This window comes from Hemiscyllium ocellatum, chromosome 22 (genome assembly GCF_020745735.1).
Source record: "Hemiscyllium ocellatum isolate sHemOce1 chromosome 22, sHemOce1.pat.X.cur, whole genome shotgun sequence".
In the NCBI taxonomy this organism is placed as follows: domain Eukaryota; kingdom Metazoa; phylum Chordata; class Chondrichthyes; order Orectolobiformes; family Hemiscylliidae; genus Hemiscyllium; species Hemiscyllium ocellatum.
In genome coordinates this window covers 36,059,427-36,203,605 of record NC_083422.1, presented here as the reverse complement: position 1 = coordinate 36,203,605, position 144,179 = coordinate 36,059,427, and the positions used below count along the sequence as shown (strand labels likewise).

Here is a 144,179-nt window from a genome sequence, read left to right as displayed (position 1 = left end):
ATTACCCCCATCTTCATCTACCTATTGCATTCTCAGTTACCTTCCCCCCAGCCTCACCCCACAATTTATCTCTCCACCTCCTTGGCTCATAAGCCTCATTCTTGATGAAGGGCTCTTGATGTAATTTTTGTCTATCTCAGGTCTTGATTATAGTAGGGCAGAAAATTGTTAGGTAGCACAAGGATCTAAACCAATAAATCAGTCTGGTCGAAAAATAATTTTTTTTTAAACTAAAATCCAAATAAAACCTTTTACTAAATGTACTGTTACAATACTTAGATGTATAAAGTTACAATATTTTGAGATGGTGTCTTTATGGTGAAATGAAGAAATGTGACCTATTTTGGCATCTTCCTGACAGCAAGCCTGGAATGTTTAATTGTTAGAGACTGAAGGGGACCTAGATTATTTTACTTGGAAGAAAACACGTGATATTTATATTTGGAGGCAATCCAATAGCTTATGCACCAGCAGTGTATTGTCTGTAAATCTCCAAACTCCGAATCAAGTATTGAGAGTGTTGTCTTGTAAACAGTTGTACTTTAAACTATCCATTGATTTCCAAAATAAAAAGAACCCAGGCCTCAAGGCTGGTTAATCAGCATTTCTACCTGAATACAAAGTTCATGTGATTCATGTTGCCATGGAGATTGATTTTGAGAGGTCAAAGGTCTAAAGCTAGTCTCTTAGGATGTGAAAAAGGGTCTATACTGTAATACACAGTGGTTTATCATGCATCAGTTTGGTTGGGAGATCATGCTTAGATTGAGGAGGTTATATTATGAGCAGTTAAAACAAAGCTGGAAGATTTACCTAGTTTCTTTCTAGGATGCTCTCATATAGCATATATGCTGACTTTCCTCTTAAATTCATATTCTTTTGAATTGTCCTGAGGTGTGCAAAAGGAAGTTTCAACAAAATCGGTCTGTTTTCATTAATACTAAATCATAACTTGCAATGAGTCTCTTTGATATGAATCAACCTAATATTTAGTGGTATCTGAAGCAGAATTTCTAACTTTCTATGGAAATAAGAAAGCAATTTGCTTGATTCCTGACGAAGGGCTTTTGCCCGAAACATTGATTTCACTGCACTTTGGATGCTGCCTGAACTGCTGTGCTCTTCCAGCACCACTAATCCAGAATCTGGTTTCCAGCATCTGCAGTCATTGTTTTTACCTCTTTCAACATTATATATGCTGTTATGGACCAGGCCAGACCCCCCTCAAAACATTTCAAGAAAGTGGCCCAGACCCTAACATTGCTAGTTATTTTAAACAGGTGTAACATGGATACAGTTGGTCAAACCACTTAGTTTTAAACAAAACTGAACTTATTTAACAAGATTACCAAATGAAAGAAAAACAAAAGAGAACAGAATACACATAACTTAACCTTTCCGAAAACCCAACAGATTATCCCAACTTAATGATACTGGTCCAATACTTACAAAAAGCCCCACAAGCACCCCTTGGTACAAAAGGAAAAATCAAACATGGGGTCTTACAGGAGAAAAGTCAGATAAATAGGAGGATCAGCATGGACCTGCTTCTTTAGAGCCAGCAGCTATTCAACCACCTGACTGCTTTCAGTGAATAGTCAGACCAAGCCAAACCAGAGAAAGGCTGAGCTGGGAGAACTGGCTACTCCCCTTTCATTGTACAAACATTTAAAAAAAAATTTGAACGCCTTTTGCCTAAGGCAGTATCTGCTAGCTGTAATCAAATTGATCCTAAAACCCTTCAATCTTAGACATTTTGGAGTCAGTTAGGAGAAAGTGAAGACTGCAGATGCTGGAGATCAGAGCTGAAAATTGTGTTGCTGGAAAAGCGCAGCAGGTCAGGCATCATCCAGAGCTTCTTCAAGGAAGGCATCCTTACAAGAGGATTCGCAGTAGGTTAAAATCAACTAGGAGAAAGTGAGGACTGCAGATGCTGCTCCTACGGCTTGTGCCCAAAACGTCGATTCTCCTGTTTCTAGGGCTTTTGCCCAAAATGTCGATTCTCCTGCTCCCATTCCTGAAGAAGGGCTTATGCCTGAAATTTCGATTCTCCTGCTCCTTGGATGCTGCCTGAGCTGCTGAGTTTTCCAGCAACACACTTTTCAGCTTTTTGGGGTCAGTGTCTTTTACGACCCCTCTGAAAAAAGAAGCCAACGACAACATAGCCTTGACACAGCAGCATCACAATATTTTTAAAAAATATTAATTATGAATTTGAACTCTCTTCAGTAACAAAAATGTTATCCTATATGACTGTGACCATAGTATATTATCCTGCCTCATCCTCCTTATACTGTTTAAAGCCTTTAATGTAATTGGAAACTACTTTCCTCCCATTTCTCTGTCATTCTGATTTGGATTGTACTTATCTGAATCATTGTAATTTATCCTGCATTTGCAATGATGTCCAACTTGCACACTGTATTCTCTGGTTCTATTCTATCTCTCATGCAGCCCCTTGGTGAATTTATCCAAAACACAATATGTTCCATATGTACTATGATGACACTTGTGCCACATTACCACCGTATGTCATACACTGTTCCCTGCCATCTAGATTCTCTAAATGATAAGACTGCTTGTCACACATCAATCAGCAGGAATTTCCTGCAACTGATTCATGGGAAAACTGAAACCATTTTCTATAATCCATGCCCCAAACACTGTTCACATCACCAACTCCATTTCTGGAGGCTGTGTGGGTCTGAGCTAAATTAATTTTAGCCTTCACTGGTGATCGCTAGTTGAGCTTCCCAATACACCTTGAGTACAACAGGTGTAAGAATCTATAGTTTGCAGTGCCTTCAATATGACAAAAATTTCCAAAATAACAGACCTTGGAGTATACCAAAACAAAATCAGACACATCTGTACCGTTATCTGGGACTCAAAGAGTGTGATGCTAGAAAAGCACAGCTGGCACCACACTCCTTGACTCTGATCTCCGGCACCTGCAGTCCTCAGTTTCTGAATCTTCTTATAATGTCTAATTTGCCTTTTGTGGCATTACCACATTTTACCCCTGACTCAGCTGCTGATTCTCATGGATGACTTTCTTCCCTCTCAACTTGAGAATCCCAAAACACTCCTGCTGATCTCACATGTTCTACACTCCCAAAACTTAAGGTCATTAAAAACTCTACTGCCCAAACCCGAACTCGTACCATTTCGTGTTCACCTATTATGTCCGTGCTCACTAGTTCCCGGTTAAAACACATCAACTTTAAGATTTGCACCCTTGTTTTCAAACCCATCCATGGCTTCATCCCTTTCCACCTAACCTAAGTTTTCTTTTATAAGGCTCTTGTGAACTACATTGGGGTATCCAAAATGTCACTTAAATGCAGTTGTAACAAATATATACAATAATGCCAAGAGAACAAATTTTAAGTCAGAATAAACAGTACAAAGTAATTTCTGAATTACTTCCATTTATTTACCATCTTCTAAGGAAATAGCTGTAAGGACATTATCTGGGTGAATTAGAATGCAGAGTAGAGCTTCTGGTCACTACCTATGATTAAACACAGATAATTTTTCAATAACCTCTGCATTGCTCTAATTTAAATTCCATACTGCACGAGTCTTTTTATATATCAATGTAAAGTAAATACATCTACCTTACATGGTGACACATTGTGGTACATGAATTTGTACATGTTTATGACACTTAAACTACTCTAAAGATGTGTTTAAAAGTCTGCAATTTCTATCAAAATGATGATGGTGAATGTACATTGATACTTTCATCACAGTTATGCTGTGTAAGTGGCAATCATCTGTCAGACTGATTGGCAGAACATATCTGATAGATTGATACAAGGTGCACTGTCTCATTCAAATTTAATCAATAAATACTTTACAACTTTTACAAAAAATTAAAAGTGCACTCAGAGTGTCATATTACCATAAATTGTATATCACCCATACCAGTGAAGGTGACCTATACTTGCAGCTTCTTCACATTGCCAGTATTTTTCAGATTCTGGTTTGGATAATTATGGGCCAATGGGTAAATCATTGTGCAAAGTCATATGAAATGGTGTTTTGCAGCACAGTAATATTGTACAGTTTTAAAAAACTCATTTTGATCATGTCTATTTGCTGATAGTACATATAGTGCTTTAATGGTACCTTCTGATATGCTATTGAAATTATTCATATGAGCATTTCACAGTTAGTTTTTAGAGCTAGGAATTTTTTTTTGTATTTTAAAGAAATGTGTACCACTGTTTACCAACATTGTGTACACAGCAATATTCAGGGTACAAAATTTGATCATTCCTAAAAATGGGCATAGTAATGTCATGCTAATATCTACCTGTACCTGCTGATGATGGCAGTATACCAGGAAGCATGTGGTCCATAACGTGCATAGAATTAGGCCATTCGGTCGATTGAATCTACTCCACCATTCAATCAATCCTGATATTATTATCAACCCCATTTTCCTGCTGTCTCCCTCTAATCCTTAATCCCCTTACTAATCAAGGACCTACCCATCTCTGTCATAAATATACTCAATGATTTGGCCTCCAAACTCCTCTGTGGCAATGAGTTCTATAGATTTGCCACTCGCTGGCTGAAGAAATTCCTACTCATCTCAGTTCTAAAGGGTCACCCCTTTACTCTGAGGATATGCACTCATGTCCTGATCTCTCCTACTATTGGAAACATCTTCTCCATATCCACTCTATCCACGTCTCTCAATGTGCTGTACATTCCAATGAAATCCTCCCTCATTCTTCTAAACTCGACGACTCAGAATCCTCAACTGCTCTTCATAAGGACAAGCCTTTCATCCCAGGGATCCATTCTTGTAAACTTCCGCTGGACCCTGTCCAACGCCAACACATCCTTCCTTAGATATGGGGACCAAAACAGCTCACAATGTTTCCAAATGAGGTCTGACCAGTGTCTTATATAGCTCAGCTATACATCTCTACTTGTGTTCTAGCACTCATGAAATGATTGTGACCATTGCATTTGCATTCTAAAGTGCCAACAGTACCTGTATGTTAACCTTAACAGAATCCTGAACATGGACTCCCAAATCCCTTTATGCTTCAGATTTCCAAAGCTTTACCCCATTCAGAAAACAGCCTATGTCTCTATCCTTCCTACCAAAGCACATAACCGCACATTTGCCCATAGCATTTTCCATCTGCCACTTCTTTGACCACTCTCCCAGCCTGTCCAAGTAATTTTACAGCCTCTTCACTTCCTTGACATGACCTGTTCCTCCACCTATGTTTATGTCATCTGCAAGCTTAGCAACAATGCCCTCAGTTCCTTTGCCCAGAAGGTTAACGTAAAATGTGAATAGTTGTGGTCTCAACACTGACACTGCAGAATTGCACTCGTGACTGGCTGCCAGAAGTCAAGCACCAAATTGGCACAGAGTTTAGAGTTCCCAACTGTTGGTGTGGGAGTTCTGGCCAGATCCATTAGATATTTATATGGACCCAAACACATGACACAGCTGCTGATGTCTGATACCTCAGATTACATTGCAGCAGGAGGCACATGATAGAGTTCTCCCATTCAGAACCAGACCCTTATAGCTGCAGGTACCAGGATACACATGGGCTTGCTGCATATCACAACAGATCAGCAATCTGTCCTCCACCATTATTGAGCTACTAAAATGAGGACATTGTTAGGGCTCCAGAAGGCACACAGATATTATGTGTTAGGGAAATTAAATGTATCCTCTCACCACTGCCTGTCTGCCAGTGTCCTAGACTGCTGCTGCTCATGTGAAGTTGGTTCAGTCCATGGCTAAGCTTTTTAAGGCCAGCGCTATTAGATGGCATTCTGCTGGACTGTCTATAGTCTCCACCAAGGGAAATAGCTGCCTTTACCAGTGATGCTGCAGTTACTAGGGGAGTACTGTTTAGGAGCATGAAAGGTAGTCACCAAGGGAATACATAAGTGTGATTAATTGATATTTATGTGGAATATCAGATGGTTTGATTTGTAAAGTTTTGTTTTGAATGTTTATTATGTGGAATCTTTTATTTCAGCATTGTTGTGAAGAAGATTCTGCAATGCTGAGTAACAGTAAGAAAGTAAGGACAGTGAGTGTTGTTAAATAGAAAATTGGGGTCGTAATCCCTGGTTTACCCTGTAGCTGTGTCACTTAGGGACAGTCTAAGCAGAATGAAATTTGCTGACTTTTCTCCATCCTTCCCCGTCTTCTGCTGCTCGTTGTATACTTGGTGTGAGGATTGCTCCCAATTTTTAATAACATTGTGGAGGAAAAATAGATCACCATGAGCTCAGAAAAAACGTTGTTGGGTGGTGCAGAGATATCATTAGCCCTATGTGGGTATCCATCACTTCCAAACTGCCATTGCCCACTTCTTCATGGTACCTCAAAGATGGCAGCAGTGGCAGAGTGCCACTGGACACAGCAGGGGTAGCAGATATTAACTGACACAATGGTTTAGGAATGCTTGCACCAATTGCAACTTAACCAAGTGGAGCACTTTACAATTCAGGTACATTTTTCTGTTGGTATTTTGAGCACACTGACCCACATGCTGCTTATTTCCTGCACAACCAGGAATCCCATTACTCTGTCAAAGCCACATACTTTCACATTGTTTCTATCTGTTTAGAGAAGAAAAACACTCTGCTATTATATTCCCTGGTTGTGTCATCTCTTGGGTACAGTAATGGTCAGCAAACTTGGAAATGTTTTCAATATTTCCTGCCCCTGTCTGGGGGAAATCCAGTTCCTCCGTTGATGCATGCCTCTGTGACTATGGTGGCCTCTGGGCGTGTTGTTCTCCGAGGTTATGAGGCGCATGTCCATTTGAGGGGACGTAGCACAGTTCTATGACTTCTTCAGTGAATCACAGATGCCTCAGGCTCCTGGCTGAGGTAGAGAGAGGAGAAGTACACTCTGTAATCAATGGATGTTTGGGGCCATCTATGGAGAGTCCTCTTCTTCTTCCCTCTGCATACAGTTTTCAGTGTCTGCACCCTCATCTTACTGCAGACAAAGAAGAATCAACACTTCAGCCCCTCTGCAAACAGGTCATCAAACTTCTTTGCCCTTTGTGTCAAAATGCAGCCTGCACTTTCCTCCAACTCCAAACTACATGACAGTACTTCCAGAAACAGTTCAAGTACGACAGGTGGTCAAAAGCACCTCATCGTAAGTTGAATTACTTCAGACTCTGCCTTCAAACAGTGCTAGTACGGGGCTTTCCTCGCAATTGAATGTCAGTTTACCTGTGAATGGTTAGCATGTTGTATTCACTGGACCTGTAAGGTCTAAGCTGGCAGAATACGTGTTAAATCATGCTGAGCAGCTATTGGATATCACAGTCTAGCTTTTATCAGAGTTTTCAGTGCACACAGACCTGACCATATTAGTGCCCTTTCCATCAAGGGGCAAGGCATAGGGTGTAGCAAAAGCAACCAGAGCCCATTATGCTTACCTGCCATTTTGAAGGTCTCTGGCTTCTAGATTCAAATATTGTGGTTCTTTTCAAAATAGAAAATAGTGATTGAGTTGGTCTAATGTTGCCTCATAACATCAGTTTGTTGTATTAATTAATCACAATGCTCATCTGAAAATGGCTACTGGTGTTGACTCCTCATGTGGAATGGTTTGGGTGATTGCTTAGAATCAGATAAGGTTTTTTATGTATTGCTTGAGATACTGTTCTATTGATTCCACTAGCTCTCTAGCACCTTGCCTAAACTCAATACTATGTCAGGGAGCCTAGGTATTGAGTGTCTGGGCTGTTATCCTTTAATGAAGTATCACAGCTGAGCTGCTCCTGTTCTTATTTCCATGCATTATTCACACTTTCCAGCAATGGCCATGAGATAGCGACTATATACAGGAACCAAAATGACACCTCTGTCCCTCTAACCCAGTATTCTGTCAACTATATTACCTCAACTTTGGCCCACATGACCATCTATTAGTTTCTCACAGACTAGAGATTGAATTTTTTTTGATGCATGATTACACCAGGTGATACTTTCTCACACTGGCGAATTTTCTAAGCCATCTGAAATTAGACAAATATGATTTATATTAATATTCTATGAAGAACTCATAAAGAAAGGAAGGAGTAAACAGCTTGGAGCAAAGAACGTCTATAATTAGTAGTCATGCTAGAAAGATCAGAAAGAGACCCTGATGAGAGGAGTCATTTTAATGACAGGGTTTCCACACAAAATGATTATAGATGGAAACTCCCAGAGTTGGGCTGGAAAATGATGATAATGGCTTAGGGACAAGTGAGGATGAACATTGTGCAAAGATAAAAAGTAGTGCTGATAGAGAAGGAAGCACAGATTGAAAGACTCGATAAAAGCTATGGGCTGATTTGAGTTTCATGTAGCATTATTCTGGTAGTAAGAGGAGCTTGGATGAGTTACTTCAATGGGATATGATTTGATGGCTAGCTAAAAGAATTAATCTTATTGATTTGACAGCTACTTTTGATATCTGTAGTGAAATATGCAAAAGCTGAAGTGGTGGCTGAAATTTAATCTTCTTGAATTGTTTACCACCAGTGAAATGCTGAAATGAAACTTGAATTAAATAAGGAGACCATGTAAGAAATGGAAGGCACTAATCGAAAGTCTTGACTCGATTAGAGAAAACTTTAACCGCAAGAAGTATAATATGATCAGATTGAATGTTGTGCCATAAGCTGAAGGGTGAATTAATTAAATTGTATCACAGATTTCCCCAGAGTTTGATTGTCAAGCAAGGAATTGGAAAGGACGCAAGGCAACATCATAGAAAGTTGTTCCAGGGCATTAGAAATATCACTGATATTTGGTCCCCAAGTGATTATTCAGATATTAAAAACAAATTAACAGTCTACACATTAAATCAAATTGATTTGTGAAGACAAACCACCTAAAATGGATGTGAATAATTGGAGATTGTAAAGAAATCAGTGGATGCATTTGGATGTGAACTGGAACCACATTCCATCAGTCTTTTCAAAAAATGTTCAGCCATTGACATCTAGTTGGCTATCAACTTTACACAGCCATAATACAGTAATTTGCATTTAACACGGGAAAAAACAATTAATATTGTAGACCAAAACATCAATTATTCTCCTTAAAGAATAGTGGGGTTGGAGGGAGGACATATTCACTTAATGTATGTAATGCTTCATATGATTTATTGTATTGAGCACACTGAGATCAAAACCACAAATGCATCAAAGACAAATTAATAGCATTGCTATTTATTTATGATATGCCAGAGCATGGCTCAAAAATGCTTGTTGGCACCATACTGATATAGATAGAGGCACAAGTAAGTTTTTGCCACAGTATTGCCAATATATTATAAGCAATGATTTATATGCCATTCACAAAAGACGTGAATGCAAGCACAATACTGTCAAAAGAAAATAGATTTTATTTTGCTAGAATGTCAATACAACCTCTACATTATGATATAATGTATGAAAGGTCAAATAAAAGGATGAAAGGACACCATGTGAATAAACATCTCCCAACTCTTAATTATATTCAGAGAGATGAGAATCAAATGTACATACCAAAATGAAACATGAAGAGAGAATTGTTTCAATCTATTTTCCTTCAGATTGAAAAATAGTGAATGACGCTCCATCATTCATGAATGGAGGGTTGGCGAAACCATATAACCATACGCCCCTTGAGCTTAATATCATGGGACAGAATTAGTTTAGTCATCTAGACTTAGTTATCATGATCTTTGTTTAAGGCTGTTATACAGTTTCAGAGTGTTGATTGTTGGTATTGCTGTTTTTGTTTTGCGTCTTCAACCGTGCTCTATTAGCAATGAGACTGCTTGGTGTTTCTGGCTGTGGTATTATTCTAATTTGGTATCTGTTTTGTTGCGCTGTCATGCCATTTGAAGTATGTCCTTTGTATGATCTTCAGATATGCTGATGATTTCTATTGGATTCCATCAATCATCTGTTGGATGGTGTACTCAAGTTTTTTGTTATAAGTTCATGTTGGATAGTTTGATCATAGGCCTCTTTTATGTTCCTCTGTTTCCTGAGTAATGCAACATTGATGTGTGTTGACTGCACTTGTCTATTGTATTGTATTTCTGCATTGGTTCCACAGTGCAATGAAGATTGTATATTCAGAATGGATGCATATATTCAATTCCAATTATATGATGTAACTTGCTGGTTGATGATCCGTGTAGCAGAGTTAGGTGGTCTTTTTCCACAATTAACACAGGGTTTTCATTGATACTTTGTAGTAGTTTGTGATCTCAAGAACCAGTTAAAGGTGCTATGAATGGTGACTGAGGGCAGGTTATGCATGTAAGTAGGCCTATGATCACTAGATCCGTAGCGTCCATATTAAACTATTTGGGGTGACCAGGGATTGTTTTAATAACAATACTTGGTTGCAAGTATCTCAGGGATAAAATCCCTGAGCTATTGCATATTGTGAATTTGACAGTAATTAAATCAAGATGTGCCACTTCTGTTGGTTATACATTTCATTGTACAAAGTGGAGGGATGTTTGCAGCTACACCAACATCCTGTTTTGCATCTATGGGTACATAACCTAGATGGCTTCTGTTGGTACCACTGTATCAATACATTATTTGATGTCCACCTAAATAAATGCCACCACTTTTTCTATAGAAATGCTGGTCACCCTCATCCTTTGACATCATGGCTTGGCTAGACATTTTGTAAATCTTGTCTTGACACTGTTTTGTACACATATTTTGGGTTGGAATGCTGTACCTGTCTACTGTCTGGTTGTGGCTTCATATCTTATCAAAATATATGTTTTGGCTTTCAGTTGCAATGATGACTCTGTTCTTTGGCAGCATGTGGCTTGCCACATCATTTTTTTAAGTTGGGCAATCTCAGGGCAATTATATGAGACCTCATCATTTGCATTGCTTACCAGGCTTGGTCACATAGCAGTGGTGCTAATCAAGGGTACATAAAGCAGAGCCTGTAGATTCTGTCTGCCCAGTTGTATGTTTCTATACTTGTGTCCACTGTGCACAAATGTTTCTATGGAGTAACCTTGGGCTGTTCCAAGAGATCTTTGTAAAACAGTTCCATTGATTTCATGCTTCCACAAGCTTGATTATTCTGTCAATTGGCTATGTTGCCATGATTTCTCATCATGCCTCTTTACCTTTGCATCTTCATGTGGATTGGTCAATGATCTATGTTGGTTGTTGTTTTAAAGATATGAAAGCAGCAAAGTACATTTCGAAGTTGCACTCTGTTCATTATTGATCTTTGAATTTTGATCCTATCTTGTCTGGACTTTTTTTTTTAAATGGCCATCAGTCAAACCTAATGTGTTCAGTCTTTAGATGCCTCCGTTGCATTTAACAATCTTGATTTAGCCTGTTTCAGAAATATTGAAGTTCAGGAAACATTATTCGAATAAAGTAAACTCAAACAGAAATCAATTTCTTTCAAAATGAGTATTGGAAATTTCTGGTCAACGTTAAGCTTATTTTGCATGATCTATAATGCTATCATGAGCTTTAAACAACTTTACATGTTTAATTAATGTAGATCTGATTGATATTAACTTTATTTGGCCACTACGTTTGCTGGTCATGGGTTATTGCTTGACTGCAATGGTGGGCTTGGATTTTCCTAGGTTCATTCTAAGTACCCCCAACCACAACTACAATGCATTTGCATTGTAGACTTCAGAAGTGAAAAAAGACAGTGAAAAAATGTTTTTTTAAAAAAAAAGATAGTTGTGGCTGTTAGGAAGCTGTTCCAGGATAAATTCTGCTTAGCCTAGTCTGCAATGTTTAAATGTAATGCCTGTAATACAAGGAAAAGAAATCTGTTTTGTAAGGTCTGATCTTTCACAGCAGTTAAAATTTTAACATTACATTTTCTCAAATTTATGGAATCTTAATGTGATTCAGTGTCTGCTGACAGCAACGTGTGAATGTGCAGCAAAAGAATAGAATAAAATATAGAACATTACAGCTCAGTAAAGGCCCTTCAGCCCTCGATGTTGCGCCACCCTGTCATCCTAATCTGAAGCCCATCCCACCTACACTATTCCATGTTCATCCATATACCTGTCCAATGACGACTTAAATGCACTTAAACTTGGCGAATTTACTACCGTTACAGGCAAAGCATTTCATACCCTTACTACTCTCTGAGTAAAGAAACTACCTCTGACATCTGTCGTATACCTATCTCCCCTCACTTTAAAGTTGTGTCTCCTCATGTTTGCCGTCCCCATACTTGGAAAAAGGCTCTCCCTGTTCACCCTATCTAACCCTCTGATTATCTTGTATGTCTCTATTAAGTCACCTCTCAACCTTCTTCTCTCTTATGAGAACAGCCTCAAGGCCCTCAGCCTTTCCTCGTAAGACATTCCTTCGATAGCAGGCAACATCCTAGTAAAGGATGTAGGATTCCTATAAACCTGCTGAGATATGCTGAGGCCCCATAACTATTTCACGGTCACATCAGTTCTTTATTTCTGTTTCTACATGTGAAGGGTTAAAACTTGAATCTTCACAGTCAAATCATCAAAAACCAAGCTGTCACATTCTTATCTATTTGACAAAAATTTAAAAACTCACACCACACGGACAATAAATCAATAGGATGAGTTCTTTATTTGAAAATAAGGATATATCTAGTTAAGGCTAGGAGACCTGTTACAAACGTATCTTACCCTTGGTCCTGCTATTCGCAGATTGAGTACAATTATATCATCATGCTATATCATATCTTGTTCAGATTGTAATAATTGATAGAATTTTACGGCAAACCATGTCACAACAATGTCTGATTAATCTATGTCAATTATTGGGGAGTTTATTAAAACATGGATGGGGGAATGTCTGGATGATATTCATATGGACTTCCAGAAGGAATTTCTTAAGGTTCTGCAAGGATACAAGAGCAGAAATGCAAGCTTTGTAGCCTGAGTTGATTGGGAAGGAGGAGATGGATAATGGAAACATTCTCTGAATGGCAACAGGGTACAATTGGCGAGGCCTCAACTTTTCAGTATATAAATTAATGATTTCAGTAAAGGAATAAGAAGTTTGATACCATGTGTAGTAATTAGAACCAGGTGGATCTTATTAACTATGAGATTCTTGATTGGAGTTGTTAAACTGGGCCGATCAGGGAGCCCTGGCTGACAGATAATAACAGGGGATTCAGAAAGGTCACAGCCAGTGTATTGTGTACATGTCAATAAAGGGTGACTTAGTGATCCTCTGTGCAGTTATTTCATGTTTGCAGATGATTCTAATTTAGGAGGCAGAGATATTGTCTAGATGGGTGCAGGAAGTTAGAAACAGACATAGACCATGTGAGCAGGCAATGTTTTAACAGATAGATAGAAGTCAAATGTATGAAAGTGTGTTGTATTTCTCTTTGGATCTGTGAAACACAAATCAGAATATTCTCTTTAAGATGAGAGCAGGAGCTTTAAAGAGCGAAGGTATTTGGGTGTCTATGCACAGAGGTCACTGAAATATATAAAATTTGAATCATCTTATTTACTTTAAATATATGTGAGTGAAGTTAAAAAATGAATTTGGATGTTCTGAATTAGATTTTGACAGTCTGGAATAATATCCTTTTAAAACCTCCAGCTCCACTAAATTCAATGTGAACAATTCAACAAGAAAGTAAAAATAGAACTCAGTTGTGCAGACTCAGAAACATGTTCTTGCAAAGAATGTTGGTGTGTATGCATGTACATCAAGGGAAGGAGCAATGCTTTACATAAAAGTGCACAGTGAAAAGATAAGAGAAAAGAAATTTTAAAAATCGTGCAACACATATGATTCTAAGTATAATTATAATGTGAGGAGAGGCACAAAACACTTAATTAGCTGTCAATGAAAAAAAATTGAGAAAGGATTATCCTAGTATTTAGAACAACTAAAGCAACTGCCAAAGTGGGTGTACTGGTATTTGTTTAGAATTGATAGAACAGAGCCATGAGGCATGATGATACATCACAAGACCTGTGCAGTAACACAATTTAAGCATGAATAACTGTTATTGAGTGCAGTAAATGCATTATTCAATGAAGCATACAAAAATGAATTGGATGAATTCCTAACTCAAATGAAATCAGGAAATGAACTATTACTTGAAGCAGCATCTTCGGGGTAGTCTGTCCTGGAACAGTACACTTAGGGAAACAAAAGGCAAAGAGGAATTTTTTGTCACATTTTCTTTTCATGTTCTTTATGCAGATTTATCCCATTGGTGTGACATTTTGTGCTGGGTTTGTGTTATTATTCTGAATTTCAAATTGAAAATAAATTTGCTGTGCATTTATCACAGTTTATTTTACCTGGGTAGGTTACAGGCTCACAATGTGGGTGAAGAATTTTTGTAATTATGTTGTGATTATTATGATCACCAGTAATGTTTCGGATGTTTACTGCTAATGAAGTACTTTTACAGGGTAGTCACTACTGTCACGTAGGAAACACAGCAGCTGGTTTGTACACTGCAAGCTTGCACTAACATCAATGTGATATTCATTAGATATTTTGGCATGTTGAACAATGGATAATTATCAGTTAGGATGGCAAAATTAAAATAGTAAAATGAGTCCTTTTACATCTGCGTGAACTCAGTTGGCTGGACAACTAGTTTGCGATGCAGAATGATGTCAACAGTGTGAGTTCAGTTCCTACACCACTGAGGTTACCATGAAGGGCTCCCCTTCTCCACTGCTCACTCATTTGAGGTGTGCTGACCCTCCGTTTAAATTACCACTAGTTATCTCTCTCTCTAATGAGTAAGTTGCTCTGTGGTCCAGTAGACTATGGTGACTTTACCTCCACTTCAGGGGGAAGAAGATTCTTGATTTAACATTTTATCAGATAAATGACATCATTGCAATGCAGCACTCTCTCAGTACTGCACTGGAGTATCAGCCTTGAATTTTATGTTTAAGTCTGGAGTAGGACCCAAATCCACAGTCTTCAGCTTCACACGTACAAAATCATTATAAGAAACTCACTGTTCCTAAGTCTCGCTCAAATAAATTTGGTCTTGTGGGGAATTGGCCAGCAACCAAATTTTGAAAGATTTCTGAGCACTGGAGTTTGAAACTTTAATTGGAAATGTGAGACATTTGTTCCCTTTGTCTGACAAATTATTTATTACACTTTTTTGTACAAGAATTGTAGGTGGGTCACCTATAATTTACCAACATGCCATTTCATTAATGTGTGCTATTTGGATGAAGTCTAAAAGCTTAACGTTAGCTATGTAAGTAGGCAGTCTAGATCATCAATGATGTAAGATAACGTCAGTAGTCTGTTGAGAGATATTTCTATGTAAGGGCTTACGCAGGAACCATTTAGCATATAATTAGGAGACAATATTCAACAAAGGGTTAAACTTATCAAGAGTCTGGCCTCCCACGTCTCTATTGATCCTAACAAAGGAGATAACACACACTAAGACTCACAAGATAAAAACAGAAGAAGAAAAGAAGAAATGCCAGAGAGAGATGAAATTATCCCTCACTTGGGTTACTGATAGCTCTATGAACTGGTTTGGGGTACTTTCTACATAAAAGTACTGTATAAATGTAAGATTTTGTTGTCTGTCATTGTCAAAATTGAAGTATGTAAATTACCACTTCCCTGAAGTAGTTTTGATAATGTTCTTTAGAGTCATAATTTTGAAAGCCATAAGAGTATGTTTATTCATTAAAGACAATAAAAATATATGTATAATAACCGTTGCACCCATGGACGAGAGCTTCGGTGGAGGTGCAGTGAGCATAGTAATGTAATATAATTTAAATTTAATGGATTGTAATTTAATACTATTTTATTTAATTTGAATTTATTCTAATTTGGGTTAAGTAACTATGAGATGATTATATATTGAAGAGTAATAGGCAGTTTATTGTTAACGCTACTGTAATAGGATAATGCGATATTATTTCTACTTTTCTGTACTTCTGTACTTTTATAAATTTCAGGTTGTTTTGTAAAAGAGTGAAAAGTTTTCAATATTATATATATAAAAAACAATTAAAAAGTGTATACTTCATAATAATGTTAACAGCTAGAAGAAAGGTGCAAGATTATGGAACTGGAGAGTGATTGTTAAACAAATAAATAAAAGAGATCTGGATAAAAATAGTTTGTCTATAATTTAAGACATGGGATTAAGCGAAAGTTGTTTTGAGATAACAGTATTCACAACAATGAGATGCCCCAAGCATTTCATAACCATAACTGTTGAAGAATAGTCACCAGGGCAACATAGGAAACATGTCACCAATTGCTGCATAGTGAGCTGGATGTGCAGCTATGAGTTACTTTGGAAGAAAAAGAAAAATAATGTTTTATTCTTAAGTAATGCTTTTCACTGGATATCCTAAACTGCTTCAAATAAAAACCAATTAAATACTTTTGAAGTCTAATCTTTGCTGTAGGAAGCATTGTAGGTAATTTGCACATGGGAGACTCCTACATACAGCAATGTGACCATGACCAGGTGTCATTGAGTGAAGTCTAAACAATGGTGAAGATATCTGGGATGGCTCATCTGTTCTTCACAATAGCACCAGATGATCTTTTACATCCACTCAACAGAGCACTGGTTTTACATTTACAGTGGGCAACCGCTTAATTTAAAATTCTGACACCTAGTTATAAATTTTCCTACAAATGAAAATATCCTCTCCTAAGAGAGTGCAGGGATCCCCTGTGGCCATTCCCCTCAATAACAAGTACACCATTTTGGATACTGTTGTGGGGGTGGGTGGGAAATGACTTACCGGGGCAAGCCATGGGGTACAGATCTCTTGCGCAGTGTCTGTCCCTATTGCTCAGAAGGGAAGGAGGGAGAGGAGTAGTGCATTAGTCATTGGAGACTCCATAGTTAGGGGGACAGATAGGACATTCTGTGGGAACGAGAGAGACTCATGGTTGGTGTGTTGCCTCACAGGTGCCAGGGTTCGTGATGTTTTGGATCATGTTTTCGGGATCCTTAAGGGGGAGAAGAAGCAGCCCCAAGTCTAGTCCACATAAGCAGAAATTTAAAGCAGAAATTCAGGGAGGTGGGGTGGAGGCTGTGAGCTAGAAAAAACAGAGTTGTTCTCTCTGTTTTGTTACCCGTGCTATGAGGTGAGGAATAGGGAGAGAGAGGAGTTGAACACATGGCTACAGGGATTGTGCAGGAGGGAGGGATTTGGATACGGGTTAGCACTGCTGCCTCACACCTCCAGGGACCCAGGTTTGATTCCAGCCTCAGGCAATTATCTGTGTAGAGTTTGCACATTCTCCTTATGTGTGCGTGGCTTTCCTCCAGGTGCTCTGGTTTCCTCCCACAGTCCAAAGATATGCAGGTTAGGTGAATTGGCCATGCTAGATTGCCCATAGTGTTCAGGGATGTGTAGGTTAGGTGTATTAGTCAGGAAAAATGTTGAGTAATAGGATTGGAGAATGGGTCTCTTCGGAGGGTTGGTGTGGTCTTGTTGGGCTGAAGGACCTGTTTCCAATTGTACGGATTCTATGATTCTTTGATCTGGACAATTGGAACTCATTCTGGAGTAGGTGGAACTCCTACAAACAGGATGGTCTACACCTGAACCAGAGGACCACCAACATCTTGGGGGGGGCAGGGAGGGAAACTTGCAAATGCTCTTTGGGAGGGTTTAAACTAATTCAGCGGGGGGATGTGAACCTAAATTGTAGCTCCAGTGTACAGGAGGTTGAGAGTAGTGAGGTCAGAAAAATAGTTTTAAAGTTGCAAGTGTGTACCAGCAGGCAGGAAGGTGGTTTGAAGTGTGTCTACTTCAACACCAGGAGCATCCAGAATAAGATGGGTGAACTTGCAGCATGGGCTGGTACATGGAACTTCAATGTTGTGGCCAATTCGGAGACATGGATAGAGCAGGGACAGGAATGGTTGTTACACGTCCTGGTGTTTAGATGTTTCAGTAAGAACAAGGAGTTTGGTAAAAGAGGGGTAGGTGTGGCATTGTTAGTCAAGGACAGTATTATGGTGGCAGAAAGGAAATTTGATGAGGACTCATCTACTGAGGCAATATGGCTGAGCTTAGAAACCGGAAAGGAGAGGTCACCAAGTTGGGATTTTTCTCTAGGCCGCTGAAAAGTTCCAGAGATGTAGAGGAAAGGCAAGGATTATTCTGGATAGGAGTGAAAGTAACAGGGTAGTTGTTATGGGGGACTTTAACTTTCCAAATATCGACTGGAAACAGAATAGTTCAAATACTTTAGATGGGTCAGTTTTTGTCCAATGTGTGCAGGAGGGTTTTCTGACACAGTATGTAGATAGACCAACAAAAGATGAGGCCACATTGGATTTGGTACTGGGTAATGAACCCATCCAGGCATTAGATTTGGAGGTAGGTGAGCACTTTGGTGATTGTGATCACAATTTGGTTACATTTACTTTAGCGATGGAAAGGGATAGGTAAATACCACAGGACAAGAGTTATTGCTGGGGGAAAGGCAATTATGATGTGATTAGGCAAGATTTAGGATTGTAGGATGGGGAAGGAAACTGCAGGAAACGGACACAATTGAAATGTGGAGCTTGTTCAAGGAACAGCTCCTCTGTCCTTGATAAGTATGTACCTGTTAGGCAGGGAAGAAGTGGTTGAGTGAGGGAGCTGAGGTGTACAAAAGAGAATCTCTCATCAAGAGGAAGAAGGCTTATGTTAAGATGAGATGTGATGGCTCAGTTAGGGCGCTTAAGAGTTATAAGTTAGCCAGGAAAGACCTAAAGAGAGAGCCAAGAAGAGCCAGGGAGGGATATAAGAAGTCATTGGCAGATAGGATCAAGGAAAACCCTAACACTTTCTATAGCTATATCAGGAATAAAAGAATGATTAGACTAAGATTAGCTTGGAGAAAGTGAGGACTGCAGATGCTGTCCGCCCCCACCCCCTCTCCGGCCTATCATCCTCACCCTCACCTCCTTCCACCTATTGTATTCCCAGCGCCCCTTCCCCAAATTCCACCCCCCCCCACCCCGACCCACATTTTATCTCAGCCTGCTTGGCACACCAGCCGCATTCCTGAAGAAGGGCTTATGCCCGAAATGTCGATTCTCCTGCTCCTCAGGTGCTGCCTGGCCTGCTGTGCTTTTCCAGCACCACACTTTTCAACTCTAGACTAAGATTAGCGCCAATCAAGCATAGTAGTGGGGAGTTGTGCGTAGAGTCAGAGGAGATAGGGGAAGCACAAAATGAATACTTTTTGTCAGTATTCACACTAGAAAAAGACAATTTGGTTGAGGATAATACTGAGATACAGGCTATTAGACTAGATGGGAGCAAGGTTTACAAGGAGGAGATGTTAGCAATTCTGGAAAGTGTAAAAATAGTTAAGCCTCCTGGACTAGATGGGATTTATCCTAGGATTCTCTGAGAAGCTGGGGTGGAGATTGCCGAGCCTTTGGCTTTGATCTTTGTGTCACCATTGTCTACAGGAATAGTGCCAGAAGACTGGCAGATAGTAAGTTTTGTTCCTTGTTCAAAAAGGTAAGTAGAGACAACCCTGGAAATTTTAGACCTGTGAGCCTTACTTCGATTGTGGGTAAAGTGTTTCATAGGATTGAAAATCATCTAGACAGGAATAAGTTGATTGGGATAGTCAACATGGCTTTGTGATGGGTGGGTCATGCCTCACACACCTTATTGAGTTCTTTTGAGAAGATTACAAAACAGGTGGATGAGGGTAAAGTGGTTGATGTGGTGTATTAGGATTTCAGTAAGGCATTTGATAAGGTTCCCCACAGTAGGCTATTGCAAAAAATACAGAGGCATGGGATTGAGGGTCATTTAGTGGTTTGGATCAGAAATTGGCTAGCTGAAATAAGCTCTATTCCTGATGAAAGGCTTTTTGCCCGAAATGTCGATTTTCCTGCTCCACGGATGCTCCCTGAACTGCTGTGCTTTTCCAGCACAACTCTAATCTAGAACCTGGTTTCTAGCATCTGCAGTCCTTGTTTTTACCTAGCTGAAACAAGACAGAGGCTGGTGGTTGAGGGAAATGTTCGTCCTGGAGTTCAGTTATTCGTAGTGTACCGCAAGGATTTGTTTTAGGGCCACTGCTGTTTGTCATTTTTTATGAATGACCTGGATGAGGGCATAGAAGGATGGGTTAGTAAATTTGAAGATGACACCAAGGTTGGTGGAGTTGTGAACAGTGCAGGTTACAGAGGGACATAGATAAGCTGCAAAGCTGGGTTGAGTGGTGGTAAATGGAGTTTAATGAGGAAAAGAGTGAGGTGATTCACTTTGGAAGGAGTGACAGGAATACAGAATACTTGGTTAATGGTAAGATTCTTGGTAGTGTACATAGATCTCTGAAATTTGCCACCCAGGTTGATTGGGTTGTTAAGAAGGCATACGGTGTGTTAGCTTTTATTGGTAAAGCAATTGAGTTTCAGAGCCATGAGGTCTTGCTGCAGCTGTACAAATTTCAGGGGCGGCTGCATTTGAAGTATTGCATACAGTTCTGGTCACCGCATTATAGGAAGGATGTGGAAGCTTTGGAAAGGGTTCAGAGTTGATTTACTAGGATGTTGGTATGGAGGGAAGGTTTTATCAGGAAAGTCTAAGGGAGTTGAGGCTATTTTCGTTAAAGAGAAGAAGGTTGAGAGGTGACTTAATAGAGACATACAAGATACTCAGAGGGTTAGACAGAGTGGACAGTGAGAGCCTTTTTCCTCAGATGGTGATGGCTAGCACGAGGTGACATAGCTTTAAATTGAGGCGTGATAGATATAGGACAGATGTCAGAGGTAGTTTCTTCACTCAACAATAATAGGAGCGTGGAATACCCTGCCTCCAATAGTAGTAGACTTGCGAACTTTAAGGGCATTTAAATGTCTATTAGATACACATATGGATCATAGTGGAGTAGTGTAGGTGAAAGGAGCTTCCAATTGTTTTCAAAGGTTGAAGGGCCCATACTATGCTGTAATGTTCTATGTTTTATGTTCATCCACCCTATCCAGACTCTTCAGGATCTTGTACATTTCAATAAATCACCTCTTAATCTTTTAAACCCCAGCAGATACAAGCGTAGCCTGTCTAATCTTTCCTCATATTGTTTGAGTAAATCTTTTCTGAGTTGCTTCTTATGTATTTATATCCTCCCTTCATAAATAGATCAGTATTGTGGATGTAGGTTTGCTCGCTTAGCTAGAAGGTTCATTTCTAGACATTTCATCACCTTACAAGGTAACATCTTCAGTGGGCCTCCGGGCGAAGCACTACTGCTGGGTTGGTAATGTCATTTCCTGTGGCGATGTCATTTCCTGTTGTGATGTTATTTCCTGCTCTTTTTCTCAGGGCATGGTAGATGGGGGTCTAACTTGATGTATTTGTTGATAGAGTTCCGGTTGGAATACCATGCTTCTAGAAATTCTTGTGCGTGTCTCTGTTTGGCTTGATCCTAAGAGCATGGCATTCCAACTGGAACTCTATCAACAAACACATCGAGTTAGACCCCCATCTACCATCCCCTGAGAAAAAGAACAGGAAATGACATCATCATATGAAATGACAACACCAACTCAAAGAAACCCAAACATATAAATAGAAAGCAGAAATCATCAGCAGTGCTTTGCCCAACGGCCCACTGAAGATGTCACCTAGTAGGGTGACAAAACGTTGGAAATGAGCCTTCCAGCTCAGCGAGCAAACCTACAACCAGAACGCCAATCTGAGCCACAAATCTTCTCAAAATTTGCCAAGATCAATATTGTACACAGTACTCCTGATATGATCTTACCAATGCTTTATCTCCCTACTTTTGTATTCAGTTTTCCTCACAGTAAGTGAGAACATTCTCTTCACCTTCCTAATTATATGTTGTATCCCCATACCACCTTTTGCAACTCATGCACTCAGACAACTAAATCTCTCTGAATCACAGAGTTCTGTAATCTCTCACCCATGTAGATAATTTGCTTACTTTTTATTCTTCCTTACAAAATGGACAAATTCTCCTTCTTTCATATTATACTCAACTTGCCTGATCTTTGCCACACATATATCCTATCTGTATTCGTCTGTCACATTCTTATGTCTTCTTTCTGCCTCTCAGTACGTTCTTATGCTCATTTATGCCTCTTTTCTGCTTTCTGTTAGCTAGCCAATCTTCTGTCATTGCTCCTCCACTATGAGCTTCGATTTTCTGGAATAAACTTTACGACAGCTTAGCAAATGCTCGCTGGCAATCTAAGTACGGTACGTTCATCACTTTCCCCTTATCCACAGAACATTTCTTTCCTCAAAGAACTCCACAAATTGGTTACACATGATTTACCTTTCATGTTTCCTTATCAAAACTCTTGACTCTCCCTGATTACCTGGAACTTTTCTCAGTGGTGTGCTTTCATGTCATGGAGTCATACAGTCAAACAACACAGAAACAGACCCTTCAGTCCAACCAGTCCAAGCCAAACCTAATCCCAAACTAAACTAGTCCCACCTGTCTGCACCTGGCCAATATCCCTCCACATCCTTCCTACTCATGTACTCATCCAAATGTTTTTTTAAATATTGTAATTGTACTCGCATCCACCACTTCCTCAGAATGTTCGTTCCACACATGAACCAGACTCTACGTAAAAAATTTGCTTCTAATATCTTTTTTAAATCTATCTCCTCTCACCTTAAAAATGTGCCCCCTCATCTGGAAATCTCTCATTCTAGGGAAAAGACAACTACCATTAACCCTATCTATACCCCTCATTATTTTATAAATTTCTAGAATGTTGCCTCTCAACGTCCTAAGTTCCAGTGAAACAGTCCCAGCATTTCCAGCCTTTCTTTATAACTCAAACCTCCCAGTAACATCCTGGTAAATCTCTTCTGGACCCAGTCCAGCTTAATAATATCCTTTCTCTAACTGGGCGACCAGAACTTGACATGATATTCTGGAAGAGGCCTCACCAATGTCCTGTCCAAGTTCAACATGACTTCTCAACTCCTACACTCAAAAGGACTAAGCAGTGAAGGCAACATGCTAAATGCCTTTTTAACTACCTTGCCTATATTTGATATAAGCTTCAAAGAATTATGCACCTGAACCCCTAGGTCCCTCTGTTCTGCAACAATGCCCAAGGTCGTACCATCAATTGTTTAGGTCCTATCCTTATTTGTTGTACTAAAATGCAATATATTTGATAATCATTTCTAATATCTTCCCTATGCCATCGGGCCTGTAGTTTCCTGCTGTCTCTCCCTCCCTTCCATTCTATTCTGGCTCCATTTTTTAATTCCCATTCATTTATCACCCCTGTGCTTGTTGACCTGCAGTTACTTCTGGCTCTCAAATCGCTCAACTTTACTTAACATCCTTGTTAAATCCATACAAGACCATGACTCTCCCCACCTCATCTCTTTGAATTCTCCAAACCTAAAATATATGTGCCTCTCTGATTTTGACCTCTGCATCCCTGATTGCAATTGTTCCAACTTAATGTCAACGCAGTCAGCTGCTGCACTGGGCCTAGATTTAGAATTCCACCTGTAAACTTTGTTTCTCTACCTCAGTTTGGGACCCACCTCTTTGAACTGGATATTTTTGTCATCTGTCTAAATTGTAGCTCAGCATCATAAAGCATTTAATTACAAGGTACTAAACGAATTGCCTTCAGCAGGGTATCTTTCCTCGATGCTGTTATGCTAATGTTAATTTTCATAAGAAACTAAGACATGGTAATATAGTATTGAAAGGTAACACTTTAAAATCTGGACTTTTTCCTATTCTTTTGCATAAGGATGTAAAGATCTAGACTTTTCAAATTTTCTTTTGGTTCTGTTTCTTTCATTTCTTTATTTTTAATTCTGGTTTTGTCTTTTGTATTTTTAAGCTGGTGTCGTAGAATGGTGACTTTGTAGACTTGTCACTGTACTCTTGTAATTGAGTACACATGGCAATGTGAACATATTTTTACAGGTATAATGATCATGGGACACAGCGCAATGAGCCTTGGAATGTTTTATGATGTGAAAGGTACTATATAAATACAAAGTTAAAAATCACACAACACCAGGTTATAGTCCAACAGGTTTAATTGGAAGCACACTAGCTTTCAGAGCAACACTCCTTCATCGCTCCGAAAGCTAGTGTGCTTCCAATTAAACCTGTTGGACTATAACTTGGTGTTATGTGATTTTTAACTTTGTACACCCCAGTTCAACACCGGCATCTCCAAATCATATATAAATACAAGTTGTCATTTTTGAGAGGTCAGATTTGTACTTTTTAATGTCATTTTCCCCATTCAGGCATCAAGTAACTAAACCCTGGATTATCCATGATCAACACAGGCTGATCCATTTTGGAGCAAAGACTTTAAAAAGTAAGCAAATTATTTAAATAGTGAGAGATTACAGAATTCTTAAGATTTAGAGGGATCTGTGTGCCCTAGTACATGAATTGCAAAGCATTGGTTTGCAGGTACAGCACATAAATTACAATCCGTGGTTTTAAAATCTTCTAAAATTTTGAAATGGACTTTTCAACTTTCCTGGATCCAGGGAAGAGGTGGTGCTTCAGCACAGTCAGGGCTGCTGAGCACAGCGCCTCCCCTCTCCTCCCTGGCCAATGGTGGTATAGCCGGGCAAGACGTTGAAGGCCGGAACCTGGGGCCGGGGTTTGAGGGACGGGGGAACCGAGGTCCAGACGAACACGGAGATGTTCCGGGCGGATCACTTCCTGTTTACATGGCATCCCGGAAGCTGTGCTCACTGTGAGGAAGCGGAGACTTGTTGCTGCTGAAGGAGGATAATTTATACATTTTGAGAAAACACGATGCAGTACACAGTAAACATCAAACTCTCCGCCAGGACTTTAACGGGAACACTGAGCGGCCAGAACAGAGGGGCAGTGGACTGGTGAGTGAGAGTGAGAGAAGGGGAGGAGTGAAGGGGGGAGAGGGAGAGATGGAGGGAGATGGAGGGTAGAACGTGCCCTCTGGCACCTGACACCATCACAGAGACATACAGCACCGAAACAGACCCTTCGGTCCAACCCGTCTATGCTGACCAGATGTCCCACCTGCCAGCACCCAGCCCCTATCTCTCCAAATCCTTCCTTTTCATATACCCATCCAGATGTTGCAATTGTCGCCAGCTTCCAGCACATTCTCTGTCGGTGGTTTTCCTGTAAACACTCGGACTGACCTCCCACAACAACCAGGGCTGCACAATCTGAGCTGTGTTAGTTTGAACTGACTGACAGACTGTGCTGTGTCTGTGCAGACATGTACTGACCCACTCTACAACACTTGCTTGTACAGAATGAGCTGTGTTATGCAAACTGACTGATCTTGCACAACATTTAGGGTTGTATAGAACAAGCTGTGGTAGCCAAAAACTTCCTGACCCCTTCACAGTATTCGGAGCAGTCCAGAGCGAGCTCTGTCAGTGCATATCAGACTGACCCCATGCACAATACCTAGGGTTATATACAGCATGGTTTGCTAAGTTAATGTAAATTGACTGAACCTGCCCATACTCAGCTCCTTTGTTGTAGTAGGTTTGTTAATTATCAGATTAACAGCTCATCCTGGCTGTTATTTACAATATAACATGAAATGGGATATATTTTAAGTGATTGTTGTGTTTACTTTTCCAAAACACATGTTAAACTTTAAACTTAAAATTCAATTTGGCTACCTTAGACCAAAGGCATACGTGGATTTTTTTTTAGTAATTAATTGAAATAAATTATAAGATAACGGGAGAATATTGAGAGTGAAATGCTTATCTTTGAAAGACATTTTATTTTTTTTGTCTGCTGCACATCTCAAATCATCACAGCTAACTAAGTTCTTTTGAAGTGCAGTCACTGTTGTAATGCAGGAAATGCGGTGGCCAAATCATGTACAGCAAAAGCAACAAACAGGTTGAAGAATCTCCAGAAATATCCCTGTCATCAAGATGACACCCTGACACATCCTACAGAAGATAATGCTGAAACATTAGCAGTCACCTTTAGCCAGAAATACTGAGTGAATATCCATTTTGGTATGGGCTCTCCAGCATCACAAATTCCACTTTTGAGCTAATTCAATTCAGTATTGCAGCCATACTACTGAAGATGTATGGCCCAGAATTATCCATGTTTTATCCAAGCTTTTCACTACAGCTACAACTTTGCCATTTACCTGCCTATGTGAAAAATTGCCCAAATGTATCCTGTACACAAAAAGCAGGACAAAACCAAACTGCAAATTACTAACTCATCAGTCTACTCTGAACTGTCGTCAAAGTGATTGAAGTAGTTGTTGACAGTGCTACCAACCAGCACTTATCAGCAATAAGCTTCTCACTGATACTCAGTTTACGTGCCACCAGAATCATTTGATGTGATCTAATTACAGCCTTGGTCTAAACATGGACAAAAGAGCTGAACTCCAGAGATGAGGTGAGAGTGACTGTCCTTAACGTCACAGCAGTGTTTGACCAAGCATGGAATTGATGATCTCTAATAAAACTGAAGTCATTGGGAATCCGGAAAAACTCTCTGGTGCTAGCCATTCTTAGTGCAAAGGAAGATGGTTGTGTCGATTGGAGGTCACTCATCTCTGTTCTAGGAGATCACCACAGGAGTTCTTCAAGCACTATATTACATCTATCATAAGGTCATAAGTGGCTATTGCTGACATTTGCACAGTGTATATCACCTGTCAGAAATATGAAGCAGAATGTGGCTATGTGCAGCAAGAAGTGGACAATATCCAGTCTTATAGTGATGTATGACATGAATATTACTTGCCACTTAAAGGCCAAGCAGTGATTACCTCCGACAAAACGCAATCCAACCATCCCTGTATCTCCTACTATCCATATCCTGGGACGTACCATTGACCAGAAGCTGAGCTAGATAATTGTATACATTTATGACTACAACAGCAAGTTATAGACAAGGAATTCTGTAACAACTTCTTTTTTCAAAGTGTGTTTACTGTCTTAAAAGGCGCAAGTCAAGAGTGTGATGGAATTCTCCTAACCCACTTGTCTGGCCCCAAGAGTATTCGGAAAATTCAGCGTCCTGTTTGACCAAGCAGTCTGGTTGATTGGTATCCTCTTTGCTACCTTCAGCATCCAGTCTACAGCACCAGCTACAGGCAGAAGTGTACAACATTCACAAGGTGCACTGCAGCAACTTGCCAAGGCTTATATAGCAGCACCTTTTCAATCCACAACTTCTGCCATCTAGAACGACATAACCACCCCAATTTCCAAGTCACACACCATTCTGATCTGGAACTATAGTGCTGTTTCTCTAGTGTCTCTCGATCAAAATCCTGGATCGTCCTTCCTAACAGCACCATTCCTTTCCCTATGGACTGCAGCTTCAAGAAGGCAGATCAGCACAACCTTCTCCAGGGCAACTAGGAGCACGTACAAAATGCTGGCTGAGCCAGTGGTCCTCACAACCTGTGAATGATTTAAATAAATGAACTTCCACAAATAGCAAAGTGGCGCTGACCAGCCAGCAATGCTCACGCTGAACATAGGGTGGCACGGTGGCTCAGTGGAGCCTCAGCGCCAGGAACCTGGGTTCGATTCCAGCCTCGGCGACTGTCTGTCTGTGTGGAGTTTGCGCATTCTCCCCATGTATGCGTGGGTTTCCTTGGGGTGTTCCGGTTACTGCCCATAGTGTTCAGGGATAAATATAGGATATTAGGGTAAGGGAATGGGTTTGGGTGAGTTCCTTTTCAGAGGGTCAGTGTGGACTTGTTGGGCCGAAGGGCCTGTTTCCACACTGTAGGGATTCTATACAGAGATTCTATGAAAGCTGTTTTTTTTTGTAATGTTGATTAAGTGATAAATATTGGTCATGCTGCTGGGGCTATCTCCCTTGTTTCTTTTTGAATTAGAGCCATGGGATTTTTTTACATCCACCTGAGTAGGCATTCCATCTGGGAAATGCAGCATTCCCTCAATATCAGGCAGGAGCATCAGTTTAATTTTTGTGCTCTAGCCCTAAAGTAGGGCTTGAACATTCTGACACTCAGGTGAGAATACAACAAACTGAATTGTGACTGACACTTAACAGAAATAACCAAAAGTTGCCTTTAAGAATTTCATTCAACCTTTTAAGAAGACACTAATGTTAGGGTGTACTTTCAAGATGAGGAAATGCTTGTTTGTGTGCACTTATAAACCTTTGTTCTGGTCAATGAGGTGCAAAACTGACTAGCTGTTTTGTGAAACTTGCATACGTAATTCAGCTGTCAAAATATATTAGATTTACAAAAGCTGCATATGAAAACACATCTGTCTCAGAATATTTTTAGATCAGCGGCCTGAAGAAATTTACTGTGCTCTTAAAATTCGCATGCACATCTTTTTTTATTGTGTTTGATTTGCCAACTAAATCTGTCAAATTCTTTATACCTAGCTAGTATGAATTAAGTTTGATCTGGGGGAAGACACACGACCAGTGAAAAATGATTATGGAGTGAAAGGTTTTTCGCAAAGATTGGTTGATGCTGAGAAAAAGGTGGTTTTGAGATTGGGTGTCAGTCTGTTGAGTTTGGGTTCTAAAGCTTTGGAGAGGATGCTGAAGAGATCTAGGAGAATAGTGCCAGGGGTTGGGGGGGAGGTGGAGGGGGTGGGGGGGGAGGTGGAGGGGTTGGGGGGGAGGTGGAGGGGGTGGGGGGGAGGTGGAGGGGGTGGGGCAGAGAGGTTTCAGTTATATGGAGAAGCTAATGCTACCCTCCTTGGAACAGTGATTTGAGGAAATTGGATAGAAATTGAAAATCATAAGTAACTTTGATAGAAAAATAAGGAGAAACTGCATCTGATGTAGATCAGAGAGAACACTGATTTGAAATGCGTTTTTTTTTTGCTAATTTCAGAATTTTTGTCCATGGTCAAAGCTCTATGATCTCAAATGTATTGTTTAAAAGAGTCATGGGAACAGATTCAATAATAACTTTTAAAGGAAATTGAATGAATATGTGAAGGAAAAGATTCGGATCATTGAGGGCAGTGTAGGTGAGGAGTGAGAGTCTAATATCCAAATTCAGATAAGTATTTAAAAGAAAGGCACTTTTTTTTGTCAATGCTTTTTATCTTGAACTTATCAGGACACTTACCAACAATGTCAATAAAGGGGCAAACCAGTGTTTATACTGTAGGAGAGGTATTGCCATTGAGCATTGGTGATTCACTGCCAGGCTTTGTTTAGACTTCAAACCAGGCAGGTACTCTGTTCTTTGCATTACTGTGAGAAATCAAGCCAGGTTTCAGTCTGGGATCTGATGTATTCAGTATTACCATTGGTTGTGATCAGAAAGGTCAAGCTGTGGCAAAATTTTAGAAGCATTCCATTAAATCCCATTGACAACTTGCTTTTATCTTTTTAGGATTGTTGCATTGTAGAGAAATCAGTGCTTCAAAGAGATGGATTTGGTTTGAAATTGAATAAATAAATCAGAATGAAGAGCAGGTATCAGGAAAAGTAACCAGTGTCTTTAAGAAAGATTGTATAAAAGAGCACGCCATTCCATTAAATCATGGCTGATCTGCCTCAGTTTGATTTTTCCCATGATCTCCTCATATGCCTGATATATTTAATATCAAGAAATCTATTGATCTCTGCCTTGAATATACTCAATGACTGAACCTCCACAGACCCCTGGTTCGAGAATTCCAAAGATTCACCAACTGCTGAGTGAAGGAATGGTTCCTCATTTCAGTCCTCTTACTCTGAGACTGTGTCTGATTCTTTTACACTCCACCTGCCCACAGGGACTTCCTTCCTGCTTACAGTAGAACGTCAATTATTCGAACATCAATTATCTGAATTTCAAATTATCCGAACAAGATCACAAGGTCCCGTAAATATGGCATTAGGCAACTATTCATTCAGTTATCAGTTAAACGGCACTATGATGTGCATTGCCTGATAACAGGCACTCCTACAATACTGCTTGTTTCCGGTTATCCAAATGATCAATTATCTCAACAAAGTACTCCCTGCCCACCTGTTTGGATAATCGAGCTTCAACTGTATATTCTGTTGAAGAATTTTATATGGTTCAATCAGGTCGTCTTTCATTCTTCTAAACTCTAATGAATGTAGATTCAATCTCCTTGAGCTATTCTTATTCCTGCCATCCAGGTATCAATCTGGTGAATCTTCATTATCTCCGTCTTATGGCAATTGTTCCTTCCTTGGATAAGAAGTTCACATCTGTATACAATGCTGCAGGTGTAATCTCATCGGGGCTAGATGTATCGGAGCAAGGCATCTTTATTCCTGTACTCAAATCCTCTTACGATAAGGACTAACATGTCATTTCCTTCTTTCCATTTGTTAGCAACACCTGCATGTTAGTTTTGAGTGATTTCCCTTACCTGGTCTAACCAGATGACACTCCAATCCCAGCTGTGATCTGGAGTGGTCTAGCAAACCATTCAATTATTTCAAATTACTGCAATGAATAAGAACAAATCTGGACTGGCAACTTAAGTGTGAAATAACTAAAATGTTGGAAGGAATGAAGGCACATTTAGCCTAGATGACCTGTAAAACCTTTTTCATGAACATTTATGGAATTGTACTACAATTGGAAGAGTCACTCTTATGTAATCATAATTAAATTCTCTGATTCCTTTATTATTGTTCTTTCCCAGATCCACCAAACTAAGCGGTACACTGGTATACAGTTGAATCATTAGGAAACAGTGGTTCTGACCCCATGTAGTCTCACACCTTTAGAGTGAAAATGGGCAGAGAAATCTCCTAGTGATTGTTATCCACCACATTTCCATCACTGATAGATTACCGTTCCTTCAGGTTGGACACCACTTGTAAAAAGCATTGAGGATTCCAAAGGTACAGTGTGTATTCAGATGCCTATCACAAAATATGATGTGGAGGTGCTGGTGTTGGACTGGATTGGACAAGGTCAAAAATCTCACAACACCTGAAGGAGTGAGACTCCCAAGACCTTGTGTTTCCAAATAAATCTGTTGGACTATAACCTGATGTTGTGTGATTTTTGACCTTATCATAAAATAGCATATTAACACTAAGAGAACTGGCTGAGCCATAGAGTCAGACAGCATGGAAACAGACCCTCTGGTCCAAACCGTCCATACCAACCGACATCCAATCTGAACTAGTCCCATTTGTCAGCATTTGGTCTATATCCCTCTCAATCCTTCCCATTCATATACCCATCCAGATACCTTTTAAATGTTGTAATTGTACCAGCCTCCACCACTTCCTCTGGCAGCTCATTCCATTCACTCACCACCCTCTGTGCGAACATCACATCACATCAAGGAATTACACAAGAATTCTGAGGAGCATCGATACCAAACTGATCTTGTGAGAGGTGGCTAGACAGCCAATGAAAAAACAACCAACTTGATCCTGTCTTGCCTGTCACAGCTGCATCTCATTGACTGTTTTGATAGGAATGACCACTTTACTGTCTTTGTAGAACATAGGTCCTATCTACATGTGAAAGGTATGCTGGATTGTGTTATGTGGCACTACCAACTGCACAAGTGGGATAGATTAAAAAGAGATGTAGCAGCTCTGAACTGGGCATCCATTAGTGACTATGGAATCTGAGCAATAGCAGCTATGTATCCCATCTGTTACATGGGTCAAAATAAGTTTTCTTTTCAAGGACTGTTTCAGTGATTCCCTCAGGGGTGACCTTTTAGTTTTCATGGGCTTAATTCTGAATTTTAAGTTAGAGATCAAACTTTACTAGAAGCAGCAATTTGCAAACCAACTCTGTTTGCTATGTCATCTAAAGGAGGTTAAAGAAACAAGACACTCAGTGCTGAATATGTGGCTACGAATTCAACAGAAATTGAAGAGTTTTTCTTAATTTGTTTAAATACTGCAGATGTTGGGAATCTGAAGCATACACAGATTATACTGGAGAAAACCAGTAGGTCTGGCAGCAACTGTGGAGAGAGAAGCAGTTAATATTTTGAGTCTTGATATGAATCTTCAGAACACCTGTGGATCTGTCAACATTTCTGATGTTGTGCTAAAGAGCTGAGCTCCAGAATGAACTGTATCCCCAACTAGGCTGTTGCAGTACAGTTGCAACACTGACATTTGTGCTGTAGCGTGCAAAGTTGTCTGGATGTGTCCTTTCTGCAAACCATCAGGATAAATCCAGCTTGACCATAGTATCCTTAACCTAACTCTTCTAACTGCTTATCCCATCCAGCATGACCTGAACAACATGCAATCTTGGGTTCTAATATGTACCATAAAAGTGGCAAGCAACTATAATTTCCAACAGTAGGGAGCCTAAATATGAACACCCAGCCCCTTTGACATGTGCTGCTATTCCTATTGCTGTATCCTTCACTATCATCATCCTAGGGTCAGAGGAGAGGGGAAGTGGTTGGTATTACCATAAGTCAGAAATTCAACATGATCAGCCACATAAATATAGCAGTCACGATCAAAGATCAGAGCTTTGGTATTCTATGCCGAAATGCTCACTTCCTGATTTTCCCAAACCAATGTGGCCCATGTTAGGATTATGATAGAATACAGTCAAGTACCATGATGTCTTCCAGAGCAAAACTGACTCTTTGTTTGACACTTTTCATTCATCAGTAGTGAACCATGGCAATAGTGTGTGATGGGACTAGTGCTGCAGCAACTTGCCAAGACTTCAAGGGCCATGCTTAAATTAAAAACTTCCTGATGTGGACATGTTATTGCTGTTTCTCCATCACACGAAATCCCTTTCTGACTGGAGTTATTGTGAGGAGACATGGACTATTGTGGTTCAAAAAGAATGCCTCTGCATAACTTCTGAAGGGTATTTAGGAAAGGGCAATAAATACTGCTCTGCGTCATTGTGCCCATCTTCCAAGAATGGGAAAAAGGTTTGAGAAGATTGCAGCTCCGGTTGAGGTTCTGGATGTAGATTTGCTCGCTCAGCTGAAAGATTCGTTTTCTGAGGTTTCGTCACCATACTAGCTAACATCATCAATGATCCTCCGGCTGAAGCACTGGCATAGCACACTTGCTATTTATTTGTTTAGGTTTCCTTGAATTGGTGATTTCATTTCCTGCAGTAATGTCATTTCCTGTTCTTTTTCTCCGAGGGTGGTAAATGGGGTCCAAGTCAATGTGCTTGTTGGTAGAGTTCATGTTGGAATGCCATGCTTCTAGGAATTCTCATGCGTGTCTCTGTTTGGCTTTTCCTAGGATGCATGTCTTGTCTCAGTCGAAGTGGTGTCCTTCCTCCTCTGTATGTAAGGATACCAGTGAGAACGAACCTTCTAGGTCAATGAGCAAACCTACATCCAGAATGGGAAAAAATAATTAGTGTTAAATTTTCGAAGGCCTCATTAAGAGGGGTGAATAAAACGCTTGCTTAAAAAGGATGGGCTTAAGGATCATCTTAAAGAAAGAGAGGGAGACACTAAAGCCATTGGATTAAGGAAAGGAATTTTGGAGTTTAAGGTTTTGTCGCCAGTGGTGGATCAAAAGGAGTCATGAATGCTTGAGGCCAGCGTTGGAAGAACACAGTACCAGCACCCTGTTTGGCATTCACTTATCCCTGCAAAGCATGTACATGTACATGTAGCAGACTGGCACCTCACAAGTTGTCCTGTGGAAAACAGTAGCTGCATAAAAGAATTAAAAGTGTAACACATTGAAATGAGCATGGTGGGTACACAAAATAAGTTAAATGGTAGTTTGAAAGACATGGACAAACCAAATAGGACGGAATGCTAACACTCATTTTGCATGACTTTTCTCTTATATTGGTCATTACTTTCTGCGGTAAAGGAAAAGAAGGTTTTGTAGTCATTTAAGGATGAATGCCAATAATAACCCTGAAATGATCAAGAATATAGATGAGTTGCATATGATTTCTGGATTTTAAGAACATTAATTTATGCATTAACGACCCTATGCCAAAGTGAGTTTTTGGTTTAATTGGTCTGCTAGTTTGTCTCAAATTCCCAACAGTCATTGGAGTACAAGTTGTATTTTCCGTAGCAGCTCTTTGCATTTTGGGGAGTGAAATTAGAATTTATCTCGTTTTTGAATGGTTTTGGTATGTTCGTGCTGAAAATGACCTTAAACTCATTTTACAGCCAACAGTTTAATGCTTTTTAGCTGATAAGATTAGATTAGATTCCCTACAGTATGGAAACATACCGACCCTCTGTAGACTAACCCACCAGACCTATTCCCCTAACCTATATTTACCTCTAACTAATGCACGTAACACTATGGGCAATTTATCATGGTCAATTCACCTGACCTGCACATCTTTGGATTGTGGGAGGAAACTGGAGCACCCGTAGGAAACCCACACAGAAGCGGGGAGAATGTGCAAACTCCACACACAGGTGGGGATCGAACCCGGGTCCCTGGCGCTGTGAGGCAGCAATGCTAACCACTGAGGCGACGTGCTGCCCCCCTATACCATCCTGTTATTATTTCTGAGAACTAATGTGTTTTAGAGGAAGGGATGGATGTGATGGAAATCTGGCTATGTGTCTAAACATTTAACATGGTATTTTGTTTTTTAATGCAAGTTATAAATAATTCTGCTTTATCTTGCCAGATTATAGGTCATACGATATGTTCCCATCCTACAGACGAGTGTAAATGCAACTCAAATTAAAAGGGTCTTTTTCATAGCTTACATCGTATACCACAATGGTTTAGATCAGTAACAGACATTCGTCTGGACAAATCTTTTGCTGTGCTTTGTCACAAGGTTAGGAGTTCACTTCTTCCCCCCCCCCCCCCCCCCCCCCCCCCCAACCACCACCACCACCACCAAAAGGACCTGAGTTCAATATTACAAATGGTCAAAAGAGACCATATGGTATGAATTTTTTCTGATGTTTGAATAATTGAAATTTTCAGCTATTTTGAAAGGTAATGTACAGTAAGCAACCTATTAAATAATAAAGCACAGCATGCAATTGAGTAGATTAAATTTAAAGGTTACTGTACCAAGGATGTGTGTCCTCTGGGGAAAGGACAGATGTATGAACATTTAGAAGAGAGATCATTGTATGTTGAATTTAGCAAAGACTTGTTAGTTTTATCATATATTTTAAGTGTCTATTGCATGCAATAATCTACAAAAGATTTATTTATGTTTGATAAAAATATGTTGTTTAAAACAGTGAGTTAGTTACTCGAGTTTAATGTTGCAGATTATTACTGTTGGGAGTATTGACCTTAACTTTTAATGAGGCTGGTAATTGACATTGAAGATGATACAGCAATTTATTTTTAATTGTAATTGAAATGTGAAAATGTAATGGCTCAGCATTAATTTCATGTTGATGAATATAGTTTATTGGTCCAAATTTGTTTGGAGCAGGACATCTAACCATGCTTGTAATTTGTTTCATTGGCCCTGAACCCTGTCGTTCAAAGGAAGTGCTCGCCTTCCGCTGCTGTAAGTGTAAGTTGATAATATTGTAACTAGTGAAACAGAGCAGTCGCTCAGTCAACAGTATACGTCCAAAATTAGTGAGATTTAAGAATTGAGAAAATAATAGCAGAAGAGCTGTGGGTGAATTTCACATCAAATCAGATACAGGAAGAGGAATAAAGAGGAGGAAATAAAGATTTGAGAAGGTCAGATTTGAAATGTTTGAGAGAAAGAGGCAGAGAAAAAGTTAGAGCAGTAAGTTTTAAATTTCTCCAAAACCAATTCAGCCAACTTAATTTCCATTTATACTGTATATTTTCAATGTCCAGAGAACTTGATTAGCAGTTCCTAATATTTGTCACAGAATCAAAGGGGTTTCAACACTGCTGGTTGTTGACCCTGAACATCAATGGCTGGTCTCGTTTGTAGAATCAGGATATTGAATGCTTGTCAGTGAAACACGAAGCTAATGGTGGAGGTGAGGATAATTTTGATGTGTTCACATTTAAACATGCACTTTCCCCTTGCCTGAAGTTGGTATGTAATTTACATGTAAATAACAGAATGGCATTGCCCTTGTTATTTTCAGAGGAAAATTTGGTCAAAAGCATAATGTGCCTTTCCATTGTCTGTTGTTCTTGCAAACAGTAAATACTGAATCACTGGATATTTTATTAGCCTTCTAAAACATTTTTTATGTGTGGGACATTCTTTTTAAAATGTCTTTCCCAAGACTTGTAATTGGTTTCCCAATTTTAGTGCTTTTAACGCAGGGAGCTTATTGCTTAAATGTAGTGTCGTGGCACTCTGATCTTAAAAATTAATCTTTAAATAAGTTAAATTCAATTTCTAATGTCAGGTTCTGTAGTCAGAAGACAGAAATTTTATTTTTCATGTTCATGTTTTAGTAATCTGCATTGCAACAAACCTATTAGCTATCTTTACATTGAAATGCTCACCTAGCTTTAACCTGTAAGTCTAACAATTACATTTTCTCATGTGAGTAGATGGTGCCAGAATTGATTTGCCCTTTAACAAAGAATTTCATTGGTTTTCACACACGAGTTCTAGCATTCTCTTGTGCTGCTATGGTAATAATTAATTCTGCTGAAGTCTGATCGGAATTAGACATCTACATAATTGAGAGATTTATTTTCTCATCTTTTTGAGTAATTTTCTATGAGGATAGGGCAAACCCCAGTGATCAATCTAAACAATGCTTTGAACTCTCCAGTAATTTTTGCTGAGAACCCTTTGCATTTAAGATGCTTGAAGATGCCAAGAGTGGGTTTCAGTCAGCAGCACCTATTTCAGATTGTGAGCTCCAGTTAGTGGATAAATGAAGTGTCGGTTTTCATTGGCTGCCTACACTACAGCACCACGAAAGATGGATTCTGGATTGACACATCTGGTTAAAGGTGATGATACAGTCTCCTTTGTATTGCAATGGAGAGTTTTCTTCTTGCTGTGTTCTATCAGTTCCTATTCTGAATAGAAGGCAGCTAGGAGGCCACCTTGCTTGGAATAGGCCTAATTTCAGTGCAGTGTCAACCTGAGTTTAAAATTATCTTTAGACTTCCTTTGAACTTACTGGACATCTTATAACGTGAGGTAGAGATGTTTGTAATGCTCAGGAAGGTGTTCAAAGTTTACTGTTCATGAGCAGAGCTCACACTTCCATAAATTCATGGTTAGTGCTCTTAGAGAATTTGAAGGCCATATAAGAAAATGCTGCTGCTTGCAAGCCACACTTTGTGGTTGTATATGTCTCCTAGAATAAAGTGAGGACAGCAGATGCTGGAGATCAGAGCTTAAAAGTGTGTTGCTGGAAAAGCGCAGCAGGTCAGGCAGCATCCAAGGAGCAGGAGAATCGACGTTTCAGGCATGAGCCCTTCTTTAGGAATGAGGAAGGTGTGCCAAGCAGGCTAAGATAAAATGTAGGGAGGAGGGACTTGGGGGAGGGGTGTTGGAAATGCGATAGGTTGAAGGAGGGAAAGGTGAGGGTGATAGGCCGGAGTGGGGGTGGGGGCGGAGAGGTCAGGAAGAAGATTGCAGGTTAGGAGGGCGGTGCTGAGTTCAAGGGTTGGGACTGAGACAAGGTTGGGGGGAGGGGAAATGAGGAAACTGGAGAAGTCTGAGTTCATCCCTTGTGGTTGGAGGGTTCCTAGGCGGAAGATGAGGTGCTCTTCTTCATCCATATACATCGTATCATCCATCGTCATTTCCGCCAGCTCCAAACGGACCCCACCACCAGGGATATATTTCCCTCCCCTCCCCTATCAGCTTTTCGAAAAGACCACTCCCTCAGTGACTCCCTCGTCAGGTCCACACCCCCCACCAACCCAACCTCCACTCCCGGCACCTTCCCCTGCAACCGCAAGAAATGAAGAACTTGCGCCCACACCTCCTCCCTTACTACTCTCCAAGGCCCCAAGGGATCCTTCCATATCCGCCACAAATTCACCTGCACCTCCACACACGTCATTTACTGCATCCGCTGCACCTGATGTGGCCTCCTCTATATTGGGGAGACAGGCCGCCTACTGGCGGAACGTTTCAGGGAACACCTCTGGGACACCTGGACCAACCAACCCAACCACCTCGTGGCTCAACACTTCAACTCCCCCTCCCACTCCACCAAGGACATGCAGGTCCTTGGACTCCTCCATTGCCAGACCATAGCAACACGACAGGTGGAGAAAGAGCGCCTCATCTTCCGCCTCGGAACCCTCCAACCACAAGGGATGAACTCAGATTTCTCCAGTTTCCTCATTTCCCCTCCCCCATCTTGTCTCAGTCCCAACCCTCGAACTCAGCACCACCTTCCTAACCTGCAATCTTCTTCCTGACCTCTCCGCCCCCACCCCCACTCCGGCCTATCACCCTCATCTTTCCCTCCTTCAACCTATTGCATTTCCAACGCCCCTCCCCCAAGTCCCTCCTCCCTACCTTTTATCTTAGCCTGCTTGGCACACCTTCCTCATTCCTGAAGAAGGGTTCATGCCCGAAACATCGATTCTCCTGCTCCTTGGATGCTGCCTGACCTGCTGCGCCTCTCCAGCAACACATTTTCAGCTACTTCTCTTAGAATGCAGTGTATTTGTGCCCTACACTGGCAGTGCCCAGCCATTACTATGCCCAAGACAGTATAGCTCTGAGCTTGAGTAACATGAACAAATCAAGAAGGAAATACCACTTTGAAAGAAATTTTTCATGTGAACTGTGCAGCTTCAATTTAATAAAGCCCTATTTGTTTTATTCGCCGTTTTATTTTTGATGAAACTAGCATCTGCAACTCAACATGGAAGATGAGAAATTAGAGCAGGAGAGCAAGAACGCAAAGCAAGGAATAGAGTGGGCCAGATGGCACTGCTCAATCAATACAATGATGGGGGATCTTCATGCGTGTCCCTAATTTATATTGTATAATTTACAATCTGATTAAGAAACCAGAAGGACAACATTTTTTTACATCTGTAGTTGAATCCGGGTATTGATGTATTTATGTATAGGTAAATGTTACACTTAAATAATTAACATTGTTTGATTTGGAGGTTTAATTTTGAAGATAGCTTCATTCTTGAATTGGTGGAGCATTTTAATGGTAATGTTTTATATTCTGCGTTATTTTCTGTCTATAAGTAATTAAATGTATCTATATATTTTCAGGGGTTGGCAAGGTTTAATTGCCCACGGTTGTCACTCACTCGTATTGATCATTGATCCGTGCACGTCACAAACAATTCAAGTTCTAGAAAGACACAAAGCAACTGTTGTGAAGGTAATCATTATTGTTCACTGTTTGTACTAACTTGTAATTATATTGCTTATCCATTATCAATGATAACCTCAGTCCTTCACTTTTCTTCCCAATTAAAACATGATCTTTTAGAGAGACTGTTCGCTAAACATGAAGTACATAAGCCAAGATATTGTACATATTTATGCTAATAATTACATTCACTGAAATCGATCCTACTGTTTAGCAAATGTTAAAACAAAACAATTGGCAATTTATTTAACACATAAAAAGGCTTTTAAATCACACTCCTCCTATAACAATTAATTAGTCAGCACTTTTCTGTTTTAGAATTTAGAAGAAAACTTTCAATTTTACTAGTGACGCATCGCTAAAAATGCATGTACATTAATCTTGAATGTGTGAGGGCAGGTTGTGAACATAATTAATAAACCATATAGTATCCTTTGCTTTGTAAATAGCAGCATATTAAAAGTAAGGGCATTAAGGTGCCAAGACTTCCATAATTTTGGAAGAGGAAGATGTCTCAATTGTCTCTCGCTGCTACTTTGCTCTAAGTGTGAGTAGTATTGTCTGTTACAGGATGCAGCTGCCAAACTCAAAACATGTTCTGTTTTTACACAAATGAGTAATATGATATGTGAATTCCAGTATCAGTGTGATGTCAGGTATGCAGGCTGTACATACCAATGATTGGTGGACTGTGTCAAATGCTCTTTAAATAAAACAAAAAAATTGAAATTGCTGGAAATCTTAAACAAAAACAGAAATTGGTGAAGAAACTCAGCAATTCTGGCAGAATCTGTGGAGAAAAAAAATGAGTTAATGTTTCAGGTTCAGTGGCTAATCTTCAGAACAGTATGCTGACTGTGTGCTTAACCAGCTTGTGCTTGCAAAATTCAGAACTTAGAATCAGATCTACTGTATGATACTGCTATTGAGTTACATTTAATACACAATCCTTATTGTGCTAAGAAATACTCCAGAGACCAGATGCATTTGCACCTTTTTCAGTGATGATTGGCTCTGGAAACAGCCAATTCTTGCTGCATCACATGGTAAAATCTGACGAATCAAACTTGTCCATTTTAAATTTAATCAGTTACTTAAGAAAGTTGAGAGTTGTAGCTGTATCTACATGACAACCTTAGTCCAACCAATCATCTCCCTCTTCTCATGCTTTTTAAAGTGTTGCGCCATTTCTAAAGTTGATTTCTTGCATTTTCATCCTGATGAGTTCAAGGCAAAACATTTCAACTTCATAGTCAAGGAAATTCTGTTGAACTTCAATAAAACACTGGTCCTCCTTAACTGGAGTATTGTGTCCAGTTCTGAGCACCATACGTCAGAAGGATGTGAAAGCTTTATAGAGCGTCCAGAAAAGATTCACAAGTATCATTCCATGGGTGTAGAGAGGGTGGAAATGTTGAAGTTTTCTTCTTTGGGGATAGAAAGTTGAGAGGAGATTTAATAGTAGTATTCAAGTCAGGTGAACTCTGGGAAGATTTGATAATGAGATTGTTCCCATTGATGGAAGGATTGAGAACAAGAGGTTGCAAGTCAAGTTAGATTCAAAAGAAGCAGTGGTGACGGGGGGAGTGTTTTGTTGCAGTGAGAGGTTAGGATCTGGAATGTAGTTGAGGCAGGTGTAACTGAGGCATTCAAGAGGGAAATGGATTATTATCTGAAATGGAATAGTCTGCAAGATTAGAGTGAAAACACATGAAGTTGTGGTACCTACATGATGGATGCTCACTAAAGATATCCATAAAAGTTAGGGCTTGTCCATTTAAGCCTGAACAACTTCTTGGTGGAGTCGTACTTCTTAATTCCTTCCCAATAATTACTCTGACACTTAAAAATTTACTTTTGTAAGTGTGGAATCTCGTTCCTTCAGATTTTAATTTTTTTTGCCAATATTAAAGCCATATTGTCCTTGGATAATTTTACATTGAATTAAATATTCAATCTTACAGTTTATGGTTTAAGAAACGGTGATGTACAATTGCTTCCCCTTTTCTTCGATCCCTGTAGAAGGTGTCATGCTAATTTTGACTTTTAATAACCCCAAATCCAGTGCAAGGCTGCAGGAAGTCTGTGGGAAGTGGAATTCCAAGGCTTGGTTGGAGCTGTTTTTTTGACTCTGACCACAGAATCCAAGCTTTGATATTCCTGCAAGTGCTTTAATTTTCACAAGTTATGAGTTAATATAATTGGCAGGTATGAATCTGTCATTGCTATTTTATGTTTATTTTATCTTTGCTTTCTGGAGGTAATCTTGGAATCAATATTTGATGGAAAATGCTGGAAACGTGAGTGAGTCAGGCAGCAACTTTGGAGAGAGCAAAGTATGGGCAATATTTCTGTCGATGCTTTGACATATTTGCCCTGCATTTTTGTTTTGTCTAAGATTGCACCTGGCTACTGAGTGATTTTAGTATTTTCTGTTTCCATTTCAGTTTGCCAGCATTTTGTTGTATTTTGCCTACGTTTTAGTTCTTGGCACCTCCCTGAAAGCAGTTAATGTGGTTTTGAAAAATTACCAGTCAATATTCATCAACTACTAATCAGATTTTAATTATGCATGTCAAGAAGTGGTTATATTTTGCAGCATGCTTGTCATTCAAACAAAGCTAGTAATTAATAGGTTTGATTGATTTTGTACTCTTTAATGATGTGTATTCTAAGCATAATTCGCATGGGTTGAAAGAAATGTATGAGTTACTGAAGGATGTGACAAATGAGCAGCAGATGGTAACACAATTATTTGCTTGTACTTCTGCAACTCTTCTATCCCCTGAGCTATCGATTTAAATTGAAAGTTTGTGGAAAGTGGGTACTTTGCAAGAAAGTAAAGTGAACATTGAATCAGTAGGAAACTCATATATGAGGAGGAATGCCCGATGAATGTTGGGGATCCATTAATGAGTAACATTGTTAAAGGTCAAAATGTTCTCCAGTTATTTTTTCAAGTGATCTGCAGTGTCCAAACGTGATTAAAGATTGTAGAAAGAGGTAGCAGTTAGTAATTTGTGGTCTATGCACTTTGTGTCTGGGGAGAGCAGGGAAAATCAGCTAAGTAGTCTTACTGAGGAAGTTGTCTTTGATATGTCATTGTGAAATTTGTCACAAATGGATAGATATTTCAGACATTAAGATTACTAATTTCCTGATTCTTTTTGATCATTATTAAGGCTTCGGCTGACTTACTATTTACTTACCCATGGCCAGTTAATTTTAAGGGCTTACATGTAAATTCTTCAGGATTTTCACTATGTTAAGGAAGTAAAGAATGCTTTAAATATGAATGTTATCAGTCCAGTTACTTTGTAGAAATGATCAAAGGATACCATACATTATTTGGGTCCAAATTGAGAGGAACTTTTCCTGATCTGCAAGATCTGGTCTGGATAAGTGTCAGCTAGGTGGGCAACATTTTCACGAAACAAGTGAAGAAGGACTAATGGAGAAAATGTGATGGGATTGTAATTAATGCACTTGGACATAGATTTGTCTTGCCTGGCTGTCCTATTCTTTCTAATTAATCCAACACTGTAATCTTCATTAACTGCTACATGGGAGTTGAATAATTGTAATTTTACTCAGGTGAAGTGAGTGTTTTGGGCTGGGCCAGCATTTAATACCCATTCCTGTTTGCCCCATGAGAAGGTGGTGGTGAGCTGTTGTCTTGCCCAATCCAGAACAAAGCAGCCTGTTTGGTTTTCACCCCATCTGCCACTTTCAACATTCACTCACTTCACCATTGTAGAGCAGTCACAGTGTCTATCATGTACAAGATGCGCTGGAGCATCTCACCCACTGTTCCTTTGACAACACCTTCCAAGCCCATGACCCCTGCCACCTAGAATGGCAAGGGCAGCACATGCACGGGAGCACCCCACCTGGACGTTACACTGTAAGCCTCACACCATTCTAACTTGGGAATATCCTCTCCACCTCCCCCACCCCCACCAGGCCATTCCATGCTCCTTCACCCCTGAATTGCAGTAGTTCAAGAAGGGAGCTTTTCACCACCACCTTGCGGGCAATAAGTGATGGACAGTAAATGCAGGCTACGCCAATTCACGCATATCTCATGAATGAATAAATAAAGAAAGTACTGTTTACTGTGAGCACTTTTATGTCTAATTTCAGAGTCTGCTTTAATTTGCATAGGTAAAATGGGCTAGAGAAAACTACCACCATAGTATTGGCTCTCCCTATTCCTTGCGTCTGGCATCAGCAGACATTGTAGGAAAAATCATAGTTTGGGATGTTGCTACTGGAGCAGCTCGTTGTGAGATTCAGGAGTACACCAAACCCATTCAAGGTAAGAGATTAAGTTGTAATAAAAACTGGAGCGCTGCAAGTCTACTGAAGTTTACATAGATACCACACGATGATACTGTAGCAGATTATACTCTGCTGAGTCAACATTTTTAATTGTTCAATATAAGATTTTATAAGTGCTCAAGCCCTTCTGACATACTGATCTTCACAGCTTTCTTCAAAAGTATAAATTTATAGTCTCTGCCACAGCAAACCATCTACTTACAGCCCTTTTGCTAATTTTCAGTATTTCTTTGTCAGAGTAATTTACCTGATGGCTGATCTGTCAAAGTTTAGTAGTACTAGAATGTCTTACTTTGATAAAATGGAACGGCAAAGACTTTTAATTTGATTTTGAACTCCCATATTCTCACTTTCATCTGGGTGTACAAGTAACCTACTTATATGATATTTGAAAAGGTTAATAGTTCTCTAGTTTTATTGTAACAGGCAAATCTTGGCAGATGGAATATTTTGTTAACATCCCCATCTTCACTTATGATAGAACTGACCATGTTTTTGCGAGAGACAAAGCCAAAGTATTTGCTGATACTTAGAGCCACAAAAGTTGTGTAGAGAATGCTGTTCTGGATTTTATCAAAGATATAACCATTAAATGCCAACATACAACCAATTTAACTCGCTTCATCTGTCTGGAACAATTACGTTTGCTCTGTGTCAACAATTCACTTTAGTATAGAAAACCCGCACTCCAACGGTTCTGCTCCCTTATGGCTAAGGTACTGAAATGTAGTTACCTATCTTTTACAATTCATTCATGGGATGTGGGTACCGCTGTTTATTGCCTATCCATCATTGTCCTGGAGAGGGTCTGATGACCTGTCTTCTTGAGCCACTCATTGTTACAGGTAGTTCTTCTATAACACTATGGCTACATTCTTGTGAAACTCTGGGGTTGGTGATGATTCGTCACGGCACATTCGCCACTGCCGGTTTGCCACCAGCATTTCTCCACTGGGGTCGGTCGACCTCTGGAGACGATTCGCCACCGGAAATATATATATGTACTGATTGTTTTCCCTCCCGCCTGTTCTTTCATATTCCTCAGTCCCCTTTATTTATACTACTACATAGTACATATTGATTGAAAAAGAGGTGAAATAAATATCATTTTATTGGTTTATACATAAAAATGAGTTACAAACACTTGCGGTGGCAGATCATCCTCAGCGGCCAGTGGGCGATGGCGAAGCGTCCTTGGCAGTAAAAGGGCAATGGCTAATCGGCAGCGGTGAGTGGTCCCATCCCGGAAACTCTGTTATCGAAAGATCACGCTTTAGAAACAGCACTTAGTGTTGGTAATGTGATTGCATTACAGCCACACACCATTTTAAAAGTTCGCGCTTTAGAAACTGTGTCCCCAATTCATCAATCACTTTACAGCAAATTCACGTCAATGAAATGTTCGCAATAGCAGAATGGCCTGTTCTTAAATGATTATGTGGAAATTTGTGCACATATTTACAAAGCAAGCCAAATTCAGACAGTTACTGTGCCATTAGGTTTTACCTACGCATCAGTAAATTTAGTGTGCAAGTCATCAATCGTGCCATCAAGTAGCACCGGTTACTCAGAAGTAGCTCACTGGTGGTTTAGTCGGTTGTGAAGGGCGATATCTAAGATTAAGAGATCTTGATCAATTGGTCAGTAGGCTGAGGGGTGGCAGTTGGAGTTTAATTTAGATAAACATGAGGTCTTGCATTTGATAATACAAATAAGGCCTGGACTTATACAGTTCACCGTCGAGACAGGATAGTGTTGTAGAACAGAGACACTTAAGGGTCCAGATAAGTACTACTCAGAAATTTGTGACACAGGTAGACTGGGTATTTAAGAAAGTGTTTAATATGTTTGTCTACATTGCTCAGACCTTTGAGTGTAGGATTTGGAACGTTACGTTGAGATTGTACAGGATATTAGTGAGGCCTCTTCTGAGTGTGTGTTATTCTGGTCATCCTGTTATAGGAAGAATATTAGTAAGCTGGAGAGGGTTCAGAAAAATATTACCAGGATGTTGCTGGGAATGGAGGGTTTGAGATGTATAGATAGACTGGAAAGGCTGGGATTTTTTTCACTGGAGTCTAAGAAGGTGAGGTTTATGAAATCATGAGCATATAAAAGATGAATAGCAGGTGTATTTTCCCTAGGGTGAGAGAGTTCAAAACTAGGGGGCATATTTTTAAAGAGCAAAGAGATTTTAAAAAGACATGGGGTGTGGGGGTGGTGGTGGGGTGGGGGGGGACTTTTTTAAACAGAGAATGGCTTGTGGTTGGAATGAACTGCCAGAGAAAGTGGCGGATGCAGGTATAGTTGCAGTATTTAAAAGACATGTGGATAGGTCCAAAAATAGGAAAGATTTGGAGGGATATGGGCCAAACGTGGGCACTTTGGACTAGTTTAATTTGGGAACATGGTTGACGTGGACTGGTTTGACCGAAGGGTCTGTTTCAGTGCTGCATGACTCTAATGCCTGGTTTTGCTTCTGTTGAGTCATTTGGCTCCAGATTTCATGACACTCTTGATCCAGAATGGAAACCAAGCTGGATTCCAAAGGAGAGGTGAACGTAGCTTCTCTTAACGGAATGACACCAAGGAATTCTTGAAAATGACATTAATTTGGAGTCAAAGGGAAAGTCATTCTTTAACTGTACTCACTTTGTATTGTTGTCAACTACATCTTGTATTTATGTATCACTTTTAATGTAACAAAATATTTTAGTGCTTAACCAGGATGCTATTAATACAAATATTATTATACTGAGCCGCACAAGGAGTTATCAGGACAAATAATTAGTCACAGAGATCAGCTTTAAAGAGTATTCTAAGGGAAGAAAGGGAGTGGTAGAGAGGTTGAGGGTAGACATTTCAGAACTTACATGACCAAGGCATTTGAAAGCATGGCTGCCAGTAATAGGACACTTAAAATTAAGGAGGCCAGAAGTCGAGGAATTCTGAAGTTTCTAAAGCTTACATCGCTAGAAGAGTTTAGAGATTTTTTTGGGGGGGGGAGGCGGCATGCAAATTATTGAAAACGAAAATAAGAATTTTAAATTTGAGGTACTGTTAGAGGGGAGATGTGCAAATCAGCAAGAACAGGGGTGATGCTTTAATGAGACTTGGTTCAATGGTTAAATGAGAAAGTGAGGACTGCAGATGCTGGAGACCAGAGCTGAAAATGTGTTGCTGGAAAAGCGCAGCAGGCCAGGCAGCACCGAAGGAGCAGGAGAGTCGAGATTCCTGAGGAAGTGCTCATGCCCGAAACATCGACTCTCCTGCTCGTTGGTTCCATGGTTGTCTTACAGCAGGTTTAATGGGTTTCAGATGGTCTATCTCAGAATAGCTACTGCTGCAATTTAAAAAAATAGGCAACAAACGTTGCTGTGTCACCATGTGATCTTGCTACAAGTTTAAGGTCCTGTTCCAAATAAAGTGTTTGTTAGGTTGATAAGCATCTTGTGCTGTGGCCTTTTGTCCCTTGAGAATTTGACACAGCTAGGATCTTTGTGTTGGATGAAGAACCAACATAATAGAAAGATTTATTTTAGAATTAACTAATGTTTTCTTTGTCTTATATTAGAAAGATGTCTACAAACCTTAGTTTGTAGGCTTTGGTCCATTCTTAAACAATGAGATTTTAAATTTCCCAAGTAGCTGTGAGGCTCTTTCGTAAATGCAACAGTATGTTACGGATACTGGAGATTTGAAATAATAACAGAAGTGCTGAAGAAATTTAACAGGTCTGGCAACATCTGTGGACAGTGTAACTTTTTGAATCGAATGATTCTTCTTCATATCCCCAAGAGTGAGGGTTTTTCATTCAGGTTAATATTTAATTAGGCATTGGTTGTAACTTGATTGAATTCAATTCAAATACCACAAGTCAGATTGTATGCTGAATCAGTTGAACAGCTTTTGTTTATTTTTTAAAATGTATCTTTAAAAATGTGTGACATTGTTAAGAAATTAACTTACTGGATTCTCTGGTGTGGTTTTGTGGGTGAAAACCAAGGGCAGGCGGTAACATGGTAGTAATATCACTGGCCTAGCAATTGAGAATCCCAGGCTATTGTTCATGAACTAGGTCCGACCATGGCAGATGGTGAAATTTAAATTCAAATACAAAAATACCTGGAATAAAGAGCTAGTCTAACAGCGATCACCACTGTTGATTGTCATAAGCGTCCAGTTCGCTAATGTCCTTACTTGGTCAGGCCTATACATAACTCCAAACCCACAGCAATGTGGTTAACTCTTGACTGTACTTTAGGCAATTAGGGATGGGGCAATAAATGTTGGCCTCCCCAGCGATGCCCATATCTCATGAACAAATATGTTGTGCAACTGCATTTCCAGCCATGCATGCTCTGTTCTAGGACTGTTTTCATTCTTTATTAAACATTTAATGGGTACTGAAATCGGATCATTGAGAGTATAATGGTGTGACACTAACAGTTAGGGAATTCAGTATAGATTCCAAGAGAGAAGGGTAACCAGGGATTCAGAGGAATTACTGAAGTGGTAGTGATGCAGAGAATCAGGACATGACTAGCAGAAGAGCTGACGTGATGGATCTCAGCAGCAAGTAGGGCTGAGAGAAGCCATGGGAAGTTCAGAGGGAGTTGGAACTTCACCATTGAGTCAGTGATGGATCAAGGCCATTGAAGACAAGATTAAGCCAGTGAGAGGGGAGCAGGTGTTCAGGCATTCCAAGTCAGAGTAATGTTGGAAAAGCATTTAGAAAGTGGACTCTTCGAAATTGAAGAGGATAAATCTGTTCGGAGGAAGATTGAGCGTTAACAAATTTGTTGTGATTTCTAATATCTGGTGGGTTATTGACAGATGCATAGGATTGGTCTGGGTCACATTTTCCATTTAATATATAAGGTATTCTACATGGAATAATCAGGCTACAACATATGGAATATGTCATTCCTGTAGTGGTTATGTCATCACGTAGTCTTCCACCATCTTCATTTTGGAGTTGGCATTGAGTTGCTTCTTGCCTGGATCACCCACATCAACAGCTACGCAGAGTAAAGACTGCTATGTAATTGTTTGTGTGCTTGTTCCAAACTTCCCACTAGTGCTATTTGCTCACTTCCCATTCCCTCAACAAATGTATCTGCTAGAATCAGGCATTCTATTCAAAATTCCATACCATATCCTCTGTCTTGCAAAGACCATGCATCTTTGCCTTCATAAACTTACCTAAACTAGCCCATCTGAAACTGAAACCATCATCCAGATTCTGGACATCTTAGAACTTCGTCAGAACAGAAGAAGAGTCTTACTGACTCAAAATGTTAACCCGTTTCTCCTTGCATAAATGTTGGCAAACCCACTGAGTTTCTCCAGTATTCTCCATGTTTGATCCATCAACAGCCTTACTATATTCTAACCCCAAATTCTAATTGTCTCTGGCTTTCTGAAGTAATGATAAATCTGTTTATTATATAGTAATTTGGAGAGTACTATGTTGGTTTTGTGTTATAATGCCGTGTTGAGTTTAAATATTTCTGTTAGTGACAATTGAACTGCATGAATTATGGTTTTAGTCAATAAACGTTAACTCTTTTGAAGAACTTATGAGACTAATAAAATTTTTTTTATCTTTTTCAGTGCACAATGAAGTGTGTGTAGATAATGAAATAATAAATGTGTGACAGAGTTTTAGCAGATCAGAATTGTGACAAGCCATAAAGTTGAGTGCCAGAACTGATTGATAGATCTTTGCTGTGACATTCAACTGAAAACGCTTGGTTTGGTGCAGCATTTTGTTAATGATCATATTCTGAGCTTGGGAATAAGATAGTAAATGAAAATCTGTGGAAACTGTTCCAGTGTGAACACAACCTTCCTGTTATTTGCTCCAGTGCAGTGAATTGGGATTTTACATTCTCAATCATGTTTGTACGTTGCGAGTTGCTACTTGATGATTAGAAAGAAGCTCTTTGTAGAATGATTCAGACTAAACATCTTGGGTAAAGCACTAGTTCAATCCTGAATAGCATTGAAATGTTTATAATTCTGCAACATTCACCTGCTCTTTGCTTTTAATTTCCCAGAAATATGTCACAGCATTTTTCTTTAAATTTTATGTATTTTTTGGGCTGGATAGAAAGAGAAGAGTTGGTTTGCAGGAATTCAGCTATCAACCCCTTGACCTCACATTGGTTAAAATAGCATCCTCAACCTTGTCTTTCATAGTATCTTATTCAACCAACGGGGAGGAATATTTGCTACTAAGGCTGATATGCAGTGAAAACGAGGTTTAAAGGTGATGGTGTGGTAAATAGTTCAACCTCGATTATCTTTGATTTTTCAAATTTTGTGATTAAATGATCATGTAGTATAGTGTTTAAAGTTCACCTTTGTCCCTGTGCTCAGTCCTAAAGGAAATATTGTTTTTGACAATTGTTATCTCCTTTTTGCTAATAGACATGGAGTGGTTGTGGAATCAGGATGCCTCTCGAGACCTTCTCTTAGCAGTACACCCACCGAACTACATTGTACTGTGGAATGCGGATACTGGCACAAAACTGTGGAAGAAAAGTTATGCAGAAAACATACTTTCCTTTTCATTTGATCCCTTTGAGCTATCAAATATCGCTTGTAAGTTGATTCTTCTTTCTAAAATGAAAAATATTAACCTGGTGTATGCAGCAGCATACAGTTTGATTGGCGTAGCAAGGTTAAACCTGATTTGCTGTTGTGGTAAAAGATGCTCCTGCCTCTGATTGCAGTGATTTCTGTAAAAACAAAACAAGTATGAAACATAATCTTCTACAATTTAACAGTCGTATAATTTTAAACCTTGGGGGATTATAGAGAATATCGCTATCTTGAGGTTTTACAAGAAGAAACATATTTTTCTATAATCCTTCAAACATAATTTAGAAACTGTTCGTCTCCAGATTATTCAATATACTGAACAATTTGGGTGTTGCAAATACTTGACTATGTAATGAAACATATCTATTTTTAGTTTTTCAACTGCACAAGATTTGAAAGTTATTTTCTTAGTGCTGCTGAAAATTTAGATAATCTACTTTTCTACTGCCTCAAGGCTGACCTGTGTTATACTGGCGACTGTGAAACTAGATGTAGATTGGGATGTGTGGTGGAAGCCAATGTTGCACCTTAGATCTTGTGCTGACCCATTCAGAAACGAGCCTTATACACATGTACTTATTTTGTGCTTTATTTGAGTACATTTACATGGAAGCACAGAAACTAGGAGCAGCAATAGGCCATTTGGCCCTTGGAATCTGTCCGCTATTCAATATATCGTGGTTGATATCTGTCTCAATGCTATATTCCCACTTTCTACCTATATCCCTCGATACCTTCAAAATTCAAAAGCGTCTATTTCTTAAATGATTTAATGGTTAAAAGGAACTTGTTCAATTATTCATACACCACCTACATAAGTCATTTATTTCAAAATCAGCATACTAGCAAAGTAACTCAAATATGACAAACATTAATTTATGCAGTACTTTAGCAATTTCTGCTTCAGAAATTGTATATGATGAGATTAGTCAAGGCATTCTTCTTTGAACCTTTTCTAAGCTAGCTGCATACTCTTTTTACTTTATAAGAACGTGGATGCACTTGCTGAGTCCCAAAGCACTCAAAGCTACGAAGCCGTGCATGGAGCCTTCTAATTGAGTTCAGTTACAGACCCAGCCAGGATGTATGTTTTTCAAAATTCACTGATTCTCACAGTGCAGATGGCAGTCTACACCTGCTTGTCGAAGTGTTCAGAAGAAATGTTTTAATTTAGTATATTTCCTGCTTAATGATTTTGCTTGATGTAGTCCTGAGGTATAAATCAGTTGAAGATCAGAATGTCAGGGTTGGGGAGTATCTCGTGAATAGTGGTCATAGTGTTGTAAAGCTTAGATTAATTATGGAAAAGAACAGGGTGAAAGCTGTAGTGAAATAAGATATTTGGATGTGGCTCAGATAAATTGGAGGCAAAGGCTGTTAAAGAAATAGAATGGATTGATTAACTAACGGAGTTGTTCCAAGTACATGTTTCCTACATTGTAGCAATGACTAAACATCAAATCCACATCATTGGTTGTAAAGTGGTTTAGAATGTCCAGTTCTCATGAATGACGTTGTAGAAATTGAAGATTTACTTTCACTCTTGGTATATTACTGCAATGAGCAAAGGAAGTGCAGTTGATCGAGTGACTCATCTAAACTGAATTGTCATCTTAAATGGACTAGAAAAAAGAAAATAACTGTGGAATATTGAAAGTCTTGGTAGTGGTCCTAACTGGGTTGCTAGCTGCTGCCGTCTGTTCCATTATCCTACGATTAGAATGGCAGTCTTGAGTGCTCTTCTGCTGTTGAAAGTAGTTGTTTTATGGTATATGTAGGCTCAGGCTATAAGAGCAAATGTATTGGCAGATCACCTTTTTGTAGAAGAAATTTTCCAGTGGTAACACTATGGAAAGAAAAAAGAAACACGTGCGTTATTTTGTGCTTTTCTCAAACTCAAGATGTTCCAAGCATTGCAGACAATGACAGTTTGGACAGTCACCATTGTAATATAAGAAAACAATGTAGGGTACAAGAGCATAGTGGCTATGTTACTGGAATAGCAATTGAGGGCTCTGGACTAATGTTATAGAAACATGAGTTCAAGTCTCAGTCTGGAGGCTAGGAAATTTAATTCCAACTCACCAAGTAAAATACGAAAGGAAATGGTGATATCAATTATGGTGGGCAGATTATTATAAAACCTATCAGCTTCATTAAAGCCTTTCTGCCATCCTTTCTTCACCTGACCAATATGTAACATCTGATCCACGTGGAGCTTGTGAAATCGCCTCGTGAACCACTTGGTTGTATTCAAGGAAGTGCCTTATCTCCACTTTTGCAAGAGCAATTAGGGATGCACAATAAATATTGACCTTGCCAAAATTACCCACATCCAATTAATAAAGAAAAGCATATGAGCCAATGTACACAGAACAAGCACACAGATCAGCAACAAACCAGATGAATTGTTCTTGTGATGTCAGTTGGAAAGGGCATCAAGGAGAATGTCTCTGCTTCAAGCAGTGTCATTGGATCTTTTATGTTCACTGAGGAAGGTTGATGAGGTTTCAGTTTAACAGCTTGTTTGAAAGAAGCACCTACTGCAGTGCTGCATTGAAAGGTCAGGTTAGATTACAGGGCTTATGCTTCTGGAAAGGGCTACGAACCAACAACATTCTGATTCAAAAGTGAGTGTGTTATCACCTGAGGCATTGCTGACGTCCAAGTCTGATCTTTTAGCAAATAACACTTTCCAGCCACTGTTTTCAAATTGATTTAAGAATCTGTGTTGCAAGCTTTTTTTTGCAAGCCTTTTTTGCTTGTAGGCTGTATGTCAGAATATTGCAACATTCTTCTTTTCAGGGCTGTGATCAGTCTTGAACATCTTGCTGTGAAGATGGCCCACTGTGTTTGGAGTTCCAAATCGTTGTGCTATAAGCAATAGTACACAAGACAACTACTACATTTTTAACACATACTGAGTTCATCTATTGGTAGGAAGGAATGAGTGAAGATGAAGTATTTCTCTACTGAGAAGAGAAATTAACTGGGAGAATGCCAGGTCATTTTTATGCTGATATCCTAGCTGCCTAGAAAGTGAACTATTTTTAGTAAAATTCAAGGGAAAGTATAATTGTTATTGAACACGTATTTTTAATCATTTGATATTTTGTTTAAAGAAAAAGCTTTCCAAAGATTTCTTTTTCCACTGTAACATATTCTGCAATGTCTTCTCTTTGTAGTGCTGACCAGTGAAGGAATAGTGTTTGTCTCTGATTTTTCACCATCCAAAGCTCCCAGCAGTTCAGGAAAGAAGGTATATATATCAAGTCCACACTCCAGTCCGGCCCATGCAAAACCAGCAGCCACTAGTGCTAAGAAAGCCTTGAACAAAGTGAAAATCCTCATCACTAATGAAAAGCCCAAGTAAGTTCTATTTTAAGATGAAATGTTTTATTTTATAAGCTATATTTACATTTTACCCTGTAATTGAGAGAACATTTCTTCGTTGTAATTTTCCCTCCTTGCCCATGAACTAATGTTTTAAATGTTATTTCCCAGCCCTGACATCACTTGTATTGATGAACTTAACAAAATTAACTACCTTTCTGTTTCATCTTCAACTTTAATATTCAATTATGATTAACTATGTGGACAATATATAATATGGTTTTAAAAATTCATGTGTTGAAGATTAGAAAGGGGAAGAAAAAAGTACTCAGAAGTTGAGTTTCGGGTAGATAGGATAGTGAAGAAGGCGTGTATTAAGCCTGAAAAGGGATCAATGACACACTCTGATTTTACAGTAACATACAGTATTTTTACCTATTTCAAGTTATAGTGATCACATACAGCATGGTCACTGTGTCCTTGCCTCTTACTCCGTCTACGCAATCCTATGAGAGACACAATCAATGATGAGCATTTCTATGGACAGCCCCAGGTTCCCATGATCTTCTAGTGTTTAACAGACACTACAGTCTCTAGGTTGGAATAGGCTATTTGTCTTGTTTCAAGAGTGTGGTGCTGGAAAAGCACAGCAGTTCAGGCAGCATCCGAGGAGCAGGAAAATTGATGTTTTGGTCAAAAGCCCTTCATCAGGAATGCTGATGAAGGGCTTTTGCCTGAAACATCAACTTTCCGCCTCCTCGAATGCTGCCTGACCTGCTTTGCTTTTCCAGCACTGCTTTCTTGACTCTAATCTCCAGCATCTGCAGTACTCACTTTTGCCTGTTTGTCTTGTTTATCTCTTCTTAGCCAGTTAGTGTTTTAATGCTGGGACAGGCTTAGCAGGCAGCCATGTCTTGTTTGTCGGCCATTTTGTATGAGCTGACATGGGCTATTTTGGTGTAAGCATATGCAGTACACCCCTACAATCTTGGAGAAATATCGTTCCTGTCTCATTTCCTTTAATTTCTGACTTATCTAACTCCTTCCAGCTACTGACAGTTTTATGACATTTTTTTTCCAGTTGTACAGACTTGTTTGATTTTTGTTTTGTTTTTCAGTTCTAACAGCTTGAAACCTTCTAGAGAAACTCTCACAGCTTGAAGACTTTGCAATCTTAAACCTTTTTTTGCTAGGGTGAAAACTGTTCTACTGGTTCTTCTGAATTGAACAGAAAGCTAAACTAGTGATTCCTGATCTGCTTTTTCATCACCCATCAGTATAAACGTTACATCAGTTAAGATACCAGGTATTCTGTAAGGCATTTCAGCAAACCACATGCTTTCTTGGAAATATTGTATTTAGATCACTGTCGCAAGCGTGTTGACCTTCGAAAATCTGAAAGCAAAATCTGACAGCATCTATTTTATGCACTCAAATTCTCAACAGTTCACACTATCGTATATATCATTACCACAACAGTGGGTATTTCATTGTTTTAAGAATTTTGCAAGTATATTGCTAAATATTATGATAGGAAATGACTTTTGAGAAAACTTGTAGTTCAGGTTGATGTTTGTATCGTCACCATTCTGGTAACATCATCAGTGAGAGTGGGGAAAGTAGATAGTGTCTAAATCAATGTGTTTATTGATGGAATTCTGATTAGAATGCCGTACCGCTAAGAAATCTCGTGCATGTCTTTGTTTCGTCTGCTGTTAGACCCTATCTACCTTCACTGGGAGAAAAAAAAGAACTGGAATGATATCACCCATCTTAACAAATCAAGACCTATAAATAGAGAGGCAGGACATACCACCAGCACTTCACCGGAGACTCTCACTGATGATGTTACCTAGTATGGTGATGAAACGTCTGAAAACAAACCTTCAGACTCAGCAAGCAAACGTACTATCATTTCTTTCTTGCTCTTATGAGGGGTTGTTTGATTGGTATTTGGGCTGATTTAAGTTCAACCATTATTAAAGACTCCACGTATTAGGGTTGGGCAACAGATACTGGCCAGTGGTGCTCATATCTGGTGTAATCAAAAATAAAACAGGCAGAGTTTTCGATGACGGAAGATTTGAAGTCATGTTTCAGTTGTAACGCAAGTAAAAGTTACAGCCAGTTTGCTCCAGAAACAGCAGTGAGGTAAATGATCAGAAAACTATTTTAGTGATGGTAGTTCTGAGATAAATCTCTTCAAGAAAGCTTCCTTGCTCTCCATTGAATAGTGTCTTTGGATCTTTGTATCCATAAGAGACGAAAGACAGAGCCATATTTCACTATTTCAACTGAAAGGCAGCAATTCCAACAATGTAGTTCTTCAATATTGAACTGAATTATCACCATAGCTGGTCCAGTTCATGACACTTGGGTTTTCCAGCCTCATTTGGAATACTACATATCATTAACAGATGCTGCTGATTGCAAGGTAGATGGTTATTTGAGTAAAATGCACCATGTTTTACTTTACAGCATAATGAATGACAGTAACTAATACAAAATGTACATTGTCATGCAATGTTATTAACTTGATTTATTTCAGTGCCGAGTCTGTAACTTTGAATGACTGCCTGCAGTTATCCTATCTACCATCTAAGAGAAACCACATGTTGCTGCTGTATCCCAGAGAAATCCTGATCCTTGATTTGGAAGTAAACCAAACAGTCGGCATAGTTGCTATTGAACGAACAGGAGCTCCATTTCTTCAGGTATTTAACTCTACCAAGAGGCTGGGTTGCACTGACAATATTGCATTCAGAATAACTACAAAATGATTTAACTGCTAAAATTGTAGAGTTAGATTTTTTTTGATGATATTAAGAATCAAGCTGGAGTTGAGAGTACACTTTATATTGAAACCTAATGGATAGAAACACAGTTCCACTTCTGGATGATAATACATATGTTCAGTTTCTGAATCCTCCCTTATGTAATTAAAAATCCAGACTGCAGTGAGAACCCGATGACTGTATGGTGGCAATATTATTTGAATATGAAAGATAGAGTACGGTTAAATTTGTTATTGTCTTTTTGAGATTGAGTTGAACTTTGTGGCCTTTGAGAATATGTCTGAATTTATTCAAGGCACCCTGCCAGTGTAATCACAGTTTTAGTAGGTATAATGTGAGCACCTGTAATAATACCATCTGGCTGTTTTCTGTTAACGTACACTCCAGTAGGGAAGATGGCAAATATGTGATGTCAATGAAATCACTATTTTTGGTTTTGTTGTTGAGCATAAGATTACTGAAAATTATCAGTTTTTCCTGTAATATTTTCAGTTGATGCACACAATTTTCATGAAATTTCAGCACACACCGAGTTACTGTATTTTCATACTTACTTGCATCACTACTTAGAGAAACAGATGTTTTCAAACTGTTTACTGTTTCTCTGTCCTAGGTCATTCCTTGCCGCCAGCGGGATGCTTTATTCTGTCTTCATGAAAATGGGTGTATTACACTAAGGATCCGCCGATCAAATTCAAGTTCATTGGCCCTTTCCAGTGAAGAACAGGGTGAGCACGTGTGCCAATCAAAAAGTAACTAACCAATTGCAGATTATTTCTGCTGTAGCTAATCCTGATTAATATCACTATCAATGTGGTGCATATATATTTCTTAATCAGAACTTACGACACTATATAATACACTAATTTAGAGGAAGGCTAATGGTGCAGTGGAGGCGCCCCAGTCTCTGGCCAAAAGCTATAGGTTCAAGCCTAATCTGCCTTGAAGGTGTGTCATAACATGACTGAACAGGGTGGTAAAAAATAATTATAACACAAACTACAAAGTAAAAATATGCAAGTGTATCATGTAGGGAGTACCTATCCAGATCAGGAAAGAGGGATGGCATGTGTGAACAGTTTTATTTTTCTTTCTTTCTCTTTTGTTTTCTTCACATCTTGCTGCCTCACTTTTTCGGATTTTCTTACACCTCTGCCTGCTGCAGTGAGGGCTCCCGGGTCTTTCCAATATTCCATTTTCAGGGGTGGATTTAGATAGATTATTGACTTCTCTAAAGCTCTTAATTAGATCACTCCCTTGCAATAATTTCCCCGTATATGTTTAATACTATCAATAAAAAAGTCTCTTGTAAAACATTGTACTCAATATGAATCTTAAGATCATCTTCTGATACACGATACATAATTCCCTGCATAAACATGTGAAACAAAATGAATTTTAAAAAATATCAGTTTCCATTATGCTACAATTTCAAATTGTACATATAGAGTCATAGAGATGTACAGCATGGAAGCAGACCCTTCGGTCCAACCCGCCCATGCTGACCGGATATCCCAACTCAATCTAGTCCCACCTGTCAGCACCCAGTCCATATTCCTCCAAACCCTTTCTATTCATATACCCATCGAAATGCCTTTTAAATGTTGTAATTATACTAAATGAAACTAAGCCTCGTTTACGTGCATTTGTAAAGCAAATAAACTTAAATCGGTTAGTGCCCCCTGATTCTCAAAGGGGTTTAAATAATGAAGAAGTTTTACGAGCACACACGGATCAAAGCTGAATAAAATTATCTTGTATTTGGGAGCAAATGGATGTTTTCTGATATGAAATTATGGGTCATGGTCTGTGAAGATGAATTCATGAGAGCACAGAATTTGCATGGGATATTTAGCAGAATTAATAGATAAGTAACAAATGCAGTTCAGTGTAAGTAGTATACTTAGCAAATGAGTGAAATGGCAGGTCCTCTAAGCTTTTCTTATTCAGATTCAGGAGATTACATAGGCAGAGGAGGGAAAATGCCTGCAGGTGCAGTAGAGTCAGAGAGAAGTACAGCATGGAAAGAGACCCTTTGGTCCAAATCGTCCCAGCCGACCAGATATCCCAACCCAATCTAATCCTACCTGTAAGCACCCGGCCCATATCCCTCCAAACCCTTCCTATTCATATACCCATGCAGATGCCTTTTAAATGCTGTAATTGTACCAGCCTCCTCCACTTCGTCTGGCAGGTCATACTGTACACTCACCACCCTACATGTGAAAATGTTGCCCCTTAGGTCTGTTTTATATATTTCCCCCTTCAACCTAAACTTATGCTGTTTAGCTCTGGACACCCCCAACCTAGGGAAAAGACCTTTTTCTATTTATCCTATCCATGCCCCTCCAGATTTTATAAAACTCTGTAAGGTCACCCTCCGCCTTCAATGTTCTGGGGATAAAAGCCCCAGCCTACAGCCTCTGCCTATCCCTCAAATCCTCCAACCTTGGCAACATCCTTGTAAATCTTTTCTGAATCCTTTCAAGTTTCACAACATCATTCTGATAGGAAGGAGACCAGAATTGCATGCAGTATTCCAAAAGTGGCCTCGCTAGTGTTCTAGACAGCGGCAACATGACCTCTCAACTCCTTTGTTCAATGCTCTGACCAATAAAGGAAAGCATAACAAACGTCACCTTCTCTATCCTATCTACCTGCGACTCTACTTTCAAGGAGCTACGAACCTGCACTCAAAGGTCTCTTTGTTCAGCAATGCTCCCCAGGACCTTATCATTAAGTGTATAGGTAGATCTTAGTGAAGGTGACGTTTTATTGTATTTTCAGAGCTGTCTTGGGATATCTTTCTACATTTAAAGGAACAATATAAATTCAAATTGTTGTTGCAATAGCTGCAAAAGGCTATAAAAAAGCAAATAGAAGTTTTTTGTATAGGAGCACTGAATGCAAAGGATTAAAAGACATTGCACATCATATTGATGGGCGCGGATGGAACATTGAGTTTTGTTTTGCACAGGAATGACACAACATGGGAAAGGTATCATGAAGATTCTTTTGAATGATACTGCAAATAATAGTTTACGGTTATTAAGAGAGGCTTGAAAAAATTGTCATGGAACAGAGCTGTTATGGGGAATATAACAGACATAAATTATACAAGGATTTGAGGAGATAAAGAATGAATGATTACTACTGAACATCACATTGGAATTATTCTGAATGGCAATAACAAAGGAGAAACTGAACTACTTTGTAGATGTGAAAGGACAAATGGATAGACCAGTTGGCTGCACTTAAAGTGGTCTTGATGTTAATCAACTTGAAATCTGTAACTTGCATTTATTATGTTTAATCTCGTTTATGTACCTGCATCCTCCGTACAATCCAAATTATGTCAATTTTAGAGCGAGGAGACAAATTGCATACTGTTGGAATAATAATTGTGTTGACAGAGGATTTTCTTTCATTTGAAATAACATTTTTCTTAATGTTTTCAGATCCGGATCAGCCCGTTCAGGAACTGATGTATGATCTACGTTGTCAATGTGATGCAATCAGAGTCACTAAGACAGTTCGCCCTTTTAACATGGTGTGCTGTCCTGTTAATGAAAATTCTGCTGCTTTAATTGTCAGTGATGGCAGAGTCATGTTTTGGGAGTTGAAAACAAACTTACTGGGGCCGAAGCCTTATTGCAGGTATTTTTGTCCACTCTTTCCTCGAGAAATATAGCCAACAACATCCAAACTTAATAAATTTAAATGCACATAAATTGAACAGTTATGTACTCAGTCATACAGAGAGCACGGAAACAGACTCTTTGGTCCAACTCATCCATGCCGACCAGATATCCTAGATAAATCTAGTCCCGTTTGCCAGCATTTAGCTCATATCCCTCCAAACCCTTCCTATTCTTAGACCCATCCAGATGCCTTTTAAATGTTATAATTTTACCAGCCTCCACCACTTCCTCTCGCAGCTCATTCCATACACGTACCACCCTCAGCGTGAAAAAGTTGCCATTGGGTCCCTTTTAAATCTTACCTCTTTCACCTTAAACCTATGTCCTCTAGTTTCCCCCACCCTAGGGAAAATACCTTGTCTATTTCCCCTATCCATGCTCCTCACGATTTTACAAACATCTATAAAGTCACCCCTCAGCCTCTGACGCTCCTAGGAAAATGGCCTCAGCCTATTCAGCCTCACTGTATAGTTCAAGTGCTCCAACCCTGGCAACATCCTTGCAAATCTTTTCTGCACTCTTTTAAGTTTCACAACATCCTTCCGATAGGAAGGAGACCAGAATTGGACACAATATTCCAAAAGTGGCCTAGCCAATATCCTGTACAGCTGCAACGTGACCTCTAACTCTTATACTCAATGCACTGACTAATAAAGGCAAGCATACTAAACACCTCCTTCACAATCCTGTCTACTTTTGACTCCACTTGGATGGAACTATGAAGTATGCACCCAAGGCCTCTCTTGACCTTACCATTGAGTGTATAAGTCCTGCCCTGATTTATCTTTCCAAAATGCAGTCCCTCCTGAAGACCATCAAAGACACCAAGATAGAAGATGATGAAACAATGGTCTCCTTTGATGTAACAGCCCTGTTCACATCCATCAACATCAACCTGGCCAAGGAAATGTTGACTACAATATGAGAAGAACCAAAGACACGTACACCAACTTCATCAGCAAGGACTGTATCGTCAAGCTAGTGAACCTATGTCTTACCACCCACTTCACCTTCAACAATAAAACCTCCAGCCAAACCCTGCGGAACACCCATGGGATCTCTGATATCAGGGTTCTTAGCAGAGGCAGTAATGCAGAGACTCGAACAAACAGCTCTGCCAATCATCCAACCCCAACTTTGGGTCTGCTACGTGGATGACACTTTTATCATCACTAAATGAAACAAATTAGAGGAAACCTTCAAGAACACCAATACTACCCTTACTGGCATAAAATTCACTGAAGAGGAGGCAAAACAACAACAAACTGCCTTCCTAGATGTCGCAGTAGAATGAACAGCCAATGGGGAGCTTCAAATAATAAAAGCAAATTTCTGCAGATGCTGGAATCTGAAACCAAAAGAGAAAATGCGCGAAAATCTCAGCAGGTCTGGCAGCATCTGTAAGGAGAGAAAAGAGCTGACGTTTGGAGTCTAACTGACCCTTTGTCAAAGCTAAAAAAAGAGAGAAATAGGGAGGTATTTATACTAGAGAGAGATCTCTCTATGCACTGTCATTATCACCTCTTTATTGCTACCTTTGCTTCTGGAGCATGACTCACTTTCTCTCAGACTAGTATAAATACCTCCCTATTTCTCCCTTTTTTAAAGCTTTGACAAAGGGTCAGTTAGACTCGAAATGTCAGCTCTTTTCTCTCCTTACAAATGCTGCCAGACCTGCTGAGATTTTCCAGCATTTTGGCTTTTGATTTCGAACGGGCTTCTACAGGAAAACAACACATACTGACCAAATATTGAACTACAGAAGCAGTCATCCCAACATCCACAAACAAAGCTGCATCAGAACGTTATTTCAACGAGCCACCACAAACTGCAGCACAGAGGAACTACGTAGACCAGAGGAAAATCACCTATACAGTGTATTCAAAAGAACAGATACCCAATGAACATAGTCTGCTGATTTCTGAGCAACAAATAGACAAAACACATCCAGAAATCCTAGCCACTCTCCCTTACATCAAAGACATTTCAGAAATGACTGCCAGACTACTCAGACCCCTTGGCATCATTTGTGGGCTACCAACACACTAAAACAACAGCTAATGAACTAGAAAGACCCTATACAGACAACAAGCAAAACTAACGATATCTACAAAATACCTTGCAAGAACTGTAACACACTAAATTGGACAAACAGGCAGAAATTTAGCCACCAGGATACATGAACATCAACTAGCCACAAAATGACATGACCCATTCTCACTAGTATCCATACATATTGATGAGGAAGGACACCACTTCGATTGGGACAACACATCCGTCCTCGGACAAGCCAAACAGACACGCACGAGAATTCCAAGAAGCATGGCGTTCCAACCGGAACTCTATCAACAAACACATTGACTTGGGTCCCATTTACCACCCCTGAGAAAAAGAACAGGAAATGGCATTGCCATAGGAAATGATGTCACTATAGGAAATGACATCACCAACCCTAAGAAACTCAAACATATAAATAGAAATAGAAACCACCTGTGCTTCGGAGATTCTCTGATGATGTTACCTAGTATGGTGACGAAACATCTGAAAACTAACCTTCCCGCTCAGCGAGCAAACCTATATCCTGAAAAGCAACTCTGTCTTCTACCTTCAAGCTAATTCTGTATCCAAATGGCTAGTTCTTCCTGTACTCCATGTGATTTAACCTTGCTAGTTAGTCTACCATGGGGAACCTTGTCGAACACCTTACTGAAGTTCATATAGGTCACATCCACCACTCTGCCCTCATCAATTCTCTGTTACTTCTTCCAAAAACTCAATGAAGTTAGTGAGACATGATTTCCCATGTTGACTATCCCTAATCAGTCCTTACCTTTCCAAATACATATAAATCCTGTCCCTTAAGATTCCCTCCAACAATGTGCCTAATGTCAGGCTCACTGGTCGATAGTTCCCTTGCTTTTTCCTTACCAGAGTTCTTAAATAGTGGCACCACATTAGCCACCTCTAGTCTTCCGGCCCCTCACCTGTGGCTATTGATGATTCAATGAATAAATATTGATCATTACAAAATTACAAATTAATTTCTCACCCATTCAGTATTGTACAATTTGATTGCAATGCAATTTGGCCTCGTGTGTCAATCAGTGTTAGATTCACATTTCATTTCCTGTCGGTTGCCCTGAAGCCATCAATAATTTTCATAATGTTTGTCTAATTCCCTCTTAAATATTTTGATTGACTGTGCTTCAATAGCCACTTCTAATAATGCTCTAATTTAACTTGCATGTTTTGAGTTATAGACTACGTGCTCAAACTGATGAGTACAATGACATCAATTCTACAAATTTGATAATTGAGCAATTTACTCTCAACAGATTGTCTTTGTGATTGATAGCACTAATGCTCAGATTATAAATGCTGGAAAGAAAACCATCTGAAAATGCAAAGGTCATATTGAGCATTTAAATAGTTCTGGAACATTGATATGTTTTCAAATTAATTTTTTTTCATGACTAATTCATAATAAAATGTAATGTTTGGGGAATAGAATATTTGTACTTGTACCAGAAACAAGGTAGATAACACTTTTAGAAATAGTGTGTGGCTCCCTCTCATCAATTTAGTGTCAACAATGCACTTTAATGCCAATCTGGAGAAAAAAGGTGAATTATTCTCTTTGCTTCTCTAAGGCTGTTGTTGTATTGGTGTTTTATTGCTGTGGGTGTTGTAAATTTGGTTCAAGTCATGATGCATATCTGCTAACATTCTGCTCAGCTGATTTGTTCCTGTATAGTGCAGATTCTCTGTCGTCCGGAGTTGTACTGCACTGCCTTTGTAGTTTTGGCAGACTGCCCCAAGGATATGTGCTGCACAGCAAATGTTGCTTATTAACACGGCACATTGTACATTTGGGAGAGGTGGACGTGTAGAAAATCCTTCATGCAGGCCCATTACAGCCATCATAAAATGCAGACTTATCTAATAATTCTAGACATAATTTGAATTTGGGTCACAGAGGTGAAAAAAGTATTCAGCTACAAAACATCTCCCTAATTTATAATTTGTTGATTCTCTTTTGTCCCATTCCCATGTCCCCTACCTTCTGGTTCATGAGTACATGGGAAGAATCCCCCAGTGACTACTGATAGAGTTCTCATTGTTGGAATGAAGTCCCTTTAATGAGGTGAAATTGCGAAGTATGTCTTTGTCTGACTTTCAGGGCAGAAGGTGAAAGTCCTATTACACCATTCAACAAAGTGCAGGCATTTCTCCTGGTTTTCTGGCTAACTTTCTTCCCTTGACTAAATTTGAAACCAAATTGCTTTTTTTTGATATAATTGCACTTCAAGTTTGTTTTTGAATATGGAATGCTTTGATTTTATTAAAGCATTTAATCCTCAATCATTTCAATGTACAATGTTTGAGGACAAAATGACAATTTTATCGAAAGAGAAATGGTACTTTGGCCATCATTACGATTGGAGTTCAAGAATTCAGAAACTTTGTACAATTTTAGATTTTTAAAAAAATAGTTAGATTCCCTACAGTGTGGAAACAGGCCCTTCAGCCCAACCATTCCACACCGACCCTCCGAAGAGTAACCCACCCAGACCCATTTCCCTTTGATTAATGCACCTAATACTAAGGGCAATTTAGCATGGCCAATTCACCTGACCTGCATATCTTTGGACTGTGGGAGGAAACTGGAGACATGGGGAGAATGTGCAAACCACACAGACAGTCACCAGAGGCTGGAATTGAACCTGGGAATCTGGTGCTGTGAGGCAGCAGTGCTAACCATTGAGCCACCGTGCCACCCCATGCAAGACTTTGATGAGATCATACTTATAATACAGTGTGCAATTTTGGTATTGATATTTAAGAAACAAGCTTGCACTGCAAGCAGTAAAGCAAAGATTTGCTAGATTGGTTCCTGAATGAGAGGTGAGTTTCAGGCTGTGTAAATTTATCCTACATTCCCTGGAGTTTAGAAAATCAGACGGTAGTCTTCTTATGTAAAGGTCATGTCCTTTGGATTTTAAATAAGGAGACGTTCCTGCACTCAGTGGCTAGTGAGGTATTGTCTCTCGCCAAGTATTGCATTATTAGAAACAGTGAAAGAGAGATTTTTGGTCCTTTGGGAATCAAGTGCTCTGGACAGCAGGCTGGATCAGACTATGATTGAATTGAATGGTGAAGCAGGTTCAAGGGGTTGTGTGTATTCAGCTTCTGTCTCCTCATATTTTTTGAAAAATAAATTGTTCAGTTGACTGGCATATTTTCATTTTTCCCCCTGAATGTGACATATGTGTGATGTCTGAAAATGTTGTCATTTATTATGCTTAGTGTTTTTTGCTTTATTATTTGTTTTAATTATTTGTTACTGTTTTCTATTTTAACAGTTATTCGGGTTCCACCGTCTCTCCTTTGTATTGTCCAGTTTCATTTTGTGGAATTCCAATGAGTACCCAACAAAAGAAACTTCCAGATCTCTCCTTGGATAACATGATAGGTAACGTGGTAAACTTCTAGTCTGCTTTTATCTCAGCATATACACATGAGCACACACATATACATACACACACACACACGCGCGCGCATGCACACACGGAGGCTGATTTGGATTTGCTATAAACTCAAGAGTATATTAAATATCGTTTGACAAAGTGTGCTTGTTAAACCCTCGCAATCCCTCAAAACTGCTCAGTCAAACATGTGAATATGTTGTGTTCATGTACGTGGTGATGAAAGGTGGGAAGAATGTTGTCAGGAGACTGACTGACTTTAGTATAAAACACTTTCCTGTTCCGCCAAATTGAAAGTATAATATAAGAATCCATTTTACTGAAACCACTGGATAAAAGCAAATTACTGCGGATGCTGGAATCTGAAAACAAAAAGAGAAAATACTGGAAAATCTCAGCAGGTCTGGCAGCATCTGTGAAGAGAGAAAATAGCTGACGTTTCGAGTCTAACTGACCCTTTGTCAAAGTGACAATGGGTCAGTTAGACTCGAAATGTCAACTCTTTTCTCTCTTTACAGATGCTGCCAGACCTGCTGAGATTTTCCAGCATTTTCTCTTTTTGTTTACTGAAACCACTCCTTTTTTCTTCCTATCATTCTTTCTTTCTTGAGCATGTCTTTACTACTACTTGTTCTGTTTAATGTGTCTACATTCAAATGGGAAAGAAAAGGTTACTGAAGGTTATTGGTTGTAAGTATTCCAGCAAGTAACTTCAGTTTTCATGTTGACCACGTACTTGACAGTTTGAATCTTCTGCTAATCTCTGACCTTTTCTGGGGCTACGTGTGCGAAATTTCCCTTGGCACAGCAGTTGGTAATTTAGTCCAGAAATGTGAAAGTAAATGGTTCAAGGCCATCTCCAATATTTTTATTGTAAAATTATTGAGACATATACTGAAATTAGTTGCCTCCTCCACCTCTACTTTAAAATGCAATTTAATGAACTTATCAATCATTTCAAAAGGTTATGTGCAGATTGTGTAGGTGACACCCAGTTGTCCCTCCTTCTATAGTATCAAAAATTGTTGGAATTCAGTTTTTTTAACTACCTCCCATAGAAAGATTTTGAAGGAGAGTTATCTTTAAGAAGTTACCTCCACTTTTAACTGCCAGTCATCGGAGTCCGCTCTCCAATGAAGTAGCACCATCCTCTTATCTCGTTTTAACAGCTGTTTGCTTTACATTGCTGTTGTTGTGAATTGTCCTGATGAGTGCAAGACAAAAAGCTTCACCAAAATGTGTCTTTTTTTTCCAGCAATACTCAAATTCTGTACTACCAATTGCCTATTAAAGAAAATAAGGTTAGAATGAAATGGAATACTTAGAGGTAATTCTGTTCAGGTCAAGCAAGGCAAACCAGTGATGTGGCAAAGCATTATATTTTCAATATTTTGTATGCTGTTCAAAGCATTTGACTTGATTGAGAAAAAATCTGACCGTACTGTTTCATTGTGTGTTTACTTGCTGTGAAATAAAGCAGCTTAATGATTCATATCTGGTCTCATCTCACCAAATGTTTGCTCAGTCTACCTTTGGAAAGGTTCACAAAATACCATGAGAAAGGCAGGAGTATTCCATTCAAATTATAAGTGTTGTTACACAACTGGTTTATACTTTTGTGTTATGAGATGTTGGGCAGAATGAGCATCTCCTTAAAATACATACGGAAGTGCACTGTTACTTCCAAGAGTAATATGCATTGCTGCCTAACCTAAAATATTTATCCTGTTCCCAGTTGGCTTACTATTTGTCTCTGAGATTCTCTCTGTGTATTCTGTTCCACGCATCTTGTTTAATTAATTACATCTCTTTGTTCCACTCTTGCTGAACCTATTACCTGTTGATGCGTAGCCAGTGACTGTAAGAAAATGCTACATTTGATTCAGTTTGTTTACTTCCCTTAGAATCTTGAATACATTACTGATCTGCCATTTTCCGATATGAAGATCCCTAGTTTCAATAGCCTTTCCTCGTAGTTCATTTTACCTGCATGTGGCTTCGCCATATTTATCTGATGCCACTGTTTCCGATGCCACGTTGCTACTATAATTGAATTACAGCCAGAATTGTGAAGTTAGCTTAATTAGGTAGACAGCTGGTTTGTGATGCAGAGTGATGCCAACAACATTGGTTCTATTCCTGCACAGGCTGAGTTACTGTAAAGAACTCTCCTTCTCAACCTGTCCCCTCAGATTAAACCACCACCAGTCCTCTTTCTGTAATGGGAGAGCAGTCCTAAGGTTTAGTAAGACCTTTACCTTTACATTCATAATGACACTGAGGTAAACCACATGATATAGCACAGTGCAGTTGTATTCCAAATTTATACTCCCAGCCATTTGACAAAGTGATTGACTAAAATGCCAGTAATTGCTCACATAATTCATATTAGATTCAATGATTGTGATTGATTAAAAGAAAAATCTCCTCTAAATTCATTTAATTTGTGATTTATTAATCCATCATCATCTTTTAGCTCATCTTTTGTTAACTAAAGAGAACAATGCACCAAATGTGATACTAAAGATCATTAAGGCTTTCTTGATATCATAAAGTGTAAACTATACTCTTCTCTGTCTACCTTTTAAAATAAGTAAATTCGAGTTTGTGCTGTAGCTGTGTAGATCTTTGTAGCTCCAAACTTAAGTGACATTAAGTAAATAGCAAATACTCTGCATGCTTGTATAAATTTAACAATGCCATGCTTCCTAACTACTACATTCAATAGAACGATCTGATAGTTTTTTAGGCGTAATAGAATGATTCATATACCTGCAGTGTAACCGTTTAAAAACATAAAGTAAGAAATGGCCAAATATTCCATCACATCTTTCCCTTTCCTAATCAATATACCTTTTCATGTGCTTTAGCTTTAACCAGTTCTTGGGGATGAAAGTGAAACAGAAGAGACTTTGGCTTACCGTGCATTCTTTGTTCACTCCTGGCCAATTGCTTTCTGCAGATAAGAGCTTTGGATCTCAACTGATTTGTTACCATTGTGCCAATTACATTTAGATAGCTTTATACTTGCACACTTGTCTTGTAATCGACTACAGGACGTGTGTCCTCAAGCTTGCTCACTTGTTTTCAGACAGGCTAAGTGAGAATAATAAGAAAAAACCTTGAGAGCTCACTCACGATCCCGGAACTCTTGGAGTGTGATCTTTTCAAGATCAAACTAGTTGCGGTTCATTTGATTACCTCAGTCTACATTTCTGCTGATAATCTTCAGTCCTGTTGAGTCACGTTGTGCACGATTAGATGACTTGCTTTGATGTAGCACGTGTTTTATTATTCCAGTTTGTCTTTTAAACAGGGCAAAGTATGGCCTTAGGTGAAGACCAATCTAGTCTTCCGTACCAACAAGAGGTTCAGCTGAAGTTCCTGCTGACTGGCTTGTCGTCAGGTCTCCCACTGCCACCTTTTGTCATACGAATGTGTCCACCACTTACTACCAAGAACATAAAGAACTATCAACCTTTGTTGGCTGTTGGTGAGTATGTCTGTGGGTTTTACTATGTTGTTTAGATTACTTAGCAATTTCTGTTCAAATAAAAGATAATGGGTCCATTTAGAGGAATCCATAATTTTCTGTTTTTCATAAATCTCACTCCTGTGGCTGTGCAAAAACAAAGATTGGATAAATTTTCATTATTTCATGAAATTTTTCCATTTCGTTGTAATTGTGTTGAGCCAAGATGTCCTCCTTCCTTATTACACAAAAGTGATCTTGCTCTGATGATCATTGCTAATATCACAGGTATCTCTAGATTAATCTTAAGAATGAACTTTTGCGTTAGTTACGTGAGAAAGTTCTATTTGAAATGTCATTAAGGTGTGTTCTTGGAGGAACTGAAGTTACCAGTTAAGTGTGATTAAGAACATTTTTTTGAAAAGATGTTGATTTGGTGGAAGTACTTTGTATAATTGTGTTTTTAAAATGCATGTTTGAGCTGCCTGCTGCATACATACAATATTCACCTCAAACTCATTAAAACAATGAAGTGACGAGCAAGTTGCACTATAAGCTGGTTAGACTTACGTTGTACGATAATTTATTCTTACTATCTTCATACTTTGGAACCTTCAATTGCTAAACTATTTTTCTCCCAATAATTTTCTTGTCCTACTTTTTTAAAGGCCTTGGCTGCTTGTTAATTGTTGTCACCCTGTGCTTGCTTGCTTCAGACCATTATTCGCATGTTGACAGAGAATATCTGCAAGACGTAGAACTGTCAAGATAATCATGCTAATGCTATACCCATGCAAACATATGGCAGGGGTTGCTAAGTGGCAAACAGCAGCGGGAATTCAATACTAACCAAGGGAGATCTGAAGCCAATTATAACGCTTCTCTACTGTCCCAATTAAGATCAATAAATGTAACAGAGACCGCACATCAAATTGGAAATCATTACCTGAGAAGGTCCAAGGTTTAATATGATATGGCTCATCTAGATATCAGATAAACTTGCCCAAGTCATTGACGAGATCCTCTGCCTTAGTAGTGCAACCTTACAGAATTGAATTTAATCACAGTGCATATGATTATAATGAACTATTGACCTTCAGTGGATATCGCTGACTGATAATTTGAGTTACATGATCCATCATTTTACCTCTGATCAGTTAGTTGACAAGAATTTTTATTTTAAATTAATATCATTTGAGTTCTTCTTTCATTATTAGCTGCATAAAAAACATGTTCACAATTTGGTTAAATAATATATATTTCAGGTACAAGCAACGGATCTGTGTTGGTTTACCATCTTACTAGTGGATTGATACACAAGGAATTAAGTATACATTCCTGCGAAGTCAAGTAAGATTTTTAATCTGCAAATTCCTTGCATTGAGTTTTCTAAAGGAGTGTTTAAAAAAAAAGCAAATGTTATAATTGGCATCAGTACAAATAAACATGGTTAGCATAAAAAAGCAAGACTGACTTCCTATTTTTAAAAGATGACCCCATTTTTATGCCTTGAAGCTTTGACATTGTTCTGCGTTACTAGCTTTTCCAAGAAACATCTGTCTAGTTTTGCGCCTGACTGCAAATAAAACAGTGCAACAATGAATTGCAATCAGAAAAAATGTAGCATCTGTTTTCCAAATTGCCCCAACTAACTCCATGTCGCACCGCCAATCCTTAACCACAGCCTGCCCTTCCACTTCCCCCGTACCTGCCCTTCTCCCCCCCCCAGTGCCTGCCCTTCCTCCCCCGTGCCTGCCCTTCCTCCCCCTCCAGTGCCTGCCCTTCCTCCCCCCCAGTGCCTGCCCTTCCTCTCCCCCCCAGCGCCTGCCCTTCTCCCCCCCCAGCGCCTGCCCTTCTCCCCCCCAGTGCCTGCCCTTCTCCCCCCCCCAGTGCCTGCCCTTCTCCCCCCCAGTGCCTGCCCTCCTTCCCACCCCCCAGTGCCTGCCCTTCCTCTCCCCCAGTGCCTGCCCTTCCTCCCCCCCCGTGCCTGCCCTTCCTCCCCCCCCGTGCCTGCCCTTCCTCCCCCCCCAGTGCCTGCCCTTCCTCGCCCCCCCGTGCCTGCCCTTCCTCCCCCCCGTGCCTGCCCTTCCTCCTCCCCCCGTGCCTGCCCTTTCTACCCCCCCTCCCGTGCCTGCCCCCCCCCCCCCCCCCCCATGCCTGCCGTTCTCTTCCCCACCCCCCCCCACCCCCCCCCAGTTTCATTTGGCTGCTGCCCCAGAATTCTGCATGAGAATTCCCCGAATAGGTTTTCTGGCCAATCAGTGGAAGTGATTATAGGTTTGAAAAGTACAGTCTAATATGCATTTCTGCAGTACATTTTGTAGATAGTACACACTGCTGTGACCGAGCATCGGTGGTCTAGTGATGGATGCTTGTGGATGTGGTGCCACTCAAGTGAGCTGCTCTGTCCTGGATGTGCCAAGTTGCTTGAGTGTTGGTGGAGCTGCAGTCATCCAGATAAGTGGGGAGTATTCCATCACACTCCTCATGTGCCCTTAAGGATTGTGATAGGTTTTGGGGAGTCAGGAAGTGAGTACTCACTGCAGTATTCCTAGCCTCAAGACCCAAAGTGATGTGGTTGAATCTTAACTGCCCTCTGGACAATATGTGCTGGTCTAGCAAGTAAAGCTCACATCCTGTGAATGAATAATTTTTAAAAAATTACTGTTCTCATCCAAAGTGATGAACAGCGGTGGGCCCAGCACCAGTCCTTGCACACTGCTGGTCACAGGCTTCCAGTCTGAACAACAACCCTTTACTCTTTTAAAACAGAGAAGTAAAAGTTTCCCCAACTATTGAATTGAAATCAAGTTCTAGTGACTCTCGGCGTGGAGCTGGGAGGAAGAGGAAAGGAAGAAAACAAATTAACCAGGAAAAGAAAATGGATTATCTCTCTCCTCTCCCCACAAACCCCTCTTGGGGCAGGGACAGTAAGTTATCTAAATGTGGAATAAACATTCTTTGACTCAGTCAAATGCAAAGGAAACTAAAAATCAAACTCCCTCAGCTCTGTTCCCTTCATTATGGGCGGCATGGTGGCTCAGTGGTTAGCACTGTTGCCTCACAGCACCAGGGTCCCAGGTTCGATTCCAGCTTTGGACGACTGTCTATGTGGAGTTTGCACATTCTCCCCGTGTCTGTGTGGGTTTCCACCGGGTATTCCGGTTTCCTCCCTCAGTCCAAAGATGTGCAGGCCAGGTGAATTGGCCATGCTAAATTGCCCATAGTGTTAGGTGCATTAGGCAGAGTGAAATGGGTCTGGGTGGGTTAGTCTTCGGAGGATCGGTTGGGCTGAAGAGCCTGTTTCCACACTGGAGGGAACTCTAGTCAAACTGGATTGTCTCTGAGACAGAGATAACAATGGTCTGAAAGGGAGAGGGAAAGGTACCTTTACCCATTGCAAATGAAAATAAAATTCCCCTTGTACCAGCCCCATCAAATATTTCTGGGATGGGTGCAACACGGGGTTAAGTTAAGAGCCCTTGGTTCTTTGAATGGATCCAAAGTCGACACAAAGGGAAAATAAAACAGCCATTCTCTTGGCACACCAAACCAAAAACTAATGCAGACTCAAAACTCAAGTGGAAACTTGTACTACAGAAACAAAAAATGAGCTGAATCAGAACATCATTATCCAGGCTGATAATGCACTCCAAACAGGTTATGAAGGGCCTCCACTGTACCAGTGAGCCCGGTGTGCTCCTGCTCCAGGGACACCCGAGCGAGGACGTAAGCATGGAAGAGGGGCAGTCAGTCAGAACTGATGAGCACTTTCTCATGGACGTGTTAATGACCATCTGGCGAGGCCTAGGAACAAAACCATAGAGTTTTCCCCTCTTCCCTGCTCTGTATGTCCATACCTCAGGAAAATGGGGCTGAAATGCAACCAAAATTTCAACAACAGCCCCTTTTGATAACTGAAAATAGTAACACTTAACATAAATATGAAAGGCCACTTCCTCCAGCCCACAGATCATCCCCGTGTTCTGGCCAGTTACACAGGAAGACTAAATACATCACTCTCTATCTCAGATCCCTGAGTTAATAGTGGAGGACCCCTTCATAGACAGCTCTCCACAGGGGATTTCTGCTGCTGGAAGGCAAAACGCCTTGCCAAGTATGTCCAGGTGGGGGACAAAAGTGTGGCATTGGAGAGTGTGCAGCATCAACCCATACGTGTAACACTTCCGTACTGTTCAGAAGGGCACCGGGAGGATATCCCTGAGATGGCTGACTGTTGGGCACCTCACCACAGGGGATGGTTTGCAACGTGGGACTAGCGTCAAGTTCCAGACAGATAGGGCCAGTTTGTTCGAAGCCCACCATATACCTGAGCCACCTCGAGTGTATGTAATGTATTTGGGCCAAGTGCGTTGTTTACCAGGCTCTGCATGGCTCAGGTCGTGAACCGGAGGTTGATTGACACCATTGCAGCCAACTGTGCCAACATCATCCAGCACATCCCTGACTCGGATCAGCCCTGCGTCCCTCGGCCAATGCAAACTGCATTTGAGGAGGAGCCGGTTCCTTGATGAGAGCTGTCATTCCCGTGGGAAAGCGCTCTGGCGCGAACTGACTATCCCAGACTCTGATCAGGTCCACCTAAAAGACAGGCAATTCCTGGAAGAAGACCTGAGGCCGGACCACTGCATGGAACGGAGTGAGCGCACCTGACAGAAGAAAAACTTCTTCAGAGTGCACGACCTTGGAGGAGGCTCGATGTAAAGGTATCATGCAGGCTCTGAAGGTGGCAAGTCACTACCTGTCTGTGAAGGCACACCACAGCTGACCACCCTCCTCAAGCTGGAGACTCAGAACCACAGCAGTGACCCAATGCTGCCTCTTGTCCCAGAAAACCTCAGCGATCTTTTTCTGGATGGTTGAGACAAAGTAAAGGAGAGTGACCAAAGAACCCAGCCAGTACCACAACATGGCGACCACCATGATTTATCCTCAGCACTCGTGCCCTGTGAGACATTATTTGGAGCAGTTCTGTCCAGCCTGTTGGTGAGTGGTCACCTTGGTTTCCAACTTGTGCCAGTTCCCCTGCCAGGATTCCTCAGCAGGGTAAAGATGGGTTCCCAGGGAGACAAGGGGAGTGGCACTCCACGCGAAGCACCACAGCTTCTCTGGCATGGGGTCCATCTGCCACCGACTGACCAGAAATCCTGAACACTTGCTCCTGTTGATTGTACCAGAGGCTGCCACAGAGTAGGTACTCGCGCACCCTCCATAGGTCAGTTCGGTCTGTGAACATGAGGAGCACATTGTCAGCATATGCTGAAGGAACCACTTCCAGCCCCTGCTTGCACAGAGCCAAACCCGAGCACCTCTGGGTGACAAAGTGCTTCACGAATCCGAAAGATCACCAAGTCCAAGCAGATACTCGTGATTCTGTCTAACGAACACCTTTTCCTGATCGAGGGAGAGAAAGCCACTTGACAGACAAGCGCTCTGGGATTAATGGATCACCATCCCGGACCAAGTGCATGTTGTTGTAGATGCTCCACTCTGGGATGGTGCCTCTTCCACCACACACTGTTTCCTACCATCAAGCCACTTTTGTATCCAATTGGTTAGGTCTCTCTTGATCCCATGTGATCTAACCTGACTAACCAGTCTACCATGCAGAGATTTGTCAAAGGCCTTTCTAAAGTTCACGTAAACAATGTCTGCCTTCACCTGTCTCCTTGGTCACCTCTTCAAAAAAAAATTCAATCAAGTTAGCGAGACATGATTTTCCATGCACAAAGTCATGCTGACTATCCCCAATCAGACCTTGCCTTTCCAAATGCATGTTGATGCTGCCTCTCAGACTCCTCTCTGACAGCTTACCCACCACTGACATTAGGCTCATCAGTCTGACTTTTCATTGTAGCCTTTCTGAAATAAAGGCACAACATTATCCACCCTTCAGTCTTCTAACACCTCATTCGTGGCTGTCAATGATAAAAATATCTCTATTAGGGACCCTGGACAATTTCTTCTCAGCTTCCCACATTATCCTGGGATACATTTGATCAGGTCCCAGAGATTTATCCATTTTTAGGTATCTTAAGAGCTGAAGCACCACTTTTTCTGAAATGTCGACTCTATTCGGAACGTCACAGTTTATTTCCCTAACTTCCATGTCTTTCTCCATGGTAAATACTCATGCAAAATATTCGTTTAGGATCTCACTCATCTCCTGTGGTTGCATACATAAATGGCCCCATTGATCTTTAAGGGGCGCTATTCTCTCCCTAGTTACTCTTTTGCCCTTAATGTACTTGTAGAATCTCCTGGGATTTTCCTTTATCACATCTACCAAAGCTATCTCATGTTCCCATTTTGCCCTCCTAATTTCCCTCTTAAGTGTACTTCTTTAGTGAACATCTGAAGCCAACACTGCCTGTTCAAGATCCTGCAAATCAACTGGGAAGAAAGACTCACGCCTACATCCACAGCATCGAGGCACTGACCGTCCTTCATCTGCTGTAATGGGCTGGGCATGCAGTCTACATGAGACTCCCCAAGCAGGTGCTGGACTCCCAGCTCTCAAATGGCAGGCGAGCCCTAGAGAAAGTGCTTCAGTGATACCCTCAAGTCCTCACTGGCGAAGTGTGACATTCCCACAGACACTTGGGAATCACTGGTCCAAGACCATTCAAAGTGCAGGCAGACCATCTGAGAAGGCATCGAGCACCTTGAGACTCGCCATTGGAGAAAAAGCAGAAGCCAGGCGAAAACGGAGAAAAGAGCGTGTTGCCACACCAATGCCTCACCCATCCATTCCTGTGACCACCAGCTGTCCCAACTGTAACGATGTGGTAGCCATATCGGCCTGTTAAGCCACCTATGGACTTACCATGCGACTGGAAGAGAGTCATCCTTGTCTGCAAGGGACTGCCAATGATGGTGATGATGACGGCGACGACTCCTGCACCTCCTATACTCCTCAATAGGTTCACTTGATCCCTGATATATATCACCTCTTTTTCTTTTATTGTCCTCAATATCACTAGTCATCCAATGTTCCCTACTCCTGCCAGCCTTGCCCTTCATATTAACAGGAGCATGTTTGTCCTGAACTCTTATTTTGCTTTTGACAGTCTCCCACTTGCCAGATGTCCCTTTACCTGTGAATAGCCTCCCCAAATCAACTTTCAAAAGTTCCTACCTAATACCATCAAAATTGGCCTTGCCCCAATTTAAACCTTTAACTTGCGGACCAGGCCTATCTTTTTCCATAATTCTTTTTAATGTTAATAGAATTATGGTCACGAATAGAAATGCCTCTCCCACTAACACCTCAGTGACATGCCTTGTCTTATTTTCCAAGAAGAGGTTGAATTTTGTTCCTTTTGTTGTAGAACCATCTATCTACATATTGATTGAGAAAGATTCCTTGAACACACTTAACAAATTCCTCCCCATCCAAATAATTACTGTGAAACTTAACAGTCCCAGTATGTGTTTGAAAAGTTAAATCCCCAACTATTACTACCCTGTTATTCTTCGAACTCCTCAATTTCCCGCTGACAATTGGGGAACCTATAGCACAATCCCATCACCAAAGTGATCACCCTCCTCTTATTTCTCAGTCATTGTTCTGACATCTCATTTTTAGGTATGCCCAGTGCTGCTCCTGGCATGCCCTCCTGCACTCTCCAGTGAAGTTAAGATTAAGGGGAACCTCATCAAGATTTATAACATACGATTAGGCATTGATTAGGTGAATGCAGTCTATTAACTCAAGCTATTAAGCCATTGATACTGGAAAAAAAATTGATCTAAATCTGTTAAAGTAGATTTGAAGTGGTTAGCTGGTTTTGTATAATGTTGCTCATGAACAGTTTGGGGTCTGAACCTGCTAATCTCTGGCCTTCTTTGAGGATATTTCCTGTGAGAAAGCAGAAATAAATAATTTGGTCACTTAGAGATGTTTGATTTCCCTCCTATTTAATTGTTTTTCTTCTACACTGCTTCAGTGTTGAAAGCATGCTTCCTCTCTTCACTTTTAAAAATCTAAGAGCAATTTAAAGATTGAGGCAGATGTATATGAAGCTGAAGTATCAATTTAAAAATGTTATATTAACTTATTGATATTTTTTATCATGGAAAGAATTGATATTGTACCAGAATAACGGCCAGAGAGGTTGTTCATAAGTTAAGACATAAATCGCAATCAAAAACTCAATTAGATATTAACAAAGATATAATTTTTAGAGATTTTTTTAACAGCAATATTCAGTGTGTAAAAAGAGCTCCTATCAGATCAGTGACTTTTTTTTTAAAAGATAATTTTTGAGCCAAAACATCGTGTGGAGGAGCATGGAATCACTCACAGCATGTTTTAGTTGTAGCAGTCAGTTTCACAGTAATTATAACAAACACTGACAATTTCACTAACATTACAAAACCTTGTTCTTTACTCTCTAGTTGGTTGTAAAGTGTACATGTAAGCTGCTCTTTGGCTTTTAGCACTTTTAGGAAATTAGCTGGATACTGCGACTGCATTACGTAGTACAATTGCCTCATTTGACCATGCTCCTGTTAAGTGCCAAGGACTGTTTTGCCACTTTCAAAGCACTACGTAAATGCAAATTGTTGTTACTGCAAAATCCGTGTCGCACAGTAGAAGCTTGATGTAATGAGCTACTAACTTTAGTTTCATAAGTACAGCCAAGCTCATTATTGTGCTTCTCATGCTACTTTCTGGTCAGAATCAAGACCAGGTTCAAGGTAACAGTTTAAGTGTTTGTTATTCTTTTTTCGATAGGGGCATTGAATGGGCAAGCCTGGTGAGCTTTCTTTCCTTTGCCACTTCAACGCCAAACAACCTCGGTTTAGTGCGGAATGAGCTGCAGCTGGTTGATCTACCAACAGGTCAGGAGCACAAAATATCTTGATTCCTTATACCATGCAAGCCTGAGATTTGTTGATGAGTGAATGTTTGCTTATGGAACCATGTACAGTCTCGACAAGCTTCACGGTTCTTCAGTGTACAGCATTGAAGGATCTTGTGTCGAAATGCCATTTCTTAACATGCAGTTTATTGATCAGTTCCTTATAAGTGCAAGCTAAGCTTTACAGCTTTTTGCCCTTGTGTTAGGAATTTTAGGCAAAGTTGGTTGAAGTTTCTCTCGAGTAATTTGAATTAACTCTCATATTTATAGTCTAGTCTGTCTATTCACGAAACCTTCCTTGCTCAGATAATTTATCATTATCTTGTTCGTAGTCAGAGCCTGATGGTTCCTGACAAGTGTAAAGGGAGGGGAATATTAGTAGTATGAATTTAAATTTAATTATGTCAGGACGTAACTGTCTGCAGTCTGAAATCAAGTAGCTGTGGTTCCTTGATGCATGACAAGATTATGGAGGCATACAGGCACTTTCTCCACTTGATGCACATGTCTCTCTCACTCTGTTTGCTTCGTTCTGTCTCATTCTCTTTCTCTCCACCCTCTGTCTTTCTCTCTCCCTGTCTCTTCCCTCCCCCTCCAACATCCCTCTATAGCATCTCTCTTCTTGTCCCCAATATTCTCCTCTTCCCCTTTGAATTTCCTGTTTCCCTTGTGTATCCTGTCCTTTTGTTCTTTCCCCCTTCTTGCTGTCTGCTTTCTGTTTGATTATCATCCCACCCTTCAACTGTGCTAGACCTACATGCTTCAATGGCCTTAATTTACTGATTGAAGTTTCCAAAAGATTTGATGTTGATGTTCAAAGAATGATATCTACAGTTAGATTGACACAAATATTTATTTGTCTAAGTTATATTCAATTCCAGTTCATTTTTGTAATTGTGCGTGGTCTACAGAATTGAAGAGAAGAGCTGAAATTCTATTTTTTTTACAGTTTGCTTTGTTCAGTCATGCCAGAGATTACATAGAATCATGGAGTCATACAATATAAAAACAGACCCTTTGATCCAACCATAATCGCAAACTAAACTAATCCCCACTTGCCTGTGCTTGGCCCATATCCCTCCAAGCATTTCTTATTCATGCACTTATCCAAATGTTTTTTTAAACATTGTAATGCTACCCATATCCACCGCTTTCTTTGGAAGTTCAATCCACACATGAACCACTCTCTGTGTAAAGCAAAGTCTTTTTTTTAAATACTTCTCCTCAGACCTTAAAAATATGCCCCCTAATCTTGAAATTCCCCACCCTTGGGGAAAAAAAGATGCTGCCATTCACCTTATCTATACCCCTTATGATTTTATAAACCTCTGTGATGTCACCCTTCAACCTCGTATGCTCCACTGGAAAAGGTTCCAGCCTTTCCACCATTCCTGGCAACATCCTGGTAAATCACTTCTGAACCCTTGCCAGTTTAATAATATCCTACCTATAATAGGGTGACCAGAACTGGCTTCAGTATTCCAGAAGAGGCCTTACCAATGTCCTGTACAACCTCAACATGGTGTCCCAACTCTTATACTCAAAAATCTAAGTAATGAAGGCAAGAGTGCTAAACGCCGCCTTAACTACCCTATCTTTATGTGAAGCAAATTTCAAAGAATTATGTACCCGAAACACTAGGTCTGTCTGTTCTATATTACCCAAGGCCCTACTTTTAATTGTATAAGTCATGCCCTTATTTAGAACATAGAAAAGTACAGCACAGGACATGATGTGGTGCTGAGGATTAATCCTAATCTAAAAGAAAATAATCTAACCTACACACCCTCAATTCACTGCTGTCCATGTGCGTGTCCAACATTTGCTTAAATGTCCCTAATGACTTTGCTTCCATCACCACCACTGGCAATGCATTCCATGTGTTCACAACTCTGTGTAAATAATCTATCTCTGACATCACCTCTATACCTTCCCCCTAACACCTTAAAACCATGACCCCTCTTGGCAGTCAATCCTGCCATGGAGAAATGTTTCTGGCTGTCTACTCTATCCATGCCTCTCATTACCTTGTACACCTCGATCAGGTCACCTCTCTTCCTCCTTCTCTCCAGAAAGAAAAATCAGAGCTTAGTCAACCTCTCTTGGTAAGACAAGCCATCCAGTTCAGGCAGCATCCTCTCCAAAGCATCCGCATCTTTCCTATAACAGGGTGACTAGAACTGGACACAATGTTCCAAGTGTGGTCTCACCACAGTTTTGTAGAGCTGCAAAACCTTGCAGCTCTTAAACTTGATCCCCCTGTTAATGAAAGCCAAAACACAATATGCTTTCTTAGCAACCTTATCCCCCCACTTGGGAGGCAACTTTGAGGGATCTATGCACTTGAACACCAAGATCCCACTGTTCCTCCACATTGACAAGAAACCTGTCTTTAATCCTATACTCAGCATTCAAATTTGACCTTCCAAAATACAGCACTTCACATTTATCCAGGTTGAACTCCATCTGCCGTTTCTCAGCCTAGCTTTGCATCCTGTTAATGTCGCACTGCAGTCTGCACCAGCCCTCGATACTATCAGCGGCATCTCCAACCTTTGTGTCATTGGCAAATTTACTAACCCACCCCTCATCCTCCTCATCCAAGTCATTTATAAAAAGTGCAAACAGCAGAGGCCCAAGAATAGAACCCTGTGGGACACCACTCAACACTGAACTCCAGGCAGAATACTTTCCATCTACAACCACTCTCTGCATTCTGTCAGCCAACCAATTCTGAATCCAGAGCCAAATCTCCCTGTATCCCATACCTCCTGACTTTATAAATGAACCTACCATGGGGAACCTTGTCAAATGCCTTGCTGAGGTCCATATACCCCACACCCACTGCCCAACTTTCATCAACCTGTCTTGTCACCTCCTCAAAGAACTCAATCAAATTTGTGAGACATGACCTGCCCCTCACAAAGCCATGCTGACTGCTTTTAATCATGCTGTGCTTTTCCAAATAGTCATAAATCCTATCCCTTAGAATTCTTTCTAAAACCTTCCCTATTATCCTCTTGAAAAGAGGAACAACATTCGCCTCCGTTCAATCCTCCGGTATGACTCCCATGGAGAATGAGGAAGCAAAGGTCTTTGTTAGCGGCTTAGCAACCTCCTTTCTCACTTCTTGGAGCAACCTAGGATAAATCTGGTCTGGCCCTGGAGACTTAACAATGTTTGCCAAATTTTCCAGCACATCAACTTCCTCCGATTTGTTCAAGCCTGTTTCCCGGCTCCTTAAAGTTCTTATTCACAATGAGGTCCCTTTCCTTAATGAAAACCGAAGCAAAAAACTTATTTAGAGCTTCCACAATCTGCTCAGACTCCACGCACAAGTTCCCTACGTTATCCCTGACCGGTCCTATCTTCTCCCTGATCATTCTCTTATTCCTCACACATGAGGGAAATGCCTTTGGGTTCTCCCTAATCCTTCCTGCCAAGCCTTTTTCATGCCCCCACCCCCGGCTCTCCTCAGTCCATTTTTGACCTCCTTTCTAGTAAGCCTGTAGTCCTCTAAAGCTATGCTCGATCCTTGCTACCTCCACCTTATGTAAGCTGCCTCCTTCCTTTTGGTGAGAAGCTCCTCTGTTCTTGTCATCCAAGACTACTTAATCTCACCCATTCTTGCCTGTCTCGGAGGAACAAATTTATGCATTACTTGCAACAACTGCTCCTTAAACAGTTTCCACATGTCTGTTGTGCCCTTTCTGTGGAACAATTGCTCCCAATCTGTACTCCCCGACTCCTGTCTGATAGCGTCATAATTTCCTTTCACCCCATAGCAACAACCCTGCTACATCTGCATTTTTCCAAAATCTGCCGGCCTATGAGTTCTTCGATTTCCCTACTGCTATTAGGGGTCTGTAGAAAAGCCCCAATGTGGTGGCTGCTCCCTTGCTGTTCCTAACTTCCACCCATACTGACTCAGTAGACAAACCTTTCTCATCAACCTTCATTCCTGTAGCTGTGATGCACACTCTGATTAACAATGCTACACACCCTCCTCTTTTTCCACCATGGCACCGGTAGCAAACCTGAGAACACTAATCTACTCGTCCTGCTCTTCAGCTTCTAACCTCGCTCTCTGTAGTCAACCTCGCTCTCTGTAGTCAATGTTGTGCCAAAATGCAACACCCCGTATTTACCCAAATTGAACTCCGTCTGCCAATCCTCAGCTCATTAACCCAATCCTTCAAGATCACTTTGTGATCTTGGATAACCTGCACTGTCCTATGCCATCAATTCTGGTGTCATCCACAAACTTGTTAACCATGCAATACTAACATATTGAAAAAAAATGCAGACTGTAGGTTTGTTTATCTTTCAGGCATAAAAGTATTTTTTTCATTGTAATGTTTGAGGGATGACATTATAGAGGTTTATACAATTGTGAGGGCCATGGTTTGGGTGAATAGCCAAGGAATTTTCCCCAGGGTAGGGTGTTCCAAAATTAGAGGGTATAGATTTAAGGTGAGAGGGGAAAAGATTTGAAAGGGACCTGAGAGGAACTTTTTCATGCAGAGGGTGTTGCAAGTTTTGGAACGACCTGCCAGAGGAAGTAGATACAATTATAACATTTGAAAGGCATCTGGCTGGGTACTTGAATAGGACTGGTTTAGAGGGGTATGGGCCAAATGCTGACAAATGGGACTGAGGTCAGTTTAGGATGTCTGGTCGTCATGGATGAAGGATTTTTTTCTGAGCTGTATAATTCAATGACTCTGTAAATGAGTTTTTGAGTTTAATGTGCAGAAAAGCACAGAAGAGATAACGTTGTCATAAATTAATATATTTGAAGTAATCTGACTTGTCTTCTCCATGCATTACTGTGTTGGAGATATAGTTTAATGGAATTCCAGTAGGTTAATGTAATAGAAATCTATTAAGCTTTGTTGTATTGCATCATTCATACTGCCTGTGAAGTGTTTATAAAGTGTTTCCAGATTTATAGAGCTATTATAGCTTGATGGGTTTTTTTGTGTATTTGCATTGAAAATGGGAGGTTTTCTAATTTGTAAAACTTCATTCATATTCCAGAAAAAATTGTTTTACGTTTACTCAAAAATCACATTTCTAAAATGGTTACTGTTTAGCCCAGAGTATTAATGAGATGTTTTAAATTTAATAATGTTGCATTCTAATTTACTTGACACGACTATTATTTCACATCGTCTTCTATGCAAAGTTTGCTGCAAACTGTGGCCATGTTTTGTGTTCAGCTGTTCTGGATGGCAGTTAAGGATTCATAAACCAAAATTAATACTTCTGACAGAAATTGTTCTGCAGCACAATATTTGAAGTTCATCATGGGTTTAAGTTAAAACATACTCTCATCCCATAATATAATCGAAGCGTCAATATTTTGATTACTAGGGTGCCTTAGACTTTCCCTAAACTGCTTTTTTAAACACTAATAATAGGGAAAATATATTAATATAAATTCTTTCTGACTAATTTGGGCACAGATTTGTTGCATTTATATTAATAACATCACTGGTAGCAGCAGGTTTGAACTTGGTTGTAACACTAAGTTGAAAGAGGTTATACTACTGATTCCAGCGAAGCAGTGAACTGGATAATTACAGCCATGTTTAGTTTTAAGCACATAGAAACATATATAATAGGTGCAGGAGTAAGTTATTCGGCCCTTTGATCTGACTCCGCCATTCAATGTGATCATGGCTAATCCTCCATCTCAGTACTCTGTTCCTGCTTTCTCCCATATATTTTTATTCCTTTAGTTGTATGAATTATAAACATTCAAAGTTTTGGCCTCAACTACTTTCTGTGGCATGGAACTCCACAGGCTCCCCACTCTCTGGGTGAAGAAACTTCTCCACAATTCAGCAATAAATGGTCTACCTGCATCCTTAAACTGTGACCCCTGGTTCTGGTCTGTCTGGTCATTGGGAGAACAGTGCAATAAACACCTTGCTATCTGGTACCCAAGTTCAGCTCTCTTATTTTTGAGGATATAGCATTGCGTTTTTAGCTTGACAACTTTACACAGAAACTTCAATACAGTACTCTCTTGGAAGCTGTGGTTTTCAATGATTTTTACTTTCTGTGTAGCTGTCAGTGCTATAGGATTTTCCTATACTGTGAATTGGGTATTTTTTGGACCACTGACTGTAGTAGAGAATTCTTCCAAATATAAGGATCCATTAATATAACTTTGACATGGATGGAAGTGTTAAGTAGAAAGCAATGTGAAGAAGCTAATAAATTTAAAAGCGGAAGGAGTGATTTTTAAATGTACAATTGGCCAATTGAATGAGAAAGTACTGAGCTAGAAACCCTGATGAGCATGGATAGGTGAAAAGCCAATGTCTTTGTCCAAGGGCGGGGGAATCTAAAACTTGAAAGAATAGATTTAAGGTGAGAGGGGAGAGATTTAAAATGGACCTGAGGGGTAACCTTTTCACTGAGAGGGTGATGCGTGTATAGAATGAGGACCCCCCCCCAGCCCCCCAGAGGAAGTGGTAGAGGCTTGTGTAATTGTAACATTTAAAAGGCATCTGGATGAGTCTACAAATAGGAAAGGGTTGAAGGGGTTTGAGCCAAATGCTGGCAAATGGGACTAGGGTTGAGATATCTGGTTGACGTGGCCAAGTTAACAGAAGGGTCAGTTTCAGTGCTGTATAATTCGTTGACTCCATGACTGTACAGTACACTCAACTAACTGCTGTTGTAATGGCCCCTGCATGAGGGAGGATGATGGACAGCACCACTACCCCATATTAGGGAACAAATGTAAATTGGAACTTGGTGCACCAAGTTCAAATAGAGATTTAGAAGAAACTTTAAATAAATGGAAAAACTTCCTTGAAATTTTTGCACGAGAAATTTGAATGTTTGGTTACTGCTCGAATTTACGTTTCTCTCTTGTATGCTAAATCTGTTATTAGAAATTGGAGGAGTAGTAATGTAAAATTATGTATCTATCATGAGTATAATCAGTAGAGTGTCATGTATTTGAAATATGAAATTAAAAATCCTCATTGGAAAGGCTGCCTTTCCAATTTGACTGCCATTCAAGTACATTAGCTGAGCTGTCATTTCATAAATAGTGCTAATCTGTAATATCCTACCAGATCACTGAAATGCTTTTTGATTCCATTACTGTTGATCACATATATAATAGTTGATTTGTAAGCTAATTGGCAGATTTACTACTTCAGGTTTTGTCTGTTATATGTAGTTTTAATTTTCTGATTCTTTGTAAAAACAAACTTTACTCCTAGGAAGAAGCATTGCATTTAGAGGTGAACGAGGCAATGACGAATCGCCAATAGAAATGATTAAAATATCCCATTTGAAGTAAGGATGGCTTTGTTCCAGGATATTCTCTTATCCACTTAACCTTGAGCTTTCGTACCCTCCGTTTTTAATTCAATTAAAAACTGTTCTTTTGCTTCACTGCTATTCTCTTCACAATGCGGTATCGGATATATTGAGGTGAAGGTCTTAACCTAGGAAATGTTGGCAAAACCTATTGATAGATGAATCGTTTAAAAGCCACCATGCTAATTACTGTATCAGAGTCTAGTGCATGTTTACTCCTAGGCATGTAGTTTTGCAATAAGGGCTAATGTTTGTACTTTCTTTTGTCATTAATCGTATGTTGATGAAACAATTGAAGGGCGGAGCACCAGATTTATTGGCATGATTAGATAAACATTAAGCAAGTGTGCTGTCAGCATCAAATTACAAAATGATTAAACAGATTTTTCAAAAGCAAGTACTGATTTTACACATTCACTGATTGCAGTGTGCATGATAAATGTCTCAGAAAACAGACTTTGTCAATCCAACCTGAAACAAGTTTGTTTTATTTAGGCAATTCTTGGCTGTTGTATTCAAAGACAAACCTTTAGAACTGTGGGACATTAGAACCTGCACTCTCCTTCGGGAAATGACAAAGAACTTCCCTGCAGTAACAGCATTGGTATGGATCCATTTACCTACTGCAATATAAAAACTTAGTAAATTGTGCTGCTTGCATGATTGTGTCTATAGTACTGCAGTTTCATTACATTTCAATAGATGTAAAATAGCTTACCAAAGATAACATTTCAGTAAGCTAATTATTGTTAAGGAAGTGATATGTGGGAGCTCAGAGCACTTAATTAAGATTTTAACTCCACATTATTGCTTCCCCTGAGGATTAACTACTAGATTTTTACCTTTTTAAACTTCAGTGTAAATGTTCTGATTGCTAGGAAACAGACAAGGGAGTCATTTAATTTTACAGACCAGAAAGGTCCCTGGTTCACTTTGTTATTAGTGCTGAGTTAGCAGATTTCAGCAGAAATGACAGTAAGCTGTAGCAATTACACTCCTGGGATCGGAAGGAGAACATTAGTATGTAGTTATGTTCCTGATTGCTGTCTAACACCCTCTAGTGGCAATGTTTATTTGTTAGATCAGATGGCATCAGGCTTACCAGTGATGCCCTATCCAGCTGATAAAACCTGTTGCTCTGTCAATATAATAATGCCACTTGGATAAGATACTGGAGTGTAACTGACAGTGTGCAGAATTGCACGACAGGAAGTAATCCATAACCATAAGACCATAAAATATAGGAGTAGAATTAGGCCACTCAGCTCTTCAGTCTTCTCCACCATTCAATCATGATTAATATATTTCTCAACCCCACCTTCTCCTCGTAATCCTGCATGCCGTTACCAATCGTACCTATCTATCTCTGTCTTAAATACACTCAGAGACTTGGTGTTCACAGCCTTATGTGGCAATAAGTTCCACAGAGCCAACACCCTCAGCTGAAGAAATTCATCCTCATCTCAGTTCTTAAGGATTGTCTCTGAGGCTGTGCCCTTTGACCTTAGTCTCTTCTCCACTATCCACGCCTGTCAATATTCAGTAATTTCAATGATCCAAATAGATGATGCCCACTGCTCTCCTTTGTCTAAGCTGCTCAATGCCACCTCAAAAACTTTAGCAGATTTGTAGGCATAACCTCCCCTTGACAGAGCCACACTACTCAGCCCTATTTTACCATGCACTTCCAAGTACTCTACAGTCTCACCCTTAATAATGGTCTCTAAAATATTAACAATGATCGATAATCTTACTAATTGGCCTATAGTATCCTGTCTTCTGCCGCCCTCTCTTCTTAAACAGGGGTGTTAATTAGCCATTTTCCAGTTCTCTGGTAACTTTCCTGACTCCAGTGATTCCTGAAAGACTACCATCAATGCTTCTACAATCTCCTCAGCTACCTCCTTGAGAACTCTGGGGCATCGTCTATCCAGTCCAGATGATTTATCCAGCTTTGGAGCATTCAGCTTTGCCATCGCCTCCTCCTTATCAATGGCCACTACACTCTCATCTCTGCCCACCGACTCTCTTGAAGCTCTGGTATGCTGCTGGATTCTTCTACTGACAAGGGAATCCTGCCCCCTCAGCTCATCTGCCAGTCCTTTTGATAGGGCGTTTATCAATGGGTATTTAGTTCCCAGCTCTGATCCCCTTCCAGCCATGTCTCTCTGACAACCACAAATTGGACTTGCCAATTTAAATCTGTGCTACAAGCTCACTTACCTAGTTTTGTATACTCTCTGTATTAAGTACTACATCCTCAGTTCTGCATTGATTGTCTCCCTTCTCATACGTCTCCCTGATTGCCATGCCTGAAGTTTGATTCTTGACCCATTCCATACTCTCTATCCTATTACTTGTTCGAGAAACTTCAGTAACCTCAGAAGTGGATTGACTTTATTGACTTTCATCCTGAGCTTGCCCCTCCCCCCATAGGCTGCTTTATTGATAGATTTGTGGTCAGGAGGAAAAGGAAGGGAGGTGTGTCTTCCTCCCTATTTCTAACTCTTTCTTTTTCCTTCTCCATCTCTCCCTGGCACACTCTCTCTCTCTTTCCCTCTCCCAGTCCGCCTGTCTGACACTTATTGGGCTGAAACTAAAAACCAAAAAAAGTGTTGTAAATGACAATCAAAAACAGAAATTGCTGGGCCAGTTCTGAAGAAGGGTCACTTGACCTGAAACCTTAACTCTTGATTTCTCTCCACTGATGCTGCCAGACCCACTGAATTTTTCCAGCAATTCCTGTTTTTGGGTTGAATCTGTTTTGTTTTGTTTTTGGTCAAGAGTCATCCAGTTTTTGGAGGGTTTCAGACCACAAAGGGAGAAATGTACAAGAATATTTTTGATTCAGTTTGTGGATGTACCTACTAGAAAAGGTGCAAAACTTGACCTGCTCTTGGGGAAATAAGGCAGGGCAGGTGACTGAGGTGTCAGTGGGGGTGCACTTTGGGGCCAGTGATCATAATTCTATCAGATTTAAAATAATGATGGAAAAGGATAGACCAGATTGAAAAGTTGAAGGTCTAAATTGGAGACAGTATTAGGCAAGAACTTTCGAAAACTGATTGGGAGCAGATGTTCGCAGGTAAAGGGAAGGCTGGAAAATGGGAAGCCTTCAGAAATGAGATAACAAGACTCCAGAGAAAGTATATTCCTGTCGGGTGAAAGGAAAGGCTGGTAGGTATCGGGAATGCTGGATGACTAAAGAAATTGAGGGCTTGGTTAAGAAAAAGAAGGAAGCATATGTAAGGTATAGACAGTATAAAGGCAGTAGGAGTATACTTAAGAGGGAAATCAGGAGGGCAAAAACAGGACATGAGATAGCTTTGGCAAATAGAGTTAAGGAGAATCCAAAGAGTTTCTAAAAATACCTTAAGGACAAAAGGATAACTAGGGAAGAATAGGGCTCCTCAAAGATCAGCAAGGCGGCCTTTGTGTGGAGCCACAGAAAATGGGGGAGATACTAAACGAGTATTTTGCATCAGTATTTACTGTGGAAAAGGATATGGAAGATATAGACTGTAGGGAAATAGATGGTGACACCTTGCAAAATGTCCATATTACAGAGGAGGAAGTGCTGGATGTCTTGGAACACGTAAAGGTGGATAAACCCCCAGGACCTGATCAGGTGTACACTAGAACTCTGTGGGAAGTTAGAGAAGTGATTGCTGGGCCTCTTGCTGAGATATTGTCTCATCGATAGTCACAGGTGAGGTACCGGAAGACTAGAGGTTGTCTAACATGGTCCCACTGTTTAAGAAGGGTGGTAAGGACCAGCCAGGGAACTATAGACCGGTGAGCCTGACGTTGGTGGTGGGCAAGTTGTTGGAGGGAATCCTGAGGGACACGATGTACATGTATTTGGAAAGGCAATGACTGATTAGGGATAGTCAACATGGCTTTGTGCATAGGAAATCATGTCTCACAAACTTGATTGAGTTTTTTGAAGAAGTAACAAAGAGGATTGATTAGGGCAGAGCGATAGATGTGATCCATATTGACTTCAGTAAGGCGTTTGATAAGGTTCCCTATGGGAGACTGATTAGCAAGGTTAGATCTCACTGAATACAGGGAGAACTAGCCATTTGGATACAGAACTGGCTCAAAGGTAGAAGACAGGGGGTGGTGGTTGAGGGTTGTTTTCCAGCCTGATGGCCTGTGACCAGTGGAGTGCCACAAGGATCGGTGCTGGGTCCTCTACCTTTTGTCATTTACATAAATGATTTGAATATGAGCATAAGAGGTACAGTTAATAAGTTTGCAGATGACACCAAAATTGGAGGTGTAGTGGACAGCGAAGATGGATACCTCAGATTACAACAGGTTCTTGACCAGATGGGCCAAAGGGCTGAGAAGTAGCAGATGGAGTTTAATTCAGATAAGTACGAGGTGCAGCATTTTGGGAAAGCAAATTTTAGCAGGACTTATGCAATTTATGGTAAGGAGTGTTGCTGAACAAAGCGACCTTGGAGTGCAGGTTCATAACTCCTTGAAAATGGAGTTGCAGGTAGATAGGATAGTGAAGAAAGTGTTTGGTATGCTTTCTTTTATTGGTCAAGAGTATTGAGTACTGGAGTTGGGAAGTCATGTTGTGGCTGTATAGGCCATTGGTTAGGCCACTTTTGGAATGTTGTGTGCAATTCTGTTCTCCGTTCTATCGGAAAGATGTTGTGAAACTTGAAAGGGTTCAGAAAAGATTTACAAGGATGTTGCCAGGGTTGGAGGATTTGAGCTGTGGAGAGGCTGAACAGGCTGGGGCTGTTTTCCCTCGAGCATCGGAGGCTGAAGGGTGACCTTACAGAGATTTACAAAATTATGAGGGGCATGGATAGGATAAATAGACAAAGTCTTTTCCCTGGGGTTGGAGAGTTCAGAACTAGAGAGCATAGCTTTAGGGTGAGAGGGGAAAGATTTAAAAGAGACCTAAGGGGCAACTGTTTCACACAGAGGGTGGCACGTGTATGGAATGAGCTGCCAGAGGATATGGTGGAGGCTGGTACAAGTGCAACATTTAAGATGCATTTGGATGGGTATATGAATAGGAAGGGTTTGGAGGGAAATGGGCAGGGTGCTGGCAGGTGGGACTAGATTGGGTTGGGATACTGGTCGGCATGGAGGTGTTGGACCGAAGGGTCTGTTTCCATGCTGTACATCTCTATGACTCTAAGTGAGGACTGCAGATGCTAGAGATCAGCGTCGAAAAGTGTGATGCTGGAAAAGCACAACTGGTCAGGCAGCATCCGAGGAGCAGGAGAGATGACGTTTGGAGCATGAGCTCTTCATCTTTTCGACTCCGTGCTACAAAACCCAACAGGATCTGTCGCTATATCTTACTAAGCTCACCCTATTAACCATCCACTCTTTTCTGTCTCCCCTGTTGACAAATTCTAGTTTCAACTTACCACCCGGTGTCCCGGATGAACTTGCCACTGCTGAAGTATTACCGCATTGACCAACATCCTTGGTGCCAACGCTAACTTTAAAAGCCTGTTGTGCACCCAGATCAGCATTTCAGTCTCGAGCTGACCTGTGCATTTGCCCCAGACATAGCAAACAAGGGAAAGTTGAAACCTTGCTATACAGAATGGGATCTGGAGGGAATGGTATGGAGATGGTGTGTTCTCTTTGCCCCAGGGCTGACATTGGAGGCCACGGTTGCCACCCAGCTCAGTGCAGGCTCAGTCTCTGCAAGAATTTCACCTCCATTCCGGAATGTGCTTAAAAGGTGCAAAGTGTTGTTCCTGACTTCGAAACAGGCCTTGCTGGACTTCTCACGCAATTCTACCACATTTCTCCTCTGTCAGTCAGGTCCTATGATTCTAACATACTCAGGCTTATGCACCTTCTGTTTACCTTTCTCTCTTGCTTGCACTCTTCGCCTTCATGCGCTCTCACTTCCTCTCACTTATTCCCTTCTCAGTCAGTACCTTCTGTCACAATCCCTCTTCCTCACACTCCCTCTTCCACAATATTAAAACTATCCTCTGAAATAAGCCTAGCAAGCTATCAGTTAAAGGGGTAATTAGAGTCGGGCACTAAATGCTGGCTCAGCCAGCAATGTCTCCATCCTACAAATGAAAAAAACAAAAACTCACTCTCAGCCCACGAGATTTGCACTTTGCAGTATGTTGTCACTCTGTAAGTGTTACCCTGGGCAAGATTAGTGCCACTATTCCTCCTTGGCCTCCACTGTCTATGCCACCATGTTCCTCTTGGATGACTGGATCAGAGTAGAAGTGCTGTTGGAGAAGTCAATTGAGAAGTAATGCAGAGAAGAGAAAATTTGTGGAAAATATGTTAAAGTGAAATGGGCAAGGTTAAATGGATATGTCATTTCTACTTTATTAACAATGCTGTAGTGAACCTACATTTAAAGATTTGCTGTAATTAATTCAAAAACATCAGATCCATTTGGGTGAGACGGAAGACAACATGAAAACCTGTTTTAAGAATTCATTCCATGCAAATTGAATTCATTTGATCAAAGGAGCTGCATTCAGCAAACAATGACTGATCCCAAAGGAGACTTTGCATCATTTGCAATGAGGAAAAATATAAGTGAAACAATTCAGCCCACATTGGAAGTGAAATTTGCTGCAGCAGAAAAAGTGAGACACCTCCCACACATTCTTTTTCAAAGTGGAAAATAATATTCAGAATTGTTGAGAAGATGCCAAAAATGTTGTTATGTAAATGGAGACAAAACAAATTGACCCAATTAAAATAAGAACAGGGAAGTAAGTATTAGCTGATCCAAATTTGGAATGCATATTCAAACTGTAAGAGCTAACAAGGTGACAATGGCTATTTATTAGCAAGAAACATTCCATTATCTCCTGGGATGCACACTTAGGATCATTAGTTAGAAAATAAAGTCTCACAGCAATTCACATACCTTCTCTTCGAGTGGAATCGTCTCTACACTTCAGTGAAATTAGAGTGAACCCTTAGGTGACCAGTGAAACATTATGCAGGAGCACTAATGTATTGAGACAGATTCTTAAAAACATTTGTCCAGTGGATTGGTAGAAAATATCACAAAGCTTGTTTGGAAAGTACAAGAAGGAAAAATAGCAAATTCTGGAAATAGGCATTTCAGCACTTTACAAGTAAAAAGCAAACTAACAATTACACGAAGCCTCTCAGTTCTACTCTGGCCAATGCTAGTAAAAATATTAAACTATGTTTGTTCAGCATTTTCTATGATTATGTACAAATTGGCTTGCTATGATATTCCTTATAATGGGCAGGACAGGCTCCATTGTATTCATCTTTGAAATAGAGAAGGGGATGGCTTGTATCAAAGCAGTTGCTGCTAAACTCAAATGTTTAACAATTGTGGAATGCAATGAAGGTTTACGAGCTGGTGAGACAAATTTTTATACACTTTCTTCTTCAAAGTGGCCTACAACAGAATTAGAATTGAGCTGCAGATGTAACATGTAGTAACATATGTTATATTTTACATTAAGAATCTCACTTATGATTGGTTATCACATCTTAAAACTCCTTCGAGAATATTCAGAAGTAGCAGTCACTTCCCACTCTCCCGATCACATAAGCTTAACAAGCTTTCTTGCATGTCTGCATAGGAAATGCACTGGGAAGTATGGGGAGGCTCCTAAACCATTCCATTGGTAGGTAAGCCATCAGTAAATGATTTAAAACCCTCTATATGCATGGACATTTTGGATTTTTGGAAGTATTTACAGTTTTCCAGTTCCTGTGAAATTGTACCTGTTTGAGGATGAGTTCAATCCTAGCCACTACTGTCAATTCTTTGAGAATTTGTTCTGATAGTTTCCTGGAAGTTAAAACATTTTTTTTCAAAATATAACATTCAAAATTGGCTGTGAAGAAGGACCTGGAACCCCAAAATGACTACGAGCGACAATTAATGTGCTGTTTTAATGAAACCTTGAGAGTAAGAAGAAAAGGATGAGAATTGTAAAAATGAAGCAGAAGTCATATCTAAATTGAAACAAAAAGCTGCCAGTGCTGAAAATCATTGGAAATACTCAGCAGGTTTGGCAGTATTTTGTGGGGAGAAAGCAAAGTTAACATTTCGGGCCCAGTGACACTTCTGCGGAATAGGTGTAGCGATAATATTGCTGGTCTAATCAACTAGAACTCCAGACTCATGTTCAGGGGTCATGAGTTTGAATTCTACAGTCCGTTCTGATATAACGTGATAGTTCAGTTCTTGTGTGATCTCGCATTATAAGAAAATTGTGCAATGGCTGCACTGTTTAATCTAATTGCGATACTGCCAATACAGGTAAGGAAAGTTCACCTTCTACAGTCTAAATTCTTCAGTCATGTTAAAGCCAGTTTGCATTGGAGAAGCAGTTATCGTAGAACCAACTGTTATTACAGACAGTGAAATTTGAAGTTAACAAAAATCTGGAAGTAAAGGCTGGCTTAATGGTGACCATGTAACCGCTGTCGATTGTTCAGATTGTATAGATAGATTACTTAGTGTGGAAACAGGCCCTTCAGCCCAACAAGTCCACACCGACCCGCCAAAGCACAACCCACCCAGACCCATTTACCCCTTCACCTAACACTACAGGCAATTTAGCATAGCCAATTCATACTTAAAATAAAACAAATTCTGATCCACTCATGTCCTTTAGGGAAGGAACTTATCCTTCTTACCTCATCTGGCTTCCGTTTGATTCCAGACTCATGGTAATATGGTTGACTCTTAACTTTCTTCTAAAGTATCTCAGCTGTAGGGCAATTAAGGATGGATGCTAAATGCCCACTAACTTAACCAGTATGGCTCACATTCCATGAATAATAATAAAAGACTTAGTAGTGATGATATTTGTAGAAGTATACATTGGTGGATTGATGAAGCAGGAACATATTGTTGAAGGAAACAAAAAGGAATGCAGACATTTGCTCATAAGTGTTTTTTTTCCTTAGCTGGGATATCACGGGGATCAGCTAAAACTGATTTTTCCCTATTTATATTTGTCAAACTGTATATACACATGGCCATGTATGATGATTTGTTGCAAAAGCTTTTAATTTATTTGTGCAAAATTGATGTAACAGGCACTGAGCAAGAATTGTGATTATCTCACCATAGTCGTACAGGCTGCCATAGGACTGCTCTCATTAGTGAGAAACAACCGGCCTCAGGCAAAGGGAGAGATTGAAAAGGAGAGTTCTTCACTGAACCCATGTTCTTCACGTCACTCTGCAAGATGAACCAGCCATCCAGCCAGCTGAGCTAATCAACCTGACTTTCAGAGCATGGGAATCTTGATTTCAGTATTGATTGTAATTGATAAGAAATTTCACCAAATAAATGTATAAGAGGGTTTACACTGATTTTATCGCTAATTTTGTAAATTCCGATCTTGGTGACCCATGCATTCAACCTCATCAACTAGTAATAGAAGCACTTAACATCATCAAATTTCTGTCTGGGTTTTAGAACATCCACCAAGACTTGTATGGCTACTTTGTGGAACAGTGTGATACTGGAGAGTGATGTCAGATGTGATAAAGGATGCAAGACTGCTTCCTGTCATTTGATAGGCTTGGTTGCAAATATTATGCGAATATATTGCGAAAAACTGAGGGTTTTTGACAAAAAGAACACCGTAAAATTCACTGTACTACTTTATCTACAGGAATGGTCTCCTACTCACAACCTGAGGAGTCTGCGTAAGAAACAGTTAGCAGTCCGAGAAGCCATGGCCAGACAGACTGTTGGCTCTGATGCAGAAGCCAGTAACATTGAGTCACCTATGATCAGGTAACTTAGAGAGGATGACAGGGCACTGCTGGCATTGATTGGTTTGTTATTCCAAGGCCCTGCTGGTATGGTTTGTAGTGGACAGCAGATAAAGGCTAGAAAATGACACTGCTTTGCCAGCATACCTGGGCTTATTCAATATAAGTGCACAACACTAGTGAACGTTTGGAATAAAACTCCTCTCAGTGTAAGTATGTTTGCGAGCTGTTCTTGTGGCAGAGTGATATCTTGCTGGGTAAAGAAATGAAAGGTGATTAGAATAGTTTTGAATTCCCTCTGATTCTGCTTTTATCAGTTTTCTTCATTTATATAAGGAATAATGTGTACCTTTTTAAGTGATTTGACATTTAAATCAATTAACTTAATGCACCAAATATCAATGTGAAAGAACAGCTCAAGATATATTGATTATGAATTGAATAAATCTGGTATTTTACTTTTCCAGTTTGCTGCAGGAAGCAGAAAGTAAAGCTGAAATTAGCCATAACATTTCTGCACGTGAGCACTTTATATTCACTGACAACGATGGACAGGTCTTCCATCTCACTGTAGAAGGAAACTCGGTGAAGGACGGGGCCAGAATTCCTCCAGATGTAAGTACAATGAAGGACAGTTCCTGCTGTGAACTAATGAATTTGTTTTGCATACCAACTGAAGTGCAGTCAAATTCTACAACCTACCAAATGACCCATGAGTGGAAGTGACAATTAACCACCTGGCATAAATACAGCATATGTGACATTTTTTGCTGTTATTAATAGCAGTATGTAGATAATTTGAAGTGGTTGATTGATTTAGAATCAGCTAAAGTGTATTAAGTAAATTTAGATTTTTTATTTTTTATAATTGAAATAAAAAGTGGAAATTAAATATAAAGATGCAGTGGTGGGTTGATGTTCTCCTAAATATAGAATTAGGAGCAGGAGTGGCTGACTTGGCCACTTGGGCCTGCTCTGCCTTTCATTAAGATTAAGGTGGATCTAATTGATCTGCATTTCCACCTCGCCTGATAATCTTTCACTCTCTTGTCAAGAATCTATCTGTCTCCACCTTAAAAATATTCAAGGTCACAATTTCCATAATTCTTTTGAGAAAGAGAATTAGAAAAACTCTCAACCTTGTGCGAGAATAGATGTTTCCATATGTCTTAAATGGGAGACCGCTTATTTTGCAATAGAAACCCCAAGTGACTTCTCCCTCAAAAGGAAGCATTCTTTCACACGTAACCTGCCAAGGCCCTTCAAAATTTCATATGTTCTAATCAAATCACCTCCTTCTAAACCCCAGCAGATAAAGGCTAACCTGTCTAATGTTTCCGCAAATAAGCTTTTATTACCTGGAATTACCTTTAATATGACACCTCATCAAGGGCCATCTTGAAATCCAGATACCGTACACCTAAAAATCAGGTTGCCACATTGTGAGTGATGAAGGAACTGAAAAAATTGTAACACGATGTAATCATTGCTGATTTTGTGAAGTAGGGTATAACGTTGGACCGCAAAGTCTGTTCTTGTGCTCTATGACACTATGACTCTATAATTCTTACTGGACAGAGAAGAGGTTTTATTCATCATTCTACTGCAAAGTCTGTCCTGTTAATACTTTTGTTGCGTCTCAGGGAGCAATTGCTAAGTAAGACCGCCTATGGTGACTAGCTTGGGCGGAGGGGGTGTTTGAATATTGATGTTGCATTCAGTTCTGTACTGGGTTTTGCTTTCCAGTTATATTTTATGATACTGTTGAGTTTCAACTTTCAGAATTGATCTGATGTTTGGAAGCTGTTTTCGGCACTGTTTTATTTGATTATCCATTTGCTCACACTGAGGAAACACTGCTAGGAACTGATCTTTAAAACAGACAGCCCCACCAAGTTCAAATAGTCAAACTTTGTGACAGAAAACTCTAACTGAAATTAGAAATGAAATAATGGACTGCAGAAGACTGAGCCGCATATGCTTTCAGTGCTGACTGTATCAAGAAAGACATCGTTCAGATCTTTCCTCCTTGTTGAGTGTGTTCGTTCTTGGTTGTTGAAGTTCCTCACTTCCTATGAATGAATAAAAACATACTTATGAGGTTGAAATGCTTCATTCCATGATTAACTGCTTGTCTCTTTACTGTAAAACTAATTGCAAAACATCAACGTGTTTCGAGGATGTTTCTAATGAAGTGCTGTTACATTTGTAGATACTTCCGTGTTTAAAATCATATATGTTTCCAACCTACTTTTGACATGCAGCACTAGGGATTTTATATAAGAAATGCTTCTTAAATGCCAAACTTTTCACTGTATTCACTGCACTTATTTTAATGAGATTTTGTGCAATGTGCAGCATTTTTGTCAGATGCTAGTGTTTTAGAGATCCATGTTTGATGTGTAAATTTATAAATTAATGCATGATTTGAAAATAAGCATCATTAGAAAATTGCATTCCATTTAAATGCATTATTCCCAGATACTAATAATGGCCATCATATTTTTGAAGTGGCCACCTGAAACAACCAGCATAATTGCACCTTGAATGTGAATGATTCTGTGATTCATTATTGTTGCTATTAATTACTGCATGGTTGGATTCTGTATTTTTTTTGTCTCTGCTGTGTTCAATGATTGAATGAGAAGATGTTGATGTGTTAAACAGCATCTCATTTGAAATAGCTTTTTCAATCCCGTAGTGAGTAGCTGCTGAGTTACCATACCAAACCTTGTACAGTTAAAGTGATCTGAGAAAACACAGGGTGTCTTTGAATGTAACTTTGGTAACAATCCCAATGATCTTAACTGACTAAGATGTATTAGACTCTATCAGAGGCTTTGAGCATATCCAAGTAAAGTAAAAGTGCTTATCTAAGGAATAAAATATATGTGTGAAGCAAAAGAAATCCTTTCAGTTAAAAACAAAGTTAATTTTAATTTTAAGATATACTGCACATGTATGTTTAAGTAACGCTGTCATTAACCTAAAATCACAATTAAGTGCTGATGTAATGTGGTCAGCACATTACACTTGATTTCCACAAAATTTACTCAGGATTCTGTAAATGTATTTAAACAAGTAGAAATCATGGTTTAACTTTTATTGTGTGTTTGAGGTATGTGTACCAAAATGCTGCTGTAATATGTTTTAATTTTCCATTTAATGTGTTGAAATTACTCTCAAACAAATTGCAGGGAAGCATGGGCACCATTACATCCCTTGCTTGGAAAGCAGACTACCTAATACTAGGTGATGTTGATGGGAATGTGAACTTCTGGGATTTAAAAGCTCGAGTTTCAAGGTAAAATCTTAAAAACTCTGGAATGTTGCATTTGGTAATGAACTATTTTGACTATCCTAAGGTGATCTGGTGTTCTGGCATTTTAATGTTTGAGATTTTTGAGATTCTGTAGCATAGGTTTGAAGGTTTTCTTTTGGAGTTTTTATTAGATTAGATTAGATTAGATTAGATTACTTGATTAGATTACTTACAGTGTGGAAACAGGACCTTCGGCCGTACGAGTCCACGCTGACCCGCCGAAGCGCAACCCACCCATACCCCTATATTTACCCCTTACCTAACACTAGGAGCAATTTAGCATGGCCAATTCACCTGACCCGCACATCTTTGGACTGTGGGAGGAAACCGGAGCACCCAGAGGAAACCCACACAGGCACTGGGAGAACGTTTAATTGGCTTGAGGCACAAGCTATTTGGATATAAGTCTCAACTACATCATTGCCGTACTATATGTTGACCTTCTACTCAGAAAAAGATGAGACAATGAGCTCATTATTGGATTTCTTAGTCTGCATTAGAATTGGAAAGGATTCCATTTATTGCTGTATTTGTTTAACAGAGGAATTCCCACTCATCGCGGATGTGTAAAGAAGATCCGCTTTGCTCCTGGGAAGGGAAATCTAAAGCTGCTGATCATGTTTAATGATGGCGCAGAAGTCTGGGAGACCATGGAGGTAATAAAGCTGTAGATTAATATTGCCTGTTCTTCTTAAAAGGTGTTTCTTACAATTTAAGCGTATATTATGCCATTTAAGTTCTAACTCACAATGTTTTATGTTCTGCCATTATGTTAAACATCTCTAATTTTTTCACATTGTTGCATTATTGATTTGATCAAATATATATTGTGGGTATAAAGTAATTAAATAACTAACTCCATTTAAAAATGTATAATTAATTAATTTAGAATATTCTGTTTTAAGGTTCAGATGGTCAGCAGCATAAGGACTGGCCGAAATATCAACTACAAGATTCTTGATATCGATTGGTGCAGTTCTGACAAAGTGGTTCTAGCATCAGATGATGGCTGTATCCGGGTCCTGGAAGTTGCAATGAAATCAACAAGTTACAGAATAGATGAACAAAACTTAACAGGTGTGAATATGTGTCTGTAAGTGTAAAAGCGTATTGGCGTATTGTTACTGTGCTGTGTGTAGCTGTCATAAGATCTGATCAAATATTGCTGAGATGTTTCTTTCAAAAGGATTGAATTTCATTTGGTATTATATATATATATATGTGACAGTTTGTTCTAAAGATTTTGTTGAATTTAGTGGAAAGCTCAATCAGTAAATGGAAATTGTACAATTAGAAAAATATGATTTCTGATAAATGGTGAACGACAATTTCATATTTTCCTTCCTCAGGTTCGGAACATTATTGTTATCCATCTCTGTACTCATCTTAGTCACCTCTAGCTGTTTGAGTCCCATGAGTTTTACTTTGCATCCAGAGCACGAAGCCCAAATCACAAGCAACATTCTTCGTTTGCCAAGTTTATCTTTCCCTATCTTTCTCATATCTATAATTTTCAGGGTAGGACATAAGGAGTGTAGTCTAATTTCATTGTTGATTCCCTTATATTCAGTATCAACTTATTGCCATTAATGCCATCAATTGTAACATCAACTTCCATATGTGTGCCATCACATCATATTCACCACTCCTGATTCTATAAACTCTTGTTACTCTGTTGAATATCAAACTACAGAACTTTGTACAGACAAGTTGTATTTGTACAACTTAACTTTGTTAATCCAAAACTTTGTACAGTTCAACTGAAGTTGCTGTATTTGGCATGGATCAGAATCTCTGCAACTTGGCATCTGCTCCTGCCTGTTACCCTGAGTACTCATTCAGGTCCAACTTGAGCGAGGTTTGAAAGCTATATCACCTTTATCACTTCTGCCTCTGTGTCCTTTCTCAATGCCATTGTTACTAAAACTCTTATTCATATCTTTTCCATTTGTGGACTCTACATTTCCAATGCGTCTTCATCTGTAACTTCTGAGGAAGAAGGAAGCCTAACTTGTTAAATCATATGTTTAAATTTTACAATTGATTACAATGGTAGTTAGGCACTGGAATGTATTCAGATAAGGCTGCAGATGTATTTCAACGGCAGAATGCAAAATTTCCATACAAATTTTAAAAAGGCAAAATAGAAAAATCTGTTCCACAAGCTATGTTTTTACAGATACTAAATTGGAGTGAAATTGCACTCCTCTACCAATTCTAACTGACTCCTCCCGATCTCTTTCATTGGATTGTGAAGACAACATTATAGTTTATCTCTGCCTCTTTTTGCATAAACCTTTCACAATTGTGATGTCCTAAACATTTTCAATTCTAACTACTTGAAGGTTTATAATCAAATTTTCCTTGCTTGGAAACTTCCCAAAATGAAATCGTTTTGGCAATGCTGATTGGAACCCTTGAACTGAGGCTTGTTTCTCTTGATGGGTAAAAGTTTTCTCCCTTCTGAACTGAACTCCTGCTGAACTGAGACCCTGACCTGTCTGCTCTTGTAGTCAAAACTTAATGAATGGCATTCTGTTGAGTTGTAAACTTATTGATATAAATATTTCATCCATTAACACTACAGGGGTCTCACGGGAGTCTGACTGGAGTAACAGACTTGATTGAAATTAGTGCACTCAGGCCACTGTTCAAATGACTTCCTGACCATTTTTAAAAACAAATTTGCCTTCACAGAATTGATGCACGTCCAGGTTAGATGTGCCTCGAGTCCAATGTTCAGTCAGGAGCTTGTTTCCCCAGTGTGAATGAGTCTGTAATCTGTAGATTGCTGGTCAATTTTAATGTTTTCTTGTTTTGTGGCCATGAAGGTTGGAGTAGACCTTCTTAGGTGACATTTGTTAGACTTCTGTGTTGGCTAATTTGAGTCTATATACTAATCTGTGCAAGGTAGAATTCTAGTCCAGAGAGACGCACTTGTTTCTGTGCAAGTAGTGGTTAACTCGTGGGCATACAATAATCTTATGTGAAGGGAAGCCATTGAATGGAAGGGCAGACATACTACAGCAATGACCTTATTATAGGTGTGTTTCTTCATTGATGGAGTAAGCTTTTCTAATAAGGGCATTGGAAACTGGTTAAAGAGTGAAGACATTTTCGAAAGACTGTTACTTCAGCTGTCCGTAATATGAACATACTCACATTAGGCTTGATACATTGGTGCCATTATGACACTCTCAAACAATATAGAAAATTATTGTTCTGTCTCCATGGTAAAATTAATATTTGAATGTTGACTGTTAACATATTGTTGGAAACTATGATGTTCTTTGCTATAATGTTGCCTTACGACAAAAATGTCATTGACGTATTGAAGCCAGGGTTTAGGTTGAAAGAAAGAAGGTTAAAGTTGCCATAGTCCCAGGAGATTTGAGAGGGACAACTGGTGGTAAGTTTAGCCTGAGGGTCACTACATGTTAGGCAAGGAGTGAGGTTGAGAAGCTGGGCCTTCATGGTGAGCTCAGTCTGTATGTTAATAAAAACCCACTGTGTTGGCATCTCTGTGTCTCACAAACCAACTGAGCTAGCTAACTCCCATTTTGGATTAAAAACGTGCTGTTTAAAGTGCTACTTGTGGAAACCCTTTAATAAAAGGGAAATTGAGAAACAAATTTCTGAGGAGATCTCAGTTATCTGTAAGAATAATAGGGCCAATATGGTAGGGGATTTTAACTTTCCAAACATAGACTGGGACTGCCATAGTGTTAAGGGTTTAGATGGGAAGAAATTTGCTATGTGTGTACAAGAAAATTTTCTGATTCAATATGTGGATGTACCTACTAGAGAAGGTGCAAAAATTGACCTATTGCTGGGAAATAACACAGGGCAGGTGGCTGAGGTGTCAGTGGGGGAACACTTTGGGGCCAACGACCATAATTCTATTAGATTTAAAATAGTGATGGAAAGGGATAGACCAGATCTAAAAGTTGAAGTTCTGAATTGGAAGAAGGCTAATTTTGACGGTATTAGGCAAGAACTTTCAAAAGCTGATTGGGGGCAGATGTTCGCAGATACAGGAATGGCTGGAAAATGAGATAACGAGAATCCAGAGACAGTGTATTCCTGTTAGGGTGAAAGAAAAGGTTGGTAAGTGTAGGGAAAGGTGAATGACTCAAGTTTTGGTTAAGGAAAAGAAGGAAGCATTTGCCAGGTACAGGCAGGAGAGATCGAGTGAATCGAGAGTATAAAGGCAGTAAGAGTATACTTAAGAGGGAAATCAGGAGGGCAGAAAGGGGACATGGATTAGCTTTGGCAAATAGCATTAAGGAGAATCCAAAGTTTTTATAAATAATTATGGACAAATGGATAACTATGGAGAGAATAGGGCCCCTCAAAGATCAGCAAGGCAGCCAATGTGTAGAGCCACAGGAAATGAGGGAGATACGAAATGAGTATTTTGCATCAGTGCTTACTGTAGAAAAGGACGTGGAAGATATAGAATGTAAGGAAGTAGATGGTGACATCTCGAAGAATGTCCATATTACAGAGGAGGAAGTGCTGGATGTCTTGAAACACATAAAAATGGATAAATCCCCAGGATCTGATTGGGTGTACCTTAGAACTTTGTGGGAAGCGATTGCTGGGCCCCTTGCTGAGATATTTGTATCATCAGTAGTCACAGGTAAGGTGCCAGAAGACTGGAGGTTGGCAAACATAGTGCCACTATTTGAGAAAGGCGGTAAGGAAAAGCCAGGGGACTATAGACCGGTGAGGAGAAAGTGAGGTCTGCAGATGCTGGAGATCAGAGCTGAAAATGTGTTGCTGGAAAAGCGCAGCAGGTCCGGCAGCATCCAAGGAACAGGAAATTCGACGTTTCGGGCATAAGCCCTTCAGGAGGGCTTATGCCCGAAATGTCGAATTTCCTGTTCCTTGGATGCTGCCTGACCTGCTGCGCTTTTCCAGCAACACATTTTCAACTATAGACCGGTGAGTCTGACAATGGTGATTGGCAAGTTGTTGGAAGGAATCCTGAGAGCCGGGATGTACATGTATTTGGAAAGGGATAGATTAGGGATAGTTAGCATGGCTTTATGCATGGGAGATAATGTCTCATAAACTTGATTGAGATTTTTGAAGAAGTAAGAAGGAGGATTGATGAGGGCAGAATGGTGGATGTGATCTATATGGACTTCAGTGAGGTGTTCCAACAAGGTTCCTCATGGGAGACTGGTTAGCAAGGTTAGATCTCACAATACAGGGAGAACTAGCCATTTGGATACCGAATTGGCTTGAGGGTGGTGGTGGAGGGTTGCTTTCCAGACAGTAAACCAGTGGCCAGTGGAGTGCTTCAAGGATTGGTGCTCGGTCTGCTGATTTTTGTCATTTATATAAATGATTAGGATGTGAACATAGGAGGTGTAGTTATTAAGTTTGCAGATGACACCAAAATTGGAGCTGTTGTGGACAGTGAAGAAGGTTACCTTGGATTACAACGTGATCTTGATCAAATGGGCCAATGGGTTGAGGAGTGGCAGATGGAATTTAATTTAGATAAATACGAGGTGCTGCATTTTGGAAAAGCAAATCAGAGCCAGACTTACACACTTAATGGTAAGGTCCTAGGGAGTGTTCCTGAGCAAAGAGACCATGGTGTGCAGATTCTTAGCTCCTTGAAAGTAGAGTCGCAGGTAGATAGGATAGTGAAGAAGGCGTTTGGTTTGCTTTCCTTTATTGGTCAGAGTATTGAGTACAGGAGTTGGGAGGTCATGTTGTGGCTGTACAGAACATTGGTTAGACCAAGCTTTGTCAGGGTTGGAGGATTTGAGCTATAGGGAGAGGCTGAATAAGCTAGGTTTGTTTTCCCTGGAATGCCGGAGACTGAGGGGTGACCTTATAGAGGTTTCTAAAATCATGAGGGGCGTGGATAGGGTAACCAGACATGGTATTTTCCTTTGGGTGAGAGGAGTCCAAACCTAGAGGATATAGGTTTAGGGTGAGAGGGGAAAGATATAAAAGGAACCTAAGGGGCAACTTTTCCATGCACAGGGTGGTGGTCATATGGAATGAGCTGCCAGAGGAAGTGGTGGAGGCTGATACCCATCCAGATGCCTTTTAAATGCTGTAGTTGTATGTGAATAGCAAGGGTTGAGAGGGATATGGGCCGACTGCTGGCAAGTGGGGCTAGATGAGGTCGGCATATCTGTTTGGCATGGAAGAGTTGGACCGAAGGATCTGTTTCCATGCTGTACATCTCTACAACTATGTTCTAAAGACCTTTATAATGATTGGTTACACTGGTGTTCCCATAGTAGCTCTGTTTCTTCGTTTGAAGTAGGAGGCCTACAACTGGAATGATGCTGACTATAGGCAAATCAGTAGAAGATCATTGCAGTCCCTTTGGGTAAGGAAAAGTCAACTTTCAAACATTTGATATTAATACAAACCTCTGATCTCAGTACATTGGTCCCGAGTGACATCAAATCCGACTGCTGTGTCTGACGAATGGCTTATCATTTGCTGTTTCCTCTTCATGAAATGTCTAAAATAAGATCCTGCCCATATTCCTTTCCTCTACGATATAGAGATACCTGATCTACTTATTCCTCGAGATGATTATATACATTTTCCAAAGTCTCGAGGCCCACAAAATCTCCCAAGGAACTCTTTAAGTTTCATAACGGCTCTTTTCAAAGCAAAGTTTTTTCATAGAATTCCTACAAATGTAGAAACAGACCATTTGGCCTAAGTCCATACAAACCCTCTGAACAGCATCCCACCCAGACCCACCTCCCTACCCTTTCCCCATAACCCTACACTTCCTATGGCTGACGCACCCAACCTACACATCCCTGTACAATGGGCAATTTAACTTTGCCAATCCCCATAACTTGCACATCTTTGGACTGTGGGAGGAAACCAGAGCACCTGTTGGAAAAACAGACACATGAAGAATGTGTGCAAACTCGACACACACGGTTGCCTGAGAATGGAATCGAACCCAAGTCCCTCGCACTGTGAGGCAGCAGTGCTAACCACTGAGCCACTATGCTTCTACGGGTCATCAAATCTCATTTAAACTTTACAAGAGATTCCAATTCTTCACTTTTGAAGATCTATATTTGGAACTCCTTGAAAAAACTGTTCTATTATGGATTGCCTCAACAACTGCACATGTCCTGAAAGTTCACTTTTCTTTTCTGAACTGCACCACTGTATTCTTCAGATTGCACTCCCCTGATCCTGTCCTCTAGTACTCCTGATCCATCTTTATTATTATTAATTGGTTGTGGATCAATGTTACATATATGTTACCTCTGCTGCAAAACAACACTATTTCAGATCTCATAGTGAGCTCCTAATATTATTGCTTTGATTTCATTGTTTCCTTTCTTCATTTGTTAGTTGGAGTGCCCTTCTCATGTAAATAGATGAAAAGTTAGTAAGTACCTTGTTTTTAAAAATGAGGACAAAGATTTGTGTAAATCACTGATTCATTTATTACCGTATATACATAAGTAATAGTCAAATTGTTTGATTGCTTTTTAAGCTTAAATGTATGGGGTCGACTATTACATAGATACTACTTTTGAGGGGCTGAAATTTATGTCTGTCAAAATTCATACTGTATCATTAGCAGAAGCCCAACTGATCTCTAAACAAAAAGAAAAATAAATGATTGTGAGAATTCTGAAAACCGGAGCGGAACAGCCAGCAGACTGGAAGACCGGGGGCGGAGTGGAACAGCCAGCAGACTGGAAGACCGGGGGTAGGGCGGAACAGCCAGCAGACTGGAAGACTAGGGCGGAGTGGAACAGCCAGCAGACTGGAAGACCGGGGAGCGGAGTGGAACAGCCAGCAGACTGGAACAGCCAGCAGACTGGAAGACTAGGGCGGAGTAGAACAGCCAGCAGACTGGAAGACTGGGGGTGGGGCGGAACAGCCAGCAGACTGGAAGACTAGGGCGGAGTGGAACAGCCAGCAGACTGGAAGACCGGGGGCGGAGTGGAACAGCCAGCAGACTGGAACAGCCAGCAGACTGGAAGACTAGGGCGGAGTAGAACAGCCAGCAGACTGGAAGACCGGGGGTAGGGCGGAACAGCCAGCAGACTGGAACAGCCAGTAGACTGGAAGACTAGGGCGGAGTGGAACAGCCAGCCGATTGGAAGACCAGGGGTGGAGTGGAACAGCCAGCAGACTGGAAGACCGGGGGCGGAGTGGAACAGCCAGCCGATTGGAAAGCTGGAGCGGGATGTGACAGCCAGCCCATTGACTCATAAACATTGATTTATTATCTGTGAAGAACTAGGGTTGACTTTTACATGAGATATATGGAAAATTCCAGTTTATTTGGCCAAAAATAGGGGGTCGACTGTTACTCAAGCAGATATGGTATATAAAGTGCCAGAGATTTGCATTGAATGTAGTTAAGCTGATGTCAAAACTTGGTCTTAAGGTGCTGTAAATTTATGACATTAGCTAACGGAACATTGTGTTAATGCTACATTTTTGGAACCACGTCTGTACTTACTTTCTCCTAAGCTAAGTACTCAAAATATAAACACTGAACCTGAGTGGTGTTAGTTGCGCATTATCGACTTGCTTTGACTCAATCAAATCTAATTTTGTAGGGTTGGTTAATTAATACTAGCATAATAGTCACGCCTTCATCTGAAGAATGAATAAAAGAAAGTCATGCTTCCATGTACTTACAAATATGGTTTTTAGTTGATAGTTATTGCAATGTCCACAATCATAAATTATTCCTTGACATTTTTGACTAAGCAACTAAATTACCATCTTTTATCCTTGGTAAATGTCAAAGCGCTAGTGCAATTTTGTTATTTTTGTTTGCAAGTAATGTGCTCTTGACCATAATTACTATGAAGACAAATAGCAATCCATTTTTACCCGTGTTTGGCAGTCCCATGAGTGTTAATTCTCATCACATTACGTTATCCATTTTTCTTATGTGCAGCCTCAACTCCACCTACTGATGGAACCTTACCACCACAGCAAAACATTTTCCATTATCTTTCTGTTCATTTTCTCAGGTTTAGATAGAAGCAGTCGCTTCCACTTAAAGAGAGAAATAGGTTTATGCTGCAGATTTTATCAACATTCCCAGTACATTAAAGAAACCCTCTCTCTTTCTCCCCTCTGACCCAGGTGGTACATGAATGAAGTTTGAGCATTTGCAAGATGTTTTTGTGTTGAGTATTGTAAAGTTCCTCATGAAAATATAGATTTTTAATTTTTTAACATACTAGAAATTTATGGTTTCAATAGTAAACTTCTTTCGTTTGAGATGTAATTTTTTTGTCTATTTCCAACCTATTTCCTCTTTTCATTCTTCTTGCACTTTATGCTTTGAACAGCCATTTTTATATATGCATTCAATCATTTTAAAATCTGATTAAATAATGTTTTTAATCAAAAGGCATTCTTACTAAACCTCAACTCTTGGTCTTCTGGTTGAAACTTATCACTTGCTGTTTTACCAATGCGCTCAAGAGAGTGAACATCTTTCCATTACGACATGCTGAAATTTCCACTTTATAGATATTATTTATTTATTTCACATGTATTTTCTACACCAGAATCACTTCTGTGTACATGCTTGCCTTACCCTTTCCTTTGCTCAGTGTTGGTACTGCCTCAGGTTGTTAGAGTCAGTTTTAGAAGTTGCGTGCTTTCTTTCTCATATTTCAGTGACAAGCTGCTCTTCCAACCAGGACTTGGTTCCTGTTGTCTTCCTTACTTGACATAATTCCCAGCAAAACTTTCACATGTAATACTTAGACGGGTATGGGCTTTGCAACTAATTAGGTTGTGTTTGAATGAGAATTTTGAGATGTTTGTAACGTGAATTAAATAAGTTACCTTGTTTGCAATTTCTTTCATAGATCTACTTTGGTGCCCTTACCTCCTCCTTCCCAGATCTTGTCTTGCATTGAAGGCTTTCCTGTTGCACCAGCCATGGAATGGACAACATTCCCTGGATATTATGAATGTGTACGTACACACTAATAGTAACCTTTTCATTTGAAAACTGGAACATCAATATCTTATGTGACATTGCTGTTGTGCTTTGAATGTACAGCACTGAATATTGCTGTTAGCATTCATACTAGTGATGATTAAGAATTTTCACTGAATATATAGCATCCTATTGTTAAAGGCAGTAAGATGTGGTGATTTCTCCCTGCATAAATTTAAATTTTGTATAAAAGTAATGTTCAGCTGTTGCTTGTTGCTAAAGAGGTAGTAATCGTGTTGAATGATAAATGTTTATCCTCTCTATTTTCTGCAGCCGTTATTCAGAAAGTGAAGAGGTAAAACTACTTATGGTGGAGCAGTTGAACTCAATATCAAAGTAAGTTGGAACTTTACTTTTAAAATAAAATCATGAAACATAAATGAAATGGTGCATCTTGTGTTATTAAAAATGTGATCCTTAGTGTGTATTGATACATCAGAAGTTCCTACCTTTTGTATTTTCCTTTTATTTGATATGGGCTGACCAACTATAATTGCCCTTGAGAACATGGTAGAAAAAATGATTTTCTTTAACTGATGGAGTACTGTGTGATGCAGGTACTCCCGTGGTACTGTTGTTTTGATAGTTTCAATTTAAATCTAGCAACAACATTTATGACCTGTTTCCTAGAGCTGAGTGACTTACAATGTAAGGTGATGATGCCATGCACCATCTGTCCTTGTCTTTTGCGATAGTACATGTGCGTGTCTTACTACAGTCTAATTAAAAATGCTTGTGTAATATATGTTTATTAATGCTGACTGTTTCCTTCACAGTGACATTCAGTGTCTTCTTCTAGATCCAGAGTTCCAACTGCTGCAAAGATGCTCACTTGTAGCAAGGTAAATAAGACTAAGCGACATTAGTCAGATTTCTGCCACCTTCAGCTCTGCCCACCAAACAACCTGTATACATACAAAACTGCACTAATCAAGATCATCGATTGCATCTCGGCTGACCATGACCGCAACTTGTTATTATTCCTCCTGCGCCTTGACTTTGAATAGAATTTGAGAACAGCACAGAAACACGTCCACGTGGTGCAACTGGTCTATTCCAGTGTTACATACTAATCCACTGCCCCATACCTCTTCATCTAACTTTATCAGAATAATCCTCTATTGCTTTCTCCGTCATGTCTGTATAGATTCCTCTTGCATGCATTAGTGTTATTCATTTCTTGGTAATAAAGTTCCTCCTGAATTCCCCACGTCAGTGCTTCGCAAATGTTTTCCCCATTGGACCCCATTTTAGTGCCTCAGATTTTGTGTGGCCTTCGACTCAGAAATTTAGTGGGTGTGAGAGCTATTTTGTTGGGAGATCCGATTTTATTTGTAGATTTTGAAGTGATAGCTGTACTCTTGACTGTTCGCAGGAATTATATTTTGCAGCAGAAATCTCATCTCAGATCAGTCAATTAGACCGTACCCACCTTCAAAACAAATGAATTTAAAGTGTACTGGTAGCACGGGGAACTCAGTCTGAGTTCCACACCATTGCTGTGTCTGAGCTCATCAGCCTATCTTCTGACCTCTCTGAAGTTGTGAATATATGTGAAGCCTGGCCTTACTGCATTTATTTGTGACATTGTTTTATTAATGTCCTCTAGTTTTGAATCAAATGGGCCAACACACTCTTTCTTTCTCTCTGACACTTCTCTAATGTAGAATTCTTGTGAAGCTTTATGCAATTGCTCAGTGCTGCATCCCTTTTTTTTATAACATGACCGAACCATTCACTGTACTCTTAATAAGATTTTGTAAGATTCTATCTCAGTTCTAAATTCCATCACTTTGGCGATTTTATGATTGTATGATTTAATAAATCTTCATCTCTTTTCATTTTTGTCCATTTAGAAATGAGCCCTAGTGTTTTGTTACCCTTTTTCCAGCTTTATTAATTTTGTGTTCAGCAAGTGATGATGAAATGAATGTTCAATTTTCCTTTTGCATGGTATTGGTTAATCAGGAGAAATGCCCCCTTTCTTTGGTACTGTATAGTGGAATCTACCCAATGCACTATAATAGGCTAATGGTACCTTGGTTCTGGATCAATGGTGCTGGAAGAGCACAGCAGTTCAGGCAGCATCCAACGAGCAGCGAAATCGACGTTTCGGGCAAAAGCCCTTCATCAGGAAGCCTGATGAAGGGCTTTTGCTCGAAACGTCGATTTTGCTGCTCGTTGGATGCTGCCTGAACTGCTGTGCTCTTCCAGCACCACTGATCCAGAATCTGGTTTCCAGCATCTGCAGTCATTGTTTTTACCACCTTAATGGTACCTTGGTTTAAGCATCACCAATCCAGAACGCTATTTTCATTGTCCCACTCCTGCAGTTTCAATGCTCATGTCCTGGGCTGGAGTTTGAACCTGTTGGCTTTGCAGCATGGTTCCAAATGGAGCCACAGGAGGCAGAAAATAGTTTATCATCATATTGCATGTCTTTAATTTGGACATAATCTCATCACTGTGGAGGGACAATATTTTAATTTTAGCAATGTCCGTAACTGTGCTGATTGCCAATTGATCCATTTGATGTTGTTATCCTTCTCTACAGTGGTCCATCGGCACTTAAGGAATCAGGGTTTCAGGCAATATGGACATTTTATTGTCTTCCCTACCAGCACCTTTACATGCACATCACAGGGTACAAAACTCCCACTACAGCCATTGACCCTTCACCTTCAGCTGTGCAACCAATCAGCTTAAACTGCAAGCGCCTGTTTATACAATTTAAGCTGGCACCAACAGACAGCACTCTTTCACACGTGCAGATGTTACACAATCTCCCCCTACTTCGAGACCAAACACTCACCTATGTCCCAGGATCAAAAACCCTCCACTAGAATATTGTTATGTCTGCAATATCTGAACTTGCCTCCCATAGTTTCTTGACCTTATGACTGTTTTCCCTTCAAGACCTCCTACTTTTCTCTTCTACTTGCCATTCTCCTCTCTGCTGAGTAATGATTCAGCATCCACCATTCTCTAAGGTGCTGTAAGACAGGGCTTCTGAACCTTTTAGCTTCTGAGGCCCCAGTGAAGTTTTACAGAAACAGGAGTGGGACAATGAAAATTTTACAGAAACTTCACAGATCCCAAGTACAATACATATGACTTCTCTATAGAATTTAGTTAAAACAATCATCATATATTGTTTTGCATACTTAACATGATGCATGTTGCTGGTGATGAGCAGTATTTTGTATTCTACATCTGGAAACTTTCAGCTTGTTAGCTGGGAGAGAGAAACAGAATTAATAGTTCAGGTCAGTGATCTTTCATCAGAACTGTTCATCAACTCGTCAAATAAATCTGCTAAAAGTTTCCAACATTTTGTACTTTTCATTTCACACTTCCAGCATCCACAGTATTTTCAGAAACAAAAACGTTCTGAGGAAGGGTCACTAGACCTGAAATGTTAGCTCTGATTTCTCTTCACAGATCCTGTCAGACCTGCTGAGCTTTTCCAGCAACTTCTGTTTTTGCTTCTGATTTACAGCATCTGCAATTCTTTTGGTTTTTATCCACAGTATTTTGCTTGGTTGTCTTAACCTGTTTTATTGCAGGTTCTTAAAGCATAATAAAGCATCCCGTACTCTCCTCTCCCCAGGCAGAGTTAGTGTAGAAATTGTTGCAGCACAGAAGGCCATTGACTTGTCATGTCAATGCCACTGTATAAAAGTAACTCACTAATTGCACTCTGCTACATTGTCTGTAAACCTGCAAATTTTCTCTTCAGAAAATTATCCATTTTTTTTGCTTTCATGAGCGTCTCAGCAGTGCATCCCCAGAGTCTAACTACTCATGGCTTCAAAACGTTGTTCCTCATGATGTTGTTCCTCCTTTTACGGAATTGGTGTCTTCTGGTTTTCAACCCTTCCACCAATGGAAACAGTTTCTCCCTACTCTATCCTGACCCATCATGATTTTGAAGACTCTGTCAAATCTCCTGCTAAATCTGCACTTCTCTAAGCCATTTATGTAGCTAAAGTTTCTCATCTTGTGAATATTTCTGCACCTTCTTTGATACCTTCCTTTAGCATCTTTCCTAAAGTATGGTGCCAGGGACTGGGTGCATTACACCAATTGAGGCTGAACCCATATTTTCCACAGATTTATCATTATTTCTTTGTTTCTTTTTTTAACGTTTCTTTAATATGTGCAGTCGAGGGGAGATACCATATGCTTTTCTCAGTGTCTTTTCGATTTGCCCTGCACATATCATTAGGAGTAATCAGTAGGTCTTTAAAGCCAAGCTTGCTAGTTTCTTTCCTGCCTCCTTAAACTCTGTCTGCCTGACCTCATCCTTCTTCCTGCCTTTGTTGTTGGTGCCCATAAAACTGCCATCACTGTTTGTTCACCCTTCCCCTCAGTGCTGTGCAGCTGCTCAGTGACAACTTTGACCATGGCATAAGTGAATCACCATACAGTCCTGGAATTACGTCTGCAGCCATAGAAATGCATGTCTGTTCTCCTAATTATTGAATTCACTGTCACTATTGCTTTGCCAATCTTTCTCCTGCTTCCTCATACATCAGACACTGGCTGTGGTGCTGTGAGCTGGGTCCTTGTTGCACACCCAGTGGGACCATCACTCTCACCAATATATTTGGAAGCTTTGCAGGTGAAGACAAGAAACATCTATATTGTGAAAGGAGAATTGTTAAATTTATGAAGTAATGAAACCTGTTTGGTTAAACATGCAATGCATTGTGAAGATCGTGTATGAATTAACCAATAGTCTTTATGTTGAGAAGGGTTGCAGTCTATCTCACTCCTTAATAATAAACTGATGCACAGCATTGCCCCAGATTCTGTCTTGAGCACTTGTTCCCTTCTGTGAGCAAAGTTCAATAATGTGCAGGTCAATGCACTTAATACTGAGTGCCAATTCACTCATTCCAGTGTGAAACATATGGCTCCAAACTGTTTCATTTAAAGGCTCCTGTGCATTTCCAGCAATGCTTTTCAACTCTTGCAAAGTGCCTACAGGCAAATGCATGGCTGACCAAGGGAAGTGGCTGAAATACATTGAAGGAAAATCAGGTTCATGGTTAAATTTTTGGCAGAGGTAACACTGAAGTAGAGAACAAATTTCCTATTTGAATGGTGAAATTGACCATGCACAGGAACAGAAAGAGCATATTTCTGGTGGTGTCGTGAAACCTTGGCCTGGACACATCTTTTTATTATTCACTCATGGGTCATGGGCATCGGTGGTTGACGAGCATTAATTGCCCATCCATGGTTGCCCTTGAGAAGTAGTTGGTGAGCTCTTGCAGACCCTGTAAGACGAATGTTTAAAATGTAATGGTAAGATTAGATTCCCTACAGTGAGTAAACAGGCCCAACCAGTCCACACCGACCCTCCAAAGAGCAATCCACCCAGACCAATTCCCCCTGACTAATGCACCTAACTCTATGGGCAATTTAGCATGACCAATTCACCCAACCCTCACATCTTTGGACTGTGGGAGGAAATCGGAACACCCGGTGGAAACCCATGCAGACGCAGGGAGAATGTGCAAACTCCACACAGACAGTCGCCTGAGGCCAGAATTGAACCTGGGTCCCTGGCGCTGTGAGACAGCAGTGCTAACTACTGAGCCAGTGTGCCATCCTGTAATAATCATTAAAACAAATTTAACTTGTGAACATGTGACCTACTTGTTTGAGGAAGTAGTGTTGTTCCCTTATGGTTTCCTTCTTTGAAGAATTATTTTTACTGATGGAAGAGATTCTTGTTACTCATGTTTAATTTACATTTAATAAAGCTATCCAAAATATCTCCTTTGTTACAATCTTCTGTTGATACAGTCCCAGTGAACTCTACTTTTTTTCTCTCTTTTAGACTTTTTGGTGATGAGTCAGAACTGCAATTCTGGACTGTAGCAGCTCATTATTTGTACAGCTTTTCAAAAGGAAAGGAGCTAATCCCACCCAATGCCGTTCAAGAGAATCAAGCTAGTCCTTTGGATATTTGCTATGATATTCTCTGTGAGAATTCCTACTTCCAGGTGAGATTATTTCTAATTCAGTCTGGTCAAAGTTGTTATGGTACACTTCTGGAGAAGGTAGGGCTTAAACCTTCTAGTCCTACCTTCTCGCTCAGAGGTGTGGACACTTTCACTGTACCACAAGAGCCCCTTCTTCCTACTTCCAGGTAATACAAATTGTAGCTAACTGTTTCAGGTAGGATAGTATTTTCTCTTTCCTGTGTCACATAAGTAACCTGCAAGACACCATTCCTGAAGTTCGTCATGTTACAGATGTTTCTTAACATATTTTATTCCCTGGACCTCTGCCCATGTCCCCCCATTCTGTACCTGACTGTTCATGTGGGCATTTCCCATCTCTTACAAAAGCTTATTGAGATAGCAGGAAAGACCCTGAGTGCTAACAATACCAAAAGCTTTTTGTGGACTTGATCAAAGTCACTAGCAGCTGTGGAAGAAGGTAAAAGAGAGATAGAAAACATTGGAAATAGGAACAGAAGATGGTCCTTTGACTCTTCAAGCCTGCTGTGCCATCATCATGGCTGAACCTCTACCTCTACCTAAATGTTTGTCATTTTCCTGTAATTTTCCCATGACCCCTAATATCTTTTCTTTTTAGAAATCTATTACTCTCTTTCATGAATATAAAGCTCCACGGCTCTTTGTAGAATTCCAAAGATCACCACTTTCTAAATAAAGAAATTTCTCTTCATCTGAGAGCTAAGTGTTCTATCTCATGTCCTGAGACTGTATTCTAAATACCATTGACCAGGGGAAACCTGTTTCCTGCAACTATCTTGTCTCGCTCTGTCAGTGTTTTCTATGTTTTGATGAGGTTTCCATTCTATCTTTTAAGCACTACAGAATATATACTTAGTTTCCTTAATCTCTCCTCATTGGACAATCCTGCCATTCCATGGATCAGGATGAATCTCTGTGGCAATCCCTTAATGGTTATTGCATCCTTCAAGTGAGGAGACCAAAACTGGACATAATCCTTCAGATGTGGTCTCATCAAAGCTCTATACAATTGCAACAGGACTTTATTGCAATTCTCTTGCAAGAAAAGCCACCTTAATTGTTTGCTGTACCTGCATTTAGCTTAGTGTGCTCTTACAAGGATACTGAACACTTTCCAATCTTTCTGCATTTAAATACTCTGCATTTCTGTTTCTCCTACAAAGTAGATAAGTTCACATTTTTCATGTTATATTCCATCTACCATCTTGCCCCTACTCAAGTCTATCTAAATCTTCTTGAAGCCTCTTTGCATCCTCCTCACATTCTTCTCCTGTTTTGTGCAATCAGCAAACCTGGAAATTTTACATTGGGTCCTCTATTGACATGGATCGTAAACAGCTGGGGCTTAAGCACTGATTCTCCTGGTATTCCTCTTGTCACAGCCTGCGACCTGAGAATGATCCATTTATTCTGACTCTTTATTTTCTGTCTGTTAACCAGTTCTTCAATTCATACCAAGTCACGTGTTCTCGTACTAACAGCCTGTGGGAGGTTACTGAAGCCTTTTGAAAATCCAAATGCCGCATCCACTGTTTTTCTCCCTTATCTATTCTGCTAGTAATATCCTCAAAAACCTTCCAACAGGTTTGTCAAAATCATTTTCCCTTTCATGTTGACTCTACCAAATCCTATCATTTTTTTCTAATTGTCCAATTATTACGTCCCTTTTAATAGATTCTCTAGATTGTCCCTACTGCTGCTATCAGGTTAATGAGTCTGTAGCTCTCCATTTATTCTCTCTCATTTCTTAACCAGTAGGGTTACCTTTGCAACCTTCCAATCTGCAGAAACCATTTCAGAACCTATTGAATTTTGGAAGATGAATGCCAACACATCTACTATCTCTACATCCACGTCTACTTAACAGTCTGGAATGTAGATCATTCAATACAGTTGATTTATCAATTTTCAGTCTCACTAATTTAATAACAGTTACATCTATTGGTTTACTTTAGCTACTTTAGTTCTTCAAAAAGCACTTAATTTCTCAAGCAGAATTCCCACTTTGTTAAACCATGTTGACTTATTCCAATTACTCTGTGCGTTGTTAAGGCTTTCTTAAGAGTAGGTTCCAGCACATGCTATATTAACTAATCTGAAGTTCCCTGTTTCTTTCGTAGTGCTGAGGGGTTATGGATTCACATTCAACCATAGCAGTTCATAGTATTTAAATTCCATCAGTAAAACCTGGAATTCAAATTTCAGCCACCATTGATTATAAATACAATCTGATTCGTTAGTGTCCTTTTGGGAAGTAAATCTGCTATCCATAAAAAGAGAGTTAGTTCACTTACCCCCTTGAGTCTATTGTGCCATTCAAGGTGATCAAGCTAATCTACAACTTAACTCACCCTAATGCTTCTGGCTATCTAAAATCCTATTGATCTCAGCTTTTAAAATTAATGGTTGATATAACTCATGCTTTCTTCAGAAGAGATCCAAAGTTATACCCACCTTGCCTGATTTTGATCCTTAAAGACAAGTGGATGGAGTTCAGTGACAAATTGATCATGGTGACAAAACAGACAAAGTTATGAATAGCCTAAAACCTGTTCTGAAATTCTCTTATGTCTATTCCAATGTGTCCATCTATTTGTTTTATTCTTGAATTCATTCTGTTTAACCGTTATGGATTTTCTCTAGAATTAATAGTATGATTATTAAGGCTTTTCAAATATTTAAAAGAAAGGTAATTTTAAACATAGTTTATGCAATTTGCTTTCAAAATAAAAGATGTTCAGGACTTGGAATGAAAGTAAAATGGGGAGAATGTGGTAAGATGCTTGAAGAATTGAGTATGTAACTGAAAACTGTAACCCAGTCACCTACTGATGAAAATGATTCATTGTGATAAATTAAAATATATCTCTCATTGAACAAGTGGTTGCAATGCCCCATTGTGTTGACTGCAGGAATTATATTGTCTTGATTGATCATTTCTGAGTTCTGCGCATCAAAATTAAATGATTCACACACTGTCTACAATTAGTACAATAGTGAAATGTTCAGAATTAACTTGACTAAATGGTTTTCAGAGTACTGTTATTTAATATTACAAATGTTGGGACTTTGCAATTGTTGCAAATAAGAACACTAACCCCCAAAGCAGTGCATCTGAATTATGATCATTTCTTGTTTCAAAATAGAAACTTGTAGTGTATTGAAATATGGCATTAGCAGTTTATTTTAAAATTGCAGCATGGAGTGTTGATGTTTTTTGAATTTATTTGCTTTTGTTACTTTTTAATATTTTTTTCTGCTTAATTTGGTTTCGGGGACCCATGATATTTGAAGGTTCAAATTAACACAGTTGAGAAATGCTGCAGATTCTGGGGTTAATAATCACCTTCTGGGAATTTTTCGTCATGCTAAAGATGAGCTTTGGTAAATTTTTCAAATGTGATCTCCCAGATATTTATGGTAGGCTCAATCAACCAGAGCACAAGGAATATTTTTAAAAGGCATTGCGAAGATTTTCTGTGGAATTTTAAAGGGAATGTTATGAATGAAACAATCTGTTTATGGCGTAGCTACATTACAATGGGGTGCAACAAGATGACTCAGGATCATCCTGTGTGATAAAATAATTTATATAATTTTCATTTAATTTTATGCACCTAAATAATAATCAAGATATTTTCTGTTCTGAGACTACCTTGCTTTGAAAAATCATTTTCTAAAGCAGTTTTACATGTTCTTGAAAAATGGTTTTATTGTGGTAATTTTTCATCTTTGTGCAAGTTCTTTTAAAATAAATTTTATTTGTAGAGATCCCAGATTGACCGGGTTAACCTGCAAGAGGCTAAAAGAACAACATATGATCACACAAGGAAATGTGCTGACCAGTTGCTCTTACTAGGCCAGGTAAGAAAACTGCACCCTTCTTGACCATCAAGGCTGCAATGCTAATTTATTCTTTGTAATAAACTGGCAAATGTCTAACTTCTGTAGTTAGTCAGAGAGCATTAATGTATGAATTTAAGGAAACTACTTGTGTAATCACAATAAAATATGTAGGAATTTGCTCTCGAAATGTGTTCCCTCTAATTTCTTCAGCTGCTGCGTGAAGCTCCAAGGTCCGTGCATGGCAGTAGCTGGAGAAACTGGAAATGAATGAGTTAGTGCAACTGATTGGTGTGTGCAGATTAGAGGGTGTGTTACTCCAGAATATTACTTTCCAGCGTTTTCTCTAATAGTAATACTGAGTACTGGGAGAGTCCTTGGTGTTGCTGACAGTCGTGTGGCGGTCTCGCAGTTTTATCACAGTGGAGGTGTAATTAATAAAATGTGGCAAGGAAAATGTTTTGCAGAAACCAAGTGTGACATTTGCAGGAGATGCATAATATTTACAAGATTTTTAACACTTGATGTACATGAATCAAAGAGCTGTAAACTATAGTCAGTGTGTGAAATGTTCAGTTCCTTAATATATAATATTTCTTTGTTTTAGGTTGTTTGATTGATGTGAGCCAGCAGCATTGTCATTGGAAAATAAGTTGTAAACTCAAACTATGTCAAATAAGACAGATTTTAAGCTAATTTCAAACATTCAATTCAATTAAAGTTAGCATTCCTGCTGTTAAGATGACTCCTATACAGAAAAGGAAATAGTTGTACTGGCAAATAAGGAAAGTTTTCACATGAAGAAATATGCTGACTTACCTCATCATATCATCGTTTTTTTGACAGACGGACAGGGCAGTGCAACTCCTACTTGAAACAAGTGCAGAGAATCCCAGCTACTATTGTGATTCGTTGAAAGCTTGCCTTGTTACAACCATTACCTCATCAGGTCCTTCCCAGAGCACCATTAAACTGGTGGCGACTAACATGATAGCGAATGGAAAGCTAGCAGGTGAGACACGTTGTGCACGTTCAGTTACATAAACTTTGTTTACGTACTTTTCATATGTGGTAGTCTCCAGATTACTATTAATGATGTTTGCTTTCACTGCAGAGGTTTGAATGGAATGCAAGGCCTGATCAATAGGTCAATACAAAAAGGTTTAACTCCAAAAACAGTTAAAGTCTGGGAATCCTCATAGGTGCCTGCCATGCCCTGATGAGTAGTGAAAATATTTTCATAGGTAGATGGGGCTTGGCTGTCTTTCTGTTGTATTCAGCGGTCAGTCAAAACGTTTACTAATTTAAATTAAATAGTAAAACCTCAACCGATGGATTTTACTCGAGAGATGGTTACAACTTTCTCCATGTGACCATTTGATTCAGATTTCACAACTGCATAATTGAAATTGATATTCGCAACTTACGAGAAAGCTCTTTCATCATTTTATCCCAAAGAATGATTTTAATTTACTTTCTCTTAAAACAAAACTTCAAATGTTCTGTTTTACATATCAAAGCCAAGCACCTATCTACTGAATGAAAGCTTTCAATATATTCTGTCGGACTTCATAGCTGGTACGAGCGGTGCTGCCCATTTCACAAACTGGACTGTTCCTTCCCATTCCAGCCTCCTGATTTCTGTCTTAACTTTTGCATGTAAGGAAAATGGCAGTGGGCAGGCTTTGCACTATTGTGAAATTGCTTTTTTGGTCAATATGCAAGGTGGCCTTGGCTCTTTTAATATTCCCTGGACCTTCCTGAAAAACTTAAGTATTTAATTAGGACTTCACTCAGCCATTTTCTAATCGTAAAATGTTAAGCCAATCAAGGTCAATCTTTCTCACCCGAATTCACCCCAACAAGCTTGGGCCCATACCTTTTACTCCAGTCAGTGGTAACTGAACCAGCAGCTTCTCATAAGAGACTGGATCTGAAGTTGTATCCTTAATCTGTAAAGGTTCTCCAATATATGTTCTCAGTCTGTCCAAGGTCTTGCACGAACTTCAGGATTGGATTCCAGAGCGAACTTTGTTAAAGACTGTTTCTGTAATCACTGATACAGCTGTGCAGGTGTCAACCTCCATTAGAATTAGGTGACCATTTAATTATGCGTGCACAGTACTTTATGTTGGTCTGGCCTCCTTAGATCCAGCTTTTAGATGTGAACAGAATCTCTGACACTCCTGTTTATAATCTGTCAGCCAGGGCTCCCTGATTGGGATTTCAGGGAACTCATTGTCTGAGATCCACCTCACTGACTTTGTTGCAATCACTCCGATGTGGCTCAAATTAAGGCAGAAAACTTTGCAAAAACACCAAAAAAGAATCAACGTTGAGAGATCTCCAAATGTGAGAATTCCAGAGTACAAGTAAAAGTTATTATTTAATGAGGAGGATGGGCATTAAAAAATAGAATTGTGTAGAAAAATTGAATCGAGCAGTAAGTTAAAGGGATGTATCTGATGTTAGAACCAATAATATTCTAGATAATCATGAATTATATAATAAGTGTTCAAGGGAGCTGAAAAAGAAATTAGATGTGCTAAAATGTTATCTAAGGAAATGATTAAGCTAACTACTGCTTTTTTTCAGCTGTGTCTGCATGAGAAGGGCTAGTAGGGTTGGAAGAAGGAGAAATATTTGAACTGAATGAATCTGAAACTTTGGAACTTAGGGAACTTAATGGCTAGATCAGTTCTGTGCATGTGTTTTGTTTGGAATTTGCCATTATAGCATTGTATGTAATAACATTGTTGAAAACAAAAGTTTTACACTTGCATTGTATTGCATTGAACATTTCAACTGAAATCCTATCAAAGAACATGTTTAGGGTTTTTGGGGCTAGCAGAAAAGAGATGTCTCCAGTCATCGAATCTTTTTACACCCAAGATCACCTTTGTGCATTGACCTGTTACGCTACCTAGACTCACCATCCCCCACCTTCACCCTCCACTTGCATTAGCTTCCTGTATTTCCTACTAATCATAAATCAGTCGTGCTTAAACTTTGAGAAGAAACCTCTTCATTGCTGTTGCCTCATTTGAAGCCATCAATATATATTTTGTTGTGTTATTAGAGTAACTTACTTTGGCTTCTTTGAAAATAGCTGAAAATGTGTTGCTGGTTAAAGCGCAGCAGGTTAGGCAGCATCCAAGGAACAGGAAATTTGACGTTTCGGGCAAAAGCCCTTCGTCAGGAATGAGGAAAGTGTGTCCAGCAGGCTAAGATAAAAGGTAGGGAGGAGGGACTTGGGGGAGGGGCAATGGAGATGTGATAGGTGGAAGGAGGTCAAGGTGAGGGTGATAGGCCGGAATGGGGTGGGGGCGGAGAGGTCAGGAAGAAAATTGCAGATTAGGAGGGCGGTGCTGAGTTCGAGGGAATCGACTGAGACAAGGTGGGGGGAGGGGAAATGAGGAAACTGGAGAAATCTGAGTTCTTTCAGCTCTGATCTCCAGCATCTGCAGACCTCACTTTTTACTCGAAGATTTTAACCTACTGCGAATCCTCTTGCAAGGATGCCTTCCTTGAAGAAGCTCTCTTCCTCCCTCTACAAGGATTTCAGTGAGTCTCTCTCTCACTGCACACCCCAGGTCATCTCCTCTGCACAGAAGCTCTTACCTCCTTCCACCTATCACATCTCCATCGCCCCTCCCCCAAGTCCCTCCTCCCTACCTTTTATCTTAGCCTGCTGGACACACTTTCATCATTCCTGATGAAGGGCTTTTGCCTGAAACGTCGAATTTCCTGTTCCTTGGATGCTGCCTGACCTGCTGCGCTTTAACCAGCAACACACTTTCAGCTCTGATCTCCAGCATCTGCAGACCTCACTTTTTACTTCTTTGAAAATAATCTAAATATCTCAGTCACTTGTCCTTGCAGAGAAGCGAAGTACTGCAGATGCTGAAAATCTAAAATAGTCTTTCCTTCAGTTTTCAACATTCCATTCCCTCCGTGATACTTGGTCCACTCCTCAGTAACCCCAATAGCCTACCCCTTCCCTCTGCGCTTCCTGTACAATTATTTCCTCCGTTCTAACTCTATAGGTCCCCAAAGATGACTCCTTAATGAAACAACAATTTACTCAGAGTTTTTTCAGTTTGATGTAGTTTCTTTTCTATTCACATAGCAACCTCCCCAATGATGGGATGACCAAATACAGATAGACTACTTTGTGGAACATGTCTATTCAGATAACATATATTGCACCCCAAGTTTGCAGACCCTGGTCTGTTGGGTTGTCCACCTGGGAGTCTGTGTTCCTGGCCTCTTGCAAAGTTCCCGTGAAGTTCAGTTTAACCTCAAGCTGCAACGTCTCACTTTTTGATTAGGTATTGCACACCCTTCCATGCTCCACATTGAATTCATTAATTTCAGATATTAACCACCATTCCTATTTTGTTTCTCTTTATTCTGGTTTTTGGTTTGTCTGTTCTGTATTCCTCTTAATTTGCTTTCATTTAGGAGCTTTTCATAACTCATAACTTTTCACACCTCCTCCAGACACCTTTTGTTTCTTATCCCATCATCATTCCAGATGTAGGTTTGCTTGCTGAGCTGAAAGGTTCATTTTCAGACGTTTCGTCACCACATCAGGTAACAAGCCCCGAGAAAAAGAGCAGGAAATGACATCACTACAGGAAATTATATCACCAACCCAAAGAAACCTAAACATATAAATGGAAAGCAGGAATCATCAGCAGTGCTTTGTCTGGAGGCTCACTGATGATGTTACCGAGTATGGTAACGCAACATCTGAAAATGAACCTTCCAGCTCAGTGAGCAAACCTGCATCCAGAACCTCATCCTCAGCTACAAATCTTCTCAAAACTCGCAACCATCATCATTCCATTTGGCGCTGCATTATCTATACTTTCACCATTTATTCTTTCCTGTCTTCTAACTATCATGCACCTTTGTTTTTGTTTTTTCCAACTCCTTTTACATGCTTTAAATCCATTACATCTCAAACTTTTCCCAGTTCTGATGAAAGGCCTAAAATGAACCAGAGGCCATCCTAAAGTAAACCTAAAATGTTAACTTTTAGTCTCTCCTGGAGGTCTGGATTTACGATAGTTCTTCATCTCGTTATCATGGTGAATCTAGGTCATGCATTCTCCATGGCTTTAATGTCCTTTCTGAATTGCGTGAGTTGGTGCACAAATCTATTCAAATACTTTCTACAGGGCATTGCACAATGGAAAGCCTCCAATAAAAGTAAACATCGTGTATTTCTTGATTTTAAAAGAATTCTAATCTTTTAGAATGCTGTTGGCATGAAGTAATTAACAGTTAACAGAATTAATATAAATACTGTTGCTTGTTGTCATGACTGGGAAAGGTCTAGGTAATTTTTAAATTTCGTTTTGCTTAAAACATTGGGCTCATCTTGAACCATCAGGCCTGATGTTAGAGTTCTCAGGAAGGGTCATTTGACCTGAAACATAAGTTCTGATGTCTCTCCACAGAAGCTGCCAGACATGCTGAGCTTTTCCAGCAATTTTTATTTTTGGACCTGAATGTAATTTTTAAAAAATGTTTTGAGGGAATCTGTTTTAATTGTTCATATCTGTAAAGACTTTCTGATGAATTGATTATGTTGACCTGATTTGAGGGTTTTCAGTGCCCTGAGTATTTCTGTTTTGGTAATTCTTGCAGAAGGAGTCCAGCTGCTTTGCCTGATTGATAAAGCTGCAGATGCTTGTCGATATTTGCAGACCTATGGAGAATGGAATCGAGCTGCGTGGCTTGCAAAGGTACATAATTTATGATTCATTTGGGATACAGCAAAACAAATACTTATACAATACATTTTCTGTCCCTTCTCAACTTCCTTGGCCCCTCTGTTGCATGCAATATCGCTGACCGTCGCTTCACCAGTTTGACCGTGCTGTTACCTAGTTGTTTTTATATATAGACACCCCATTATTTAAAGTGCCTTGCATGTTTATTCACTGCAGCCCATCAAATTCTTTCTCTTTAGATAATTATCCAGTTCCTTTTTGAAAGTGACAATTGAGTCTGCCTCCACCCCACACTTAGGCACTGCATTCCAGACTAACTGTTTATTACATCAGTCGCTTGTTCGTTATGACGCCTTTGGCTGTTTTGCCATTCACCACAAATTGATGTCCTCTGGTTCTTGACTCTACCCCCAACAGGAGCAGTTTCTCAGTATCTATTCAACCCCTCATTATGTTGAACGCATCTGCCAAATTTTTTTGCAGCTTCTCTTCTAGAGGGAGAACAGCTCAGCTTCTCTAACCTATCCATGTAACTGAGACTCCCTCATCCCTGGAACCATTCTTATAAATGTTTTCTGCACCCTACTGGCTTTGCATTCTTCCTAAAGAGCAACCCTGAAGTGACACACTATTTCAGTAGAAGCTTAATCAGTGTTTTATTAAGTTCCAATATAACTTACTTGCTTTGGTTCTCTGTACTTCTATTCATAATAAAACAGTATCTCATATGGCTTATTAACTGTTTCTTAACCTGCCCTGCCTTTCGGTTGTCTGTAACCGATATTTCCAGGTTAATCTCTTGTTATTGCCCCTTCAGAATTTCATCCATTATTTTATGGTGCCTGTGCTGGTTCTTTCTAATGAAATATATCATTTCGCACTTCTCTGCTGATGATGTGCTGCACTATCTATTTATGTCCTCCTTCAAACTAAGATAAGTTGCAATACTCTTCAAATATTGTTTGAATATTTCACATATTTCAGATTTCAATCATTTCTTCAATTTAAATATCAACAAAACTGAAGCAGTTTTTAGAATTCCTTAACCAAGGCCTAGATGCCATGATGTTGACCACTTCAACCTTCCAGTGCCACCTTAAATAAAGTTGCATGTTGCAGACCCCTGCCATTCTGCTAAACGGCAAGCTCAGCTTCATTCTTCATATCTGCTTCTTCATTACATTTACTTCCATCCATCTCAAAAACAGCATCTATCCTCCACATTTATTTCCCTGCCTAAACCTTAGACATTGCCTTGATCACCTCAAAACTTGACTTTGCTTGCTTTTTCTAACCAGTGACCCTGATTGAATCCTTATGTAGCTTCTGTTTTTGTCCAGAATTTCTGCACATCCATTAACCACAAACTCTACTAGCTCTCAAAGCCCTAATTAACATAGAAGTGCTTGACCTTGCTTAAAAGTCTGACATGATGGGCTGAATGGCCTTCTACTGCACTATCACAATTCTGTAATGTCTTTCAGAGCCCATGTTGTCTTTGTGTTGATGTATACTTTTCTTTCATATGCAAATCCTCCATTCCAATCTTTTCACTTGCAGATGCTGACACTGTTATGTCTTTCCATATTTTTCTTTTTAGTTCTAATAATTGAAGTGCTCTGTTCATGGGTAAGATTTTGCTCCATTCTAAGGGTGGCTCATTGTCTGCTGATGCTTCACACTGAACTCTTTTGCTTGACAACTTCTTTTATGTCCAGTGATTTTGCATTACCATTCATTCTCAGATGCAGGATAGGGAAATAGGTATTAAGTCTACTTTGCCAGGACAGAAACAATGCTGCTCAATGCTGCTAATATTCCACATATTAGCTGTCTAGTCAACTGAGCTTAATCACCTTCTCAAGATGTGATTGTACGGTTTCGATTTAAACAGTTCTATCTGAGGTGGCGATGGAAATCGCAGCAGAGCAACAGCACAGCTTCACATGGCCAACAATTGAGACTCTCAGTCTGGCTGAGACTTCATGCCAAGCACTTTAAGAACAAGACGTTTTTGTTACTTTTAGCTCTTTTTTTGCTTCCTATTTGGCTCTTTTTCTCTTGTTTCTGGTGGTTTTTTGTTTAAATTACTGTTTTGTAGCTAAGGTGGCACCAGCGAATCACGACACTGTACATTTTTCACTCTACTCTTGTATTCTTATGTTCGAGTGCAGTTGATGATAAAGGCCAATGCTAAATCTAATTAAAGATATTCAATACTATTCATTGGTCAGCTCAGTGTCACTGACGATCCAACACAAAAAGACAGGAAATGTTATGAAAACACAGCAGGCCAGGCCACCTTGTTGAAGAGAGAATCCATGTTAACGTTTCAGATTGATGACCTAATGCTAAAATCTGTTTTTCTCTCTTCACCAGATGCAGCACGACCAGCTGAGCATTTCCAGTATTTTCATATTTTCCACCAGGCTGCAGTATTTTGTTTGTGACTAAAGTCTGTCTTTATTTTATTACTCGAACAAACCAGATGCTTTGAATGACGTACTGATTTCAAAACCATAAGTTACAGGTGCACAATTAGGCAGTTCGGCCCATCAAATCTGTTTCAGCATTTGATCATGTCTAATTAAAAGTTGTTTGGTACTTGTTTTGATTAAAGTTCTATTCAGAATCCAGTGACTGAACAAAATACACTCTGTTAGTCACAGATTTATTAGCGCTTTTAATTATTTCAGGGCATGTTTGTATGCAAGCAACAAAATTGACCTGCCTAAGATTAGTGTGTCATAAAACTTGTTACACATTTATACGAATCTGAAACGCAATTTTCAAATATTTATTCTGTCAATGTGGAAAGGCTGCTTTTTCGTATTGGAGTCGGTGAGGTCTGCATTCCTGATGGAAGGGCTTATGCCTGAAATGTCGGTTTTCCTGCTCCTCCGATGCTGCTTTTCCAGCAACACTCTCTCAACACTGCTTTTTCATATTGGTGCTTGTACGATAGCTAGTGAAAAAAAATGGTATTATTATAAATTTAAATACATTATATGTTGACCAAGATTATATATTATTCTGGTCAGTTAGTCTAGAGAAGTACTGAATGCCATAATCAATGAAGAAGATGACTTGTATTTTAGGAAAATGGGTGATCTAATCCTGAACTTATATGGAAAACTGCAGCACAATGCACTTCATATTAATTTCCTGTAATTAACATACTTCACACACGAGCATATCAGCTTGCTTATATAAAATCCCCATATGAATGTTAATGTGGATTCTCCCTCCAGCAATCTCACTATTTGAATTAATTTTAAAATATATGTTTGGCCCTTTAAATCTTTCTTGAAAATATTAAGTCTATATATGCTAATATTTGAAAAGTCAGATTTTAAAGCATAATTGTGTATTTAATATTAATATTTACTATTTATATTAATTATTTTAATAAATATCATTTAATAATATTATGAAAACTACTGAGAATTTATTGCAGATTGCAAATACTGATTTATTTGTAAATAAATAATTCTATTTTCTATTTAAGTGTAAGTTCAGTTTTATTCATTATCTGCCAAAATTTCATATCTCAGTAAATTGTCTAACCTTTTAAATACCATGTTACCATGTTAATGCCATGTCATCATCTTGAGTTAAACATTGGGAAGGTCAAAGCTATGGCCTTCAGCCCATTGTGCATACTCTGTCCCCTAGCTATCGACTCCATCCCTTACTGGTCTGAACCTGAGCAGACTATTTGAAATTTTATCATATTTGACCTCAAGATGAATTTCTGTCTAAATATCATAGTATTACTGAAACCAGTAGGCTGCTTTAGGCTGCTCCTGTGAAATCCTTTTGTGTGAAGGGCACTATCTAAATACAATTTACAGGTTGGTTAGCTAAGTTGGCCGTGAAGTTAATTTCCCGCACTGGCTGAGGCTATCATGAAGTAATTTCCTTCTCAACTCTCCCCTCACCTTGGGCATTGTGACCCTCGAGCCGAGCAACCACTTGTCATCTCTATTGAGAGTAAACGCTATGGTTTGGTAAGATAACGTGACTTTACAAATACAAGTTATTTTCAATGTAACGTGCATCCTTTTGTCAAGATACTCGGGGATACATACCAGAAAAGTTCTCCTATTCATTCTATTTCTTTAATAAAGGTCCGGCTAAACACTGAAGAGTGTGCAGAAGTACTGAAACGCTGGGTAGATCATCTGTGTTCACCTCAGGTAAACCAGAAATCAAAGGCGATCTTAGTCCTCCTTTCACTGGGCTGCTTTAGCAAAGTTGCAGAAATGCTATACAGGTAAGAAATGTGGCTTTCATCAAAACAAATTTGATTGTGTGCACCTGTATTTATTGAGAAAACTGGTTGCTCAAGGAGTTGTACACGGACAAGGTGCTTGGGTTTCTAAGAACAGAATTTAAACTATAAATTCAGATGAATATAATTTTAGTTATTGTGAACAGTTTATGGATTCATATCTGCTTTTGTTTTAAGTGATTAAAAGAAGGAAGCATATGTCAGATATAGACAGCAGAGATCGAGTGAATCCTTGGAGTGTAAAGGCAATAGGAGTATACTTAAGCAGGAAGTCAGGAGGGCAAAAAGGGGACATGAGATAGCTTTGACAAATAGGATTAAGGGAAGTAAAAGGATTCTATAAATACGTTAAGGACAAAAGGGTAACTAGGGAGAGTATAGGATCCCTCAAAGATCAGCAAGGCAGCCTATGTGTGAAACCACAGGAGATGGGAGAGATACTAAACAAGTATTTTGCATCAGTGATTAAGATGGAGAAGGACATGGAAGATATAGAATGTGGATAAATAGATAGTGACATCTTTAAAAATCTCCATATTACAGAGGTGGTGGTGCTGAATGTCTCAAACGCATAAAAATGGATAAATTCCCAGAACCTGTTCAGGTGTACCCTAGAACACAGTGGGAAGCTAGAGAAATGATTGCTGAGCCCCTTGCTGAGATATTTGTGTCATCGATAGCCACAGTGAGGTGCCGGAAGACTGGAGGTTGGCTAATGTGGTGCTACTGTTTTAAAAAAGTGATAAGGACAAGTCAGGAAACTATAACCGATGAGCTTGACGTCGGTGGTGGGCAAGTTGTTGTAGGGAATCCTGAGAGACAGGATGTACAAGTACTTAGAAAGGCTAGGACTGATTAGGGGTAGTCAGCCTGGCTTTGTGCGTGGGAAATCATGTCTCACCAACTTGATTGAGTTTTTTAAAGAAGTAACGAAGATGATTGATGAGGGCAGAGTGGTGGACATGATCATTATGGACTTCAGTAAGGCGTTCATCAAGGTTCCTTGTGGTTAGCAAGCCAAAAATGACTTAACCAATGTCCTGCACAGCTGCAACATGACCTCCCAACACCTATACTCAATGCTGTGACCAATTAAGGAAAGCATACCAAACACCACCTTCACTATGCTATTTACCTAAGAGACCACTTTGAAGGAACTAAGAACCTGCATTCCAAGGTCTCTTTGTTCAGCATCACTCTCCAGGACCTTACTATTAAGTATATAAGTCCTGCTCTGATTTGTCTTTCCCAAAACTGTAGAACCTTACAGTTAATTTAGAACTACAAGTCATGGGTTTAGGGTCAGAGGGGAGAATTTAAATGGGACCTCAGGAGCAATTTTTTCATGCAGAGGGTGGTACATGTATGGAATGAGTTGCCAGAGGAAGTGGTGGAGGCTAATACAATTATAACATTGAAAAGGCATCTGGATGGGTATATGAATAGGAGGGGTTTTGAGAGAGATGGGCCAAGTGCTGGCAAATGGAACTAGATTAATTTAGGATATCTGCTCAGCATAGACGACTTGGACCGAAGGGTCTATCTCCGTGCTGCATATTTCTATGACTCTAAGTACTTTAATCTCCTTGGACTAGAGAACGTTAAAAGGAGATTTAATAGTTGTTGAGTGTTTTGATAGTTAAAAGACTAAAAATATCTGCAGTGGCAGAAATGTCAGTAACCAGACGGCACAAGTTTAAAATGATTGATAAAAGAATTTAAAGTAAAATGTTGAAAGATTTATTTAGTGCAAAGGGTTGTTTTAAATTTGAGTAAGCTGGATGCACTGCTCAAAAGATAGTGGAAGCAGATTTAACTATAACTCTCAAAGAAATTGGGTAAATAATTAGTAAAGAGACATTTTTTTGTGTTATGAGGTCAGAACAGTGTGTGGAACTAACTAGGCAGATCTTTCCATGAGCTCACATAGATATATTTGGTCAAGTAGCCACTTCCTGTGCTGCGCCATTCTGTTGTATTATCATTTAAAAGTTATACTTGTAGTGTATGCCATCTACAAGACGCACTGCAACAATTCAACAACACCTTCCCAACCTATTGGTATGTACAATCGAAAGGAACAAAGACCAAAGATGCACGGGATCAACATCACTTGCAAGTTCTCCTCCAAACCACGCACTGTTCTGACGTGGGATGATGTTATTGTTCCTTCACTGTTGCTGGGTCAAAATCCTGGGACGCCCTTCCTAACAACACCGGGTGTACCCACTCTGTTCCTAACAACACCGGGTATACCCACTCCTTTCCGATCCACATCAGGGGTACCCCACTCCTTTCTTAACCACATCGGGTGTACCCACTCCTTTCCTAACAACACCGGGTGTACCCACTCCTTTCCTAACAACATCGAGCATACCCACTCCTTTCTGAACCACATCGGGTATACCCACTCCTTTCCGATCCACATCAGGGGTACCCCACTCCTTTCTTAACAACACCGGGTGTACCCACTCCTTTCCTAACAACACCGGGTGTACCCACTCCTTTCCTAACCACATCGAGCATACCCACTCCTTTCTGAACCACATCGGGTATACCCACTCCTTTCCTAACATTACCGGTGTACCCACTCCCTTCCTAACAACACCGGGTGTACCCACTTCTTTCCTAACATCACCGGTGTACCCACTCCCTTCCTAACAACACCGGGTGTACCCACTTCTTTCCTAACAACACCGGGTGTACCCACTCCTTTCCTAACAACACCGGGTGTACCCACTCCTTTCCGAACCATATCGGGTATACCCACTCCTTTCCTAACATTACCGGTGTACCCACTCCCTTCCTAACAACACCGTGTATACCCACTCCCTTCATAACATCACTGGGTGTACCCAATCACTTTCTATCAACACCAGGTGTACCCACTCCTTTCCTAACAACACCGGGTGTACCCACTCCTTTCCTAACAACACTGTGTATACCCACCACCCTCCTAACAACACTGGGTGTGCCCAATCGCTTTCTATAACACTGGGTATACCCACTCCTTTCCTAACAACACCGAGTGTGCCCACTCCTTTCCTAACAACATCAGGTGTATCCACTGCTTTCCTAACCACATCAGGTGCACCCACTCCTTTCCTAACAACACTGGGTGTACCCACTCCCTTCGTAACAACACTGGGTGTACCCAATCGCTTTCTAACAACACCGGGTGTGCCCACGCCTTTCCTAACAACACTGGGTGTGCCCACGCCTGTCCTAACAACACTGGGTGTGCCCACGCCTTTCCTAACAACACCGAGTGTGCCCACTCCTTTCTTAACCGCATCGGGTGTACCCACTCCTTTCCTAACTGCATCTAGTGTACCCACTCCTTTCCTAACAACGCTGGGTGTACCCACTCCTTTCCTAACCACACCGGGTGGACCCAATCGCTTTCTAACAACACCAGGTGTACTCACTCCCTTCCTAACAACACTGGGTGTACCCTCTACTTTCCTAACCACATCGGGTATACCCACTCCTTTCCAAGCCACTTCGGATATAACCACTCCATTCCTAACAACACCAGGTGTACCCACAACTTTGCTAAAAACACCCGGTGTGCCCACTCCTTTCCTAACAACACCAGGTATACCCACTCCTTTCCTAATAACGCTGGGTGTACTCACTCCCTCTGTAACAACACTGGGTGTACCCACTCCTTTCCTAACCACACCGGGTGTATCCAATCGCTTTCTGACAACACCGGGTGTACTCACTTCTTTCCTAACAACACCGGGTGTGCCCATTCCCTCCGTAACAACACTGGGTGTACCCACTCCTTTCCTAACCACATCGGGTATAACCACTTCTTTCCTAACAATGCCTGTTGTACCCACACCTTTCCGAACCAAATCGGGTATACCCACTCCTTTCCTAACAACGCCGGGTGTACACACTCCTTTCTTAGCCACATCGGGTGTACCCACTCCTTTCCTAACAACACCGGGTGTACCCACTCCTTTCCTAACAACACCGGGTATACCCACTCCTTTCCTAACAACAATGTGTGTGCTCACTCCTTTCCTAACCACACCGGGTGTACCCACTCCTTTCCTAACAACACCGGGTGTACCCACTCCGTTCCTAACAACACCGTGTGTACCCACTCCGTTCCTAACAACACCGTGTGTACCCACTCCTTTCCTAACAACACCGTGTGTACCCACTCCTTTCTAAACCACATTGGGTGTACCCACTCCTTTCCTAACAACACCGGGTGTGCCTACACCTGTCCTAACAACATCGGGTGTGCCCACACATTTCTTAACAACACCGGGTGTACCCACTCCGTTCCTAACCACATCTGGTGTACCCATTCCTTTCCTAACCGCATCGGTGTACCCATTCCTTTCCTAACCACATCGGGTATAACCACTCCTTTCCTAACAACACCGGGTGTACCCACTCCCTTCATAACAACACCGGTTGTACCCAACCGCTTTCTAACAACACCGGGTGTGCCCACTCCTTTCCTAAACGCTTCGGGTGTACCAACTCCTTTCTTAACCGCATCGGGTGTACCCACTCCTTTCCTAACAACACTGAGATTACCCACTCCCTTCGTAACAACACCGGGTGTACCTAATCGCTTTCTAACAACATCGGGTGTGCCCACTCCTTTCCTAACAACACCGGGTGTACCCAATCCTTTCCTAACCACGCCGGGTGTAACCCACTCCTTTCCTAACAACACTGGGTGTACCCACTCCTTGCCTAACAACACCAGGTGTGCTCACTCCTTTCCTAACAAAACCGGGTGTACCCACTCCCTTCCTGACCACATCGAGTGTACCCACTTCCTGCCTGACCACATCGAGTGTACCCACTCTTTTCCTAACTGCATCGGGTGCACCCACTCCTTTCCTAACCACATCAGGTGTACCCACTCCTTTCCTCACAACACCGCGTGTACCCACTCCTTTCCTAACAACACTGGGTGTACCCACTCCCTCTGTAACAACACCGAGTGTACCCACTTCTTTCCTAAGAACACTGGGTGTACTCACTCCTTTCCTAACCATACCGGGTGTACCCAATTGCTTTCTAACCACACCGGATGTACCCACTCCTTTCCTAACCACGCCGGTTATACCCAACCGCTTTCTAACAACACCGGGTGTGCCCATACCTTTTCTAACAACACCGGGTGTACCCACTCCTTTCCTAACCACGCCGGTTATACCCAACCGCTTTCTAACAACACCGGGTGTGCCCATACCTTTCCTAACAACACCGGGTGTACCCACTCCTTTCCTAACAACACTGAGATTACCCACTCCCTTCGTAACAACACCGGGTGTACCTAATCGCTTTCTAACAACACGGGGTGTACCCACTCCTTTCCTGACAACACGGGGTGTACCCACTCCTCTCCTGACAACACTGGGTATACCCACTCCTTTCCTAACCACATTGGGTGTACCCACTCCTTTCCTAACAAAACCGGGTGTACCCACCCCTTTCCTAACAACACCGGGTATACCCACCCAACTTCCTTCCAATAGGAAGGAGACCAGAATTGCATGCAATATTCCAAAAGTGGCCTAACCCATGTCCTGTACAGCCGCAACATGACCTCCCAACACCTATACTTAATACTCTGACCAATAAAGGAAACCAACTGCTGCCTTCACTATCCTATCAACTCGTGACTCTATTTTGTGAAAGAAACTTCTTAATAAACTCCTGAATGTTAGTAGAGTCAAAATTTAAGCTTTTGTGAGGAGATTCTGCACATTGATGAGCTACAACTAGATTTTTTGAACTGTGGAATTTATAAAATTGATTTTTAAATACTAATTCTTTATATTTTTTAATATTCCAGTATTTTTTCTATTTTAATGTAGAAGCTATATTTACCAGAAATATAATCATGTACACTGTTTCTCTACGTTTCAGCATGCGATATTTTGACCGGGCTGCACTCTTCTTGGAAGCTTGTCTTAACTATGGGGTTATAGAAATAAATGAAAGTACAAATATCCTTTGTAGGTTGAATGGTTCAAAATTAATATTTCTGTCACAAAATCATATTTTCATTGTTGTAATGACACCCATTTGTGTCTTTTATGACCAAAGATACAAACTGAGAATGACTTCATTCCAACTTGATCACCAAATGAAAAGTCATTTACAATGTTCAAAATGTTAAATAATTTCAAGACTTTTCATCATACTTCCTGCACAGAAAATCTGCTTTGCGTGAATTTTCATCAGTTTTGACTTGTCCCTCCTTGTCCTATATATTAAAATAACATGTACCTTTTTGATAACATTTGCTATTTTGTATAATTCTGTTAGGTTTCCTTAGATGATTCCTTTCAGGATTGTCTCTTGTTTCCCCGGTGTTTTATTGTTTAGCATTACAGATCCAGGTCTGCTGTAGATATTCTTTGATTAGTCAACTTTTTCACTTGGGTGACTTGTGATCATAAACAGTCTATTTTATTGTAATGGGTATTGAGTGCCACTGCCTTGCTTCTATTTTCATGATTGCGTAATCTGAATTGGATATTTTTGTGTTTTACTCAATCCTTCAAACTCTTCAGAGGTGGTTCAAACAAGCAATCATTAGTTGAAATACGTAATCTGAGCATAAAATGTATACTTTTTTCAGAAAGTATTCATTGTATGTTTATCCAATGTGCATTTAGTCAGAGAAAGAAGCCTTTTCTGCTTTGCAGTTGTATCAAACCTGGTATAGGTTCCCCACCAAGCAACTAAATCAAAACCAATGCTTTTCTTAAACTCTTTCACCAGTTGGTCTGTATACATGTGTTAATGTGGGAATACATTTTTACTGTGAATTATCTCACAAACTTTCTTTTCATAAACATTTTTCCATGTTTAATAAATTAGCATTGAGTTTTATTTAGAATATTTGACCCTCAAAAATATAAAAGTGTTGAATTTAAATTGGTTACATCTAAGTGAGGTATATTTTGTTGTGTTCTTGTTTTAGGTTTGGGCGAGTGCAAAAGTTTAACCTCAGCGTTTGCATACATACCCCATTACAGCATGTTGCTATTTTTCAAACTATATATTGTATCTACATATCCCATCAAATTTCTCAAAAGTTTAAGTGCCCAATTTGCACCAAGTCATAAGGAGACTCATGTTCAAGGCTCATAACTTGTACTGGAGTTACAGATTCACCTTTATCCACTAGTTTTACTTAAGTTCCTAGGTGCTAGCTTTCATGTAACTTGGCTTTGTTCACAATGAAGTTCCAAAATGATTTGAATATAACTGCTTCAACCTGTTCCTCATAATATATTGTTGTATGTCTCGTTTATAAATCTGGAAACCCAAGTAATGCACATTTACCCTGTTACATAAAAGTGAGTTTTGAACTGCATTCATTTTAATGTGGAAGAAGTTTCTATTTGTAAGGGTCACTGGAGCTTGCTATCCTGTACCAAAGTAACCAATCAGATAAAGGCAATAACATAATTAGGCAATCTATTATTTTTAAAGGAAGGAAATAAAGGACAAGGCGATAAATTGGGATTAAATGTTCCCTGTTGCAGATCCATTACGGATATATTTAGCTTCCTTCTGTATTTAATAAAATGAAAAGTAGTAAACAGTAAACTACTGTTAAACTGAAAAGGGTTCTTTAGTAATGTGTTTATAGAGTTGCCCAAAATACAGCACATTGTAGTGTGCTGATTGGATTACTACATGTGAATTGAGAACTTTAAAACTGATTCCTAAATCACAGCATTTTGAGTGCCACAACTTGGTTGTATCTTTACATACTCCTGCTTAAAGAAAAACGTAGAATAGGTTCATAATTATTCTTACAGGATTATCGTATTGATTTAAGTGTGTCTACAGAAAATATTTCTGACCATAGTTACTTTTGCAATAATATCTTGAATACATGTCTGATGATCCATGCTAAAAAAATGTCGCACAATACTGATGGTGCTTTAAAAATGTTTTCCTTAATAAGAGTTCACAGAAACTTTGCAACGCTGTATATGCAGATTATGCAAGGTACTTAAAGATGCTGAATTTACAGGAAGGGGCAATTCTGTTTGCCACAAAAGCAGGCGATGCTGGAACTGAACTACTTAAGGACTTGCAGCACAACAAAGAAGATAAACCAATCTCATGACTGTTACCTTGAAATTAAATTGGCCCTCCATAATTTCGAAGATTAATTGAACCAGTTGGTGGCTAAAGTAGAGCACTTTGAATATTGTGTTGCTGTCTCCAGTTGTGCAGTCTGAACAAAATACATTCCAGTTATTACTTCACAGTGAAAATCAGCAAAAAAAAACAATTACAACAATAATATCTCACCGTAATGCTTTCTGGCATGTGTAGTCTTTTGATACAGGTTTGCCTTTCTTTGCGTAGGATTCTCACATTAATGAAAAATTTGGGTAAGTTCCTCTGTCTAATATAACCTTGGCTGTATTATTTTTAAGCTCCTCATGGACAACCACAGAGAAGGAAATTGTCCAGTAATCGTCAGGATTTGTTTTAGATGCAGAAGTTCATTTCTGTAATTAGACAAGAGATGTGAACAGCCTATGTGATCAGAATTGCACTTAAGTCATATTGTTTAAGGATATACGAATAATTTTGTTTGTTGCTTGAAAAACTAGATTTATTCAAATGTGAAATGTGTATAAGCAATTTATAAAATGAGGTACAAAGTATCTCTTGTATATAATTCAGTGTTTAGTTTGCCATAAAATGCTGATTCTAAAATGTACTAAAGACATGAAACAGAGCTACGATGTGAAGATTGCACATTCAAATGGGGTGGACACAGAAGCAGACAGTGACAGTATCACAGAAATGAAATAAGCAGGAGAGTGGGTGGTGGTGGATGAAACAGTCAGGTATGAGAAAACTGTTCTAAAACAGCGTGATATAGATGACATTGACCAGGACACACCTTGAACATCTCGGCTCAAGATAAGATAGTGAGGGAAGGAGGATGCTGGGAAATTATATGAACATTACCCAGTGGTACCCAGTATTGTACTCAACATTGAATAAAATACTTTTAGTCTGCAGTGTTGATTAATTAATTGTGTTCAACTTTGTCTACAGATAGTCTATCCACTCCTATGTTATACATGATATATATTAAGACAGATCATAAATGGTTTAAATATTTTCCTTTTTGTTGCCATTACAGGTCATTCCTGCAAATGGGAAAGACCAGGATACCTCTTAAATGTGAAACTGCTTGATCCCTCCCATCTTGTGCAATTTAAGTCCCACACAAGTATCCCTGAGGTGCCCATTTTGATTCTTTATTTTTACTGGAGGGGAATAAAATCGACTAATAAAAGCACTTTTGTAACCATGAATATCACAAAACATTTGCACAGCCAATACATTACTTCTGAGTCTCAATTACAATGCAGGTAAATGTGGCAGCCAGGATGCACATGAGAAGATCCCACAAACAGCAATGTGATGCATTAGTAGGGAATCCATGTGTGTGTGTGCACGCGCGCAAGCACAGTTTGGAAAATGACGTGAAATCTTTATGTCCATCTAAGAAGACAGATGGGACTTTGTTTTAAAATCCAAAAGATCAATCCTGCAATAATGCAGCTGCCGTCAGTGTTATGCGGAACCTATAATGCAAGTCTCATCTATGAGGTAAGACTAACACCCCTACCCTCTTAATTTGCAATTTGCTGTATCTACCTTTTCTGACACATTATAAGCCTGTCTACATGCCCATTTTAAACAATGTTGACATTTATTTAGGTAATACATATCATGTCCTTGGTCAGTATATGCACCTATCTCACTGTCTCTGCTCTATCACGAATGAAATGTAAAGTACAACAGTTTTCGATCTCTAAGACCTTTGTACTGTTTTACCTATTCTTTTTAAGATCAAAGCGTTTGTCCTTTAGCAATTTATTTTAATCAATGATGACATACATTGTCACATGTTCTTTCCCTTTACTGCCTTGTTAAGTGATAATAAGGGTGAACATGTGACTTTTTTTTTAGTTTTAGACGAATCATTGAGAGAACCTTGTGGTGGGAGTAGCTGGGAGCCCTAGGTTCATGTCCAACCTGCTCCAGCAGTGTGTCATAGGATGTCTGAGCAGATTGACTGGAAAATCTATCAAAACGATCATTGACAATGGTACTTTAATTCGCAAGTATATGTGGAACACACATAGGTGTGGCTGCTACATTGCACACAAGGAGTTTAATTGTACAAATATCCCTGAATGTACACACTGAATAGGGCCAGGTGATATATAGTTGGAGGTTGGAGTTTTCATTATCTTTCTGTCTCAATGGTGTTTTTCCAGTTGTGGAGGACAGCCTTTTCGCCCAGACAACAAAATTTGGACCCCTTTTTAAATGCTGTAATTATACTAGCCTCCTCCACTTCCTCAGGCAGGTCATTTCCATTCATGCACCACCCTCTGTGTGAAAATGTTGTTTCTTGGGTCCCTTTTGTATCTTTCCTCTTTACCCTGATCCTATACCCTCTAGTCCTGGACTCCCCCATGCCAGGGAAAAGTCCTTGTCTATTTACCCTATCCATGCCCCTCATGATTTTAAAAACCTCTATAAGGTCACCCCTTAACCTCTGATGCTCCAAGAAAAGCAGCCCTAGCCTATTCAGCCTCTCCCTCTAACTCAAACCTTCCAAACCTGGCAATATCCTTGTAAATTTCCAAAAGTAGCCTAACCAATGTGCTGTACGGCTGCAACATGACCTCCCAACTCCTATACTCAATGCTCTAACTAATAAAGGAAAGCATACCAAATGTGTTCTTCACTATCCTATCTACCTGCAACTCTACTTTCAAGGAGCTATGAACCTGCATTCCAAGGTCTCCTTGTTCAGCAACACTCCCCAGGACCTTACCATTAAGTGTATAAGTCCTGCAATGATTTGCCTTTCCAAAATGCAGCACCTCGCATTTATCTAAATTAAATTCCAGCTGCTACTTCTCACCCATTGGCCCATCTGATCAAGATCCCATTGTAGTCTGAGGTAATCTTCTTCACTGTCCACTACACCACAATTTTGGCATCATCTGCAACCTGTTTCCATGCTGTGCACCTCTCTGACTTTGTAGGTGACTCATTATGGACTTGTTCTGCTGCCTGTGGCATTTTACCAGCAGCAGGTAGGGCCAGCAACCCTGATTCTATTCACTGCACCCCATCAATAGGAGATGGATCTTTAAATTTGAACCAGTCTGACAAATGGAAAGGTTGACAACACTGAACCTTTTGTTCCAAATTAACTTTTGTCAATTCTGCCATATGTAAAGAATGAATTGCAATGACATAATAATACCAAGTAAACAATGGTCTCAATGCAAGTGCACTGTTGTGCTAAGTTTGTTGTCATTGACTTCTTTTCCACACTTCATTGTTGACTTTTCCTCCAAGCTGTTTAATTTAAAACTGAACTGAGGTGACATTTATGCATTTGGGAGACAATCTATGCTAAATCATTACTGGCCTGTTTTTCAAAAATCATCTGCTCAACACAATGTTTCATCAAGATCACAGGATTTGCTTGAAATCTCCTGACTTCTTTAATACTGTGCTTATTGAACCAAAAATAATGTCTCTGTGAGTAGACCTTTCTGTTCTTTGTGGTAACTGGTTTATAGTGCAGCAGGGGTAATTGATCAATATGTTCCCAAGTGAATCTTGGATTTCACCATAAATTGCTATATAATCTATTGCAGGTTTATTGGAATGCTGTGTTAACTATTTCCAATTTCACCTGTCTGTAAAGAACTTAACCAAGGCAACATTAAAAGCAAAGAACCAGAGTGAACATATTTAATTATCATCACAATACCCCTTGAAAATTAACTCGTGTGTTTTGGTAAATCCTGAATGATTTCACTCAGTTACTTCAGGCTTGAACCTCAGCTTTTCTGTAATTTGCTTATCATATAATTCGGAAGTTACTGTCAGGACATATGTCAGTCTAACTCTGACATCGTTATTATCTCTGTCAGGATTGATTGCTGTACTAATACCATCCTTGTTGTATGCTGTATACTTAATGAAATGTTAGTGTGATTTATTTTGAGCCACCATCTAATATTTTACTGAAAGAGTATAATCTTGCCTTGTCCGAAACAAGGCGAAATGCCGCAAAACAGTAATTGAGTTTGAGAGCAGGAGAGAGACAAAATGTAAAGATATGTTGAAAATAAAAGTCACAGCACTCTCAGTATATTGTGATTACCTTTTACGTTTTGTGACCATTTTCCATTGTAGTGCTTTTCAGCATGCTACTTAATTATATGTAACAGATCCATGTGTGAGGGGGAACGTAAGGACAACATTTTATTCAGTCATTAGTTTTGAATTGGAACTGCAAGATTGCAGAAAGAAATTGGATGGGCACTTCAAGTAAACGAATTTGTGGGCTACAGAGACAGAGCAAGGCAATGTGTCTGATTGAATCAGTGTTAGCACTCTGTAAAGTAAACCAATGAGCCATAATGATTCTGACTACACTTCCAGGATAAGCTTCTGATAATGCTGCTGAGCATTTGGCAAACTGGTTAAAATGTGGGATCAGAAAGTTAGAAGCTGTACAGCTGAAGTAAAGATCTTCAACAATGCATGTGATTTTTTCAGCTGTTTTGTTAAATCCCCATTTCCCACACAGTAATGATCAGACCTAATTTTTTTGATTGGTTATGTAATTCAAAATATGTTTATGGAGAATGTTGGGCTGGGTGAGCTACATGGAAGTTGTTCAGAGTTTCTTTTATTCCCTCATCATTTTTGTGCTCTCTCTCTCATATACACACACACACAGCACAAACTGTGCAGAGAACACCACTTCAGCTCATGGAGTTGTTTTTCTAATTTCCTTTGATTGCTCACACCCTGCGGCAGATTTTCCAAACCTTTCTGACCGTGATCCTAATTTGAAGTTTAAAAATTGTGATCTGTAAGAAATCTCACATGGGGGTGGCTGTGAGAGTGGGGGAGGCTGTGAGAGTAGGGGACTGTTAAAATACACTGAGCTCACACCCTCAAAGTTTCAGCTGGTGTACAGACTCCCACCTTGGGAATCCCTGCCCTACACTTTCCATTAATCGACACCGGGCAGTTATACATTGTTTTACCATTTGCAGACTGACTCACAGTTGAGGTGTAGGAACCATGCCAGATGTTTGTACCATGGTGTCAAAATCTTAATGGCAATTGCTAGTACGAACTTTTCAAGTTTCATTTAAGGTAAAAATATTTCAAAATATAGGAAATCCCAAGCAAGTTGCAGAAAATGTGATATTCCAGATTAGCCAACATTTTTTGGATTATGTCACAAAAATGAAATTAATTGAGTGCTTTGTAAGGAAGTGCACTCCACATTTCCATGCAAAGATTGATTTTACCCCCACTGTTACACTTGGATGCAAATTTGAAATTCAAGCTTAATATTTAGGATGCAAATTCCTTGACCATCGTTTTAAAATTTGATTTAGAATCTCATTGATTTAATAATTTTTCACCAAAAGGTGGTGTCTTTATTCTCCGACTACAGATTCAGTAGGAGCTTGTACGCTCAGTGATGTAATCAGCAAGCCGATTTTTACAAAAATAAAAAACATTGACCCATATGGATACATAATTGCTCTGTGCAGATTTCTGGGCTTAAAGAATCTTACATCGCCATCTAGAGTAATCAGTTTATCAAAACTTTTCCAACCACTTATATTAATTTCGCAATACAACAAATTTTACAATGAGATTTAGATGGCTTCAACTTGAAGCGCAACCACAAAACATAGTATGGGCTATTCTGCTTTGGGAAATTAAGAGAATAATTCATCGACCTCCTGTCTGGTGTTTTTGTTTCTGATCTATCTTCTCTTTTTCATTTTAGAATGGCTGCTGCTAGGTTATTCTTGATCACATAAACAAGCTTGCTAGTAAGTTTTCATTTCCCTTTCCCATGGTAACAAAGCTCGTGCGATGGAACAGCATTTGGTGTTTACAACAGCTTTCTGCAGTCTCTCAAAGTGTCCTTATCTTCCAGATGATCTGCAAATTATTTTTCTGAATTTCATCGACTTCCACAGCATGTCTTCTTGAACAACCAGTTAAATTACTTTTAACCAAACACTGCTCCCTCCACAGGCGTTCAGAGCCAGGGTTCTGTGTGTCATGTGCATGTTGCTGGCTAAGCCTGCATTTATTACCCATCCCTAATTTCCATCCAGAAGGTTATGATGAGCTGCCTTCTTTAACCACTGCAGTCCCTGGAGTTTAAGGACTCCCGCAGTGCAGTTAGGTAGGGAGTTCTAAGATAGTGAAAAGAATGTGCGTACTGCCACGTGAAAGAAGCCAAGTTGTCCAACTAGTACAACAAAGCACAGCCTGGACTGCTCAGAATGGCTATACAATCATGTAGAGTCGTAGAGATGTAAATGGAAATAGACCAACTTGTCCATGCCATCCAGATATCCTAAATTAATTTAGTTCCATTTGCTAGATCAAGGCAAATTGTCCAACTGTCCAACCATTTAGTAATTCTCTAATCTGCACAGGGTCCACATACAACCTCCCACTTTCTGTCTTTGACTGGCCCTATTCCTACTCTAGTCATCCTTTTCTTCCTCACATACCTATAGAAACTTTAGGGTTCTCCTTTATTCTATTTGCTAAAGACTGCTCGTGTCCTCTCTTTGCTCTTCTTAACTCTTTCTTTAAACTCCTCCTAGCTAATCTGCAACTCTCCATCGACTCTTCTGAACCATCTCATCTCTTTGTCACATAAGCCGCCGCCTTCCATTTAAAAAGAGATGCAATTTCTGGAGTAAACCACGGTTCTGTTACCTTATCACTTTCTCCCTGCCTGACAGGGACATACCGATCAAGGGCATGCAATGTCTGTTCCTGAAACCAGCTCCACATTTTGATTGTCCCCATCACCTGCATTTTGCTACGCCATTCTATGCAACCCAAGTCTTGCCTAATCACATTATAATTGCCCTTCCCCCATCGATAAATCTTGACCTGTGGCATGTACCTGTCTCTAAACATAACTGAATTATGGTCACTTTCTCCAAAGTGCTCACCTACCACTGAATCAAATACCTGGCCTGGTTCATTACCAAGCACCAGATCCAGTGTGGCCTCTCCTCTTGTCGGTCCTTTGACATACTATGTCAGGAAACCCTCCATTACACATTGGTCAAAAATAGATCCATCCAATGTATTAGAGTTATCGAATTTCCAATCAATGTCGAGGAAGTTAACGTCCCCCATAATGACCACCCTGTTCCTTTCACTCCTACCCAGAATCGTTTGGCTGATCCTCTCCTCCACATCCCTGGAATTCTGCGGAGGCATCCAGTGGTAATTTCTGAAAGCTTCTAATAATTTCTAAAAGCCTAAGCTGATGGCACTAAGTTGACTTGGACACAATGGTTCTTTCATTTTTGAGCAGACTTGTTTGTCCAACTCACTTAGAATTAGAGTTTGTTGTAAGTGATGTATTTTATGATTTGTGTCACCTATTAAGAGTGTACCACATCAGCTGCTGGGAGGAAGCACATGTATTCAGTTTTGTATATTTGAAAAGGAGCAAAAAAGCAGGAGTGACCTCAGGGGAGTCTGATAAATGATCAGTGTAAGGGATTGTTGATATTTCTTTCTCCTATGAACCTGTTCAGAGATGTTATTACACACCTCTGGAGCAGGTAGGACTTGAGCCCAGGCCTCCCATCTCAGGGGTAGGGACACTACCCCCTGCACAACAAGAGCCTTATTTAACGAAGCACTAGCCCTGGAACACTGCTCCTTCATCAGGTAGCTGATAAAGGAGTACCTTTCCAAAAGTGAGTGCTTCCTGATTAACCTGTTGGACCTGGTGTCATGTGATATTGAACTCTATTAAATTATGGAACATATAACTTTCAGTTATAAATAATATTAGCATTTAATAAATGCAGGAAAATTGTGGTAGAGAATAATGATTAGTTTCACATGACAGATCACATTAACAAATTATATTTAACTAATTAGCAC

At 39.9% G+C, this 144,179-nt stretch overlaps 1 protein-coding gene across 1 annotated transcript; it reads left to right on the top strand.

The window, feature by feature from the left end:
• Positions 1-24,738: 24,738 nt before the first annotated feature.
• Positions 24,739-137,188, top strand: wdr11 (WD repeat domain 11). The gene is made up of 29 exons (XM_060842073.1): positions 24,739-24,904; positions 39,100-39,211; positions 43,367-43,520; positions 49,979-50,152; positions 53,338-53,521; positions 56,034-56,199; positions 56,894-57,008; positions 59,739-59,937; positions 65,345-65,454; positions 68,784-68,960; positions 70,205-70,289; positions 77,701-77,807; positions 85,075-85,150; positions 85,670-85,778; positions 94,822-94,946; positions 95,392-95,539; positions 98,122-98,228; positions 98,788-98,902; positions 99,152-99,323; positions 108,110-108,218; positions 108,517-108,579; positions 109,020-109,085; positions 114,095-114,260; positions 118,029-118,124; positions 118,950-119,115; positions 123,762-123,859; positions 127,978-128,123; positions 134,052-134,132; positions 136,119-137,188. The coding sequence occupies exons 1-29, from the start codon at positions 24,822-24,824 to the stop codon at positions 136,273-136,275; spliced, it is 3,666 nt and encodes a 1,221-aa protein (XP_060698056.1). The 5' UTR covers positions 24,739-24,821; the 3' UTR covers positions 136,276-137,188.
• Positions 137,189-144,179: the final 6,991 nt, after the last annotated feature.

Excerpts from the sequence above, each read along its gene's own strand:
- wdr11 (XM_060842073.1), top strand. The coding sequence starts at position 24,822 with ATGCAGTACACAGTAAACATCAAACTCTCCGCCAGGACTTTAACGGGA. Across the intron at positions 95,540-98,121 it reads GGGCCAGAATTCCTCCAGAT|GGAAGCATGGGCACCATTAC; the intron begins GTAAGTACAATG and ends AACAAATTGCAG. Across the intron at positions 128,124-134,051 it reads GTTGCAGAAATGCTATACAG|CATGCGATATTTTGACCGGG; the intron begins GTAAGAAATGTG and ends TCTACGTTTCAG.